The sequence below is a fragment of the Abramis brama genome (assembly GCF_963993115.1).
Source record: "Abramis brama genome assembly, chromosome: 5".
Taxonomy (NCBI): Eukaryota; Metazoa; Chordata; class Actinopteri; order Cypriniformes; family Leuciscidae; genus Abramis; species Abramis brama.
Genome location: NC_139967.1, coordinates 14,432,801 through 14,536,002, shown reverse-complemented (window position 1 = coordinate 14,536,002; position 103,202 = coordinate 14,432,801). Strand labels below are relative to the sequence as shown.

Genomic DNA, 103,202 nt, shown 5'->3' with positions numbered 1-103,202 from the left:
TGTTAAGAAAGAAGAAAAAAAAATAGAAAAGAGTATAGGCTACGTGAATAATCAAAATAAAAAAATAATTTAATTCTTTGTAAATGTCCATAGTTCTGATTGCTTTGCGGCTTGAAAGTCCTTGTGAGGTTTCAAGGTAAATCTTCATGTCAGCTTTGAAATGGGTGATATTGGGTATTCATTCATACCATTCACATGTAATGTTTATGTATCTATAACTTACCAAGTAATATAAGATTTAACATTAAAATGTGACTCTTGTCTATTTCTTTTTTTGTCATAATAAAAAAAATCATCTCTTTTCTCTATGTTAATTTTAATTAAGCTATTATTCAAATATGTAGAATCTAAGTTACATTTGACCGTGACGTTCGAATTTGCATATTTTTGAGGTCAGTGGAATTGTTTGGACGCTTAGCTCGCGACGACATGCCTAAAATTTACACACGCTAACATTTTTGCTACTATTGTTCATCGTTTTCTCTATGAGACCCACACAAAACTGTATTTTAACTATTTTAATTTGTACTATTATTGCTTTCTTTAATTCGCCCTAAGTATACTAAAAATGTGTAATTTGAAAAGTTTTGGTTGTGAACATGTGGACGTGGGTAGTCGTTTCTCGAAGATCGAAATCAGTTCTGCCTCTATTTCACCGCTGTCGATGACGTCACTCAATGTTTCAGCACTACTGCGCTGTCCAGCCTCTCTAACCAGACTCTCTCCACAAACGCTATTCGGGTGTTAGTATCCCCTTTACGGGACAGCTGGTAAAAAAAAAAACTCCCGGCTGCCGCGCGAGACTAACTTTCATCTCAATCGATTCATCACTGCAAACCTAACAATCTGTGATAGCGCCACAGAGCGCATTCTGCTGAGATTGTGGAAAGCGGATCGGTTCCCGGTACCGCAGCAGCACTCCAGGAAGGGGCTGGCTATGCTTTTTCTCTTGGCCTGAATTTTTGGGGATAGCGTTTTGCTGCGTCGCTGTCCGTGACATTGCGGTTGGGAGAGCCGCTGGTGGACGACGAAGATGGCGGAGAACGCTGTCAACACCGCTGTCAGTACAACGACAGGTGAGCGACTTGAGCAAAACATTCTGTCTGTCAGTAATTCAGTAAGCGTACCTGCGGTGTTTTGTTAGCGTGGTATTGGATGAGTAGGACAATGATTCACTCAAAGATATGTTTATGCTTATCTAGCATGCATACTAGCTTACAGTGTGGCGATGAAGAACAATGACTGACGTGCCCAGTTGAATTATTTCCTTTTCAAAATGCTTCTGTCTGATCTGGCCGACAAAAACCGCTAAAGCTTCTGATTTATTACGTTTTCACATCCTAACTGGCCGTGCTCCACTTCGGAATTCTTCTTTCATTTAGTCCTATTACCTTTTGCTTTTTTCAGATTTTTTGTTTCATACAATTGCCGGTGCGACTCGCTGCAGGTCTTTATTGTTTGTATGTTTGTCATCCTCAGATGGGGCAAGTAGCTAGCCTACATTATTTTTGTACTGCGTTGTATTTTCATGGCATGGGAGGCTCTCGAAAGTTGACGGGGCGAACTCCGCCCAACACTATAAAGTCAAAACTCTGATGAGATTAGAGCCGGTAAGACTAAACCACGGCCATTTGCCAAATTAATTTAATGGAAAATCAATGAAGAGAGCAAGATAACATCCGGCTCAGGAGCTCGCTTCAGTCTAGCTGTGAGTGAATGCGTGTGATTTAAGCAGCATCTGCAGAACTGTCCCTGTTCTACTGCATGTTACTTTAATGTCCTTAACCAAATCTAAATAGTGCACTTAGTGTGTGCACTAAGTATTTTGACAGATCACTCTTAAGTTTAAGATAATTATTTAGACTTACTACTGTATATACTATGAAGTTATGTAGACTTTAAGAACTGTTCAGTGTTCACAGAAAGGTTCTTTAGGGAACCCAAAATAGTTATTCTATTGCATCGCTACGAAAAAACCCTTTCGGAACCTTTATTTTTAAGAGTTTACAACAGTTAGAGTTTTATCAGCCACATCTAAACATTTCGGTTCTATGATATAGTGTGTTATAAATATGACAGAGACCAGCTAGGAGCCGTGCAAGTAAACCTTACTCCTCTGGCCTCAAGAGGCACACTAGAGACTGAAGCTAGAGCCTGTGGTCTTTAGCACCCTTGTTAGCTCGCCCGCCTCTCATGCCGGCAACCTGGGTTCAGAGTAAGGGCAAGTAGGACCTTGAGGGGTTACATTGGTGCCGTGACCCGGATGGGAGTGAGGTTTAGGGGGGTGAGTGTAACGGAGGCCAGCTAGTAAGAGCTGTTGATAAACCTCACTCTCCTGGCCTCGAGCTAGAGGATATATATATATATAATTATTTAAAATTATTATAAAAACCCACAGTAGTTGTAGTGCTGTGTTGCTTTATTCACTGTTCTTTATGAGATTGAGCTCACACATTCTCAGTCAGCTTTATGTGCACTCTCTGATTCTTATAGCAGAGCGTGTGTGTGTGTACTGGCCTGGGAATATAGATTTGGAAGCAGAGAGAGAGAGAGAGAAAGGAAGGAGACAGAGCCAACAACGGACACCATCATGATTGAGCAATTTATTTAAAAGAACCGTCATGCAGAGGAAGGAAAGAAGATCGGAAACGGAACATAACTGAACTAAAAAGATTTCAATGCTGTCAACAAGGAAATAGAAAATAAAGTAGACAATTTAAGAACCATCAAGTTATTTTTAGAGCCCATTGTACTTTTCCGGTCACGAAATGTAATTTGGTTCTGTACTTGACTGCCTAATTTATTGATTGTCAGTGGATTGTTTATTTCAATGAATGTTGTTTATGTGTTCCCATGGGTGCAAATCTTTGTGGATAAATGATATAATGTCTGACTCTATTAAGTGTATGTGACTGTGAAATGACTGATTGTGTTTGCATTTAAAGTTTGGGAATAGATGAAGCAGAAGTAACTAGGCCACAGCTTCAGATTTATAATCTAGTCCAGAAGGAATCAATGGTCTCTTCTTTCTGCTAGACTCAGAACATAAACAAACTCTCTGTTTAGCCTACCTCAATTTGTTTAACAGTAATTCTGTAATGCTCTGTCTGCCATTTGATATACTTATATGTGTGTGTCTTTATAACTCAAGTACAATATCTCTGTTTAACAAGGCCAGCTATGTATGTCAAGGTCTTCTCAAAACTGAAGCTTGCCATTTCAATCAATTTTCACCACGATTGGTGTGTTTTCTATTTCTCTGCAGTTACTAAAGTCATGACATCACCTTTAACTCCGGAAAAGAAATCTCAAAGCAATGGCCATGCCTCACCAACTTACCAGAAAACCAACCCAGGCAGCCCTTCTATGAAACAGAGTAAGACCCTCCTACACTTTGCCCAGTAACATTAAAGTTGAAATGTTTCGTTTTTGTGATGAATCAAGTAGAGTGCAGACAAGTTTAGGTAAGCCAAACTACCAGTTTGTTCAAAAAATTGCAGACAGGGTGGTAGAGGAAAATCAGTTTGGAAGGACCTCGATCCGGAAACTGCGCTATATGTCGGCGCACTACCCACAAGGCTATTGGCACAGACGGAAATAGTCAACATTTATACAATTCTCTACTGCTATTGATGCAGAAGTTGTACACTGCACCTTTATTAAACTATTAAAGTCAGTTCTTGAATTCTCTGGGAATCAAGCCCATGACTTTGGTGTTGTAAGCGCCAGAATGCATTTATTATATTATATTATATTATATTATATTATATTATATTATATTATATTATATTATATTATTATATTATATTATATTATATTATGATTTTTGGACATATATCATATTGTTGAAAAGAGGTTGATTGCAGAATTACCAATGGCTACTAATGAACTTTCACTGACACGGTTTTCTTCTTCATCCTCCTCATCCTTTATCTTCATCCTATCTAAAGCTGATGCACTGGCCCCACCCACTGTCACAGAAAAAAAAACTCAGACCAATGGGCACGCTTCACCTTCACGACATTCGGCCAATACCAACGCATATGCAGGTAAACAATGTAAGTCCCACCTTTTCTGTTTGTGTTGAGTGGACATCTTCCAACTCACCTGACTGTTTGTCTAAAAGCACAGGCAGTGTAAAACCTGTCTAAAGAGATAAAGTGTCTATTTTCCTTTGTTTTTTATGTTTCCCTGTCACTCTGTCAAAGATTTGGAGGGTTATTTGAAGACAGATGATAGGATGAGGCTTGCCAAAGAGAGACGTGAGGAGAGGGAGAAGAGTTTGGGTAAGTGTGTCTGTTCATGTCTCTGTATGTGTGGAGGCAGTAAATTCAAATAAGTGACTCACAGGGCGATTTCAACTTTGGATGGGCCTTAATTTAAGTTTTTAATCTATGCATTTGGCAAATGCTTTTATTCAAAGCAACTTACATTGTATTGAAAGTATATATTCAGTACGTTCATGTATTTTTGGAAATTGACCCTATGATCTTGGTGTTGCTAGCACCATTCTCTACTTGCTCTACATGAATGACTAAATGGATCACAGTTTTTTTTTTTTTTTTTATCAAAATTGCAAGTGTTTGTCAGTATATATATATATATATATATTAATAGTGGTGGTGTATTAATTTGTATTTCTTTTCTTTAACGCTAGACGCAGTGCAATGCAAATATCTTGAGACAGATTTTAAAACAACTTTGAAAAACAATAAAAAAAAAACTTTAAAGCCAATTGTGAAGCTGTGTGTGAAATGGGGCACCAGCATTTGTTTTATTTAAAGGGATACTCTACCGTTTTTTCATCTTAAACTATGTTATTCACTTATCTAAGACGAGTTGATACATACCTCTCTCATCTCAGTGCGTGCACTTAATCGCTCTAGCGCGCGGTGACACTTAGCTTAGCCCAGTATATTCAGTGGTATCTAGCTAGGGTTGCCACCCGTCCCTTAAAATACGGAATCGTCCCGTATTTGAGAATAAAATAGCGCGTCCCGTTTTGAATCAATACGGGACGGGGTTTGTCCCGTATTTTCGGAGTTGTTTTCAGTGCAGCATCTCTCATGCAAATCATCCCACCGGCATTCTGTGAAGACTCGTCCTATTCTGCCCCTGATTGGGTAATACTCGCTGCTGCCATCGTTGGATTGATTTGGTTTGTTTCAGGGTCACGGCCAATCAGAGTCAGAGGAGGGCGGGTCTCTTGGCAGAGAGTCGATATGAAAGAATGGCGGAGGCTGCTCCAGATACCCCCCCCGCGTCCAGTGCTGAAACGAAAGCGGATGCAAAAGTACAGACGAGAGTGGTAGGAATCAAATACTTGGCTTGAAAGTGTCAGCGTAAATGAATATGAAGCCAATTGCACAATTTGTCAGCGAGTGTTCTCTGTTGCGCACGGTGGCTGGTCAGATGTGCGACAGCATGCCTCGGGAGAGGTCACAGAAATCAAAGCACCATCTCACAGTTCTTCATACCTCAGTCATCTCCTGAGGCAGATAGTGTAATGACCTCAATACTTTTCTGATTGATTACACATTAGAATTCATAGGCTGCCTGTTTGTTAAGAAATAATGTAAAAAATGTAAATGAATCATGTTATGATATGATTGGTTGGTAACACTTTACAATAAGGTTCATTTATTAAACATTAGGGTTAGTGTATTATTAACTAACATGAACTAACAATGAGTAATACATTTGTTACAGTATTAATCTTTGTTAATATTAGTTAATAGAAATAAAGCTGTTCATTGTTTGTTCATGTTAGTTCACAGTGCATTAACTAATATTTACAAGATTTTAATAAAGTATTAGTAAATGTGGAAATTAACATTAACAAAGATAAACAAATGCTGTATAAGTGCAGTTCATTATTAGTTAATGTTAATTAATGCAGTTAACTAATGAACCTTATTGTAAAGTGTTAACGATTTGTTTATTACGGTTAAGGTGTACAGTCAGACACATAAGCATTATTATAGAGAGATCTATTTAATAATAGAAATATAGTGCCTATGTGAGGCCAATAAACAACTTAACTAAAGTAAATGATTGCATCCTTCAATAGGCTACTGTAGAATTTTTATAATGCCCATGTTCAATCTTAATATTTTTATGAAAACATGTTTTAAGTTGTGATTTACCAGCACTGGCACGTCATCAGTACAACCCCCCAAACCACCCCCAAACCCCATACAAACCCCCCCCCCCCCCCCCCCCCCCCCCCCGCGGCAGGCGTCCCTTATTTTTCTGTATTGAAGGTGGCAACCCTATATCTAGCAGCAATGAATTTAGAAGTGACCAAACACATCAACGTTTTCCCTATTTAAAAACAGTTACACGAGTAGTTATACGACCAAGTATGGTGACACAAAATAAAACGTGGCGCTTTTCTAAGCGGGTTAAAAAGGATAACTATGATGTATGGCGTAATAGCACTTTTGGAAGTACTTCGACTGGCGCAGTAAAAAGTCACGCCTGATCCTCTTTCCACTATTGACAGAAGTGAGAGGTGAGAGTGAGTGTCACCGCGCGCTAGAGCGATTAAGTGCACGCACTGAGATGAGAGAGGTATGTATCAACTCGTCTTAGATAAGGGAATAACATAGTTTAATATGAAAAAACGGTAGAGTATCCCTTTAAGTCCAATTTTCACATTGAAAAAACCTTGATGACCATAATATTTTATCATGCTTTCATTGAAACAATTCTATCTTTTTCCCTAATGTTTTGGTTTGGAAATATATCTTTAAAGAACAGAAACTCTTTGAGTCAAATTGTTAAATGGTCTAGAAAAGTGGTTCCCTAATGGTTTGGCCATGGGACCAATATTTTCCCTAGGTCATTAAACCTCGACCCAAATTTGTAGGAATTTGAACCAGGCAAATTTATTTCTCAAAAATGGTCGACACACACAAGTGCCTTCCCACTTTACTTAACATACATATAAATTGTAAGAATAACACTGATGAATAAACATTAAAAGGTAAGGCTAATAAATAGCAGTCCTAAACTAGTTTTTGATAATACAATAAAGTAAGTTACTATGAAAGTAAGTTAGTATGATCATCAAAAATATAGAAAATAACATGAAGTGGGTCAAGGTTATTGAAGCTAGTTACACTGGTATATACACAATACTAACATGAACTGTTAATAAAACCTGCATTCAAAAATCCTTCACAGCAAACACAAGACGTACCAGTTACATAATTTATTGGTACTTTTTGGTAATTTCATAACTTGCTAATTGACAACATAACTAAACACATGCCCAAAATTTCATGTGATATACAGCGCGTGCAACTAAAGAGTGCGTGCCGCGAGCACGGTATAAAGTATGACAGGACAGAAAAGTTTGTTTTACTGAGGTAAGAGACTTTCTATTATCTAGAATAATGACACTGACCTGACATATAGCCTGACAACATTTCATACTGAATCAGGACAATGTGATTTTCTCATCTGATGGTCTAGTAGGCTGATTGGGGAGACACAGCTTTCCCTAGCGTCTCTGTGTATTAGACAGTTACAGCGGATGAATGGTTTGATATTTAATGTTGACTCCCGTCCTTTGTACAGTTGTTTGTAAGAAGTTTGTTAAGATGTATGAACTTGTCCACTACAAACCAAATCTACCTAAGGGTACAATTTAACCCATAGTAACCTGTCCTGATATCTAAACAACACAATGCTAATTGCCAAAGACGTTTGTCCAGTTTCTACATAGACCAACAATTGAAAAAATGTTGAATGTACACAAGAACATTCCCTGTGAGAAGCTGTCAGTAACGATGATGAGCTCTGAGTTGGATGGGGTTTTTTCATAACAAGCCAGAATGTAGTCAATAGTTTCTCTCGCTCTTTCTCAGCTGCACGGGAGCAAGCTATAAAGGACAAGGAGAAGCGAGCACAGCTGCAGTATGAGAAGACGGTGGAAGAGCGATGGAAGCGGCTGGACGAGCAGAGACAGAAGGAGGAGCTTCGCAGGGCAGCCGTGGAGGAGAAGAGACGACAGCAGCTAGAAGAGGAGAAGGTCAGAGATCTCTAGTCAAATCCACCAGTCCTAGGTTAATGAGTCACTGGAATTATAGATACTGTTTTTCTTTTCATTTGAGAAGGACCCAAGATAATTGTGCTCCTCTTCCCTTGACCTTTCGAATGTAATTTTCTCACTGATATGCCAGATGTCAGGACAGTATCAAACATCCCTTGTGATTCATCTCAAATAACTGTAGGACAGCTACACAGCCTGTATTGTGAATTAATTTAGGGCTGCATTGTGATTAAAACCATCTGAATTTAAGAAGAAAAAGAAAAAAAGAATCATGACTTTTTATGTTGTGTGAAATGACATTTTCAGCAAGTGCACTGTATCTATGGCAATGAATTCCTGCCTTGCCATGTAATATCAGCCACCCACAGGGCAGACACGATTCTTACACACTCATTTATCTGTTATGAGCCTGCGAGTGTTTACTGGGTGTCGTGGCTTGTGATACTTCTCCAATCAGAGGGATTTGGCCAGATCAGATCAGACTTTATTTTAATCCTTATCTCTCGCTGGGCTGTGGATTCATTATTCTTCTCAAACACGGCCTTCATCTACCACACAGTCAGCTTTCACAACTGTGTTCGTTTTGGAAAAGCGGATCCTGAAAAGGAGTGGGCAAAGAAAGAAAGAGGAACAAGGTGGCATGCGGGGGAGGTGATGATGGTCTCAACAAATGTTGCTGGAACCATTTTCATAGATGCAAAGCAAACACAAATGAAAGTGTAAATAAGATGGCTGAAACTTGCTTTCTGAATAGTCATGTGAATATTTGAGTATACGACTTCCTGATCATGTGGTGCTTATTGGCGCCCTTTCTATGGAAGGGAATGAGTTCCAATGCTAATCATTACAACCTGAAATTCTAGTAAAGAACTTAATGAGGGAAATTTAAAGTTAAGGTTATAGTTAGTATCTTAGTCGGTGATGTGCCATTCTTTAAAGATTTTTTTAAATGTTTTTGAAAGAATTTTTTTTATACTCACCAAGGCTGCATTTATTTGATCCAAAATACAGTAAAAACAGTAATTTTGTATTTTAATATATTTTAAAATGTAATTTATTCCTGTGATTTTCCAAAGCTGAATTTTCAGCATTATTACTCCAGTCTTCAGTGTCACATGATCCTTCATAAATCCTTCTAATTTGGTGATAATTCTGGTGCTCAAGAAATATTTGTAATTAATATCAGATGTACTGCATTTATAAAAAATTCTATTATTAACAGAAAGTTCAACAGAGCAGCATTTATTTGAAATAGAGATCTTTTATAACATTATAAATGTCTTTAATGTTACTATTGATCAATTTAATGCATCCTTACTGAATAAAAGTATTTGTTTCTTTCAAAAAATAAAACATTTTAGCCCAAACCTTTGAACGGTGGTGCATATGAGCACTCATATGATTCTTTCAGTGCATATATCTGTTCATAGAGTAGTTGTGCTAATATTGTTGGTGTAAATATCCATTGGTGAAGTGAGTGTCTGGTGTTTCCTGTGCTGTAACGGCACACACAGGAGCGTCTGGAGGCTCTGATGAGGAGATCACATGAGCGCAGCCTGCAGCTGGAGAACAGGAATAAACGCTGGGTATGGGGTCCCAACGGCACCGCCCAAGGTGAGTGTAATGAACACACATGACATTGGATGAAGAAAAGCAGAGACTTGGTGGAGGGGAGTGAGTAGTGATGGAGTGAGAATGGAAGGAAGGCACTACTGCAATTAAAATCTTTCATGAAATGGTGGATTGAGACCACTCATGAAAATGCCTTTATTTAGCATTTTTCTAAATTCAATTTAATTTATTATTAAAATTTCCATCTTCATTTTATGTAATGAACGTTATTTATTTATTTTTACATAGTAGTTAAATACAAGATTATTGGCTTTAAATGTTTTTTGTTACATAAACATGCATGTTTAAATTCCAGATAATGTTTTTGAGGTGACATAAAAATAAAATAAAAAAAAACTGTAAATTTTCCACAGAGCAGTTGTATGTTAAGAAGCTGTTGTGCAGCTACAGTGCAGCGTCTTTGCATTTGCATGATTTTGTCTGGGCTTCAGGACACAGTGTTACTCGAGCTGAGCTCAGGTTTCATAATTCAGCTCATCAGAGAGGAAAGACAAGCAGGCATGAGTGAATCAGCACTTTCTGGGAGCTGCGCTCTGTCCTTTTGGCTTGATTTAGATACAGGCTCATTAATTGGTTAATAAATTGGTTATTGATTTGGAGCCTTAGATTTAATCATTTAAAAAGCTAGGGAAGTTCAAAAGGAAAAATGTGTGTTTGTGCAATATTGAGGTCATTGTTGATTGTAAAATAAAATAAAATTTCAACATTATTAAATTATTTATTTATTTTAAATCGAAAAGACATCTTAAATTAAAAAGTTACATTTATTAATTTAGTGTGTGCTTTTATCCACAGTGATAATTGAACGATTCATCTTAAGACACAATCATCCTAATTCCTGTTGCTTTGTTTTTCCCTAGAAATTAAGTGTGAATGCTTATTGAGAGCACTGAGATGATTTCAGGACTTGATCATAAAAGTGTGTTCTGATTTGATGATTGCAGTGTGTATGTGTGTGTGTGTGTGTGTGAAGGACATAGGTTTTGAGTTTGAGTGTGTCTGAAGTCAGATCAGCCCTGCTCATTGTGTCTGGCTGCTATGCTTGGAGAGCGCCAGAGGATGTGGTGAAAGTGTTTAGGTGTGTGTGCTAAGGTACACACACACCAACCCAAAAACACACACTTCACCTAAGGGTGCCCAGTCTGTCCATAACGCTGTGCTGTTTCTGCTGTGCTCTGCCGTGACCCCATCGCCCAGGTGACTGGGAGAATGCCCCGCCTCCTCTCTCTGCTGCCCTCCCCCATGACCTCGCTGCCCCCTCTCCTACTGCCATCGAATCAGGCAACGGTATGAACCCTAAAGCTGGCCTTTTCTCACCACCTTCTGCCTCCTGTCCCCTCAGATTGACACCATTCTTCTAGTTTTTGGTTTCCATCCCAAAACTCTAAACCAGCCTGCTCTCCTTCCCTGGTTCCTGCTTGAGCACTTACGGGGCTAAATGGGGTAAACGCTTGCATAATATCCAAATGTGACCCAGTTGCATTTAGGTCTCAGACAAGAGACTGCCCATTAACGCTATGTAAAATTAGATCAAGAGCCAGCAAGATAAGGGGATGACAAGAGAAGGCTGCTTTCAAGTATGAGAATGTCCAAGATTTTTGTTTTGCTGAGCAATTCACATGCTGCTATACCTATTCTGAATGTACAGTGCCTTGTAAACATATTCAGGCCTTTAGCACCTTCTCTCAAACACTGAATTACAAACCCTTTATTTAAATTCAGTTTAATGTGATTTTTATTTTATTTTTAACCACTGAAAGCCAAAATTAGTTTAATTAGTGGTGCATGCTATAGCAAATACTAATGATAAAACAGGTTAAAAAAAAATCAATAATCCTATTACACTAAAGGAGGGATATGAGCCATATCTAAGGACCAGACTAACACAAATATTTAGGAAAATTGCATATAACATTTCCATTTGGAAAAAAGTTTTAAGAAAACAAATAAATGTGATACATATTTGCCAGTCATACATAAATGAAACGGTTAAGATTTTGCACTGGAAAAATCATGCCAAAGTTTAATTTTAACTATTGGCATCTAGTTGGTTTTATGAAAGAAAAGAAAAAAACATCATTTCAAAATTTATTTATTCAGATAGCTTAGAACATGATCAGTTTATAATCATGTTTATTCAGATAAAAAGTATGAATATGAATCAAATATGGCTAGCTAAGGAACAAACTATATTCACTTATAGTTAAAATATATGAGATTGAAATAAATTGAATTTATTGATGATAAATATATAAACTTGTTCATTGTGTATTTAAAACACATTCAGTTTGCATGCAAGGGTCAGAAATTGCATTGCAAATCGAATGCATAAATCTTAAATTTAGAATTTAGGCCTAAATATTTTTAAGTGTATCACACTTGGGGATGTTTTTCTTTTTTTACTTGTGTCAAAACAAAACCACATAGAAATCACCCAAAAAAATCTAGCAATTGCTGAGCAACATGCTAGCAACCACATAGCAACACCCTAGCATCATGACAGCATGTTTTGCACAGGCTTGCAATGTAAAAATACCCCTTAAGCAAATAGAGCCTCGTGAAAATCGCATCTTTCTGATAATCTGTGGCACTATTTCAATATGGTGGTAAGCTAAATCTAAATCTAAATATGAAATAAAAAACAAAACAAAACAGAAAATGGGAGAATTGTTGAATTGTGAGTCTGAATTCTTTAGCACGGCACTGTATATTTATTGTGCACTTGCTCTGCTCAGTACTTGGTTGGTGAAAGTCAAAGCAAATCTGAATGTCAGTGTGCTGCTGTGTCTTCTTGTGAGTTTTGTATGATTGTGACTATACATTTTTTACTAACAACTTCATTTGTGTGAACCAGTACTTTAATCACATCTATGGTTATTTCAGTGTTGGAAGTGTTGCGTGTGCATGTATGTCTGTACATAGGTAGTTTTTCTTCCTATTTGGATCTCAGCAGGCATGGTCACAATAGACTTAACTACACAGACACACACACACACACACACATGCACATCCATGCGTATATTTACCCTCTCAGAACCCCTAATTACCCTTCATCATCATGTTTTCTATATATCCTAATTATGTTTGTTAGAAAAGATGCAATAAACTATCTGAATTACCTTAAAACAGTAGTTCACATGAAATAGATTTTCTGCCATTAATTGTTCAACCTCATATCAAGGTCAATCTAAATCTGTGGAGCTGTATGCTTCTGTCTCTTGAACATAAAGTTTTTAATGCATGTTAAAAAAAAGAGGCTTTGGACACACCTATCCAAATACATCCCTCCATCTCTACATTCATATTAATGTTATGTCAGTCCCATCCATCCAATTCTACCTTTTTCCCTTCATTCTCTGCATTCCTCCATCCCTCTCTCTGTCAGCCCGTCATGGTCATCTGAATTCTATGGACAAACAAAAAGTGAATCGTCTCCTCACACACACACACTCCTCACTGGCTCGTTGTAACAGTGCTGCAGAGATGCATCTGTCCTGCCTGCGCTGCAAAGGTAACACACACACACACACACACACACACACACACACACACACACACACACACACACAAACACACAGACACACTCCACAACAGGTGTATTGTGTTGTGAAAGCTTGGAGCTGAATTACATCTGTGTTCATTTGTGCCACTGAATGTTTTTGTTTTCTTTGTTTCAAATAACCAAAGAGTGTGTATGTGTGTACACGTGGCTTACTAAGTGTTTAATGTCAGTTTACGCTGTGTAGACAAAAATGGTAATATTGATAGATCTATTCTGACTGAGAAATGCTCCTATGTCTCTCCCATTCAGTGCCCCCCAGTCCTCACAGGTCACCTTACCGAGGGTCACCGAGCCGCCGCAGAAACAATCCTGTGCCAGCAGAAGAGTCCATTGGAGCTGTCAGTGCCCCCAACACCCCCAAGGTCAGGAGGACATACAGTATCTGTTACAAACTCAAAAGAAGCTCACCTCTTCTGTTTTTAGCTAGTCATACTGTCCATGAATTTATTATTAAATGTCTCATTCATTAATGCAGAATTGACATTTGGTGATATTTTATCAATATTTTGTATAAATTAATCTACTGTTTTTTTAAAGACATTAATACAAGGACAATTAATTGATCAAAAGTGACAGTAAAGACAATGATTGATTGATCGAATGATTTCTGAAGGATCATTTGACACTGAAGACTGGAGTAATGATGCTGAAAATTCAGCTTTACCATCACAGGAATAAATTACATTTCAAAATATATATTCAAATAGAAAACAATTATTTGAAATTGTAGAAATATTTCATAATATTTATGTTTTTACTGATCAAATAAATGCAGCCTTGGCATGCATCTCTTTTGAGACTTCTCTCAAAAAGATTAAGAAATCTTGGAAATGTATGTCAAACCAATTTGATCTTTGAATAAAAACATCAAATTAACCAAATTAGACCTGGAGGTTATTCTGGAAAAACTTGGAGAGGAAATCAATAGTCAAGTGGGTTAAAACAGCACATTATTGGTTACTTTAAAGACTGCCCTTTTGATTTCACCAATGGAATTTTTTGATAGTGTTTGTGAAAAATGACAAAGCGAAGGAAACTGGTATGTTGGCAACTTACCCTGGTATGTGGCAGCTGTGTACCATAGAGTGCCATGTGTTATTTGTGTTTTTTGCAGAAGGAGAGATTGCGTAGAGAGAGGAGGACTGGCTCTCCGGCCACAGGTTCACCAGTGAGACGAGCGAAATCTCCTGCTGATGTTACCCAGCGCTCTGCCTCACCTGCCACACCCAAGTAACATACACACACTTATCTATATATATTATATAGGATGCTAGCAAAGTGATCTCCAATTAATTACATTTTTGTTCAGTACTCTGCTGACTATAAGTATCTGAATCAGCTGTTTGTTTGTATGGTTGAAGGTTAGTGCCTAAGAATCGTACTCAGTCACCATGTACAGTGCGGCAGTATCCACCCTCCCCTATGAAACACAGACCCGCCACACCAGTCAGTGACAACAACAGGAAGACACAAGACAAAAAAGCAGAGGACGTCAAAAGTCAGGATCCGAAGGAGGGCCCTAACGATGAAAGTTTGGATAAGGCACCAAAAATGGAGACGTCTGTTTCCGGCACACCTCCTCCAGAAAGAAGAACAATAAAGATAGAAAATCACACTAATGGGGCAAAGGAGAAGAAAAGTGTTTTGGAAAACCAACAAAAAATGAATGACAAGATGGAGACCCCTGAGAAAAACCATCACAAGTCAAACTGTAATGATGTGACTGCCAGCAAGTGTGCAGGTGGGTCTGAAACCTTTTACACAATATGACCTGCTGCTTCAGTACACTAGTGCAGACTCACTCAAGCCATTTTTTGTGGCTTTTCATATGTAGCTTATTTATAATATTTTAATGTGCTACTTTTTGTGTGTTTTGTTTTTAATTTGAGTTGCATTATGTGCTGTTTTGGCAAAATAGCCATTAATTACTACATGATTGTGTAATATATACATTTTTGGGTTAAATTTTAAGGAAAAAAATAATTATATCATGATATATACTGTTGCTGTGATATAAGATTTTGGTCATACTGGATACCACACATAGCCTCATTAGTATAAAATAATTACTATAGTATCTAAATTAGGAGTTTGCCCCTAGAAAAAGGGCCTAAAGGGATCCTGTTTTGTGGTCCCTGAGCTTTCCAAAGTTGAGTAGTTTTGGACTAGTGTCTCACTTGTTAAAACTCATTTTAACTGCAATTATATGTCTAATTTGTATTTATGCTCTTCTCATTCACAGTGGCTTTAAATTGTGAAAATGATTTTACTCTTGCTTTCACTCTCTGACAGATCCTTCACCGGTGAACTCTGCTGGCAAGGTGGTTGCTGGAACGACAGATGCTGAGGAGGCGTCTCGTCTGCTTGCAGAACGCAGGCGTCTGGCCAGACTGCTGAAGGAACAGGAGGAGAAACAACGCAGGGAACTGGAGGAGCAGGAAAAGTGTGTGTCTGTGTGACTGATGCTGTATTTGTATGTGTTCAGTGCTTGTTGAACGTGACTCAGACATTTAGGGCTCTATCATACACTTGGCGCAATGCAGCGCCAGGCGCGACGCAAGTGTTTTTTGCTAGTTTCAGCCCGACGCAGTTATCATTTTCACGTCCTGCGCTGCGTTGTTTCAAATAGCAAATGCATTTGCGCCCATGGGCGTGCTGGTCTGAAGACGAGGTGTGTTCAGACGCATTGTTGGCGCGTTGCTATTTTGAGGCAACTGAAATAGACTGTGCCATTGACCAACTGAAACCTGGTCTAAAGTCAATGGCGCAATATTTGTTTTGTTATTTAAAGAGCGCGTTAGTAATGTGTGCCTATAGATGGGCCCACAACGCGTGTACACTCTGCTTATTACACACACAGGGATGAACAGCAGCACACAAACATGCCAAATATTAAAAATAAAAGGATTACAATGTAAAAGATTATTATTGTGTACATAAAGATATGGTGGAATCCGGCTTGTCCCAGGCATAGATGGTCTGCTTGCGCGCTTTAACCTCGTGCACGAGCAGATCCATTTCTTCTCTGGAGAAGCATTCAGTCTTTCCGTTTGCAAATTCCGCCATGTAAATAGCAATCCGCCATGGTGCTAGCGTAACTGGCTTTTAAAGGGAATGAGAGATGAGACTCTGGTTGGTTTATTGCACGTTATGCCCAAAACACACCCATTACTCATTAAGAGAATTGGGACAACCCTTTTAGACCATGCGACAGGCACGCCAACCATTTTTCCCATCGTTAAACTAGCAAAAATGGATTCGGACTTGCCCTAAGTGCACTTGGGTCGCTTTAGACCATGCACTTAGATTGCCCTTATAATGAGTATGCGTTGCATAACAATGTTATCAAATGCGCTACAAATTTGTGGGGGTTTGGTATGCTTTTCAATTCAATTCAAATTTATTTATAAAGTATTTTAAAAATCACAAAGTACCAAAGTGCTAAACAATTATAAGAAACTGAAAGATATCTTATTAAAAGAGAGAATTAAAAATAAAAGAGAATTAAAAATAGTTAAATACTTTGCCAGAGTGATGTTTGAATGTCGATTGAATACAGTACAGGAGTGAGGTTTTAGTGATGCTAGAGTGACATTTCCTCCATTGTTCCATTGTTGTTCTGTGTTTGGTTTTCAGGCTTAAGAGTGAGCAACTTAAGAAGAGGCAGCTGGAGGAAAGAGCTCGACAGGAAGAGAAGACTCGTCAAGCAGAGGAGGAGAAATGTAGACAAGAGCAGCAACAGAAGAAGAGAGAGCAGGAGGAGAAAAAACAGAAAGAGAAGGAGCTCCAGGCCCAGATGGAGAAAGAGGTCAGACGATTTAGAGTGAAATGACTCTTTTCAGTCACTGGACCAAAAAGCATTTGCTTGCAGTTAGATTCCAAACTTCTGAAGAATGTAAAATCCTGTTTGCAATTGCATTTTCAAAACCAAAAACAAACATCTATCTATCTATCCATCCATCCATCCATTCATCCATCCACCCATACATAATCTTTTCAGTTGTGTCTGTGTTCAATAGAAAGAGGAGGCAGAGATTCGTACTCAGAAGGACGCTGAGCGTCAGCGGCAGGAGAGAGAACATTTCAAACAGCAGGAGGAACAGGAGAGACAACAGCGAAAAAAGGTAGTACAACCAGCAGCAAGCCACAGTAAGCAGTTTTGTAAAGATCAACTGTATACTACACAACCCAGTTAAAGAGCAGAAGCCGTAAAAGGAAATATTACACCACATAGAAATAAACTGTAAACACCAAACCTCACTGTCCATTTCATTCTAGTCGGTGAACGTGATTTCACCAAGTACAACATTTACTCCTTTCACTCTTATTTATTGTATTTTGCAATAGGAGTCAACATTAAAAAGTGCTTACATTTTCTTGATATCTGCTTAAATTCTTTGCAGAGAATAGAGGAAATAATGAAGAGAACCAGAAAGAGTGACGGCGAGATGAAGGTATCTGTGAGAAACAGTCCATCCATCAATTTGAAATTTACAACTGTTTAGCGTGACATCTAAGCTGAATACAGTATATGCACTCTACTGTAGAGCAGGAACGTGTGACTTCTAATCAGTTAGGTAAAGCATTGTACAGCTACCTACATGGGTTACCATCCAAATGGATGTGATATGAATAGCCCTTTTTCAAGTAGAGAAAGTAGAGCGGAAATGATTGCTCTGAAAGTTAAAGTAACAGAATGACCTAATATTCACACAGAGAGAGGATAGCCCAGAGCCCCTATCTCCTGTCTACCACCCTGTCTCTCCACCAGGTAGGACTCAACCCTGCTCTCTCTCACACTCACCCTCACACACCAACATTATTAAAACCTATATTAATAACTACATTTTAAATTATGATAAAAAGTGTGTGTTGTTTCTATTAGGATATCCATAGAAATGTGTTACCCATGCATGTGGTTTCCTTGTTTGGTGAATTTAGACTGGGTATATACCTAATGTGTCAGGCAGGCCTGCTGGTATTTTTCCATCACTGCAGTATCTACCGCAATGTCAGGAGAGGGCAGCAGGGGATCATATTCTCTATCATAGGTTGTGTTCAAGGTGATCTATTCAAAGACTGCACAGACTAAATTTAGTCTGCTTTGTTTTACATTGCAGGCATCTGTGTGGTTCTGTGACTTTGGTTAAAGGTTTAAAGATCCCCCCATTGAATTAATCAAGTGTCAGTAAAGATGTTTAAATTGTTACAAAAAACGTTAATTTCAAATAAATGCTGTTCATTTGAACTTTCTATTACTTAAAGAATCCAGAAAAAGTTGATCAGTTTCCACAAAAATATTAAGCAGCTGTACTGTTTTCAGCTGTGATAATAATAAAAAATGTTTCTTGAGCAGCAAATCAGCAAATTAGAACGATTTCTTTTTTTTTTACAGATAAGTACAATGCAAAATGTACAAGACAAATATAGGGCATTGTGGTACAGTTCAGAGTATGTAAAACAGAGAATAACAACAACTAAAATAAAAGTTAATAATTTTTTTTTTTTTTTATAAGCTTTTTGTTTTGTGATCTCATGTTTGAAAGGGTTTCAAAGTATATTGTGAGATCAGTATTATAAAAGGAATAAATAAACTCATATCATATATTAAAATGGAAAACAGGTATATAAAAGTTTAATATTATTTCACAATATTTCTGTTTTCGATCAAAGACTCTTTCAAAAACATTAAAAATCCTATTAAATATGTGTATTTTATGTATGTTTTTCCCCATCTCCCTTTAAAAGTGTGCCTGTGACTCTTACGGCCACAGTCATAACACAAAAGAGGGACATCATAACAAAGCTCGTTTCAATAGGGGAATTTATTATCAAATAGAAAATAAACATAATTGTGGAAGGAAAAACAATCGGGGATAACAAAAGAAAGTGCAACAGAACCGCCGCCGAAATCCTGCCGCCCAGACATGGCAATGAGGCGTCTTATATCCCTCACTCACATGGTTCACAGGTGCAGGAAATCAGTTCCTAATAAAATAAGCACACACATAACAAGAACCCTTCCGCCCCCTAAAGGACAGACAAATCATTACGCAAAACAAATCAATCAAAAATACATGCACATGTAACAATGACATTAGTTAGTATCTTGCTGGTTTACTAACATGAGATTGCTTTCCTGTCTTTTGCAGACTAATATCAGGCTAAAAATATGATTCATTATTATAATAGTCTCCAACACCTCTTTTCTTCTCAGGTGGTAACCATTCAGGTGCTGAGGTCAAACCTCAGGATAACATCATGCAGACAACCTCTGTCCATGGCCAGACTTACAAACTGGAGAGTGAAGGGAAAAGACCAGAGAATGGCTGTACGAATAAACAGATGAAGTCATGCTCAAATCCCTCCTTGAACGACCAAGTAAACATCAACCATACTGCAGTGAAAACAGAAGAGAAAGGAAAGGTAAGTGAAGAAAATGCCAAGACTATTAGACAAAAGAGTGAACCGGTGAAGACCCAAAGTTTACAAGTGAAAGAAGAGGTAAAGCGAGAAGACACATACACATCCACAGCAACGGTGCAGGTAACCCCGCTGAAGAACTCGCCTGAAAACACAGTAGCAAATATTACGAGTGTGTTGACTACAGACAGCAAACCCAAAGTTTCCACCCAAGTGAAAGTACCTGCAAATATGCCCACTCGCAGCTTACAGGAAAACAGCCTGACCAGTGGAAAAAGCCAAACTATCACTCAGTTGGCCAAACAGGAGGCCAGTAACCAAGTGAAAACATCTGTAACTGTGCAAATGAATGGACAGGCCACAGCTCAGGGACCCAAGAAGGATATCACTGTGAAGAAATCAGACATCCCTCATGCCAATGGACAGGGGACCTCAACGGTAACTGTCCCACAAGCAAAGACTCTCACTCAGGCTGGTGGACATATGATAACACAGGTGAAATCAAAGGATGGAGAGAAAGACCACCCGCCCTCTTCCTTGACCCCATTGCCAGAGTCAAAACCGCCTCTGCCTCTTATATATCTGGACACTTTGGAAGGGAAGAGTGGAGCGGCAGATGAAGTGCAGTACATGGAGGTTAGGTGAGTTTGACACAATTACTGTGTCAACAAACCCTGTACACTGGACTGCCCTATACACTGACCAGGTAGGAACTGCATCACAGTAAAACAAAAGGTTAAAAAATGAGAAAGAATAGAATAATGTATGTCCACTTTGTGATTTTTATTTACACGTAATAATACTGAATCTGAAGCAGCCTAAAAAAACAAAACAGCAAACACATGTAAATAAAACAGACAAGCAGACAGGAGATGCATATTACACAATACGTTATTTATGTTATGTGAAATGTGAAAATATCATTTGTGATATGTGAACACTTTTTTTTTTATAGTTGATATCTTTGGTATCCATTTATTTGTTTCTGCTTTTTTACATACAGCTGACATTATTCTGACTAAAACATCTGGGGGTATGAAGCACCTCAAATTTACTGGGAACATAGTCGTCTAATTATTTTTTTTTTTTATGTTTATTTTGTGTGTTCTCAGCCCCGTCTCGAAGGAGGAGTTAATCTCCATCCCAGAATTTTCCCCACTGAACTCTCCCCAGCAGAATGGAATGAGTAACATGCGTGCTCTGGAGGACCTGTTGGATCTGACGGGGCAATTAGCTTATCCCAGACTGTCTCCTGCTGCCAGCCTGGGCGACTTCAACAAGAATCTTATAGAAGGGGTCTGTAGCCCTGGATCTGACTCTAAACTCATCCCTAACAACCCATCAGCCTCTGACAAACACCATGTACAATAAGGTACAAAATCGGTTAAAATAATTTGTGTACTCATGCATACAAATAGACTGTAAGCAAGAACAGATATTCAGTACCATATTATATATAAAAAATGACAATAAAAACAGTAATATTGTGAAATATTATTACAATTGAAATGAACCATTTTCTAATTTAAAATATATTTATTTTGATGGACAGCTAAATTTTCAGCATCATTACTTCAGTTTCAGTGTCACATGATCCTTCAGAATCCTTATCAATATTGAAAACAGTTGTGCTGCTTAATATTTTTGTGGAAATTGTGATGCATTTTTTCTTCTGGATTTTTTGATGAATAGAAAGTTAAATAGAACAGCATTTATTTGACATTATAAAAGTTATCACTGTCACTTTTGATCAATTTAAAGCAATCTTGCTGAATAGTTTCTTTCTTTAAAAAAAAAACAAATGTTGCTGACCCAAAACATAAATCATTTTTTCACGATTTTAGAGATTGACCAGTTCCAATATTTTCATGTAGATACACCCTTATAAACATGATATATTATTCTGCTCATTTAACAGGTAACGGGACAGACTACATTGGTGCATCTGACTGCAAAGGGATAATTGCTCATCACTTTCAACAGAACAGGAAAGAGTGGAAATGAAGATGCAAAGAAGGGAGAAACTGCTGGGCATGAGTGTGAAATTCGTCTAGTTTCAATGTTGTCCTCGTTAAAAATGATGTCCTTCTGCCTTTAATCTTTACAGCACAAAAACCAAGTGTATTGAAGCCCTGGTTCAGTATTACGTACAGAATTTAACTCAAGCTTGAAGTGTTCACTAGATATGCGTGTTGTGTGTATGTTTATATACAGATTTGGATGGCCACAATTGCTGGTAAGAGGGTTTGGACAATACTTTGAAGGTATCTTGGTCTCTCAGGCCAGAGTTCAACATTTTCCAATAACATTGTCATCACTGGATAGAGACAGAACACTGATTGGTTACTCATACATTTTAGGCATCATAAATGTATGAAGTAATAAATAGTGTGTAATATTAACTCTTTGTAGTTAGACATACTTGATAAAATGTTTCTTTGTCAGTCGACTCTTTCTCATTGGTAACAGTATTATTATGAAATGTTTTGTTGAGTAATTGCTGTATATTTTAAGCTCAACTAACATCTCCTGCATTGCATCGCATAACCTGCATTGTATTGAACCCCCAGTTTGCTATTGAATGCTTATAACACAGGACATTAGTACATTAGACAAATATGACCATCGACAAATGCAGCATGTATATAAAAAAGTAAAGGCAGTAGGCCCATTTTAAAGCCCTAGTTTACCAGTAATGAACTCAATATTAGTGTCAGATTCTTCCTCCGGTGTCATCACTGTGCTTAACAATGTAGTTTCAGTTCTTTTGACAAATGTAAACCAGTTATATTGGAGTCCTGACTTTATTCCTTGACATCGAAAAAAACAAAGTGTTGTGGTCCAAACCAAAAAAACATTGGTGTGCTTTTACTTGCCTAAACACTTCAATAGACTATGGGTATTTCAGGTATACATGTCTGGAGTGGGTGGGTATGAGAGTTAACAGCTTTGTTGTTTAATTGTTCTATATAGTGTGGATGCACAGAAAAAAGCTTACTTGAAAAACTGTATGATTAGCCTGCAGGGAACTTCTAAACTTCTCCAAGTGTCTCCTCTTCAATCTCTAAATACAGTACAGCAGTGACTTCAAGTTGTGATTACTGTAGATGATGTGCATGGTGGCATGAGCATCAAGCCATAATTATATGCCTAGAAACCAATAAACTGTCTTTACCAGGTCATGTGTCTCCTAAGATGTTTTTTTTTTTTTTTTTGTTCTATTATTCAATATATTTTAAGCCCAAGAATGAGTATTTATTAAAGAAAATATGAATAATCAAATAAAATTGTGTATAACCATTTCATGATTTTATGCACATGTAATAATTAGTAGTAATTATGGAGACCTATTTTTTAGGCACACTTTGAACAAGACAATATATTATATTTAGTTATGTAATAAATGCAATGATAAGATGATCATCTTTCACGGGGTAAAACCTTCCCAGTAAGATAGCAACACCCTATACAGGTAGACCAGTAATCTTAACCTAGCCCGCTTCCATACTGTATATTCTCTTTAATGTACATCAAGTAAAGTACATGCTAAATCTGTGACATAGTTAATAACCACAGAAAATAACTACTTTATGAGGTGATAAACAGCATATCACAAATGCTGTCAATTAAACTGTATTTAACCCTGAATGTTCCTTTAAAACAGAGGACTTTTTAGTCAAGAGCTTCAGACTGAGGGGCACAAAGTTAGAAACACTCGCCTGAAATGAAGTTAATGTGGGGAAAAAAAACTTAAAATTAAGAAAACTTAAGAATATAATATATACATAAAATGTAGATACATATCTGGAATGAAGCATGCAGGAAATAAGCTATTAAACCTTTGAGAATTTATTTTGTTTTCTTCCACAATATATTCCACAGAATATGATAAATTGAACAGTTTTTAAACCAAAGAAATGAAACATACAAGAAAACAACAAAAGTCCATGAACAACATATTTTTCTTAACTAGTTCCTCTGGTCAGTTATGTATGTTTCAGTCACATTCAGTCTGCAATTTCTTTTTAACAACAGGCAGAGAAAAAAAAGGCATGTCAAACAGTTTATCAACAAGATAAAGATATGATAAAGTCTTATGTGCATAAGACGGCTGTGTGCATTTTAATTATTGGCTAAGTTGCCTGTACAACTGAATAATCAAGAGTTGGATTTCAGCGTCACCAGTATTAATGTCTATTGCCTTCAGAAAGAAATCCAGAGCCTCCTGCTTTCTCCCCTCTGCCAAACTCTGTTTCCCAGACAGAACCAACGACTCATACGTGTTCTCAGAGGCTTTAGCAGCAGTCACGTCATTGCTTGTGGAGCTAACAGGAAGAATGTGCGTTTCCATAGGGAATGTTTTAGGGGCACACTGGTCCATCATTTCACTAGACTCTAGCTCAACATCAGCAGTGGATTCAAGCAGGGCGCTGTGCCATTCCTGGTCTCCTCTTGACTCCACACTCTCTTCCACCTCCTCAAATTCCTCGTCACTTTTAGACTCTTCTGTGTTTAAAGTCTCTCCACTGGGCTCCTCTTCTTCCTCCACTGATTCATCTGCATGTGTTTCACTGGCTTCAGATATCTGATAGGATTCGGTTTTATCTCCACTGGGCTCCTCTTCTTCCTCCACTGATTCATCTGCATGTGTTTCACTGGCTTCAGATATCTGATAGGATTCGGTTTTATCTCCACTGGGCGGCTTCTCTTCCACCGCTGATTCATCTGCATGACTTTCATTTGCTTCAGATATCTCATAGGATTCAGTTTTATCTCCACTGGGTGGCTCCTCTTCCTCCACTGATTCATCTGCATGACTTTCATTTGCTTCAGATGTCTCATAGGATTTGGATTTATCTTCACTGTGCTCTGCTGACTCTTCATCAGATTCATTCTCCAGCATGGACACAACGAAGGACCTTCTCGATGCCACAGAAGTGTTCAAGCTGCGGCGGAGTCGAGTTCTGTCAGTCAGAGTGGATTTTGGTGTGGAAGAGCCCAACCTGCTAAGGCCATCAGCTAATGGACTGCTAGTTAAACATGGCTTCTCTGATTCATCCACATCTTCTTCTTCTTCAGTGTCAGAGATGACCTGTCTTTTCTTTCTACGAACAGAATGCAAAAAGGAGTCGTCCGCAGGTGTGTCCGGAGCAGATTCATGCTTGCTGACCTCACCGTTACAGTTACTGACTTCAGCATTGTTATTGTTGCAGAACTCACTGTTGTTATAGGTACTGATTTCACTTTTGTTTTGTTTACCATCCTGTCTGCTGTCATGGATACTTGTTTCTTCTAGTCTTTCTCCACTGATGTCCATCTGAAGTTGAAACTCAGGACTTTCCTCTGCTACAGACTCCTCCACTTCACAAACTTCTTCAACGGAGAACATTTCTGCACTGTCCTCCAGCTGCAGGTTGAAGTTTCCCTGAAGCATTTCCACCTCTGCTTTAAAAGACTCTCCCGCTGTGGCCTCATGTCGAGGAGGGGGTGAAGAGAGAACCGTTGAATGCGGCTCGTCTGCCTGATCCTCTCTATTATCAAGAGTATCAGACGCTACAGAAAGTTCTTCCAACTTTGGAAACTGGTGAGAAGGACTTGAAAGGCTGTGCTGTGAGTATTGATGCTCAGATGTTGCATTACCGTACAGCTTGTCAGCCTCATCTGAACTGTCATCCAGCGTGATCACATGGCGAGCTAGCTTGTCGGCATCAGGGCTAACCTCATGAACATTTCTTTCTCCACCAGAACGAGGAGACTCCTTTCCCACTTGCACTTCTTCGCCTACAAATTCCACTTCTTCACCTACAACTTCCACCACTTCCTCAACTGGCGGAGAGTTCTGCTCATCTACCTCCAGTTCTGCCTCATCGAAACTGTAATGAGTCAAATCCACCGTCACTGGCTCGTTTTTGATACGAGGAGGGGCCGGCCGGTCTCTACCAGCAGATTTCGGTTGCCCTGTTTGCCTGAGCCAAGCCGGTTCGGTGTTCTGGGCCACGCTGTCCATGAGCTGGCCGTGCAGTTCTGATTCTGCCTGCATGAGCTCTTGTGCTTTCTGTACACGCGTTTGTATGTATTGATGGGACTCTGCATCCTCAGGATTATCTTCATCGGCTGCCGCCTCTTTAGAGAACATGAGGTCATGGTCGGAGATGCCGAACATCTCCATGCTGTGAAGGCGAGCGATGTGCTGGTCCAGGTTGGTGTCAGAGCGGCGGTTTTGTGCGTGCATCGCCTGAAGCTGCTGCTGAGTGGAGGAAGAACGTGTGTCTTCGAGTTTAAACAGTTCACGTAGCTCCTGCTTGCTGAAGTATCGGAACGGGTTCTTCTTATCTCCGGTTGTCTGCCGGATAAGAGAGTCTTTAAACACCTGCAGATATAGAAACACAGGGGGGGGGAAAACTGTTACAGGTACTGTTTTACTGACATCAGAATAGCAGAAAACTAGCTTTTAGTTCTCATTACTACATGACATAAAACCAATTGCTTGCCAAAAGCTGAATTGTTGTACTTATCGAAATATTATGCCTGGAAGCTGCATCAACACTTTGTCTAATTTTTTTTCTCTTAACAGTACAATTCGGAAAAAAAAAAGTATTGTGATATAGTTTAGTACAATGATTAAACCACAACAGGATAAGATTTAAGAAATACAAATAGTCTACAGTGAAGATTCTGAAATTGGGTTATTTAATATGATCACTTTTTTATTTCAAAGTTCAATTGTAAAATTACAATGTTAATATATTTCTGCCTTAATTTTTAAAATTAACATACAAATATTACTTAATATAATTGAGGGTGATTGTATTAAATAAAAAATAAAAAACAGCATCATGAATTTAAAGTCTAATTAAGTGAATGTAAAGCTAACACAATTGAAGTGGACTAAAAAGAAACCAGTACAATACGAATGCAGAGAGTACTTTTTTTTTTTTTTTACTTGGTCCATATTTACTTTTAAAAAAGTTTTTCTACCAACCTAACAACTTTAAAAAGTGAATATTGGCAAAACATTTATTTGGAGACATTAGGCAATGCTTGTTAGTTTGCAGTTTTTGTGCATCAGTTTTAGTGTGATTCAAACTTTTCTACTTCTTTTTGCCTGGATATCCAAGCAGCAGCAATATGAAAAATTATGTGTTTATCATATCGCATTTCAAATTACAATCACAATACATGATGATGAAATAATTGCAAAAGCATTTCTTGGCCAAATCATGTAGCCCTGAAACTTTTTGTAACCCTAAAAACTACCCTAACCCTAAAACACTCCACCATTTTTTGAAACAGGGCTTATTCACCTTCTTTCCTACATTTAGATAGGTGGGCAAATGCATTTTTGTATCAGTGCATGCATTGTTTTAGTTTGACAGGGTCGGTGCTAGCTTAGCTTAGCATAATGAATGGAATCCTTTGTTGCCAGCTAGCATGTCCTGAGTAAAAGTGATATAAAAAATTTAAAAAACCCACCTAATTACTTCTTGTGGCCTGCGTATTCACAATAAGTACAAATAGCGATGCAGATTAACACTAGGCGATTTCCTAGGCAGATATTGACTTATATATTAAGGACTATATTAGGGGGAAGCACAGGCGAAGCACTGCTTACTTGGGCGTGATATCTCTGCGCCCAAGTAGCAGTGCTTCGCCTGTGCTTCCCCCTAATATAGTCCCAAGTCAATATCTGCCTAGGAAATCGCCTAGTGTTAATCTGCATCGCTATTTGTACTTGTTGTGAATACGCAGGCCACAAGAAGTAATTAGGTGGTTTTTAAACACCTATCAAACTAAAACAATGCATGCACTGATACAAAAATGCATTTGCCCACCTATCTAAATGTAGGAAAGAAGGTGAATAAGCCCTGTTTCAAAAAATGGTGGAGTGTTCCTTTAAGTGAAGGTCCTAAAGTTAAGATTCTTATTTACCTGTCTGCGGTAAATCTTCTCCTCCACGGTGCCACAGGTGATGAGTCGGTAGATGAGGACATTTTCAGTTTGGCCAATTCGATAGGCGCGATCCACAGCTTGAGCATCTGTTGCAGGGTTCCAGCTGGGGTCAAAGATCACAACACGGTTTGCTGCTGTTAACGTGATCCCGACTCCACCCACCTGAGTGGTGAGGAGGAAGATTGTGTAGCGTTTGTCTGTCTGGAACAGCATGATACGCTTCTCCCTTTCTGCCAGATGTGTCACTGTGCCATCCAAGCGCAGCAGGCGAAAGTTTTTGTTACGCAGGACACGCTCCATGATGTCTAACATCTTCCGTGACTGAGAGAAGATTAGGGTCCGATGCCCCTCTTCACGGAGACATTCCATTAGAGACACAAGGAACTGCAGCTTTCCTGACTCTCTAACCAAAGTCTCATCTGAAATGTGGTCGATCTGACTCACAGCCGACTCGCTCTCAATGTCTGGATGGGTGGAGTCAAAGGAGGAACCTTGCTCCAGGCCTAGTTGAGTCACGGCTCGATTCGAGAGGAGTCTGGGATGGTCACAGAGCTTCTTCAAAACTGTGAGCTCTGCGAGCGGCGACCTGGTAGTCATCATCAATTCCTTAATATGCTCCAGCGAGATGAACTGGTTATAAATGTCCTCCTGGACTGAACTGAGGTACGTCCACACAATGAGGTCGTTTTTTCGTGTCAGCGATGGCATCTCTACACCTTTGCTGGCGTTTGGACATTTGTTCTCTTGATCTTCCTCCTCTCGATAGCCTTCTTTATGTTTTTGCTTTTTGTGTTGAACATCTGCCTTGGTCCGCCTGTAAAAGTAAGGTTTGATTATGTCCATCAAGTTCTGAGAAATCCTCAACCCAAGAGCTTTCTCCCCAGGCGTGGCGTCTTTCTCCCTTGCACGTGTGATTGGATTCTCATACTCAGTTTTGAATGTTTTAGAGGTTCCCAGCAGCGACCCCTGGCAAGCGAAGTCAAACAGTGCCCACATCTCTCGTAGGTTATTCTGTACAGGAGTGCCCGTAAGTAGCACACGGTGTCTAGCAGGTATGGCGTGAGCACTTTTAGCCGTTTTAGTAGATGAGGTTTTGATTTTGTGGGCCTCGTCCAGGATGACATAGTCCCATTTGAACTCACGCTGGTCATATGATGCAAGATGCTCATAGTTGTTGATGAGCATCTGGTAGGTGGTAATGATAACTCCTCCTTTGCGTTGGATTCGCTCCAGATTCCTGTTCCGCTCAGCTTTGCTTGTGCCGTGAAACTCTTTCACCCTCATTCCGGGGGTCCACTTGGCAAACTCACGCACCCAGTTCTTTATGAGCGAGGTTGGCATGACTAACAGGGTATGATTGGCCAGCTCTGCATCATACATCCCTGACAAAAATGAAATGACCTGAATGGTCTTTCCGAGGCCCATGTCGTCGGCCAAGATTCCCCCTTTCCTTCCATCTCGGTGGAGACTGTACAGGAACGCCACACCCTCTTTCTGATGGTCATACAATTTGTCATAGAGCCCTTTATAAAGTTTCAATCCACTATCATTCACGTCCACAAATTCTTCCTCCTCTTCGTCTTCCTCTTCATCTCTCTGAATGAGATCCTGTATGGCCTGGACCCGTTTCTTAAGCTTGTCACTCGGCTGCAGCTGGTAAGCCAGCTGAAATAGCTCCAGGGCACGAGGCAGCTCACCGCGCATGGCAGCTTCCTTCCCCTCCTGCCGGTACCTGCAAAAATAATACAATAACTGTTACACAGGAACAACACAGAATACACCCAAATACTAATATCAAGCACAATAAAAAATGCTTTTTGTCAAACGCAAAGTTTGTAGGTGGCATATATTCAACAGTTTTTATTCTGACTGAGAAAAAAATAGACATATATATCTGCAAGCTGAATTTTTCTTTTTAAATGTTAATTACAAATTTGTTAATCAATACCCTAGTCAGTCAGAGCAAGAGGTGACTGAACATGTGAAGTTGACAGTTAACAGTTGAAAAAAATAATGTTTTTATATCAGGTCAGAGCAAGTAGTCAGATTAGTTTTCAATTCAATTTACACTGCTCATTCTATATGAAATTTATTGGCCAAAACAATATGTTTGTATGTTACCAATACATTTTAGCCTCGTTTCACAATTGCTATGCTAACAGATTCCATTGACAACTTACCCCAAGTAATACAACGTCACAAAAAGTCAACATGTTCATTAAACTGTATCTTTTTTCAATACAATTAAGGATAAAATGTATAATTACTTTTCTGTAGCCACAACTTTGAGCAAACCTGTGCTTAAGTGTATTCACCAACAAGGTGACAGCTAGCCGGGTCTCCCAATAGGTATTCATTTTGTGTGGGAGGGTAACTTATACTAAATAAATATCTACCTCACATTTTTAGTATGATAAAAAAAAAAAAACGAAAAAATATACACTGTAACAAATTATGTGGTTGTAAGGTATCATTTCACATGACATCAAATCAATATGGGCAGTAAAATACGTATTCTAGCTGGTGACAGTCACCCGAGATTAGAACTTTATATTAACAGCAGTGATGGACAACTACATAAGCATGGTGTTTGAGTACCTGTCGAATTTGTCCATCTTTTCCGTGTCTAAAGACAGATATCTGCAATAAGAGAAAAAAAACACAATCAAAGTATGTTCTACATGCTAACTTACATGCAACAACAATTTTACGTCGTAATCAAAGTTCTAATGTATTGATAAAAACTGCAAGATGTACATATGATATAATTTGATGACTCACCCTTCTAACTTGTCCGTAAGTTCTTCAACTTTATTGCTTTGCATATTTGCATTTATTTTTTACGGATGTTGATTGAAAAACACCATGTGTCTCACCACCTAGACTGCGGAAGCGGCTTTGAGTTTTGAACAAATGTTTTGATGTTCGCGCGCAGCTCTCCCCCAATCGCTTGCTGCACTACCGCGCATGCGCAGAGTGTTTACGCATTTGAAGAAGTGGCAACTGTGGCACTAGACTTTCAAATTGTAGCGTTCGTGCTTACTAGCTTTCCTCTTTTGTCTAAAAACGCGCTAAAAAACTCAGAATACCAATTTTTTTCAATGCAAATATAAAAATCTAGTTAGCCTACATTTCTTACTTGCAAAAACACATCGTAAATAGTTAACACTAGAATTGTGGTACAATTTGAACTTCGTGGTGCCTACCTCAATCAAAACTCTTATAACAACCCCTGCTGCAGCCATTAGAGGGCAGTAAGTACAGACTACTGTAGAATGCACATGCACACATACCGGTATACACGATCGTTAACGTCAACAAATAGTCTAAATCTACATAATAGTTTCTCAGCAGTTGCTTGAGACTAGTGGCAGTCAGTAGGGAGCATGAGACCGAAAGCAACAGTTTGGATCTATCCTCTGTCTTAAGAAGTAGCTTATCCAACATTGTGCCCTTACAGGTGTGTTTCAAAGATTTAAAAAAAATTCAATTTTAGAAATTCAACATTTATAAGCTTCCTCTAGTTTCAAAAAGCTTCAAAAAATGAGTTTGGCCAATAAATGTTGAGATTAGCTGGACTCACAGGATTGAAAGCAGTGCTTTTGAAGCGAAAATAATAGTTTTTATAAAGTTATCTGAGGAATTGCTGGTATGGTTCTGTCACCGAGTCATAAACTTCCTCATTTTCCAAATAGAGCTCTGTGAGCGCGCGTGTGTACGTTTATAAATGCCTTGTAATGCAGTAGGGCTTGGCACAGATTTGACTGCACACAGGTAACTTACCTTATTTTATCTGTTACTAACATCATAAACTATAGCACAGTTTGATCAGATATCACTATAAGTAATGGTAGTAGTAGTAAGAATGATTATATATCATAATCCTAGATTTTTCAAGAATAATGTGTTGGTTTGAGATTGGATACGTGTGTTTGTGCGCGTGTGCATGTTTAACATAAAATGTTTCTTAAACACTAGCTCTTAAGTAAACCATTCAGTAGTTTAAATCTATAAAGTGTTTTTACTCTGGTTGTGATATTTTACCAATATCTGATATTAAACTAATCTTTATTCCTCTAATATTCACATTAAAGTAGCTTATGAGTGTCTATTTCTGCACGTGTGCATTTTTGTAAACAGTTTTACTTTTTTTTTACTTACTGCTTTTTATTGTGTGTGTTTTTGCACATAAGCGGAATGGTCGAAGCAGAAAAAATGTTTTAGCTATTATCTTGGTTTCGTGAAGAACACCAATCTGAGCTTACTTCCCAAAATGTACCACATTGAAGAAGAGCATTATTGTGTGCACTGAAAGGACTATTGTTCCTTCTGATATCTTTCAAAGGTTGTTTGTTTCTTAATGTCTGTGCTTGGGAACTTTTAGAAAGGCTGTGCATCAGGTTTGGTGGCTTCAGATCATTGTGTGTTTTACAGTAAATTTGGGTGAGGCGGAAGAGATGTTTTTCTATTTCTGTAATTAATGTCATAGCATTACATCAGGGTTATAGGTCATACAGTATAAGCGTTGTCCAGATTGTTGTTTTTTCAGTCACTTATGTAAATTTGGCTGGAAATATTCCTCATTACAACTCAAAACTAATGATAAAAATGATTATCCTGAATCATATAATGAAGACAACCAGACATCTTTTTTTTTAGAGACCCTTAAATTTTTTTCCCCATTATGTCAAGACTCAAGATGGTTTGAAACTGTGCCAGGAAAAACCTGATCGTCCTGTATTTTATAGATATTTCCAATATGTTAAAGAAGCCACATGTTATTCATATGTTCTTCATTGTTTTTTGTTGGTTTATGTTTTGATAATTAATTGATTAATGTGTTCTGCATCCTTCAAAGGTACACACACCACAATCCCAGAACATGGCTTCAAAGGTAAATTTTGTGTCTGTGACTGAGTGTGTATGTTGTTCTGTCAATGTGAAAGTTGGTTAAATAGCCATTCTCTTGGGCCTGTATGGTAGAGAAAATGTACCACTCATTCTCACAGCTGTGCTATCAAGTTCATCATAGTACATCTTAAGTTTTTGTCTAATAAATATTCTTTTCTACAACAAAGTTCTTGCTAAATATATATTACAGTTCAAAAGTTTGGTGTTGGTAAGATTTTTTAAATAATTTTGGAGAAAGTGTCTTATGCTCATCAAGGCTGCATTTGCTTAAAAATACAGTAATATTGTGAAATAGTATTGCAATTTAAAATGACTGTTTTTTAATTGAATATATTTTAAAAAGTAATTTATTCCTGTGATGGCAATGCTGAATTTTCAGCATCATTACTCCAGTCTTCAGTGTCACATGATCCTTCAGAAATCATTGTAATATGCTGATTTTGTGTTCAAGAAACATTTATTATTATTATCAATGTTGAAAACAGTTGTCCTGCTTAATATTTTTGTGGAAACCGTGATACATTTTTCACGTGATTCTTCGATAGAACGTCAAAAGAACAGCATTTTAAATAGAATTTATTTGTAAAATTATTAAAGTCATGTCACTTTTGATACAAATATTTTCCTATTATTGAATTTTCCTATTCTTACTGACCCCAAAATTTTAAACAATGGTGTTTTTATTTATCATTTTCATCAACGGTTGTTTGTCTTCCAACAGGAGGATCTATTGCGAGACATGCAGAAATGTTTCATCAACCTGAAAGTTGAAGAGGATAAAAAAGAGACAGTCACTCAAAGAGAGCGGTGTGTGCATGAAGCGCAAAAAAATATATAATTTTATTTTGTTTTGTGTGTTTACTTGAGCCTGCAGTGGAAGAGAAATTAGAATTATTCTGTTGTATTAATACAGCGTTTGTTTATCTTAGTGAGGACAGTATTGATATCCGATGTACAGAGTTTCCTGATTTCTCAGAGGAGTTCCGTCAGATTATTAAAGCTGGCTGGCTGGAGAAAACTCCTCCAAAAGGGTAAGAAAGAATAACTAAGCCTCTTTTCTGAAATCTGTGGTTTTATTTATATTTATAATTATTATATTAATTTATGTTTTATAATATTTGTTTTTGTAATTTCAGTGGCAAGATTTACCAGCGTCGATGGGTGCAGCTGGACTCAGAATATTTGAGATATTTTCAATACATCAAGGTAAAATAGTTGAATAAATCAATCAGTCAGTTTTTTTCTTCTCTATCCATACATCCACTCTGTACTCTTGTGAGTAAATATTTTGCAATATCCCCCTGGTAATTAAAATCTTGAATAACAATTAGATCCTTCCAATCAGAATAAATATATAGATTTTCTCGTTCACCAGACACATTCCTTTCCTTCCAGAATGACTATAAAAAAGTCCAGTCTTGTTTTCTTTAAGGAAGTTAAGTATTTATTGTACAAACAAGCTAGAAAATGATTGGAATGGAGAGAGGGGATGATGATAATTACTAAATGATGATGCACACTAAAAACGAGAGGATATGAAAGCTGGAATGTATTTCTGCCTGGTTTCGGTCACAATGATTCAATCTAGACTTAAAGTTTCTGGAATTTAGAAAGTTTATCAATTGCCTGATGTTTTTAGAAACCTTAGTCAAGTCACCTTTATTCATATAGTGCTTTTTACAATACAGATTGTTTCAAAGCAGCTTTACCTGCTGTAGATCTAGAAGAAAATAGCATCATAGTCCATCTTAAGTTCAGTGATGTTTCATTTTTGTTGTAAAAAAGTTATTAATTTAGTTAATTACACGGCCCGGATCTGGCTGACTACAGTAAACCTCCAAAAAACAGAAAGACTTGCATTAGAGTAGATGCCATTCTTCTTATGATGTAACGAGTGCATCGGGTGTTATAGGAATTAGGAAGTGTTCCTGGTTCCGGCTGACCTAGTCTATGCAGCCTAACAGCGCTTGTGTTCAGAGTCAGACTGTAAAAAAGAAAAGAGGCATATATTTAAAGTTGTACACTCGCTCTGAGATAGTGATAATAAAATAATAACTATCAAGAATGACATTTTTCTCCACTGCCAGTCCTCTGCACTCCAACTCTGATTTATTATTATAACTGTCACTACTACTGTATCATTACTCTATAACTCTGTCAATTTTGGCCGATACTGATTATCTGATAATGTTTTGTTTAATTAAATAAAATAAAAAAACACACGGTATAAACTAAAATATAATTTTAAATACTACAGCTGAATTTAGGCACCACCACATTATAATGTACAATATTTTACTTAGTGAGCAATAGATGGCGCCAAAGGCAAATGAATAGTAAAAAATAAGGGGAACAATTCAATTTCCAAATATGCTATGTATCCCTGATCCCTTTTGTTTTTATATTTTTAATTAATGAGTATAGCGTTTATTGTTTACAGTATAGCATTGTTCATTGTGTGCCTTTCTTGTCCTGTTTGCAGACCCTGTGAAACAACATTTGAATGGAATTTCAATTAACTTGACTCAAGTGTAATACAGAGTTTTCAAGAATTTCTCTTTCTCTTTGTGTGACAGGAGGTCTACTCTAAAAGGATGGTGTCTCTGGAATCTGTCGATAAGGTGGTCAGTGTCGGAGATTTACGATTTGAGCTCCACAGTCAGAGCCGGACTTTCCTGTTTCGAGCAGAAAGCACTCGTGTGTATTTGTCAATGTTTTCTTCTGACCAGCTTGCAGAATGTCTCTGACACATCTTTGTTTTTATATTCAGGCTGTGAATGATTTTCATACATTTATATTGTGTGTGTATTTTCACAGAGGAAAGAAATGACTGGGTGGGCTGCATTGAAAAGATTCTGAGTGAACGCAAAAATAGTCTGGAGCCCCGGAATCTGTTCTTTAAGAGCGGTAGTGTGAATATTTGTTTCGAGGGCAACCTGGAGATGTTGTCACCGCGCACCAAAGTCTACACACTTATCAGCAGGGACAAACTGTTCCTCTTCAGAAGCCACGAGGTGTGAGTCTGAATGTGAATAATTGTCTTTCTAAATGTTTTGAGGGGTTTATTTGATAGATTAGTTGTGTTTGTGTTTTGTATATAGGAATATTTTCAGGGTGTAGGCATCACTGACATAGACATGCGAATGGCCAATGTGAGAGATGGAGAAACCAAGCGCTCTTTCACGCTCACCACTCCATACAGAGCATTCAGGTAAACGCTGCAATTTTTCACTTTTTGCACACAAAACTGGAAAGCATTTGTTTAGTTATTTTTGTATTATTTATATACTACTATAGTATTTATTCATATTTAGCTTTTATTTTTATATTTTCAGTTTAAAAAAAATATATATTTGTATCAGGCCCAGCGCCACGGACCATGATTTGAACCGAGGGTAAAACCCTCGCACTGTTTTTCCAGTGTGTACCATTCGGAGTTTGGTACACACTGTTTCTTCAAGTTTCTTCTAACAAATTTACTGAAGAATGGATGTCGTAAACAATGTGCTTTAGATAAGAGGGTGGCATTTTGTATGGACATGACATTAATCAGTGTTTTTTACTTGATTAAGCCAAATAGACCATAAACTCATTGACGAAACTAAACTCCCTACATCAATTAAAATTGTTTTAACTTCATTTGTATGCTTCTCTCTCTCTGTTTGTAGTTTTGTGGTGAATTCAGTGAGTGAGAAGCAGAAATGGTGCGAGTTACTTAATGAGTGTGTGAGTCGCTCTCTGTCATGTGATGGAGTGTGTGAGAGCATTTGGCGTGTGCCATCAAACCGTTTATGTGCGGACTGCGGCTCTTCGATGCCAGAGTGGGCGTCAATCAACCTGTGTGTTCTGCTATGTGAAAAATGTGCAGGTACATACAAATATTAACAAATGACAGCAGCAGCTATGTACTGTATATGTCTGCTCATAAATGCGTACACATTTGTGTGATAACAGGTGCACACAGAAGCCTGGGCCAGAACGTGTCAAAGGTTCGCAGTCTGAAGTTGGATGAACGAGTGTGGACTGATGACCTCATCAGGGTACAATGAATGTGATGCATCCAGTCTATATGCTGCCTCAGTTACATCTGAGAGTTAAATTGATGTGCTTTGCAGTTGCAGTTGTGCCGTTCTCTTTCTGGATGATGTCTGATAATCTAATTTTGTGTTGCCAGGTTTTTCTGCTGCTGGGTAACGGCAAAGCTAATCAGTTCTGGGGAGCGAATATTCCACCGAGTGAAAGTCTCAGTGCGAACGCTAACAGCGAGCAACGTCTCCAACACATAACAGCAAAATACAAGAATGGAAAATATCGCAAATACCACATACTCTTTGGTCAACAGGAGGCGCTCAACAGAGTTAGTCAATTCTATCTAAATGCAAAATAAATGACACTAAATGCACATCGAATGAATGTTCTGCTCTCTCTCATGTCTGGTTTTTCTGCGTTTCTTAGGCTCTGTGTTCAGCGGTGCAGTTTTCTGATTTGTTGGATACTCTCTCGCTGCTGAATTGTGGGGCGGATATCAAGTGCAACTCTGGTATCCCAGAATACCCTTCTCCACTGTCTCTGGCAAAACATAGTGGCCAAACAGTACAAGCGGAGCTACTTATGCAGAACTTGAACTCAGGTGCACAAATACATACAAAACTCTAATGTATATGTGTTTAGATACATAGGTTCAGACGTTTCATGGGTTCAGCTTTTATGTTTAAACTCATCTTGTTTTGTTCTTCATCAGAGTCTTTTACGCCAGTGGTTAAAGATGTGTCCAATCGATCCCATTCTGGCTGCCTTTTTAAGACTGCCTCATCAAGTCGGCCAATCACAGACCACAAAACCAAAGCAGGTGTGTGGAGCCCTCGTAGTTTCATTGGTTTAGTAAATTGCTGTATGATGACTAGCCAGTGAATCTCAAGGATACTAAGCGTTTGTCTGTGTTTATGAACCTTTTGTGTGACTATTGTAGATTTCACTCAGCGTTGGTGCTGTCTTGGTGATGGAATGTTTAGCTACTTTAAGAATGAACAGAGCCACAACAAGTGTGGTGGCATGAAGACCAGTGAAATCATCTGCCTCTCTGTCAACAGCCCAGGGAAACATGGGTAATAAACCATGAACTTCAACTTTAATTGAGTTTACTTTTACCACATGAATCCTTTTGTGCGCTATATTCATCATGCTCTCTTTAATTGGCTGGCAGCTATGAGCACACCTTTGAGTTGTACTCTGAGGAGGGGAAAGTCTATCTGTTTGGAACCGATGATGGCAGCATTGCCAAGAACTGGATTCGGGCTATTGCCATGGTGATCAAATTATTTATTTATTTAGTTTTTTAAACACATTTTTTACCACTCATTTGAAAATACCATATTGTGAGGACAAACAAGAGCAGTAGACTATGGGTTTTCAAACTGGACCAAAAGGGGGTGCTTTTTTTATTTAAAAGATATTAACAATTTTATTCAGCATGGACACAATAAATTAACATTAAAGGGATGGTTCACCCAAAATTGAAAAATCTGTCATCATTTACTCACCCTAAAGTTGTTCCAAACCTGTACTTCTTTCTTCTGTTAAACACAAAATATGATATGTGGGTAACCAAACGACCAATTGTTGGGCCCCATTGACTTCCATAATATTCTTTTTTCCATAATATGGAAGTCAGCGGGGCCCATTGAATATGGGTAACCAAACATTCTTCAAAATATCTTCTTTTGTGTTCAGCAGAAAAAAGAAATTCATACAACAGGTTTGGAACAACTTGAGGATGAGTAAATGATGACAGAATTTTCATTTTTGGGTGAACTATCCCTTTAAGCCATAAAGACATTAATAATGTTACAAAAGAGTTCTATTTCCCATTTGTCAAAGAATCCTGAAAAAAGTATTACAGTTTCCACAAAAATATTAAGCAGAACAACTGTTTTCATCATTAAGTTATAATAAGACAAGTTTCTTTTCCATCACAGGAATAAATTACATTTTAAATGTTTAATAAATGTAATGTTTAATGGAAAACAGTCATTTCATATTGCAATAATATTTCACAACATTATACTGTTATATATTATGCTATTATACTACACAATATTAATGCTGTTTTACTGTATTATTATCAAATAAATGCAGCCTTTTGTGAGACTTTTTTTTTCTAAATGTTAATCTCTACTTCCTTGCAGCCTTCCATGCATTGTTCTGTAAAGCTGCTTTATATTATTAAATAAAATGGTTATCTTATATTCTAATATGTTGGCAAAGGAGAAAAATAAACTGATCCACTTCCTTCTTATTTAGGCTGTGCTGCCTCCTGCACTGTTTGATGTGTGTGGAACCTGTGATCGTCTGGGTCGCCTGCGCTGCACAGAGGGCAGCCATGGCATTGGTTGGTTTTGCCTGAGTGGCTTCAAACTGCAGGTGTTACTGGAAGACAATGTACAAACAATCGACCTGCGCAAGCTGGTCACACTCAGTGAGTTACAGCACACCGATCTGAGACAATATGAAATGTATATATACTATATGTGTGTATATATATATATATATATATATATATATATATATATATATATATGAATGCGTGTGTGTACGTAGCTCTCTCTGACAGTTCTGGCTCCTTGGTGATGGTGTGGCGGGGTGGACCCCTGCATTTGCTAGCTGACCGCAGGCCTCATTTTGTGGGCTGGCAGACCTACATTCAGCAGAAATCTGGTGCTGGAGATCAGCCGCTATCCCAGCAGCAACTCACTGACCTGGGTGTCCCTGTGACTATTGACCGCTGCCTGGACCATGTAACACGTTACGGTATACAAACACACATTCACATTACAGAAGAAAGCGCAAACATTCTGTTGTAGAAATGAAAAATATGACAAAACAAGCATTAAAATAAGCCAAAACATATTTCTAGTTATGTTAAGCTCTAAAGTATTTAATCGGGTGAAAATTGTGAGTGGGTGAGCCTTAAAGTCAAAAAGGTTGAGATACACTAGTCTATTGTTCTTTGTCTATTAAAGCCAACATAAAACAGAAGTTGTGCTAGTCTTTTCTTCCCTATTGTGATGTACTTTCGAGTGGAGCGGCTTCTTGAACAAGAAAAATGAAGGGCAGGACTTGATTTTGTCCATTGGACCACCATTGTGGTTTGTGGTATCTGCAATCTCATATGAGTAAGAGAGAAGAGATGTAGCTGCAAGAGGGAAGGGAAGATAAAAAAATAAAAAATAATGATGTGCAGGGATAAATAATTTATAAAAAATACTGCAATATTCCATAAAAAATAAGAACTGTCCATTTTGAATACATGGTGACTTTAAATTCTAATTAAAGTGTACTAAACTGGATACAATTATTTTTCTTCATGCTGCCACCAAGTAAATCACACTCCTAATAGTAGGGAAATAGAATTTTATAAAATAAATGGCAAGATTTGGTATACTCAAAAAACAAACATAATGTCACTTTTTTATTTTTAGGACTGTTGTCATCAGGAATCTACCGAAAGAGTGGCATTTATTCTCATGTGACCAAACTGCTGGAGAGATTTCAAAATGATGCACGGAGTGTAACGTGGTGTGAGTCTGAGTATTCTGTGGATGATGTGGCTAACACGCTAAAACGATTTCTCAGGGAGGTCAAAGACGGAGTGTTAAACGGACAAGAGAACAGCGACAGCTGGCTAAGAGCTGCAGGTGAATAAAAATTGGAGTAATGTAAGATGAGATGTTTAAAACTGCTTAGAAAGTGGGAGTAACCCAACACTACTGTAAGCAAGTAACTTTCTTTAACACTCTGCAGGTCTGGAGAACAGAAGTGAGAAGATTAATAGATACAAGATTCTCCTCTCAAACCTCCCAGATGTTAACAGAGAAACACTCAGAGTCCTCATACACCATCTGGTTTGGTATATTATATGACATGTGACATGCTCAGCTGTCTAAAAGCTACAAAGTACTAACCAAATCACTATAAAATAGTAGTTTACTTTCTGATAACTTCTAAGCATTCCTAAGTCTAGATATGATAGATAGTGTTTAATATGCTTTAAAAATATTTCTGTGACTACGACTGGTTGATTTGAATTGATCATAAGGAATGCAGTTGGATATGTAGTTATTGTTAGTAGTACATCCAAGAACTTGACCTGGAATTTCTGCTTTGTCAGTGTTCAGCACCTGTCTGATGAGAATCAGATGACTGTACGAAACCTTAGTATCGTATTCGGTCCAACACTTTTTCAGACAGATGGAACAGATGTCACAGCATCTCAGGTGGTGGAGGAATTGATCCAAAACTACTGCAGCATTTTTAATGTGAGTCTGTCTTTAATGTTGGTACTTATCACATTAGTTAGTTACATTGATGATTGTTAATTATTTTATTATTGTATTAAGTTAAAGCTACATTATGTAACTTTTTTACAATAAAAACAATTTAAAAAAAAAAAAAAACAATTTTAGAAAAAATGTCTTTACCCTAATATGCTTTGACAAACTTATAATAATTATTAAATGTTAGAGTTGTCGGCACGGATTTTGCAGGAAATTGCATACATGTGTCATTCACCCATGCATGTCACATCATATCTGTACACAGAAAAGAAGATGACCCCTATATGTTTTAACACATTGAAGACCTTTCTCAAACACATAACAAGTCCGTATTTCATTTCTGGAAGCCAGGCTAAATAAGCAAGCACTGTTACTGCATTCAGATATCAAATACAGACCTGTTAATAACCTGAAGAATGATGACTGAGATGAAGCTTCTTTCACAGCTGTCAGAGTCTGACCTTCAGAGGCAGCTAAACATGACGTCTGACATCCTGAATAAACACAAGTCCCAGGTCAGAGTTCACAGGACACATGGCATTATTAAGGGCATTTTTAAATGCTGTTAATAAGGAGTTGTAAAATCTGTGCGTCTGTGTAAAGAACTCCTCATGTTGATTTGATGGCGAAACTGAATAAAGTCTGATGAATTATTTGAATTATTGTATTTCTGAGATATTTGACATTAATTGCTGACTTGATTATATTTCAGAGGTCCTTGAGTCGAACTCCATCCAGCACCATTTGTGCTGTTTACCTGGAGAAGAAAGAGGAGGGTGCAGAGGTTCTTGTTCAGGTGGACATTTAATCCTAACTTAAATTTATGTAATTATGTACTTTACCTGTGTGGACTACACCTCTGTTTGTTGCAGATCAGTGTAGAAGTTTTCTTTGTGTGTACTCTATGTGTTAGGTTGCGGCAGATATGACAGTATTCAAGTTGGTTTCTGTGGTTCTGGAGCTTAAAGGAATTCAGCAAGCCAGTGAAGAGTTCTGGAGCTGCTATGAGATTCTAGAGAAAGAGGACATGGGTGAGATTTCATCCTATTCTGAAAGTGGCACTGATCAATGACACATGAAAATAAAAATGATCTTTCTGTTTTTTAATATTTTAGTTGTTTTTCTGATTGATTCATTCATTTTAGTGCCATGTTGATTTGCTTTAGTTTACTGCTTTAGTTCTATGTTAAGAGGCAGAAATTACTGGTTTCAAATTCAAATACGACACCTAAATGATTTTAGATAAACTTGGCCATGAAACATCCCCTCAAACAATTGACTGCTTTTGGTCCAGTGCAATAGGGAACAATGACAAAAGCTTTAATTCATCTAACATTCTTGGTTTAAATTAAAAGTGCATTTTAACATCATAGTTGTTGTTTAAGTTTTTATCTAATATTTTGTTGTACCAAAATATGGTGTCGTGTTAAAAATGTACTTTATGAATATGGGAGCTTTCTCTTTTGGACATGACTCTGAATGTGGTAACTTGACTTTGATGTACTTGGTGATTAAGACTTTTTTTTTTGATGAGTGGGATTTTACTTTATTTTATAATAGAGAGAACACTGCATTACCAGGAAAGAGTCTTGCCACTCTATTTCTCACTTAGTTGTCACTGCCACCTGTTGATTAAGAAGAATCAGTACATCATCAGCATCATGAGGTACCTGGGTATGTCTTGTCACACAAACACCAATGCATAGTTTCTTTGAAAATCTATTTTATTCATCATAGATGAAAAAAATCAGTTTGATACATCACAAGATATTCCAAGAATATTGAAAAATACATTTAAATTCTTGTTTTCAATGTTAATTTATCTGTTTGCTTTCAGAAATAGTTTTAATTTATTCAATATCCAATATTGTAGCTTCTGAGATGCTTTTTAAGTATACATTTTAATTTTGCAATGAGATTCATATTTTGGCTCAATGTTTCTGTCTACAAAACTTCCATATATTTAGCAATATACTTTTTTGCTCAAAACGTTAATAAGGTCACAACTCACAAGAAACATTTTTTTTCTAGACTCCAAATCAAGTGTGTCCTAACTTTTTTACTGGTAGTGTAGTGTACAAAATATGGTGCAATAAAGAATGCACAACAATTAAGTGAATAAGAAACTACATCCTGAGTTATAGTCTAGTGCATTAACATTGCTTAAGTTGTTTTAGGAGCAGTGCAGTAGTTGTTTGCTAATGTGTGTGTGTGTGTGTGTGTGTGTGCGCAGAGAATAAGTTGAATCTATGTAAGAGTGGGCCATTGCATGTCTGTGAGGTTAAAAGTGAAAGTAGCAGAAACTTCCACCTTCGTCATTGTGAGCTTTCTGGCAACACCTTCAGACTGCACAAGGAACTACAGGTGTGTGCAAGTGTAAACATTAATACTGTATGGTTACACACCAGCTGCATTAAGCATAAGAAATTCATAAACAAATCTGAAGCAGTAAATACACTGAGAGACTGCATGAGTGAAAAACTAAAGAGAATGAATCGATCTTTAATCTCTGAAGGCTTCTGCTCTTTCAGGGTTCTCAGTGCGAGAGGGAATATCCTGCCAAAGAGCTCAAGCTCTATCATGGTTGCCGGAGCAAACTGCATCCACCCACCCCGTAATGAACCAAGAGCACTTAAACACAACATCTATTCCAGAGCTTATCTCACTTATCTCATGAGTATAAACTCATGTACTGAGATGCAGTTTGTGTTGTGTAGTAATTTCTTTTATTTTCTTTACAGATGGGGACTAATGCTGATTCATGACAAGCAGCAGTGGTGAGTCTGTAGCAGATTTTTATTTAGTCTTCCTCAATATTGAACATTCAGTTGCATATGGACCTCAAACATTTCCATCAAAAGTATTTACCAGACATATCAAGCAACATGCAACAATCTAATATTTATGGAGCCCCTAAAGGGACATGATTGTGGAAAAAATATGGGATAGGAGGAACATATATAATTTTCATATAACATTTTATTGCTAAAAAAGGGTGAATTCTTTTTTTATTTTTGGTTTGTGCAGTAATAAATAGAGATCCCAAAATCCCCTCTGTAAAAACCTTTTACTCTAATATATCAACAATTTTTTTGAACATGACTTGTTCCAATGACCAATGACCAGATTTTTATTCCAGAAATGTATGCAAGTTAGTGCATATTTAATTAGAGAACACCTCATTTGCATATTTGAACATAACATCTCAGTAAACTTGTTATACCATTTTTTTGCAATTATCAACTGAAGTATGGTGATATATATATCAGTTATCTTTTTGCCCCTATTCATACGGTGTCCGAGAGAGCTCAACGCGCTGCAACTGAAGAAAACACATGCAAATAGAAAAAACACCCGCAAATTAAGAAAACATCTTCATCAGTTTCACAACACAACCAAATACAGAAACGCGCTGCAAAAGTTAACAACCAAATACAGAAACGCGCTGCAAAAGTTCACAACACAAACAAATACAGAAACGAGCTGCAAATAGGACAGAACACAACGGAAATGTTTCCGGGGAACCCAATAAGTGACGGACGGACGGCTGGGACGTGCTTATTGCTCGTGAGCTTTACCTATGCCCTACTCTCTTAAAAGGGCAGACGGGCAGAGCCCTTGAATTGGGCACTTTGGAGGGAGCGGGACACTTGTGTGCCATTATGTTGATGAAGGGAGCAACGAAAGACAACGTAATTTCCTCATTATATTCACCTGGGATGTTCCCATGACAACGCAGCGCGTGTCCATCAGCTGAATAGCTGTTCTTACCAGAAATATAGTATTATTGCTGTTAACATAACTGTTGCAAATAAATATACATTTTATACAACAAAGTTTTTTAAATATGCGTTATATCTGTGTGTGAGTGTCTCAACTTTAAAACTTGCCGTCTCATATTTGGACCCTAGCTGCATTCTAACATTTCTTATGAAACTTATTTTAACATAACATGACAAAATGTGTACAATGTAACTGATGTATAGATTAATGTCTTTCCCTCATGTTCTTTTTCTCTATCTTTTTTTATTTATTTATTTATTTTAGTCTTCAGCTCATTGTTCTTTTTAGTATTCTTATGACATTGAACATATTGTAAATACATTTTGTATATTGTATACAAAGTTGTATGTCATAAACGTGTCATCTCTGTATGTTTTGCAAAAAAATTAAATAATAATAAAAGTAGACAGCTGTAAGCACCATAGATATCATATATAAAGGCTAGATGTCTCGTGCGCGCTGCTGGCCAATGGAGGTCGACGTCCGCACGTGGCGGCCATCTTGCGGCAGTGCGCTCGCTCACTCGTTTAATGGTGCAAATACTTTTAAATAACCATAACTTGCCCAATTTTCTACCGATTTTCAAACGGTTTGGTTTGTTATAAACGTCAGAGATGTAGTTATGACACTACATACATACACTGCATACATATGAAAAATTATAACATACATGTTCAAGCATTCGGAATTATAGCCACGCTAATAACGTTTGTAAGAAACCAAACCGTTTGTAAATCCGTCAATATTTCAGCGAGATATGAGGATTTGTGTGCATGCTGATCACTCACCTTAATGCACAGAGCACTGACATAAGATGGCCGAACGGTGATGCCGGAAGTGACTGCGCCATAAGACTTCTAGCGTTTATATATGATATCTATGGTAAGCACGTCCTAGCCGAGTCCGTCACTTATTGGGTTCCCCGGAAACATTTCCGTTGTGTTCTGTTCTATTTGCAGCGCGTTTCTGTATTTGGTTGTGTTGTGAACTTTTGCAGCGCGTTTCTGTATTTGGTTGTGTTGTGAACTTTTGCAGCGCGTTTCTGTATTTGGTTGTGTTGTGAGTATTTGGAGCACACATGTGTTGTGAAACAGATGAAGATGTTTTCTTAATTTGCAGGTGTTTTTCTATTTGCATGTGTTTTCTTCAGTTGCAGCGTGTTGAGCTCTCTCGGCCACCGTATATTCACCTGGGGTGTCTTGCCTTAAGTTTAAAGAAATACGGTCAGTGCTTATTTCATGGAGTTCAGTAAAGTTATATATTCACAGATTCGAACTTCCTGGATCAATAACTTGTGAGCTAACCATTGCTAAAACACAAATGACACCTCTTTCCAATCATAGTAACGTAGACAACAAGCTACAACCTAATTTTCCTCAAAACAAGCATTATAATATAAACTGATCTCTGAGCAGGCGGCGAGTCCGAAGGGACCTTCTGCAAAGTGCAAAACCCGAAAAGCGCTACTACAAAAATAGTCATTAACGTGTCACCAAATTGGTCTCCTACTGGTCATATACTACAACACATAGTTTGATAAAATGTCTTTTGCATAATTAATGATTATTTATCATGAAATTAAAATTAATCAGGTTTTGCGAGAGAACGCCAAAGCTTTGAAAATATTTTTTCCTCCCATCCAATATTTTTACCGCCACCATGTCCTTTTAGGGGATTTGTACATATTAGATGTTTTTCGTTCTTAAAAGCACAATGCTGCTCTGCTGCACTCCATTATGCACCGCTCTATAAAACAGTGCTTGTCAATGTCAAAATGTTTAAAATGACCAATCAAATCAAACAAGGTGGGCTTTACCGTACTACAGAAGCCAATCATGTACAGTGTGTCGCTTTAGTTAAAAGAGTGTGAGGAAAGATGAAAGTAGCTAAATATTATACTGTGTTAGGCAGTATTACATTTACATTTTACATTTAGTCATTTAGCAGACGCTTTTATCCAAAGCGACTTACAAACTAGGACTAGATTAAGCGAGTCATCATGAAGAGGCAAAAACAAAAACAACGCAAGAAGTGCTCAAGATACGAAGTTCAGGCATTATTCAGAGTAGCATAAGCCCGATAAGTGAGGTTTTAGAGGGAAAGGGGAGTTTTTATTTTATTTTTATTTTTTATGCGGTTAAGTGCTCACGGAAGAGATGGGTTTTCAGCTGTCTTTTGAAGGTTGTCAGGGATTCTGCATTCCGGATGAGGGTGGGGAGAGCGTTCCACCAGCATGGGAATGTTCTGGAAAGTGATTTTGTGGCTCTCTGTGATGGAACCACGAGACGTCGCTCGTTGACCGATCGTAGGCTTCTAGTAGGGATGTAGGCTCGTAGTAGTGAGTGAAAGTAGGAGGGAGCTGAGCCTGTGATAGATCTGTAAGAAAGCGTCAATGCTTTGAACTTGATGCGAGCAGAGAGAGGTAGCCAGTGCAGAGAGATGAACAGAGGAGTGACGTGGGCCCTCTTGGGCTCGTTGAAGACGAGACGAGCTGCAGCATTCTGGATCATCTGTAGAGGTTTGGTTGCACATGATGGAAGTCCAGCCAGAAGAGCATTGCAGTAGTCAAGCCTAGAGATGACCAGGGCCTGGACAAGAAGTTGTGTTGCATGCTCAGTTAGGAAAGGCCTGATCTTCCTGATGTTGTACAGTGCAAACCTGCATGATCGAGCTGTCTTTGAAATGTGATCTGTGAAGGTCAGCTGGTCATCAAACGTTACTCCAAGATTTCTGACCGACCTTGATGGGGTGATTGATGATGAATCTAGCTGGATAGTGAAGTCGTGCTGTAGAGACGGATTGGCAGGGAGGACGAGAAGCTCAGTCTTTGCCAGGCTGAGCTGCAGGTGATGTTCCTTCATCCATGCCGAGATGTCCGCCAGACAGCTTGAGACCTGTGCAGCCACTGTGGGATCATCTGGTTGAAATGAGAGGAAGAGCTGTGTGTCATCAGCATAGCAGTGGTAGGAGAAACCGTGTGCTTGTATGATGTGTCCCAGTGATGTGGTGTAGATGGAGAAGAGGAGGGGACCAAGAACTGAACCCTGGGGAACACCTGTGGTCAGTCGATGAGTTCTGGATACCTCGCCTCTCCATGCGACCCTGAAGGACCTACCTGTGAGATAGGACTCAAACCAGTGGAGTGAAGTTCCTGTGATGCCCAGTGATGAGAGGCTGGACAGAAGGATCTGATGATTCACAGTGTCGAAGGCAGCAGACAGATCCAGGAGAATGAGGACTGAAGATTTGGAAGCAGCTTTTGCGATCCGTAGGGCTTAGAAAATGAAGTGTGAATGTGTTCATATTGTGGGTATTAGAAAATGAAGTGTGAATGTGTTCATATTGTGAATTTACTGGTAGGGGGTAACAGTTTAGGACCCAAGGACCAGATGTTTGAAAGAAGACCTGTCAGTCAGAATTATAATAAATTGAAGAAAAGTTTTACTTAAAATAGTTTGCAGTTTCATCAGCAGAAGTCAGCTTCAAGGCTCACACAGGAGTTTGTAGGCCGCCCCATTCACAGCAGTTATATCCTACACCAAGGTCTAAGCTACTTCCTTGCTTCAGGTTGCAGTTTCTGATTGGCTAAGAAATAGATAAACATAGTAATTATCCACACATATACAGGTAGACAGAAGCATATCTCCATCGATTAGGCAGCTGACACTCTGACCCTGAATTTAGGTACGTCGTGACCTTCCAGGTCGCAGATTTGGGTTACTGGGCGCCAGCCTGTCCAGAACAACAACTCAGTCAATCTCCAATAATGCCAGTGGTTCCTTAACCTGTAACCAAGAAGACTAACACACACACTGACACAGCTTTTTCAAGGTTGGATTTGGCCAGGCTCTAACTCTAAACAGGAGAGTCCTCTCAAAACATCAAGATAATACATTCTTTCTCTCAAGGAGAGCTACACGTTAGTCTAACTGGAAAGTAAGGCTTTAACAAAGAAATGGTCCCTTAAACTATTGGCTTCAATGACCCCTATATGTTTTAACACATTGAAGACCTTTCTCAAACACATAACAAGTCCGTATTTCATTTCTGGAAGCCAGGCTAAATAAGCAAGCACTGTTACTGCATTCAGATATCAAATACAGACATTAAAGAATAATGAATAATAATCCAGAGAAGTCATTCAACTCATTTGATATTTAGAAGGAAAAATATTGATTAATACCTTGATTATAATCACTCATTACATATACATTGAAGCAGCAGTGGATTCCAATCCACTCCCTTCAGAACCTAATGAATGTGGAAAGTCTTTCAGTAAAAAATATATTTGCAAATAGTTCAAATGCATTACTTTGTTAAAAAATTCTAGTTGTTTTGCTATTTTTCTTTGTTGTTTTTTTAATTATTCTATTAAATCCCTTTAACTCTGTAATTGCTTTAATTAAAGCTGCAGTCCGTAACTTTTTGGGGTTAAAAATGATCCAAAATAAATTTTTCTAATAAATAAATATCGGAAGGGCATTAAATGTAGTCACGCAATGCTGATGCTGTTAAAGGAACACTCCACCGTTTTTTGAATAGGGCTTATTCACCTTCTTTCCTACATTTAGATAGGTGGGCAAATGCATTTTTTGTCTCAGTGCATGCATTGTTTTAGTTTGACAGGATCGGTGCGAGCTTAGCATAGCATAATGAATGGAATCCTTTGTTGCCAGCTAGCATGTCCTGAGTAAAAGTGATAAACCCCCCCCCCCCACCTAATTACTTCTTGTGGCCTGCGTATTCACAACGAGTACAAATAGCGATGCAGATTAACACTATTTCCTATGCAGATATTGACTATATTAGGGGGAAGCACAGGCAAAGCACTGCTACTTGGGCGCAGAGATATCACGCAACACATGAAATTCCACGACTTCCATCAACATACCAGCATGAATAGTAGCTGGCTATTTTTCCTACAGTACATGAATGGCGATGAACATGGCTGATTTTGTGAGAGACGAAGAGGGTGACTTCTCAGACAGTCAAGATCCAGAACCATACATATGAACCAGAGTTTTCAGAAGATGAGCTGCGTGCTTTAGAAATAGAATGACAGGAGGAGGTTGTGATCGCTCAACAGCCTGTGGACGTGAGGATGAGAGTCAACACGAACTGGTGGTGTGAGTGTGGGGGAATATGCCAATCTATGCCAACTGAAATAGAGTGTCTGTGCTGTGGCGAGTTACTGCCATCGATGACCAGGCTCAACGCGTCAGATCAAGATGAGCGTGCCCGCAGTTGTGTCACCGCTACCGAGGATTTCACGGCGTTGATCCATCCTGCAGTACTCGATTTTTTTTCCCGGTGTGATAAAGTGAACTGGAAAAAACGTCCCACGCCGAATGGACCAAATGGACAGCTGTCCACAGAGTAAGTGATTATTTTAAACATGACGCATGTATAGATCGACCCATATTATACCTGTATTCACAAGTCGTGGGATTTCATGTGTTGCGTGATATCTCTGCGCCCAAGTAGCAGTGCTTCACCTGTGCTTCCCCCTAATATAGTCCCAAGTCAATATCTGCCTGGGAAATTGCCTAGTGTTAATCTGCATCGCTATTTGTACTCGTTGTGAATACGCAGGCCACAAGAAGTAATTAGGTGGGGTTTTTTTATTGTTTTTATCACTTTTACTCAGGACATGCTAGCTGGCAACAAAGGATTCCATTCATTATGCTAAGCTAAGCTAACGCCAACCCTGTCAAACTAAAACAATGCATGCACTGAGACAAAAATGCATTTGCCCACCTATCTAAAAATGTAGGAAAGAAGGTGAATAAGCCCTATTTCAAAAAACGGTGGAGTGTTCCTTTAAACATTAACAATTTGAGAACAAAGTATAATTTGCATGGTTTGACGTGATATGATAAGCGATCGTTAGATTTAATCAGTGCGATTTACTGCAATGCTTTTATTCCCTTAGTTGTTCAGAACAAAAGTGGATGTTACTTACTTGTTCATTTGACATTTTCCAGTGAAAATTCTTATGTTGGTCATACTTCCAAAAAGTAGAATCTGTGATTTTGAATGACAGTCTCCACACCGCGTGGTGACTGACAGCCGCACATTCTCCTCAAAACATTGGGATTCATCCGTGCTGTGCCGAGGCACAACCCACGTAAAGTTGATAATTCCGCGAATAACTGCAATTGCAGATTTCGAACAGAGATGGCGACAAAGAGGAAAAATTACGGACTGCAGTTTTAAATAGCACGAGTATATTTGTGACAAGACCCCACAAATATTTTTTCCCCAATGTTCCAAAGCTTACAGCCTTGTAACAATGTACTCATTCTCAGTAAGAACATCATATAATCATTTATAAAATATAGTTTTGCATATGACAGGAAATTTTATTGTACATCCTTGTTCTGACCTGTTTTGTTATAATAAACAATGACTAGTTACTAGTTAACCAGTTTATTTTACTAGTTGGCTACATCCTTGAACATTTAAATTCTACCACATCTCCATGTCCCTGCTCACCTGTCTCTGGATCTTTTTTCTTTAAGGTATCTGTGCTGTGAGAATGAGGATGAGTTGACTGAGTGGACAGCCACATTTTACAGCATCCAGGTATAACCTCTGGCACACAAAGTCTTATTTGTTTGAATTCTAGTTAAATATACATTACATTTTTTTTTAAATATGCAGAACAATATGCATTTAAAAATGTGACACATTTTTATTGAACCAACTAAAAGGTTTTTAACTTCTTATTCATAGTACAATGGTGACATCTGGCCCTCCTGGTGAAATAACTTCAATGCAGCTGATGGGTTGGATAACAGCCATTTTTCTGATGGAAGAAACTCAAAAGAAAAAAAAAATTATATAAACCACATAAAAGTGTTTCTAAACAGACTGTGCCCATCTCAGATTCTGAATTATTACTAGCAGCACACTGACCTCTTGCATTATGAGTAATGTGACAATGATAAAATTTCTGTATCTTTGATTCCTTTATTTTTGGCATCAATTGCCAAAAAAAAAAAAATACTGTACCTCAATTCTGAATTGTATGTATGCTGAGTTAATAAATACATAATGTTTTAAACAAAATTTCCAGTGTAGATTAAGTTTTTTTTTTCTTTTTTTTTCTTAAATGTTGATTTGGAACAACATGAGGATGAGTAAATGACAGAAATTTCTATTTTGGGGGAACTATACCTCCAAGCTTTGGTGTTTCTGAGAAACCTGCCATTTTGTTTTAAGAAGAAACAATTAAATCTTTCCTTGACGGTTTTGAGAGGAAGTCTTGTGACCATTTTGATGACAAGGTGTTAAAAACTGTGTGTAGGCTACATTCATGCATTTACCAGAAACTTTTATCTGAAAGACATTGCATTAAAACTATATATTTAGCATTCCTTCAAAGTGAGCTACAGGAACACCATAGGTAAGTATAGCTGAAGTTGGTGTGCTCACCATCCTACTTCTGTCACCACAGAAACTACTTCCTACTTCCGTGATATGCATATAGCCTACATATTTGATCTAGTATCTGAAATTCAGCTCTCCAGAGACACAAGACCAATGGCAGGACTAATGAAACTAAATGTTTTTTTTTTTTTAATTTCTTCTTGTGTTGACTGGATTCTTTACAACTGAGTATGTAATTACTCTTTTGAAATTTGCTTTTTGTTTTTTTGATCACAATAAACTAAAGCATATCTGGAGTATTTTGAGTTGAGATTAGGGATGGACACTCGATTAAATTTTCTTAGTCGATCGTCAGGAGAATTAATGATCGAAAGGAATAAAGCCCTTTGAACTGAATAAAGAAATGTGTGCATTTAATTTTGGAGGGAAGGGGGACTGCTCCCATGAGGTATAATACATTTACAGTATTTACTGTATATATTTTTCTCGTGCTTCTATGGTCATAATTACTAACATCCTAATGTTATGTTATGTTAAAATACATTCACATAAACCTGCACAACAAGTGAATATCAATTAAAGCTGCTCAGTTTAAGTCAAGAAAGAAGTTTGGTCAACAGTAAAAAAATATACAAGGCAACCAATTGCATTCAACGAAACATTTAATTGAATGAATGAATGAATGAAAGAAATACACTTTATTGCCCCCAATTATATATTATATCAAGGGAGAGGGTAGGTAAGTTTTCCTTGAATGTTCTGTCTTCAAAGAAACTCGTTCGACTTACTACAAGGGAGAGAAAGATGGCAGAAAGCAGGCCAGAAAAGGAATACAAGTGTTCACAGTAGCCATTACATTCTGCCACCGACGCTGTAGGATAATCTGGAGACCTGGTGGTGAATCGAGAATCAGTCAAATGCTTAGCCATACATTGATAACAAAAGCATTCAAACTCCACACTATAAGTAATGTTATAGTTACTTGGATTTTTGGGTGAGAGCATTCCCCTGCCAGAAGCAGAGCGTGTCATAGGCCCCAGAGGAGACCAGGTCTTGAAAAATGCCTGTTGCTGTTGGAGAGAACTGGTAGTGGTAAAGAAAGAGGAAACGGTGTTAAAGTTAATACATTGAAGGACAGATTAAATACACATTGAAAGCCTATGTTTCCTAAACATTTTCATGAGGTTGAGATTACAGAAGTGAGTTAGGTCTATACCTATTTAGACATTTGTCATGATTTCTGTTATTTTGACTCTGTACTGCTGTACATAATTTGAAATTAAATGAGAACAAATACAAACCACTATTGTTATCCAAACTGTTATTCTTACACATTAACATTATAGCTGGATGATAATTTTGCTCATCCAACAAATTATGCAAATTAGGGAAAATATAATTTTATATTTTTATTGCATTATGATACCGTATATACAAACCTCAGACATAAATTATGCCTTTCTATAATGTTCAGGATTTTTTATACTGTCATAGAGGTGTACATTCATTTACACGTTTTAGCATTGAGGTCTTATTTGTGGGGCTTGTTGTAAAGTTTTCTTTCTTCAAAGCAAGAACCAGGAGACGTTGGGATCACGTTCAAACAGAAGTATTCTTTATTGAGCGCGGCTGCGGATTCGTCCAACATAATCTAATCTAACATAACTTTACATGGTATCTTATAGGCATTTTAGGAGGAGGGACTTTTGGGGGTGGAGACAAATTCAAACAAAGCATGTAAATGAGTATACAGGTTAAGGTAACACCCTAGACTGAGGGTCTAGCCAATCCTAATTCAATCAGCATAAGGCTCCAAGGGCCATTTGGGTCTGAAAGCCATTTGCAGAACAAAAGGTGAGATTCTCAGTGAATCATTCGTGTGCTAATCCCATCAGTTCTGAGTGATACTGGGACTCAAAGAGCCATTAAAGACAATGAGGAGAAAACAGGAAAGGCAACTTTGCTGAGCAGAATCATTATCTTACCCTTAAACACTAAATACAATATTCTTTACCGTGATGTTCAAATCAAATCAAATCAAAGTTTATTTATAGAGCACCTTTTTAAAACAGCAGGTGTTCACCAAAGTGCTGTACATACAATATAAAATAAACAGTAAAACTAAAAAGAATAACATAAAATAAATAAAAACACAATAAAAAAGCAATAAATACAATAATGGATTATAACACACACTTACAAAGAACTCCTAACAGGTAACTCTCATACTGTGTTATATGCAGTACTATACAAATATGTTTTTAAATGTAATTTAAAAACAGCAAGTGAAGGTGCCTGCCTAATGTACAAAGGTAAATTATTCCAGAGTTTCGGGGCCGCCACTGCAAAGGCACGGTCACCTCTGCTCTTTAATCTTGCATTGGGGGAGACTAAAAGCAGTTGCCCAGCAGACCTAAGTGCTCTGGATGGAACATATGGCTGTAATAGATCTGAGAGGTATTTAGGAGCAGTGTTATTTAATGACTTAAAAACCAAAAGTAAAATCTTAAAATCAATTCTAAAATGAACTGGCAACCAGTGAAGGGAAGCTAATATAGGTGTAATGTGGTCGTGTTTGCGTGTCCTTGTTAGTAGACGTGCAGCCGCATTTTGTACCCTCTGCAAACGTGTTAGAGATGCCTCACCAATGCCTACATAGAGACCATTACAATAGTCCAGGCGGGATGATATAAAAGCGTGGATGACCTTCTCAAAATCAGTAAAAGATACAAATGACTTGACTTTAGATAATTGCCTTAACTGATAAAAACACGATTTAACTACCAAATTAATCTGTTTATCTAGTTTAAAGTCACCGTCCATTAAAACACCTAGGTTTTTTACAACGGGCTTCACATATGACTTTAAGTCGCCAAGATCTACATCAGGGGTCTTGATGGTACCACCAGGTCGGAACAAAATGATTTCAGTTTTATCTTCATTGAACTTTAAGAAATTGGAGGCCATCCAGGCTTTAATATCCTCAAGACATCTCAACAAAGGTGCTATAGAGTTTGCATTGTTTCGTTTCAAAGGCAGATAGAGTTGCGAGTCATCTGCATAACAGTGAAACGAGATGCCATGTTTCCTAAATATGGACCCTAAAGGTACTATATATAAAGAAAATAAAATCGGTCCAAGAATGGAACCCTGAGGGACTCCACATACAAGAGATGCAGTAGAAGACACAAATTCCCCAAGACGTACCGAGAAAGTTCTTTCACCCAGATAAGATCTAAACCATTGTAATGCGGCACCCTTTACACCAACACAATGCTCAAGACGAGAGATCAGTATATTGTGATCTAAGGTGTCAAAAGCGGCAGTAAGATCTAACAGCATAAGAACAGCATAGTTACCTGTGTCAGTGGCCAATAATAAATCATTATAAACTTTTAACAGGGCCGTTTCTGTGCTGTGAAGTGATTTAAAACCAGATTGATAAATTTCTTGCAAACCATGCAAGTCTAGAAAGGACAGTAATTGTTTAAAAACAACTTCTTCCAATATTTTAGAAAGAAACGGGAGTTTCGAAATGGGCCTAAAATTAGCAAGAACCGATGAATCCAGGTTTGTTTTTTTCATCAGTGGTTCCACTATTGCGTGTTTAAAATGTAGGGGTACAACTCCATGAATGAGACTACTATTTACAATCAATAATATTGTAGGGCCAAGGGTTTCAAAAACCTTTTTTAGGAAATCTGGGGAAATAATGTCTGTGGGACAAACCGATGGATTCATTTTGTCAATGATGTCTTTCAAACAAGCAAGAGACACTGGTTCAAACTGATTAAAAACAAAGGAACATACAGAGAAAGAAGACATATCAACAGAAGGGTGAACAATATTAGCTCTAACAGTCACAATCTTGTCATTAAAAAACTGCAAAAAGTTTTCACATGTTTCTTTGGAAAATTCCAAAGTCATTTGTTGAGATGTATTTAAAACAGAATTAATAGTGTTGAACAGAACACGAGGTTTGTGAGAATTATTTGCGATGATATTTGAGAAATACCTTGACTTTTCCGTTTTTACAGCTTTTTGATATTTAAACAAGTTGTCTTTCAAGATCTCAGACGAAACCCGTAGCCTATCTTTTTTCCACTGGCGTTCCGCTCTCCTGCACTCGTGCCTAGCAGCACGGGTAATGTCATTTAGCCACGGTTCAGATTTTGGCTTAGCACGAATAGTCCAGATGTTATGTAGTTCTGATGTTATGTAAGGAAGCATATTTGAAATAGATTCTTAAATTTGAATCCTTCAGGCTGTTGCTGTACTTATTTGCTTTATATCCAGATGTATTTCTAATATTCTGACCACCTCATGTATGTAAATAGGGTTGACAAAAAAACTTTGAATAAAATATAGTGCAACATCAACATCACATTTAACTATGACCTCAGTATTGAATTTACACATTTCTGACTGGTATAACATTAATGAAGTGTTGGTCATGTAAGATAGCTGCAATTAACTATTATCTTCCAATTAACATTAACTAAAGTTGGCTAAATAAATTGCAACTAAATTCATGAGAGGACAGCTAATGCGTTCAAATGTCAAAAATACAGTAATTTCTTCAACTTACCAGCGAGCGTACTTCGGAAACACTGAAAATGAATGGGGTTCAGTGCTGGAACTATCCGCTGCTCCACGACATGCGTTGCTTCCGCATTCCAAAGTTCCCATGGCAGTCTATGGGAGTGTTAAGGCCCTTGCACACTGAGCGCGAAATTCGCGTCCGAAATTTTCGCACGTTAAAAAATAAATACCTCACGTTATGTCAATCACACTTGCACACTGCCTCCGAAACTTTCGTCCTTCAAAAAAAAAATTGGATCGGGTTCGATTTTCTGCGTTTTTCGCATCCGTAACAAGCATTTGAATGGTGTTTTGACAGTTTAGAGCCACAGAATAACAGATACGAAAAAACGCATGCGAAAATTTCGGATTCAGTGTGCAAGGACCTTTACCCTAGTAATCCAGAGTTCTCGCGAGAGCACAAGTTGAATTTGCTCAGCGAGTTACTCTGGTGTCGAGTAATGATGCTCATTAAATATGCCCCTCGATCTGAGCTGCACCAATCAAAAACAAAAAGGGTTTTGTCATTTTATTTTATATATTTAAAATATTTATGTACATTCACTTCACTCTGTGTAGGCTACATGCATAATAAAATAAAATTGCACAACCCTGTCTCTTTTTGTTAAATGTCAGTTTTAATGATCAATATTATAATGTTTCATTTAAAGACCCACTCCGATGAAAATCATGTTTTTCTAGGTGTTAACATGTTCTTGTGGCATTTTTCTTATGTTAGAGGACATATCTTGAGAAAAATAAGTTCAAAGTTGTATTTCTGAGTATTTCTGCATTCAAATGGCTGTGAATCAGTAGCAGACGCTAAAATGCCAGCTAAAATAGACTGGAGTTGTGACGTAGTAACTCCACTGGGCGGTGCCACAAGCTCATACTCCCCTCCGCCCCCGCGGCTCAGGTTCTGAGGAGTAGAGAAGACGATGGCGGATCAACACCTATGTGCGGTAGCGGGTTGCAATGCTAACTGTACGTTCACACCGCCGCCGACTTGAGCGGCAAAGAAGCTCTGGCCGCCCTGTCAAGGACGCTTGTCAAAAAGTACGAGGAAGCTTGTTGACACTTTGGCCGCTCTGACGTAGCAGCATTCTATGTTCGACCATGGGAGAAGAGAAGTGTCACACCATGAAAAGTAAACAAAATAAACAAGCAATACATTGACACTAGAAACCTTTTATAATGACAGCATTTGTATAACCGTTTTGGTCACATTATTATTTATTATTATTAATAGTGAGTGCGCGCGCGCGGCCGAGGCTCTCTCTCTCTCTGCTATCTCTCTGCGTTCTTATATGCCCTGTCAAGCGCACCCTGTTAAACTGGCAGGACTTAAAAACACATGCAAATGATAAACTTTCACTCTGATGGTTAAACTGCAATTAATCCGATAATGATAGGAAACCCAGCAACGGCGATGATCAGCTTCTCCTCCGTTTTCTCGGAAGCTCAAGTCGGCGGCGGTGTGAACGAGGGGGAGGGTCGTCTCCGTGCCAACGGCTCCCCCCACAACGCAGAGGCGAATTGCTAATGAGCTACTGCCGCTCTGCTGAAGAAAAGTCCCAGAAAACGGCACAGGTTTTGTGATTTTGGCTAAAAACGGCATAATCATCATTTAAAGACCACTGAGAATGTTTAAAAATAGCTCAAAATATGATCGGAGTGGGACTTTAAAAAAAAAAACGAAAACAAAAAAAGGCAGGGTTGTGTTTTATAGTTCTTGTGAAGATAATCATTGTAGCTACTCATTGCCTGAACTGTAAGCAAATTAGTCTCAAATATAATTCACGCAAAAAACATGATTCACAAATGCGTAGACAATTTCACATGCATGAAACCTAATTCACATACACACAAAAAAAATCCACGTGCGTGAAAAAAAAATATATATTCACAAAAAGCAATTCACATGCGCAAAATAAAATTATATAATCATAAAATACATTTCACAAATGCAAACCACAATTCGTAGATATACAACTGTGTACAAAAACCTTTGAATGTTTAAAATGTACGAGTGTATCCTTGCATTTGAATGTGCAAATCGTCATTCACGTACGAATCGCCTTAGATATGTGTGTGTGTGTGTGTGTTTTTGAGACTTTCCTGGCAGCATAACACTCGTAACACAGAGCAGTCGTACTCTTTAGCCAATCAGATTTAAGCTTATCAATCGACCAATCAGTATCACATGAGGGCGGGCCTACCTACATGTTAATTTACTGACAGTTACTTATGCCGCGTTCCAGGCAACCTGTAACTGTAACCCGTGTTTTTCCAACTCGTAACTGGGAGTACATCGATCTAGTACGAGTTCACGGGTGGGAAGTCACGGGTTTGACTGCCGTTCCAGTGCACTTTCACGGGTATAAGGTTGGAAAAACACGGGTTACAGGTTGCCTGGTTACCAGATGAGTCTCGGGGGGACAATGTCACAGTAAAGCTAGTCTGCATTTCAGAGCATACTACATCCAGATTTTATACTAAATTCATTTAAAAGCATAACTTTTAAAATAGATATTATAAAATTAAAAGACTGTTTAAATCAAATCTTTAAAGTTTTATTAAAATCATATCTTCTATTTATCTTCTTAGAAGATTACTGTATTATTTTTACTAAACAGCGTCTGTTCAAAAACTTTAGATGGTTGAAAAACTGTACTTAGCCGTCTTAAATCTTAGATCTTTTGTCCATACAACATGTTTGTCACAATGTTGTATTGTTTTAAGAAATCCGAGGACTCCACATTGCTCTTATTTAGACTAAGTTTGTATCTTTTTAGAAAATCACCACACATTTTTTCAGAGACGCTGATGGTCCATGACGCGGCATAAGTAAAGTTGGTCTTGAGCGAATATTTAATTTTACTCGTCTTGATTCAATTTCAAAGTATAAGTATGATCGTATAAGATCATTTTTACTTGTACCTCCCGAACTATCCTTAATCAGTGCAAAAACATTTCTGAGAATATACTATCGGTTATCTACTCAAAATATTTGTACAAGTTTAAATCCGGTGTTTAAAATCTGTCTGGTGGTCGCATGAACAGACTTTGGGGGGAGCTATTGCAGGAAGCATGCCTTGACCTCCTCGATTTTGGAGTCACTATAGTGATCAGTTTTAGCTTTTGAATTGATCTTGTTTTTGTACAGTTTGCAAAAATTACATAGTCTCAGAGTGTGGTCAAACATGTTCATATAGGAATGTATCCTATACATTATAGGTCCTTCTACACGAGGACCATTATTACATTATCGAGTGAGTGAGCTATTTATTTATGCAAACAGCAACTAAAACTTACCAGTAACTTCTGATAGCAGTATTCATCTCTTCGAGTCTGATTCGACTTCGACTTGAAAAGCTTGGCTCTGATTGGTCAAATTGAATGTAGCTGAACTGAAAAAGACGTGCTGTTACACTGAGTAAAAATACGACTGGCAAAGACAACGTAAATGTAATAGCCTACAAACCTAGAATCACAACATAATGAGGTTCCAAATGTCACACGTCTTGCAAACTTGAAGATGGGGGAAAAAATTAAAACAACACTAACAGTTACGTTTTCTATTAACGTTAGATAAAATAAAAAAAAATCTAAATGCTGTCATGATCACTCAACCTTAAGCAGTTGCAAAATATTTAAGAAAGTTAATCGCGTGGTTTCCTCCAAGTCCTCTAAAGCAAGAACCAATCACAGCCGTTCAACGGCTCTGGAACCAATCAGGATTAGTCACGTGTGTTATTGTATTTTTCAAATTTAAACAAGTAGCCTCCACAACATTTAAACATCTTTGGAAAATGTATCTATATGCAATTAAAATAATATGATGTTCATATCCTTGTGGGAATTTCAGTAGTAAAAACATATCATGTAATGCAACCTAGCCCTTTACAAACAAGTAAAAGTGAACAACATTAATTTTAAGTGCTTATATTGCAATGCTCAATAAACTTGACAAATGTTTATAATACATTAGAAGTTGGTACTTTATACAAAAAAAATCAACAACAAAAGAAAATCTAAAATATTAAAATAATAAATAATTAAATATTACAAATATGCACTAGGCCTAAGTGTTTAAAGTACTTTAAACACACTAAAAGCTTAATCATTTTGCTATGTTCTTACACAAGTTACACATAAAATGTACTTAGTAAGAGTACGAGCAACATAAGTACACTGTAAAAAATTATTTTTTGGTGAAGTAAATACTACTGAAAAAAAACAATGTAATTTACATGAAAAAGTTAGTTCAGGCAAGAATTAAAAAAACGAAGTAAATTCCATATCAGTACTTAATTCAAGCGAGTAGAAATGAAAGCGTAAATATCAACTCAATAAAATTAAGTAAAAATTACTCAGCTTTTCTGATACTGGGGTTTCCATCATGCACTGGACCTTGAATAATTAATGAGGTTAATTTTTCACTGGTTTCCAGCTGTATTTACACTGTTTTATCATTGCTTTTGTTGTCAGGATTAGTAACTTGCCATTTTGTGACATTTCGAGTAAATTTTCTGCTCAAAATGACACATTCAAACACAAAAACGATCCATCAAATGTTACCGTCATTGTGTATTGTCTACCAAGTATTGAGGTCTTTGCATTCACATGATGCTTAACATCTGACATGCTGTAGTATAAATTCCTTAGATAATCTAAGTAAAGCACATACTATAAATGATTGGTATAATTCAATATTATTGTTTGAGTGAAATGTAATGCAAATGAAATTACAACTAAATTGATATTAATCAACCTTTTACTAGCCAAGTTAAAATTACTTATTTTCTGTGTTACTTTCACTTAACTAGGTTAAGTAAAGTTTACTTAATTCCATATTCCAAGTAAATTTAACTTAAAGATTTCTAATTAAAGCTACTGATGAATATGTTTAGGTTTTTACTTTGCAAATCTTTGTAAATTTACTAGCATTTTCTGAGTGAAAAAAGTTGCCTAGCTTTTTTCAAGTAAATCCTACTCCAAATTTTTTTTCAGTGTATGTTTTCTTTAAATACACTAAAACTTCACACAAATATTGTGTTTAGCATATTTCTTAAAAGTATAATTAAGCATATATTTATTACCAATGTACTTCTAGTGCATTTGTTAGAAATATATTAAAAGTATGCTTGTGTTTAGCATATTTTGTAAAGGTATAATTAAGCATACATTTATTACCAATGTACTTATTGTGCACTTTTTAGAAATATATTAAAAGTATGCTTGTGTTTAGCATATTTCTTAAAAGTATAATTAAGCATATATTTATTACCAATGTACTTCTAGTGCGTTTGTTAAAAATATATTAAAATTATGATGGTATTTAGCATATTTCTTAAAAGTATTATTAAGCATATATTTATTACCAATGTACTTCTAGTATACTTTTTAGAAATATATTAAAATGCAATTCAGTATATTTTCAATGCACTTCAAATAAGCATGTTGGTAATACAAATGTATTATAAACATACTATTTGTATTTCAAGTATATGTTTAATACATTTAATACTACGTCTTTTTCACCTGGGTAGGCATGATATATCAAGGAAATCATTTTAAACAGATCAAGTAGCCTATAGGTAACAGATTACAGCCATTTTAATAAAGGTGTGAATAGCAATCATGCCTCATTCGCTTACAATAAATAAAAGTAAATACGTTTTTCCTAATCTCTCTGGTAGTGAGACTCATTTCACTCTTTTTTTTTAGTTACGACACAGACCCCTAGACGGTCGTAACACCGACTTTTGAACTTTATTCCTTTTTTTATTATTATTATTTATTCGGGACACATACACACCTAAGGTTTAAGAAGGTCTGTGCGGGACTGTTTTTTTCCGTCCCGCTCCCACAAGGTTCTATTCAGCAACTGCTTAAAATAGGCTACACTCTGTGTTCACCTGCTTTATTTCCCGACCTGAGGGGTCCGCAAAATTTAGATCTCGTTTCCATAATCTCACATTCAAATGTCTCTAAAGGAAAGAAGGAGATTATGTAGCCTATAATAATTATAAATGCTATACAAAAATTGGGTTCGTGTCAATATAAATATTAGGCTATTTTAACATTGTACTGTCAGCAGAGAAAAAAAATGCCACAGGAAAAATTTATGAAATAAAAATAACATAAATTGAATAGGTCAAAGCCTATCACTCAAATTTCAAAGCAGCATAAACGAAAATCATATTGCCCTACTGACAAATAAAGTAGGCTATTTTCTGCCAAACTATTTCAAACATCCTTGCAAAAAAAGAATGTTGTTGACTGACAATGGTTTCAGATACCAAACAGCTCCTCAGAGCTAGGTGTACAGGTGGTCAGAATTAAGTGCGGATACGCTGTCAAAAGATGTCGGGAGTGGGCTATTGTCAGTCAGACAGCCCGCTCAGTCCAAAGTACATCAGAGTTCTGACCGCTACCGTCTTTTGACGCGCGAATGCACACGTGGTCAAGCGTATAACTAGACGCGGCAGGCGCGAATTTGACGCACTATTCGCGTCCGGTGTGGACGCACAGTTATAGCCTACTTTAAAATGTAATCCCGCGCCGCATGATTCCCTATGTGCGTTTCACACAGTATGCGGCGGTGAAATCGCCGCGCGACTACGGCTTTTCTCAAGTATTGGAAGAGTTTTGTGCAGCATTTAGGACTTCCAAAATAATCCGGCGGGCCAGAAAATATTGCTGGCGGGCCATAGGCCTACTTATACTTTGAATCAAGACGAGTAAAATTAAATATTCCCTCAAGACCAACTTTACTTATGCCGCGTCATGGACCATCAGCATCTCTGAAAAAATGTGTGGTGATTTTCTAAAAAGATACAAACTTAGTCTAAATAAGAGCAATGTGGAGTCCTCGGATTTCTTAAAACAATACAACATTGTGACAAACATGTTGTATGGACAAAAGATCTAAGATCTAAGATTTAAGACGGCTAAGTACAGTTTTTCAACCATCTAAAGTTTTTGAACAGACGCTGTTTAGTAAAAATAATACAGTAATCTTCTAAGAAGATAAATAGAAGATATGATTTTAATAAAACTTTAAATATTTGATTTAAACAGTCTTTTAATTTTAAAATATCTATTTTTAAAGTTATGCTTTTAAATGAATTTAGTATAAAATCTGGATGTAGTATGCTCTGAAATGCAGACTAGCTTTACTGTGACAGCAATATCGAGAGACATGGAGCAGGTCAGACATGATTTTGACCACTTAATTAAGTTTTGTTTTGCAGAAAGACTTTTTTTAAAGTGAATTTCGTTTTGTATAAATTGTATCTTAATTTTAATATATTTTTTTTTATCAACCAATTGCCTGGATTTAATAAAATTCAAATATAGCAGACAACACAATCATAGAGGCGCCCGCGCGGTCACTTGCATTGCTCGTGAACAGGAGCGCCTACAATCAAAATCCTGGCGCCCTAGTGGTGTGTACATGTTTAGGTGTACATGATCGAATATGCAGTTACGGTACAAAAATCATTATGTTAGAGAGAACCACTCTGTGATTTTATATTATAAACAATTAATTTATATACTTTTAAAGAATAGAATGTTTTTCAACTTCAGTTAGTCTGATAATAGGAAACCTTAACTTTAAACTGAAATACTTGGTTCGGTAGATTTTATAAGTATTTCATTATATACTTTTAAACAGAACAGAATATTTTTTTCAACTTTAGTTTAATTATTTTTGTGACCCATTCGTATGGACAATGATGTGTTAGGAGCTACTTCTTCAACTCTCTCTAAAATAATGTAAGACAATTTTATTTATTCAGCTAAAACAATTGGATCAATAAGATATATTTTATATACTTTTAAAGGTATGTTTTTCAACTTTAGTAAGATATTTTATTTTAATTTATACACTTTTAAAGAACAGTATGAGTAGTATTAACATATACTATGTGTCATGTTGATTGATTTATGACCCTAGTGTCACTGATTGACAGGGAATCCATATGTCACTCAAACTGACTGGTCAGTGGGTGTCAAATGTTTTTACAGGGGGAACATCTGTATGGGGGAAACTGTTGCTGATTGTATTCCTTTGATTGTTGGGGGTGAAATTCACCCAAGCAGGTATTACGTAATGTTGACACCCTGAGTGTCAAAATCGTTGTTGTTTGATCAATAGGGTAGCCTATATGTTAACTGAGTCAAAGTATTTGAGTCAAGACATTCAGGAATACCATTACCCCTACACCACACTGGCTATATTCATTAAAATAACATGTCTGGGGATGTTCTTTTAAGTCAAGTCAAGTCAACTTCATTTATATAGCGCTTTTAACAATGTAGATTGTTTCAAAGCAGCTTTACAGAGATAAACGTATAATTTAAGGTAACAGAGATTGTTTTGGCTTTATAGCGGTTCTTTAATAAAGTTATTTTCCAGCTAAAGTTAGTTTTGATTGATTCGCTTCCGTCGCAACGATCATTTGTTATTAAATTAGGGGCCGCTAAGACGACACCGTTCTCTCTACACAGACTTTAAACGCGAACCTGTGATAAAACGCTGATGGTGCTCACATGCGCATTAAGAATTGGATCTATAGTTATGTGCGTTTGAATATATGTGCACAGGTTTGCAGGCCCGCCCACATAAATGACTGGGCCCCTGAAAAGGTCCAGTGAATGGGCCCTCCCCAAATCCGCTATCTACTCATATCATGCTCTCTCTCTCCTACATTATCACATACATTTAACTGAGAGAGACTTACTCAGTGATGGGGGCTACATAGGTACACACACACACAAAGGTTGAGATTTTAATATGCAAATGACACATTTCTGAGTGCTTTATTAAACAGAAATTTGCTGTTGGTGTATTAGCCTAAAACAACACGCTCGCCAGATTGCCCTATGTTGTTAGAAATTACTGTTTACCAGGTATGCGCCGCATCCCATGCAACAAGAGATTAACATGCCAAATTGCAAATTGCTTTATGTTACACTTACTCTCGCATCAGCTGTTGTGTAAACAGTAGGGGTGTAACGGTTCACAAAATTCACGGTTCGATACGAGCTTGTGTCACGGTTCGGTACGTTTTTGATACAGCAAAAATAAAGAAATGCCAGAGAAATTTCCTTGATTTAATAAAATAAAAAAATAATATTAAAACTAACATCATAAAGTATGATTTTTTTTACTTTGAGCAGTTCTGGAGCTATAATTGACTCTTCTTAGGAGCATATAAAACAAAACAGCTCCTTGGAAAAAATTAAATGTTATATTGTAATAGCTATAAACAAAGCTTTATTTTAGTTCAGATTAACATTTGAGGGGAGCAATTGTATTCATAATGTCAAAATAAAACTGACGTAATGTTACTTGAAAACATTATAGCCTACTATTCCTGCCAAACTTCCATGGTTGCAGTGAGTGTTACTACAGTAAATCCATGGTAAATGTTGCTGATCTGTGGACACTAGTTCATTCATGCCACAATGTTTCTTCCTGGTTTCCACGTCAGCGCTGTTTGATCCGTTAATAAAGGAGAATGTGAATGTTTCTCACTAGATCTCGCAGCGATGTTATTACTTCTGTGGCGAATTCAAATGCTTTCTTTACTGGATCTCTTATTAGCGCTGTGTAGTAACAGTGTCGCTTGATCACGATCGGCTCGCGCTGCTTTGGTTCAAACTGATAAACGGTCCGTCAACCACACAATAACGAGCAGTTTCGTTCCGCTTACATTACGTTTGCCATTTGATGTTGGACAATGTTGTGGTCGCGCCGGCGGATTGAGCGCGCTTGGCACGCGCAACGCGCCTACATTTGAAATAACGAAATTTTGGTCTGCAGGAAAAATAAGGTCACTTGCGCTGCTGACTGCGAACTGGCGCGAAGCACTGGCGTTTTGACGTTGCGTTGGCTACTCAGACCATTTTATTTATTTTTTATTTAACCTTTATTTATCCAGGTAAACTGTTTGAGAACCACTTCTCATTTACAAACATGACCTGGCCAGGAATAAATAGGGACATACTGTACAACTGTACATAGTCAAACACATGACACACATAGAACAAGCAATTGAATTAATTTTTTTTTGAATTTTCAGGAGAGGGGTGTTTCACTATGATACAGGCTACATTTTACTCAAGCAACATTAAATAAAATGCTTTTTTCCTCACTTTTAACAATTAATGGTGCTATTTTGGTTCAAAATAAAATATGGTAACCTTTGCTTATATTTAGGATGAACATAATTATTGCTGGACTGCATGGGCCCCCCCTAGCAGCTGGGCCCCAGAAAACGTTCCCCTTTGTCCCCCCTTATGGACGGCCTTGCAGGTTTGTAATTCCCTACAAACCAAGCCTAAACAAAGTACTGGTCTTTCCTTATAAATTTTAATACAGAATTTTATTTTATTTTGTCACTTCGGGGTAGGTACACGAAACGAATTTTCCCGACAACGCCTTATCTGTAGAGTGGTAAATGTTATTTTAAGAACAACTGTGTGTGTGGTGTGTGTGTGTGTCTGTGTGTGTGTACCTCAGTAGGATCAGTAGTACCTGAACTTTAGGTTTTATGTTAATGCCTAAGACAAAGAATCAGACACGTTCATCAAGCCAAAGAGGCCTAATTACCCACACATCCCGTGCTATATTCTTCTCAACAAGAAAAGGTGCCGTTTCTTCTAGAACATCTGTATCTGTTTCCCGACGCCAATAGGATCAGTGTTAAAAAGACAAAGAATCAAAACATTTATCTAACTCACAGTGAAGGCGTTTGCGAGTGGAACTGGCGGGGGAAGAGTGCATCCTAAATGGGTTTGTTAATGGTTTTAGGACAGTTGCTTAGGCTAGCCTAGATGTTTAAAGAATGACACTTCATCAAAAGCTTTCTGGTGATTCTCTGGGCTCGCACACAAAAACATCTTTTTAGTGTATATAAATTTGTTTGTTACTTTTGTTATTTTAGTATTTTTTAAAGAAAATGTTTTATTTTTTAACCCAACCCATAGTGTGTGTGTGTGTGTGTGTGTTGCAAAACAACAAATTTACATATTTTACTACAAAATTCTGAGTAAAATAAGACACACAGGGATTTTAAACGTTCAAACATTTTATACATTTGTTTGCCATACAAAAAGCAAGAAAAGTTGTCTATTTCCTTTAAATAAAACTTTTACTTTATTTTATTCTTTAAAACAGACTGATGAAAAAGTCTAGTGGGGCTACATGCTCACCAAATTTCATGTTCCCCGGTGTTTCGGTGTCCCTGGTATCGTTGACGGAAAATTCAGTAGATTGACGGAAAAAAAAAACAAAAAAAAACTTTGACAATCCCTATATGACCGCTCTCGCTAGCTATGCTAGCGGAGGTCATAATAATATTGCATTTTAATTTTTTATGGGAGGGGCGCAAATCACAAATGACTGATTATGGGCTAGGTTGATGTGGGCCCTTAAGAGCAACATACCATCAAAATTTCTTCATCCTCGGTGCCACGGTTCAGGTAGTTATTTAGGAAAAACTGCATTTTTTGGGTTTGGGGGGGCCCAGCGCGGGGGGGGAGGGGCCCCCGGGGACCAAACGAAATTTTTCCGTAAAAGTCTAGTGGGGCTACATGCCCACCAAATTTCATGTTCCCCGGTGTTTCGGTGTCCCTGGTATCGTTGACGAAAAATTCAGATGAGGAAAAAAAAAAAAAAAAAAAAAACTTTGACAATTGATTATGGGCTAGGTTGATGTGGGCCCTTAAGACCAACATACCATAAAAATGTCTTCATCCTCGGTGCCACGGTTCAGGTAGTTATTTAGGAAAAACTGCATTTTTTGGGTTTGGGGGGGCCCAGCGCGGGGGGGGAGGGGCCCCCGGGGACCAAACGAAATTTTTCCGTAAAAGTCTAGTGGGGCTACATGCCCACCAAATTTCATGTTCCCCGGTGTTTCGGTGTCCCTGGTATCGTTGACGAAAAATTCACGGGGGGCCCAGCGCGGGGGGGGGAGTGGCCCCCGGGGACCAAACGAAATCTTTCCGTAAAAGTCTAGTGGGGCTACATGCCCACCAAATTTCATGTTCCCCGGTGTTTCGGTGTCCCTGGTATCGTTGACGAAAAATTCACGGGGGGCCCAGCGCGGGGGGGGAGTGGCCCCCGGGGACCAAACGAAATTTTTCCGTAAAAGTCTAGTGGGGCTACATGCCCACCAAATTTCATGTTCCCCGGTGTTTCGGTGTCCCTGGTATCGTTGACGAAAAATTCACGGGGGGCCCAGCGCGGGGGGGGAGTGGCCCCCGGGGACCAAACGAAATTTTTCTGTAAAAGTCTAGTAGACCAACATACCATAAAAATGTCTTCATCCTCGGTGCCACGGTTCAGGTAGTTATTTAGGAAAAACTGCATTTTTTGGGTTTGGGGGGGCCCAGCGTGGGGGGGGGGGGAGTGGCCCCCGGGGACCAAACGAAATTTTTCCGTAAAAGTCTAGTGGGGCTACATGCCCACCAAATTTCATGTTCCCCGGTGTTTCGGTGTCCCTGGTATCGTTGACGAAAAATTCACGGGGGGCCCAGCGCGGGGGGGGAGTGGCCCCCGGGGACCAAACGAAATTTTTCTGTAAAAGTCTAGTAGACCAACATACCATAAAAATTTCTTCATCCTCGGTGCCACGGTTCAGGTAGTTATTTAGGAAAAACTGCATTTTTGGGGTTTGGGGGGGCCCAGCGCGGGGGGGGAGTGGCCCCCAGGGACCAAACGAAATTTTTCCGTAAAAGTCTAGTGGGGCTACATGCCCACCAAATTTCATGTTCCCCGGTGTTTCGGTGTCCCTGGTATCGTTGACGAAAAAATTCAGTAGATGACGAAAAAAAAACAAAAAAAAACTTTGACAATCCCTATATGACCGCTTTCGCTAGCTACGCTAGCGGCGGTCATAATTATATTTTTCCACTAATCGATGATGATCCGCGTTACATTTAGTTTCTTTGTTTTGTACAGTTTGTAAAGACTACTCTCTGAGCGTGGTCAAACATGTTCATAGGAATAATGAAAACATGAACAAATACCACATTTTGAGAATTAAATGTCAGTCCTTCTACATGACACTGCTTGAGACTAAACAAATGAAATTTCTTTTAGGACGTCTTTCTGGTCTATCTACGCTGTGGGATCGCAAGACACAACGACCCAACATGAAAAAAGTGAGTTATGCCGTTTATTCTGTTACCTATTCAACCATTACACTTCAAACTTTTCAAACTACACTTAAAACTCTGCATTTCACTGCACAGTCATAGATACACAGTTCTTGTGTTTGTCTCTAAACAACTGTTAAGTAAATGAACTAAAGTTGATAAGTAGTCATTTTAAGTGAAAGGTGCAATGTTTCTGTCCATGCCAATACTTTGACACCAGTGTTTTAGGCGTCTGTCTTTTAGGTTTGATCCAGAAAACAGACAGTTTTATGTCTTAATATTTTGTTCTCCTTTTTTTTATATATTTTTTATTTTTATGAAAACATGCAGTTTTTGTTCACATCAGCAGAGTACCAAAATGTTTTAGTATATCATACATTTCAATAGTTAGCTAGCAAATGCAAGTGAACTGTTTATTACTGGGATAATTTACAGTTATATGTGAAACAAGCTCAGTCACATCAGAGTTGAATTGGAACAGTTATTGGACGCATGTTTAACAGTTCTAGTGTTCTTGGCCTCATCAAAGTTCACACAAGGCACAACGTTTTCATTGTGGTGCGTTTCATTCTTCCAAAGTTCCATTGTTTCAAAGTTTAATTGTAGCATGTAACAGTTTGGAGACATGTTTTTTTTATTGTATTTTTATGATACTTTGATTTTGTGTGCACTTTTCCTGAAACAAACTGTTTTAGAAACTGTTAACCGCGTGTGTGTGTGTGGGTGTGTGTGTGGGTGTGTCTGTCTTCCTAACACTTTGAAAAACAACTGTTTCCTCTAATCTGCTGTAATTTTAGTGAGCTCTAGGTGTTCTCGGCTTCTCTTTGTTCAAATAAGACAATGCTCCCATGAAATTTGGGGTGGTATCTGTGGCGGAACTAGAGTTTTATACATGGGGTGGCCAGGGGGTGGCCACTGCTACTTTCGGGGGTACACAGTACACACACACACACACAGTGGAAAAGCTTATGGAAGGAATTGGGTCACTCTGTTTGTGTCTATAAGTGTTGAACATCCAAAATATTTGCAGAAAACAAAGCTTAAGCACCAAGGAGATAAGATACCGTAGCATGTGTCTGTTATGTACTGCTGCGTTTATTTACAAAAAAACTCACATTTACAAAAAAAACCTGTTTTTTTTTAATTGTACTTGAAAAATGTAAACAATTGTATTGCCCATCAATATAAAATCTTATCCTAGGAAGATTTAATACAACATAATTCTTTCTTTATAATAATTTATAATTATTCTTTCTAAATATAATTATTTTTTTTGTGTTCATTTTTGGGTGAACTATCCTTTTAATCTGGCAAAATCATCTCAACTTAAATTCCTGAATTGGGTATGTGATTGACTGCCTGTGTCTGGTAGATGCTCTGACCTGTTGCTGGTCCTGAAGTCTGACCACACTGACTCTGACTAGCCAGTGGTGATGCAAGGGCTGGGATCTGTTTGCACCTGATCTGCCTGTTAGTCATTTTAAAGGAGAACTTGGTAACTTTTTTAACTTAATAAAACTGTCTAGAAATCATTTGTATGGTTAAACAACCTGTTCTGGTGATATTGGTGACTTTCCCCACTCCCCCCAGCGTTCCCAGGCGGAAAACCAACCTTGCAACTTGGGCACTACCGTCCCGGCAAGATAGAAATTGGAAGTCTCGTGAGAAGCGAGAACTAGAACGAGAACGAGCGCGAAACACAAATTGCTTTACGGCAATTCGACATAAACACCCACGCATGTATGATGTATTACCAGATTACCCACCTCGGTAGACATAGCTCCACACCATACAGTTGGCTTGCTCCGATCAAAACAAACGCACATGAGCAGCGGTAGAGAGGGGGAGGAGGCCGCCGCAAGTGAGTTTTTTACGACCGTGTTGTGAAATATACGCCCCCCCACAGCTGTAGGGGGAGCTCGTGGGGAAAACATGCGACAACAAAAGGGAAAATCAGCGAAGAAGTGACTAGAGTTCGCTAGAGTTACCGAGTTCTCCTTTAAGCCAAAATGGGGGTCAACCTTGAACAAATTGCAACAGAAGCAAACTCAACAGAAGCAAGAGATTGGGTTTGGGACTGTTTCTGGGGGACGAGTCTGAGGGAAGAACAGGAGACAATGGTAAGGAGAATGCAAAGGACAAAAGGTAAAATAAAAAGTGAATCCCCAGAAACAGTTTTCGAAACTTTCCCCTAATGGGATTCTTCTAGACTTTTTTTCCTTACTCAGGACATATTGAGGATACAAAATTATTTGAGTTTGCTTCTGTTGCGATTTGTTCAACCTTTTTTCATAAAATGACTGGACTATGTTTGTGCTTATTTAAAAAGTACTCTGATATCTCTCCCTTTCTTTTCATGTTTAATTGACCCTGTTCAAAAATATGACAAATTTAAAATATGATTCCAATCATATTTATATTCTAATCATCATCCAATTACCAACATTTTTATCTTAACTCTTTCTCGCAGTAGCCTATAAAAAAAATGGTGTTTTTGGTAATTTTCACAATTTCATGGCAACCCAGAATATTTTGTTGTATGAATATCTGAACATAGGCTACCAAAAGAATGGACAGACAAAAAATTGTTTTATTCTAGCTTTGTGCGTCTTTTTTTATCAACACTTGAATGTTGGCAAGTTTCATAAAAAGCAACATGAGCAAAAAGCTGAGAAAATCGCATTTTTATCAAAGACTACATCTAGATCAGATTCATAATGATGATCAAAACACAGTAGATCGACTCCATCAACACCCTACACCCATAAAGCTTCATAGTCCTATAGTGATCGCATTATGATATCACTTGTTTCTGCTCTTCTTTGCCTGCGTTTTGATCTCCTATCCTCACATTAGCTAGAACATTTGTATACTGTAACGTACACACGGCAAGGCATAGTTCGAATTACAGGGGGTACTGGGGGGTACTATACCCCCCAATGAAGACCCAGTACCCCCCAAAGGGACAGAAATTACAGTTTTGGGGGGGTCAGATAATTTTTCTGATATTGTGAAAAAATATAATTACAGTTACAATACAAGTCAACTCCTATTTTCACTGTAGGAACATTTTAATGTAAAGCGATTTCAGACACCCCTACTGTGGACCGTACCATTTTTAACCACCGTGGCTAGAAGCAACGGAGATGGAGAACGACTTCAACTTCTCAAGCAAGTGTCAACGCTGAATGACAAAACGCTAGTTTCATAAAGTATCATTATTTTCAACATTCCTTATTTGTATATTCAAAAATATTTAAAATAATCTAATTTACAGTTATAATTTTTCAATGTAAATTATTTAATTGTATTGGTAACAGCCTAGTGTCTAATTATTTTAATTGAATATATATTTAAGAATTTGAAATGAAAGATGGAGCATACATTTAATAAAATTAGGGGAAAATGCCCTTTATAAAGGTACAAAAAATTATTCTGAGTGTTTTCAAAAAGTGATGTAATAAAACATTGACAATTTAAGCTTGAAGGGAGTAAAGCCTCTGTTTAGGCTATTAAGGAATTATGTAATTTTGCCAAAAGAAGGCAAATTATTATTTATATTTTAAATAAATTTTCATTTTAAATCAGCCTACTTCAGTGTGATATGTTACCATATTATCATGCTTAACACTGAGAATTTGAATAATTGTAATGTGATGATCAGATGCAGATATCTAAATCAAAGAATATAGGCGGTTTGCGGGTGGATTATTTATTTTTAACAGTGGATTCGGGGGACTCAAAGTGCACCAGATTAATGAATTTATCTTTAAAATGTACAAAATTTTCTTGCGGGGGGGCATACCCCCGGACCCCCCTAGAGATACCAAACTCCTCCCACAAAAAATGTGGGAAACACATTATGCTATATGATGATCTACAAAAAAAATACACATTTAATTAGCTTATTATTAAAATACATTATTATGGTTTTACCACCTCCGCCTCATTTTGAGCCAGGAAAAACCCTGAAATAGGCAATATAGGCTTCTTTTACTTTTATTATTTTATTATTATTACTAGTATTACTTTTACTAGTAATTATGGTATTTCAGTGCACTTCTAACTTCTAACTTTTGGGAGTTGATCAAATCAGTTCTCTTTTGGATATATAATAATAACAATGAGATATTCTGTAGCCTACTGATTATCAGTTTGTCGCATGTTTAGACCTTGTATGTGTGTTGCACAACACATGTTGCACTCGGCGATCACGGTGGGGATTGATATGGTAGTGGACCATGATGGTCATAGAAGAAGTGAAGGAGCAGTACCCCCCAATTATGGTGGGGTAATTCGCACTCTGCGGCAAGGTACTGCATATGCGTGTATTAGGCCTAATGTAGGCTATTCGGAGCAAACCACCCTGATGCTAAACCTTAAAAACTTACTTCAAATATGATGTTTTCTTATTCGGTGAAGTTCGGTATCTTGCAACCATCTCTCGTCCTCTGCTCGTCCGTTTGAAAACTGCGCGCGCGCCGCGCTGCCGGCGAACGTAATTGGTTTTTTTTTAAAATCAGCATCAGCAACTGCCAGTAGCAAATAAAATTTTGGGGTGGCACCCGGGGTGGCCAATCGCATGTCAGGGGTGTCCAGTGCCACCCCGGACCCCCCTCTGGCTCCGCCACTGAACAGGACTGAACAGTTAACAAGCTTAAACAGATGATGACCTGCACTATCAGTTTGACAAAGTTTCTATGTGAAGATGAAGATATTGTGAAACAGGACTTTCCGATGTCTGATGATCGTGTAGGAAGATTTGTGTTTGACAAGGGGTCAATCTTCCTACACGATCATCAGACATCGGAAAGTCACATCAGAGTTGAATTGGAACAGTTATTGCACGCATGTTTAACAGTTCTAGTGTTCTTGGCCTCAAGAACACTAGAACAGCTTGTTAACTGTTCAGTCCTGTTCATCTGTTGCTGTTCTTGTTGGTGTTACACACATCTCTCTAGATGTTTCAGGAGTTTTTGGAGTAGCCATATGTGAGTCACATATAATATAATATATAATCATATAATAGTCAGATGTGATTCAGTTGTAACAGATTAAGTGTAAAACAGAATAACTTACTTTTCGTGCTGTTGCTTCATGTGACCCCACATCATAGATAGCTGTAAAGTTGCACTAAAAAATATCAACTTAGTCAAACACTCTCAAGCAGAAAGACTACCACTCAAATTCTTAACTTGCATTTATTCATATAAACACCGAATGTTGACAGTTCTCAAAGAAGAGTCCAACAAACAAAATAGTGCTATCTGAATAAGATGGACACTAGTGGAGTGATAAAACAACACTTACAAGACAAAATTAACAAACTTTGCTCATTGCTCACGAATGGATTTTGTGTATTTATTATAAATGTTACTTTTCAATGTATGCTGTGCCCTCTTTTCTTACTGATTTGGTCTTTTGAAATTTACAGGTGTTTTGGACACATATACAGTAACTCCTGTATAAATATTATGTTTGAAAGTTATTCAAGAGTGTGAACACTTTGCATCAGAGTGGTGTGACACACCCCTGACAGAATATGTTGGCGTGTAAAAATACACACAAAGAGTTTAGCACAACTATTCACCCGTTTTTGGGGGTCAAAGAAGATGGTAATAGTCGAAACATCCTAAGCTCATCTCTTTAATTTTGTGCTGGATGTTGAAGGGCTAGTGACTTGCATGATATTTTCTAGCATGAAGCTTTGTCTGGATCACTCAACACAAAGTTTTGTGTTCTGACCACACGAAGATTACACTAAGATTAGATTAGAGTATTGCATGTTTGCACTGTACCCGAAACTTAGGCGTCAACACGTATCCCTTGTGGTTGTTACACACACACACAGGTATAATTTGAAATGTAGGTTTGTCAAAAGAAAAAAAGGTACATGCATACATTTAAAAAGTTTTCTAAGTGAAAATTGTGTTTTACTCATGTGAGGAAACTGCTCGGCTACAGTACTAATAAAAGATGCTGGTCATCAGTCTGTTTTAAAGAATAAAATAAAGTAAAAGTTTTATTTAAAGGAAATAGACAACTTTTCTTGCTTTTTGTATGGCAAACAAATGTATAAAATGTTTGAACGTTTAAAATCCCTGTGTGTCTTATTTTACTCAGAATTTTGTAGTAAAATATGTAAATTTGTTGTTTTGCAACACACACACACACACACACACACACACACTATGGGTTGGGTTAAAAAATAAAACATTTTCTTTAAAAAATACTAAAATAACAAAAGTAACAAACAAATTTATATACACTAAAAATATGTTTTTGTGTGCGAGCCCAGAGAATCACCAGAAAGCTTTTGATGAAGTGTCATTCTTTAAACATCTAGGCTAGCCTAAGCAACTGTCCTAAAACCATTAACAAACCCATTTAGGATGCACTCTTCCCCCGCCAGTTCCACTCGCAAACGCCTTCACTGTGAGTTAGATAAATGTTTTGATTCTTTGTCTTTTTAACACTGATCCTATTGGCGTCGGGAAACAGATACAGATGTTCTAGAAGAAACGACACCTTTTCTTGTTGAGAAGAATATAGCACGGGATGTGTGGGTAATTAGGCCTCTTTGGCTTGATGAACGTGTCTGATTCTTTGTCTTAGGCATTAACATAAAACCTAAAGTTCAGGTACTACTGATCCTACTGAGGTACACACACACACACACACACACACACACACACACACCACACACACAGTTGTTCTTAAAATAACATTTACCACTCTACAGATAAGGCGTTGTCGGGAAAATTCGTTTTGTGTACCTACCCCGAAGTGACAAAATAAAATAAAATTCTGTATTAAAATTTATAAGGAAAGACCAGTACTTTGTTTAGGCTTGGTTTGTAGGGAATTACAAACCTGTGCACATATATTCAAACGCACATAACTATAGATCCAATTCTTAATGCACATGTGAGCACCATCAGCGTTTTATCACAGGTTCGTGTTTAAAGTCTGTGTAGAGAGAACGGTGTCGTCTTAGCGGCCCCTAATTATGACCGCCGCTAGCGTAGCTAGGTCATATAGGGATTGTCAAAGTTTTTTTTTTTTTTTTTACCCGTCACCTTACTGAATTTTTCGTCAATGATACCAGGGACACCGAAACACCGGGGAACATGAAATTTGGTGGGCATGTAGCCCCACTAGACTTGTACGGAAACATTTCGTTTGGTCCCCGGGGGCCACTCCCCCCCCGCGCTGGGCCCCCCCAAACCCCAAAAAATGCAGTTTTTCCTAAATAACTACCTGAACCGTGGCACCGAGGATGAAGAATTTTTTATGGTATGTTGGTCTACTAGACTTTTAAGGAAAAATTTCGTTTGGTCCCCGGGGGCCACTCCCCCCCCCGCGCTGTGGCCCCCGTGAATTTTTCGTCAACGATACCAGGGACACCGAAACACCGGGGAACATGAAATTTGGTGGCCATGTAGCCCCACTAGACTTGTACGGAAAAATTTCGTTTGGTCCCCGGGGGCCACTCCCCCCCCGCGCTGGGCCCCCCCAAACCCCAAAAAATGCAGTTTTTCCTAAATAACTACCTGAACCGTGGCACCGAGGATGAAGAATTTTTTATGGTATGTTGGTCTACTAGACTTTTACGGAAAAATTTCGTTTGGTCCCCGGGGGCCACTTCCCCCCCCCGCGCTAGGGCCCCCGTGAATTTTTCGTCAACGATACCAGGGACACCGAAACACCGGGGAACATGAAATTTGGTGGGCATGTAGCCCCACTAGACTTGTACGGAAAAATTTCATTTGGTCCCCGGGGGCCACTCCCCCCCCGCGCTGGGCCCCCCCAAACCCCAAAAAATGCAGTTTTTCCTAAATAACTACCTGAACCGTGGCACCGAGGATGAAGAATTTTTTATGGTATGTTGGTCTACTAGACTTTTACGGAAAAATGTCGTTTGGTCCCTGGGGGCCACTTACCCCCCCGCGCTGGGGCCCCCGTGAATTTTTCGTCAACGATACCAGGGACACCGAAACACCGGGGAACATGAAATTTGGTGGGCATGTAGCCCCACTAGACTTTTACGGAAAAATTTCGTTTGGTCCCCGGGGGCCACTCCCCCCCCCACGCTGGGCCCCCCCAAACCCAAAAAATGCAGTTTTTCCTAAATAACTACCTGAACCGTGGCACCGAGGATGAAGAAATTTTTATGGTATGTTGGTCTTAAGGGCCCACATCAACCTAGCCCATAATCGATTGTCAAAGTTTTTTTTTTTTTTTTTTCGTCATCTACTGAATTTTTTCGTCAACGATACCAGGGACACCGAAACACCGGGGAACATGAAATTTGGTGGGCATGTAGCCCCACTAGACTTTTACGGAAAAATTTCGTTTGGTCCCAGGGGGCCACTCCCCCCCCGCGCTGGGCCCCCCCAAACCCAAAAAATGCAGTTTTTCCTAAATAACTACCTGAACCGTGGCACCGAGGATGAAGAAATTTTTATGGTATGTTGCTCTTAAGGGCCCACATCAACCTAGCCCATAATCACTCATTTGTGATTTGCGCCCCTCCCATAAAAAATGAAAATGCAATATTATTCTACTTTAATCGCCCCTATCTTCAGTTGAGATGTTCAGAACTGCACCATATTTCATGTGTATGATTAACTTGACATCCTCTGGGGGTATGCTAAGTTTCGTAGAATTTCATCCATGGGGGGGTATAAAATAAATTCATTTATGTGCACATTTAGTGACTGTACACTCATCGGCCTGTAGATGGTGGTGTTGAGCGAAGGGTTGCTGGTTTAGGATGATACTGTCACACACACACATGCAGGAATACAAACAAACGCAAGCATGCACACACACTGACATCCACACGCACAGACACACACCCATACACACACATACAAATCCACATGCACAGACACACACACACAAACACACACGCGCACACACATGTACGCACGCACACATACACGCACAGACACACACACACACAGACACACACATACACAAACACACACACATACACACAGACATGCACATACTACTACTTTTTTTAGGTATATACATAAACACGCAATACAGCCAAATTGCTCCACGTCATTTATTTTTGTGGAAAGCCAGTGCAGGCCTGAGCGGCGGTCATATTTTGTACCGCCCTGCGGTACATCTAGTTTAATAACAAATGATTGTTGCGACGGAAGCGAATCAATCAAAACTAACTTTAGCTGGAAAATAACTTTATTAAAGAACCGCTATAAAGCCAAAACAATCTCTGTTACCTTAAATTATACGCTTATCTCTGTAAAGCTGCTTTGAAACAATCTACATTGTTAAAAGCGCTATATAAATGAAGTTGACTTGACTTGACTTAAAAGAACATCCCCAGACATGTTATTTTAATGAATATAGCCAGTGTGGTGTAGGGGTAATGGTATTCCTGAATGTCTTGACTCAAATACTTTGACTCAGTTAACATATAGGCTACCCTATTGATCAAACAACAACGATTTTGACACTCAGGGTGTCAACATTACGTAATACCTGCTTGGGTGAATTTCACCCCCAACAATCAAAGGAATACAATCAGCAACAGTTTCCCCCATACAGACGTTCCCCCTGTAAAAACATTTGACACCCACTGACCAGTCAGTTTGAGTGACATATGGATTCCCTGTCAATCACTAGTGACAGTAGGGTCATAAATCAATCAAAGGGGTCATAAATCAACCAAAATGTGTCAACATGACACATAGTATATGTTAATACTACTAGTATGTTTTATGTAAGATGATTTTATATTCTTTTAGCCATCCATCCATCCATCCATCTTCTACCGCTTATCCGGGGCCGGGTCGCGGGGGCAGCAGTCTAAGCAGGGATGCCCAGACTTCCCTCTCCCTAGACACTTCCTCCAGCTCTTCCGGGGGGACACTGAGGCGTTCCCAGGCCAGCCGGGAGACATAGTCTCTCCAGCGTGTCCTAGGTCTTCCCCGGGGTCTCCTCCCGGTGGGACATGCCCGGAACGCCTTCCCGGGAAGGCGTCCAGGAGGCATCCGGAAAAGATGCCCGAGCCACCTCAACTGACCCCTCTCGATGTGGAGGAGCAGCGGCTCTACTCTGAGCTCCTCCCGAGTGACCGAGCTTCTCACCCTATCTCTAAGGGATCGCCCAGCCACCCTGCGGAGAAAGCTCATTTCGGCCGCTTGTATCCGGGATCTTGTCCTTTCGGTCATGACCCACAGCTCATGACCATAGGTGAGAGTAGGAACGTAGATTGACTGGTAAATCGAGAGCTTCGCCTTGCGGCTCAGCTCCTTCTTCACCACGACAGACCGGTACAGGGACCGCATTACTGCAGAAGCTGCACCGATCCGCCTGTCAATCTCCCGTTCCATCCTTCCCTCACTCGTGAACAAGACCCCAAGATACTTGAACTCCTCCACTTGAGGCAGGAGCTCTCCACCAACCTGAAGCGGGCAAACCACCCTTTTCCGACTGAGAACCATGGCCTCGGATCTGGAGGTGCTGATTTTCATCCCAGCCGCTTCACACTCGGCTGCAAACCGTCCCAGTGCATGCTGGAGGTCCTGGTTTGATGAGGCCAACACGACAACATCATCCGCAAAGAGCAGAGATGAAATCGTGTGGTCCCCAAACCTGACCCCCTCCGGCCCCTGGCTGCGCCTAGAAATTCTGTCCATAAAAATTATGAACAGAACCGGCAACAAAGGGCAGCCCTGCCGGAGTCCAACACGCACCGGGAACAAGTCTGACTTACTGCTGGCAATACGAACCAAGCTCCTTCTCCGGTCGTACAGGGACCGGATAGCCCTTAGCAAAGGGCCCCGGACCCCATACTCCCGGAGCACCCTCCACAGGCCGCCGCGAGGGACACAGTCGAATGCCTTCTCCAAATCCACAAAGCACATGTGGATTGGTTGGGCAAACTCCCATGAGCCCTCCAGCACCCTGTAGAGGGTATAGAGCTGGTCCAGTGTTCCATGACCGGGACGAAAACCACACTGTTCCTCCTGAATCCGAGGTTCTACTATCGGCCGGATATTCTTTTATCTAAAACTAAAATAATTGGTTTTAGTAAGATATTTATTTTATAAAGATTTAATTTACACTTTTAAGGAACAGTGTGTTTTCAAGCTTAGTTTAATTATTTTAGATTATATATAATTTATATAAAGGATAGAATGTTTATGTAAGATGATTTTTTATTCATCTAAAACTAAAATAATTGGTTTCAGTAGATATTACTTTAAAGGATGTGAAGTTGTTTCATTACAGTGACCGAACAGCACATTTCAGATGTCAGTGCCCACTGCTCTGGAATGCGAGGGTGGTAATACGTAATATAACCTAATATGCAGTCACTGCAGCTTTCTGTGATTAATTAATTAGCCAATTAATAACAATACACACATACACACACACAGATAACTAGAACATGACACAAAGCTTGTTGTCTGTGACACCATATAACCACACACACACACACAGACACACACACACACACACACACAACTAGAACATGACACCGGCCGTCAAAACATCTGTTCTGTTAAAATAGGACAAACTAACCGTCAAAACTATGATTTAGGACTAGCTAGGTCATAGGGCAAAAACTAACTGTCATACCACATGATCGATAGGGCAAAGGTTAATTCCATGACCCCATTCGGGAAGTTCAACCCATCAATCATAAAGGTCACCGGAAGTTCAACCTGTCAAAAGGGTCAAAGCTCAAAGTCATTAATCATTTTGACACAAGGTGTCTGATAAGGACTACTGAAGCATGATCTGAGGTTCCATGCCAAAGTTGGGAACAGCGCCACCTACGGGTCATGAGATATGACAAATTGCTATTTTGGCCAATAACTTTTGAATAGTTTGTCAGAACAGAATCATAAATGTGGTATCTATGGATTCCTTGCGTCATGCCGAATCTGTGGATACCAAATTATCCGAGATTGGATGAACCATGTGTCCGCCATTTGAATTTTGTCATAAATTGCAATATCTTTTAAACTATTTGACATATCAGCACAAAATTTAGTATGGTTCATCATTAGCAAGTCCTGAAGGTACCTGAGAACTTTGAACACAGTGCCACCTAGTGTTCCAGAGATATAAGGTCTTTTGCAAAAACACTTATAACTTTTGAAAACATTGTTCAAATTTTGATTGCTTTATGTCATTATGTTCTGTGGCTTATGCAGATTCCGGCGATGTCTCATTTGTCATTTTCCAACAATGTGACTGTCCGCCATATTGGAGCAAATGAAAAACAGTTTTTTCGCTACTCCTCCTTCAAATTTTGCTCAATTTTGCCCAAAATTTGATCAGATGTTCTTTGGACTGAGCCGCACAGAAATGAGTGAACAGATTTTTGATTTTCGCTACCGTTCCCGAGATATTTGTCTCCAAAGTTGACCTAGCCTGTGTTTGTTGCCTTATGCTAGTTAGCTTAGCATAATCATTGGTTAGCATGCTAACCAAATGCCATTCTTTCTAATGTGGCTCTTCAGATATCAGGTTAACCATAATCTACATTAGCATTAAGCTATCTTAGCATGCTAATCTGGTTAACATGATTTTTTGTGCTTAATCTTACTCTGAAGCCTCTCCTCTGCAGCTTCTGTCCTCTGAGTGTCGCAAGTTGCTAAACCACGTCATGAATCCCGAACCATTCCGGTCGTGGGTTTGAGTCCTGTGTGGGACAACTTTAAAATTTTGTATAAAGTTGTCATTTCAATTCCTTCCGGCTCTGCACTGCTGTTGGTGCTTAAATGCTCGCTGCGCTGCTGTGCTTGATGTACATTTACATGTATATTCAATTTCTGATCTTTTTGTTCTTCTGGCTCCGCACTGCTGTTGGTGCTTAAATGCTTGCTGCGCTGCTGTGCTTACAGTACTTGCTGTGCTTGATGTACATTTACATGTACATTTAATTTCTGATGTTTTGATCTTCCAGCTCCGCACTGCTGTTGGTGCTTAAATGCTTGCTGCGCTGCAGTGCTTACAGTACTTGCTGTGTTGCTGTACATGATGTGCTGGCTGTGCTTGATGTGCTTGCTGTGCGCCATACTTGTTCTGCTTGCGGTGCGTTTAAGGGCTTGGCCCCTGTATTGCTGCTTGCAGCTATATTTTATTCCTATGATCAAAGCTGAGTTTTCAGCATCATAATTATTAGGACAGCATTTACATGAAATATATATATTTGTGTAACAATGTAAAAGCCTTTACTGTCACGTTTAATCAATTTAATGCATACTTTCTGAATAAAATAAATTCGTGCTAAATAAATAAAATTACTGGTTTAAAAAAAAACACCTTCGGATCGACATTTTTTATGTGTGGATAAATCCTTTAGAATAGATAACATTAGGCCTACAACATCAGTATCGATATTTCAGGATCGAAATCCGCGCATCATCATCAACAAGCAGCGGGGTTTATCTAAAGTTACTTCCCATCGACCATAACAACTTTTTATAAACGTAATATAACCTAATATGCAGTCACTGCAGCTTTCTGTGATTAATTAATTAGCCAATTAATACCAATTTCTATTAACGTTATTGACCACGGTAACGTTAACAGCACCATAGCTTAAAAAGCTCCACAGTCCACACACATAACGTTAGGCTACAGCAACGTTAGATTTTCTTAAATTACAGAACCATAATAAAATGGCTTTGACCGACCTGTCGCTTCTCTCTTTGGTCCGTGGGGAGTTGTTGGCATTGAGGAAATTATCGCCCCCTGCTGGTACTCACCCTTCATTCATGCGTGTCATTTTCACGCCTTGAGGAGGCAAAGCGTGACATTGACACGCATCCGCTAGTGGACCAGTGTGTGTATTACACGCTTTAGCGTGATACCAGAGCCCGTCTACGGAGAGCCTTGGCACTCCCTATTAGCCCCATTGTATAGATCTTGGTTGCAGTTCCATTAGAATTCCACTGGAGGTGATCGCGGGCGAGTGCAGACTGAATGGGAGTCTATGGGGCTATACGGCTAAATGTGTATCTTTCACCCGATTGCCGTTGAGAAATCTCAGATTTTATTGTAGGTTTTGCAAGTTCAACATGGGTTATAGGTCGAAAGTTGAATGAACGAGTAATTATGTCCTTTCAATTTCTTACAGGTTGAGTTGTTGTTGCCCATAACACGCTAGCATTCTGCTAATGAACGCTGATTGGTCCGTGAAGGACTGATTACGACCAGAGATACCGCTTGATGGCATCGTGGCATCCGAAGCGGGACCAGAAGCAAACAAAACAAAAACTCTTCTAGCACGTGTATTTACCTGTGTCAGCTGTGTTGTCGATGCCTCGAGTGAAAAGAAAGTGCAGAGCGCGAAAGCACCAAAGTGACTGAAGGATTGCCGTAAAGCTGTATGTCTGGTCGTACGATGTGTATGACGTCATTGACATTTTAAAAGACTTTTTAAAGCAAATAAGTGACTCTAAAAAATCTAACACCCAGCAATGTGTAATTTCTTTGCATCTCCTTTCGAATACAACATTCAAATTACTAGACAAAAAATGATATCCTGAGAAAAGTGGATTTTGAGGGGTATTTCGCCATAGACCTCCATTCATTCTGCACTCGCATGGACAGAGACGCGTTACTGCAGCCAGTCCAGAAACCGGAAGTAAGCAGAGAGTGCCAATTCTCTTCCTACTAGACATTCTCTGGTGATACCGGGTTGCCTGATTGGTTAGATCTCCTTAACAGTTTCACCTTAACTCAGTTCTACAACAAATATTTCATTTTCAAGAGAATTCACACGTTTTTATTTTGTTTACTACATTCAATGAGTTAAAATCCATAATGAATATTCATGAGTTTACAGTATATATTTTTAATTCTTGTTCTGTTCTGAATACGATCAAAGGTGCAGTGTGTGAGATTGACAGCTAGCGATTGAAATGGGTACTGCAGTCCAAATTCAAAATATTGGAGAGAGTTGTTTCCCCTGCCTCCTCCTGCTCAGACTCACGCTCACGCGGGTTGCCAGATTGAGGACACGCAACAGGAACGAGCACAATTGACAATGGAAGGCAAGGAGATATACACACTATATGCTTAAATAGTAAAATAGAGTTTTAATAGTCCCGTCCCTGTGAAGACTTTGGGCTTATTGTAATGTTATCATCGACTAATGGCTTTGAGATTGTCAGAGAGTGTTTGCTTTGAGCATTATTTACCTGTGCTCTTATCCAGGTCTGAAACCACCATGGCAACACACCTTCCTTGATCTAAATCTCTATTGGTTTATTCCTCACGCTTAATCTCCAGTTTAGTCTATAACTTCATGTCATTGTGAACACAAGTATCCAGGAATAATGCCACACCATAAGAATCTTGTTTGCATGACTCTTGTCTTTGGGATGGTACTGAGTGGGTATGTAGGCTATTTACTCTTTATCACTATTTGTTGGTTTGACTTTCTAATCGGTTTGTGAATTGATTTGATAATACCTCAGTATTAATGCAAACTCTTAATTAAGTGTCTAGAAGCACTTGAGTAATTGTTCAGAAGTTGAGAAATACTCTATGCACAATATTAAATTGCATTTCTTTGAATCTGTTGGAGACTGAAATATTCCCAGAAATATGAAATACTGAAATATTCCCAGACATAGTGTTGTCAAAAGTACCGGTAGGCTACTTCGGTACCAAGTCAGTACTGAATTTTTTTAAATATGACCATACCAGCATTTCTGTAGTACCCGTAGTACCGAGTACCGGGTATATTCGGTACCCACTAAGTTCTTTGCTAATAGGCAGCTGCTTTCAGTCGCTTCAGTGTTTAAGCGCGGGGCTCCCTTTACTGTCCAGTCTAACTTTTTTACTAGGAGCACTGTAGCCGATATATACCACGATATATATAGTGTCTGTGTATACTAGTATATTAAACCGCAAAAAGACTATTTAAATATTAACCCTGCATGTTCTGCTGGTCTCTGTATGAATGAATGGGGCAGACGCGCGGTTTCATTTACCACACACACACACACACACACACACACACACAGACACACACACACACTGAAGCACGAGTGACGCTCTCTGATGCCTCACGATCACGACGTCATGATGAAATTCATCTCCAGAGCCGCTCTGAGAAAGTTCAAAAGAACAGCATTTATCTGAAATCTAAGGCTTTGTAACATTAAACACTACCGTTCAAAAGTTTGGGGGCAGTAAGAATTTTTTTTTTTTTTGGGGGGGGAAGACAAAATAAATCAATACTTTTATTCATCAAGGATGAGTTAAACTGATCAAAAGTTACAGTAAAGACATTTATAATGTTAGAAAATATTCTATTTTAAATAAATGCTGTTCTTTTGAACTTTCTATTCATCAAAGAATTTTGGAAAAAAAAATTACACAACTGTTTTCAACATTGATAATAATAATGAATGTTTCTTGAGCATCAAATCATCATATTAGAATGATTTCTGAAGGATCATGTGACACTGAAGACTGGAGTAATGATGCTGAAAAACATTTTAAATTGTCATAATATTTCGCTCGCTCACTCGTTTAAAGTTGTGATTGGCCCAGCCCAGTGTCAATCAAGAAAAGAACCAATGGGCCGCTGATCTACGTGTTTCATGGGCTAGTCTGTCAGAAGAAAAAAAAAAAACAACTAACGCTGACTTTTTCTGACCAATGCATTACACCGGCACAAACCCAGCACCGCCAATTAAGCAAAACAAAACGGAATGGGCCGCCGATGTACAAATGTTATGGGCCGTTAAAAAGAAAAAGAAAAAATAATAATAATACAAATGATGACATGTATCGGCCCAAAAAGCACGTCGGCCCACCGGGAAAGTGCCCGATGGCCAGTCCAGCCCTGGTTGTACAAGTTGTTAGCACTAGTAGAAAGAGCCAGAAGCCAGAAGACCAAGAGCAAAACATTAACGACATAAATACAAAAAAAACCCCAAAACAAATGACTAATTGCAGATTCAACCACTGTCTTGCATAGCCTACCTGTTAATGCGACAGCTTTCGTGAACTGTCGTATACTGTGAGTGATGCTGCGGAGCGAGCGGGAAAACCTGGTGGGGATTAGCGGAATCAGCGGAATGCTTTGAGCGGAGCGGAGCGGAGCGGAGCGGAGCAGAGCGGTGGGGGTGGGGAAGAGGGGCACCTCAGTCGATGAGGGCAGAGGGGCAGTGGCTCTAGCCACCGGGCCACCCCCCTGTGCACGGCCCTGAATGTAAATGTTAAACAGTAATGAACTTTTCTTGGGTAGTATATGTCCCTTCCCAGATAGCAAACAGTCATTGAAACTATGTTAAATCAACATTCCTTTTTCAACAATAAGTCATTGAATCAACATCGAACTCTGAGGTTGATTCTACATCATTTTGCATCCTGTTTTAATATTGAAACAACGTTGAAATCCTGTCCATAGATCAACGGAATTTCAATGGTATTTCAATTATCAGGAATATTGAAACAATGTTGAAATTTCAACTAAACTAAGGATCAACGTGATTTCAATGGAATTTCAATCGTTTTTAAATGTTAATTTTAAATGTAATGCCATAATTTAAATGCTTTATCTACAGCCAGTAGTAATAGAACATGTATAAAACACTGAACACACCACACTAAAACAAATTCATTTTTATTAGCCTTTTTATTTAATTATTTGTAGGCTACTCTTTATTTACACTTCAATGTCCTCTGATGCCGAATATTTTGTCGTCCAGTCCCTCCTGCCCGGTCTGGCGCATAGCGCAGCCATTTTTGCACAGCCCGTGGGTGACGGCGGCTGTCCCCATCTGCTGAGTAGAGCATCTAAAACAGAAAATAAAATCACAATGCAAAAAAAATAGCATTTAAGTTAAACAGAACACATATTTAAACACTTGGAACAAATTCAAATTCAATATAGGCTAAATAACTGGATACTTAAGTAAATAGTAAATGTATTGATTAGAGTAGCCTAACGCCTGATTCACACCGGACGCCGAAGCGACGCAGAAGCGGCGCGGAACGGAGGCCGCTTCCTTTCGGCGCCCATGTTAACCTATGGTGTCGTTCACACCAGACGCGGAGCGCCGCCAGTTTCGGCGTCTGGTCTATTTTTTGCGCGATCGCGAGTGATCCGCGTCCATTCCGGCAGGAAGTCACACCAAGAAACAGACATCCGGTCAATTGTCAAAATATAAGCAATTTTCAAATTAAAATACCGCGAGTGACAAATGCGATCATATTTGTGTATCTAAACAGACTAGAAAGATGAAAACAAACAAAGAAAAAACACAACAAAATAGATAAATTTGAAGAGAGGATGTATATTTCAACGGTATATCTACACTACTACCATATTCTCTCTCTGGCTGCGTGTGTGTCTCGACAACGGATTAATAAAAGAAGTGTACAAACTTCTTGGTTACAGAAACATGGTGTATTCATTTTATGAGGTTATTTACTTACCCATGATGTAAAAAAAATAGCTCTGAATAAACAACAACTGAGCAGAAGCGCTTGTCGACCGCCGCGGAGAATACGCGTCTGTGAACAGGCAGGCGCCGGACCGCGCGTGATTTTCCGTTCCGCGTCACTTCGGCGTCCGGTGTGAACCAGGCGTTAGGCTACCAGACAAAAGATTTTTCCGGTCGACTAATTGCACATTTATATTAATTTCTGCTTAAATACTGTGTGCATGGAGGAATATAGCATATACGCCCGAGCACATGCGTAAATCTCACCTCAAATCTCAGGCAAAAACAGGCTAATAATAATAAATAGGCTATGTCTTTAAAATTAACGAGGCCAGTTGCCAGGCCTGGTTGTCAGGCGCTGACAGTGCGCGCGCGCTTCCCCGCGCTCAGAAAAGGTGCATGTCAGAACAGAACGCCAGTGAAATGGTTTCCTCAAAAGCAGATCTTGGAGAAGATCATCAAAAATCGTGATATCGCATAAGCACTAGTATAAAACGACTGTTATCATTTCTGAAAACAAACACAATTGAGTTACAAAACTGTATCGCACGCACATCGCAGCCCTGCTCGAGGATTATTATTTTATATTTGTATTACGACGAGATGGTCTAATCGGCATTTCGTGGCGGTGCTGTGTTAATAGATTTCACGACACTAGCAATGGGTACAGACATGTATTTTGAGCTATCACAAAAATAGACTGGACTCGGAGGTTTTGCTAACTTTATAACCTAGAAGAGAACCACAAAATACGTTCGGCAGATTTTGACACATGGTAAAACAAAAATCTATTTCAGTGACCAGCACTGCGTCGGTTACTACACTAACCATCATGTTAACGATCAGCCTAACAGTATTTGATTAGGTACAATTCATTCATATCGAACATTAAGCAACCTTACCTGTACGCTTGTGCCAAGGGTCCAGAAATGAGCTGTGTCCGGTGCAGTACGTTGGTGTTGATCTCTCCCACTAAACATTGGACGTTGGATAGACATGCAGATCATGTCTATATTGGGTCCGTCGGTCCATGACCAATTCTGGACATCTATTCGCCGTCCAAACTAGGTCCACTATTTTGACGTCCAACCATGGCCCAACTTGGACGTCATATTGACGTTCAACATTGGACCTTTGAACTGGGTAATTTTTTTGGACGTCATTTGGACGTCTATGACAGGTGCAGGAAATTTACATGATTACTATGTAATAGTTTTATTTATTTACACATTTCAACATTGTTATTATCAACATGATTAATACATATGAATACAGATTATTTATAATTATTTAAGATAATTTCCCAAAAAGTCCATTTGATCATCTCAGCATCAGGTGATAACTGGAGACGCATACAAAAGTATGATGTTGTAGCTCAAACAGTAGAGCATAGGTGCTTATAACGCTAAGATTATGGGTTCGATACCCAGGGAAAGCGTGTGTGCGTGCGTGTGTGTGTAAAGTACACGCTGTTTTGTTTGAGCCCACTGAGCGCGATTATTGTTTGGAAAAGACTTATCTAATAAAACACACGATCCACAGCAAGCCGATCCAGTCTCCTTCCTTCTTCCCACAAACGAACTTTTGTGGACGGACGACCACATTAGACGTGCGGAAGACGTCGAAAAAACACGTCGCCTGGCGTCACAAAACAACCCCTTCAGTGGACCGAATTTGGACGTCCAAAAATGACATGAAAATTACGTCACTCCGACGACACATTGCGCAGTGGGCTCGGTCAACCAAATATCGATAGATTTTCAATCACATTTCCCGGTCAACTATATATCAATGCATTTTCAATCATATTTCCCGGTCAACTATATGTCGATGACTTGTCAACAATGCGTCGTTTCCCGGTCAACTATAAATCAATGACTTTTCAACACATTCAGCGATCGCCCGGTAACCCAAATATCAATGCTTAATCAATCATAAAGATAACTATAGATCAATGTTGTTCCAATATTGCATAACAGGGTGGAACAGAATATAACAGGGTGGAACACCAGTGTTAAAAGGTTCAGTGGATGAGCTTTTTGTCATTGTCCTGCATGGTTTGCCATCAGTAATGGGTGGAACTGCACCTATATAATACTGTTTCAAAACAATAAAAAAAAAAAAAAATCCAAATTTCCTTTGGGAGAGGGACACAAAAAATAGATCGGCTTATTGAAATAACCTGTTGGCCTGGTTTACATGCAAACCAATTAAGCCGACAACGTACACTCTAAAAAGTAACTTTTACTAAATTTTTTTGGTGAAACAATTTTACACTCAAAAAATTGAGTAAATTTTAAAGCTGTGAAATCAATGAAATATACTGTATGAATTGAGTAAATGCAAGTAAAAAAGTTAAGTAAATCTGAGTAACTGCACCTGGTACATTAACAAATAAAATTGAGTAGAAATAATTTAACATTTAAAAAACAATATTTATGATGAAATATTATTAATATTAACTGTTTCTATTTATGAGTAATATTAACTTTTTTATTTTCTCTAAACCTTTGTAAAATAGTATTCCATACAACCACCAGTATACATGACATTGGCCTTTATTGTCGAAGAGTACAGCAATACAGCATATTTAGTTTTAACATGTATACAATATTGCCTACATTTAAACTCATTTAAATAACAAACATTTTAGAAGTACAAATGAAACATTTAAACATTCAGGTAGCCTAATTCAAGTGTAATCAACCAGTCCTGCTCTGCGGGTGAACTTCGAACTTCATACCGTTTTCCAGCATTTCACTCATAGCTGAAAGATACTGCGAGCAACTGACTAAATAACCTACCAATAAACAGGGATGGGCAGTATTTCAGATACATGTATTTATAATACGTATTTGAAATACAAAATACTATTTTGTATTTGTATTTAAATACATTTTTCCACACAGTATTTTGTATTTGTATTTAAATACATTTAAGATGAGTATTTTTGTATTTTCAAAATACATAAAATACTTTTTGCCAGTCAACCTCCTTATCAGGGTATTGATTTTGTGCATCAACTAGTTCAGACATTCACTAGCTCAGCATTGGATCAGCGATTTCTTTTGGAATAAGGTGAGAATGTCATGATCAATTCTACTTGTTGATTAAAGTTAAAATAGTGCATTATTCACTTCAGTTAACATGAAAGAATAAAAGAGCACAGACAAGTGGGAAAATAGCGTTAGCCAATCAGTCTTCTTGACCGGTAGTTGATTTTTATCAACTAGCTTGTCAAATGTGTTTGAAGGTTGTATCAGTGATTTCAGGCCCAAACATAAATGATCACATTCATCTAATCTTTCCTAACGATCCGCTAGCTGCCCGTCCCATAAGCATGCCGTCAAAAAAACGCGTCTCTGTAGGCAGCCTATGCTCTGAGATCTGCACACAAAAACAATTGGTTTCACCAACCACTCAAAACCAAAATAAATAGTGTTCCAACCAATCACCGACAGGGGTGGGTGTTGTGAGGTTTTGGTGTTTTCCGACTTCGTGTGCAGCCGTGCGCGAGCACAAAACCTCACAACACCCCCACCCGTCGGTGATTGGTTGGGCCTGAAATCGCTGATACAACCTTTAAAAAATTACTGCATGTTAGGGCTGGGTGATACGACACTACATATCATAGCGATGATATAAAGTTTGAATTGGTGGAACTTTTTCTAAATCGTTTACATAGATGGGCCTATTTGTGGGGTAAGCAAATATCCGTGCAGCTTTTAGTGGGCAGGAATTATTGGAACGTTGGAGTGGAAAAACAAACACTGATGAATGATACACCACAAAAATCTTCAGCTTTTAGTTTTATTGTACATAAAAATAATAAAAAAGGGGTAAATAGTTTTAAATTAATCTAAATTAATTCTAATTTAAAATTTTAGATACACTTTCTAATTTTAATAAACTTATATAAACAAATAAGCTTTACACAAAATAAACATACAATTACTTAAAAAGCATTGAGACTACCTGCAAAAAATAAATTAAAATAAAAAACCTCAAAAGAGTTTGAAATTCAGTTTATGCTGTGGAATCAAAACTGATATTGAGAATTGTGAAACCATGATATTGTTACTGCGAAGTGAGATTTTTGTCATATCGCCCATCCATATTCTTTGCTAGATATCTGAAAAGGTTCCCACAGTTTTACATACAGTATGAATTTTTTAATAGTGTTCACCACAAGTAATATACTACATTGTAATCAGAAATAAGTATATAAATGGCTGCTATTTTGCATAGGTTTATTTGTAATTGCAAGAAAGAAAGAAAGAAAGAAAGAAAGAAAGAAAGGGCAGAGATGTGGTTAGGAATGATAAGTCAGTAGGCCTGTGTAGTTTCTTCATTCACTGTGACCTGTACCTGCACTGGATGGCCAATTTCACATGTATTTTGTGTATTTTCAAAATACAAAATACTGTATTTGTATTTAAATAAATTTTTTCACACAGTATTTTGTATTTGTATTTAAATACATTTTTCCACACAGTATTTTGTATTCATATTTTAAATACATTTCCATGTATTTATGCCCATCTCTGCCAATAAACAAACAGTGCACAGTTCTGAGGACGTTTTATCATCCAAATTCATTATATTCATCATCATTAGGAATAAAGTAGTGTGTTGCAAGGCGTTTCACACGAAAAGACATACGCGTGTTACCTCTTGTTTAGGTGTCACATTACGCCTCTGTATGTTGTTTTGGATTAAATAAAATGATTTAAAGCACACTAATGATTTTATAGATAAAATAAAACATACACAAACGTCTCGGTTACTAACGTAACCTCGGTTCTCTCTAGAAGAGGGAACGAGTGTTGCGTAAGCTAGCTTGCGCTACGGGAAAATCCCTTTTCTCAAGAATACTGAAGCCAAAAATTATCCTTAATTTTGTATTATTTTAAAACGCATTTTGCTGCAGAGAGCAGACCTAGGCGAGGCAGCTTGCGCGCCTATTGGCTGCTCTGCGGTAACTTGCTGCAACCTATCGAGAGGCTGCTCGTGACGTAAGCACCAATGAGGGCGCTGGCGCTGGCGGTGGGTAATATAATAATATTAGGTGGGTAATATCAAGGCTGACAAGAAGTGGGCCTAATGAGAATAACAGAAGGCAATAATGAATAAATAGGTGCTTAACACAGTATAACAGTCAGGACAGACCTTAGTCAGCCTGAACTGTAGAATGACAACTGGACTGAGCACAGTCCACTCTGTACAAGAATGCTAAAGCATAATACGCAGTCTGGTCGGAACTGAGTCGAGCAGAACTGCAGATACTTTGTTTAGACTGATAACAATCTAGCCTGGTTGTAAAACCTTACAAATGTAGCCTGCCGCCATACAAATATCTTGAAGTGAGACCCCACTGGACCAGGCCCACGAAGAGGCCATGCCTCTGGTGGAATGAGCTCTAATGCCCAAAGGGCAACGAAGTGCTTTGGAAGTATAAGCCAACGCGATAGCATCAACTATCCACCTGGAAAGGCTCTGTTTCGAGGTAGCTAGCCCTTTAGTGCGGCCACCGAAAGAAACAAAGAGCTGTTCTGACTGTCTGAAGGCAGCAGAACGTTCAACGTAAATTCTCAGCGCCCTGACCGGGCAAAGGAGATTCACGTCATTCTCGCTGTCAGACCCAGGGAGAGCTGACAGGGAAATAACTTGCGCTCTGAAAGGGGTGGCAAGCACCTTGGGGACATGGCCATGTCTCGGTTTGAGGATGACTTTGGAGTCATTAGGCCCAAACTCAAGGCACGTAGCGCTCACAGAGAGCACGTGCAGGTCACCCACCCGTTTGACCAAAGCGAGAGCCATCAGGAAAACGGTTTTAAGCGAGAGATACCTTAGTTCCACAGACTGTAGTGGTTCAAAGGGGTTACCTTTCATGGCCTCTAGGACCGTGGAAAGGTCCCATACGGGAACCGAAGGGGGTCGAGGAGGGTTTAGCCTCCTTGCTCCTTTAAGGAAGCGGATGATAAGGTCGTTCCTACCCAGTGACTGGCCATGCATTGGTTTTATAAACGCAGCTATGGCTGATACGTACACTTTGAGCGTGGAGGGGGACCTGCCCTCATCCAAAAGCTCTTGTAGGAAGGAGAGAACCTCCGTCACCCCACAGTATTGTGGATCCAAGTTTCGAGCCGAGCACCAGCCGGAGAACACTGACCATTTGGAAGCATAGAACTGTAAGGCCCGATATATTGGACCAAAGCCGGTTCGCCAATACACAGGGAAGGTTATCATGTGTTCTGTCCTCACTTATGCAAAGTATTGGTTGGTTAAATTTATAATACATTAATCATATGTATTTACTCGTTAATTCATCTGACTCCATAAATGAAAGGTTTTAATAACATCTGTGCCTCACTAAAAGTGAGCAAATGTATGACTATTCCTTTTAACCATTAAATGAACAATGTCAAAATCAGTTAGAATAATCACATGTAACAATTTAATATTTCAGATATCAGAGATCAATTCCACAATCAATTCAAATATCTAGAACATGGTTATACATTGGTTACACCAAAGAATCTTACCCAGCTTGTACCTGAGATAGAGAGAGAGAAAGGGAAAGAAAGAGAAAGAGAGAGAGAGAGAGAGAGAGAGAGAGAGAGAGAGAGAGACAACCTATTCCATTCGTGTCCAGCAAAGAAGAGCCCAGAGAGAGGGAGCACACCTTCCTTTATCCTCCTGACCAGGTGACATGGGGGATGGGGGAGACCACCCTCAAATGGCTTAACCAGTTTTCTCTAAACTTCTATAAACCTTATTACCTTTTATTTTATCTATCTGGATATGAGATATCTGTACCACTCACTTTGAGACATTTCAAATGACACCAAAAACATAACAGTCAATGATAAACATTCACATTAAACCATACATTTTCTTGGGTGAATTCAGGTGGTCATCTGAGCATGAGAGAGAGGGGGTGAGGGGAGAGGGAAAGAGATGTAGATTCGGATGATTCGGAGGTGAGACTTTCGTCTTGATGGTGCATGAGAGCCAGTTCAAATGGTAATCTCCAGAGAGGTCCTTTTGTCCTCTCAGGGTCTGGTCACCCCCCGAAACAGACTGTCTGGAATTTCCTAATTCATCAATTCTTACAATTTTCCCTCCTTGACTCCGTGGGTCAAATTCAAATGAGCTCCAATGAAGTCACTGATAAACGTCTGTTGTAATCCTTGAGATGTAACCCAAATATTGTCTTTTCAATGTTAGCATCTGTAGAAGCTTGCAGAGGACTGTGTTCACCTGCAGAACACCTGGTCTCACCAGATGTATATTGCTTGAGTCCAGCAGGTGGATGAAAGCGTTCAGGTTTTCTTCCTGTGATCTTGTGATGTGAGCAAAGTTCGTAGAGTCAAACTGAACCTTTGTGACTTGTTCAGTTGACGTGTCATTCCTTCATGGAGAAACTTCTGCTTCTCTGGCACCTTCCCCATGATGATAATCTGACCCTTCTTGACCAATCCTGGCACCTCCAGCGGTACGGTGGTCTGGGCAGACCTCAGTGGATGAAGGGGTTCTCCTTTGATCCACACTGCTTTGTGTGAGACACCTGAAAAGCATCTTAAATGTCTGCTTCACGATTGAGCACATATGAACTTACAGTCGTAAGGAAATGCATAGGAACGCATAATGCAATAAAGCAAAATCATGTAAAATACCACGTTCATGTCAGCAATTGTGAGTGGTACATTTGGTCTCATTAATTTCCTGATTTTTAACTACCACGCCAATAGTACTCCTATAGAGGGTCAAGGAAGGACAAAGGAAGATCCTACAAGCTCTTACCCTGTTTCTAGAAACATTTAAATAAATGGCATTCTAACAAAACAACCAGTGCTAGGTTAAAACAACATTTCATGAAGAGTGTCAGCAAAATTTTGGTGTAACCAAACATAGAGATTCAATTGAATTGATGTCCAAAAACATGGTTGCAAGTAAAATGGACAATATATAAATATGCAGGAATCAAAATAAGTTTCAGAAATATTTGTCTGAATTACTCAAAGGAAATGCAGAAATCAAAATAAGTTTCAGAAATGTAGCAAGAGGTCGGTGTAAACCGAACAATCAAAGAAATGGTAGGATCAATGGTTTTGTGTGTTTGTGTGAGAGTGTTTTTTAGAGTCAAAGTGTTGCTGACACTCTTCATGAAATGTTGTTTTAACCTAGCACTGGTTGTTTTATTAGAATGCCATTTATTTAAATGTTTCTAGAAACAGGGTAAGGCAAGGCAAGGCAAGGCAAGTTTATTTATATAGCACATTTCATACACAGTGGCAATTCAAAGTGCTTTACATAGAAGAAATTAAAATAATAAAAAGAAATAAGAATAAAACAGTTTAGAAAAATAAAAAATAAAATACAGTACAGTACAAACAGTCGGACGAACATTGGCACAGTGCTCATTCATTAAATGCATAGTTAAACAGATGTGTTTTTAGTCTGGATTTGAATGTGACTACTGTAGGAGCACGTCTGATCTCCACTGGAAGCTGGTTCCAGCTGCGGCTGGCATAATAGCTAAAAGCGGACTCGCCATGCTTAGAGTGAACCCTTGGTATTTCTAGCTGATATGATCCTAATGATCTGAGTGATCTGTTGGGTTTATATTCTGTGAGCATATCTGCAATGTATTGAGGTCCTAGGCCATTAAATGATTTATATACCAGTAATAATACTTTAAAATCAATCCTAAATTTAACTGGGAGCCAGTGTAAAGACCTGAGGACTGATGTGATATGTTCATATTTTCTGGTTCTGCTCAGAATCCTGGCGGCAGCGTTCTGTATGAGCTGCAACTGTCTTATGGTTTTTTTGGGAAGGCCAGTGAGGAGTCCATTACAATAATCCACCCTGCTGGTGATGAAAGCATGAACAAGTTTCTCTAAGTCTTGTCTGGAAACAAAGCATCTAATTCTTGCAATATTTTTTAGATGATAGTATGCTGATTTAGTTATTGCTTTGACATGACTACTGAAACTAAGGTCTGACTCTAGTGTCACACCAAGATTCCTGACTTGATGTTTAGTTGTTTGACCCCTAGAGTGAAGGTATGCATTCACCTTGAGAACTTCATCTTTGTTTCCAAATACAATGACTTCAGTTTTGTCTTTGTTTAACTGAAGAAAGTTTTGACACATCCAACTGTTGACTTCATCGATGCATTGGCACAGGGAGTCAATGGGGCTGTAATCGTTAGGCGATAGGGCTAAGTAGATCTGTGTGTCGTCTGCATAGCTGTGGTAAGCAATTTGGTTCTTTCTCATTATTTGGCTCATTGGGAGCATATACAGGTTGAACAGGAATGGCGCAAGAATTGAGCCTTGAGGGACTCCGCATGTCATGGATGTCCACTCAGACTTATGATCTCCTATACTCACATAATAACCTCTCCCATCTAAGTATGACCTGAACCATTTTAGGACTATCCCAGAAAGCCCCACCCAGCTTTCCAGCCTGTCAAGAAGTATGTTATGATCGACAGTGTCAAATGCAGCACTGAGGTCGAGTAGCACCAGCACTGATAATTTGCCTGAATCAGTATTTAAGCGAATATCGTTTATTATCTTTATGAGCGCTGTCTCTGTGCTGTGGTGTGGTCGGAAACCAGATTGAAAATTGTCAAAGTATCCATTCGAGCATAAGAATTTGTTCAGCTGATTGAAGACAACTTTTTCAATGATCTTGCCTATGAAAGGAAGATTTGAGATCGGCCTATAGTTGCTTAATATGGTCTTATCCAGATTGTTCTTTTTCAGGAGGGGCTTGACAACTGCAGTTTTCAGGGAGTTTGGAAAACTCCCAGAGAGAAGTGAGGCATTTACCACTTCTAGGAGATCTGCTTCTAAACTGTTTAACACACTTTTGAAAAATGATGTGGGAAGTGTGTCAAGAGCGCAGGTTGATGTTTTAAGGTGCTGTACGGTTTCTTCCAAAATGTTGCCATCAATTTCTTTGAAGTCAGACATAGTAACTACTTTCTCAGGTGGTTTGATGGTCTGTCTAACCCCAGGGCAACTCAAGGATGTGCTGATCACCTTTCTGATATTATTGATTTTCTCAGAGAAGAAAGAGGCAAACTCACTGCACTTGTTGTTTGAGAGCATTTCACTGGGAATCTGGCTTGGGGGGTTTGTCAGTCTCTCTACAGTAGCAAAAAGAGTGCGTGTGTTGTTTAAATTACTGTTTATAATATTTGAGAAGAAAGTCTGTCTAGCTTTGCCTAGTTCCATATTAAAAGCATGGATGCAGTCTTTGTAGATGTTATAATGGACTACAAGTTTTGTCTTCCGCCACATGCGCTCTACTTTTCTGCATTGTCTTTTCATATTTTGCACTGCTGTTGAGTTTCTCCAAGGTGCTTTTTGTCTGCCACTCTTCTTCCTGACTTTAACAGGAGCAATATCATCAATTACACTTTTAACTTTTGAGTTAAAGGAATCAAGGAGAAAATCAACAGAGTCTGCAGATATGCTTGGTGTTAAGGATATAGCCTTCATAAATAGTACACTAGTGTTCTCATTTAAGCATCTCTTCTTGACAGACACAGATCTAGCTTCAGTGGCAGGAGAGATCAATATATCAAAGAAAATACAGAAATGATCAGACAGTGCTACATCCTTAATAACAATCGATGAAATGTTTAGACCCTTACTGATGAGTAAATCTAGAGTGTGTCCACGATTGTGTGTGGGTCCATGTACATGCTGAGTCAGATCAAAAGTTTTTAAAACAGTATTGATTTCTTTTGCCATATTGGTTTCTGCATTATCTATGTGGATGTTTAAATCTCCAGCAATGGCAAAACAGTCAAACTCTGAGGTAATTGTTGATAACAGTTCTGTAAAGTCCTCAGCAAAGGCTGGAGAGTATTTTGGAGGCCTGTAAATAATGATAAGTAAAATGCGTGGAGCACCTTTTAACACAATACCCAGATATTCAAAAGACAAGTAATTCCCAAATGATATTTGCTTACATTGATAGATATCTTTAAAAAGAGCAGCTAGACCCCCACCTCTCTTAACAGCTCTGCAGACACTCATAAAAGTAAAGTTAGGAGGGGCTGCTTCATTGAGGATTGTTGCACTGCAGCTGTCTTCTAGCCAGGTTTCATTCAGAAGCATAAAATCCAGATTGTTTGTGGTTATTAAGTCGTTGACTAGAAGTGATTTATTTTTAAGTGAGCGGATGTTAAGGAGTGTTAACTTAACAGACTTACTTTTCCCCACAGCAATATTAGTTTGACGTGTAAGAGGCACCAGATTAGTTAGGTTTGCTGTACAGCTATTGAAGGCCTTAGACTTTCTATCTTGTAATAGAACAGCAATAGAGGAAGATACAGGCACACTGGGTTCCCGTTTGTTCTGTAAACATTTGAGAAAGTTACTGTTATCAAAACGGGGACCCGACACATATCACTGAGAGCTGGTATCAGTTGTTTTTGGTTCACCTCGAGCAGATGGAGGAGGGTGTGGGCCCTGGCGTTGTGGCAGAGGCCGAAGAGCTCTCACAGGAGGAGGGGGAGGGCGAGCTGGGCCCGCAGGCTTGGGTGGTAATGGTGCCTGTCTTTTTTTGGTTGGTATCTGGGGGCTCGCAGCAAAAGAGTGGGATAGTCTGGTTCCAGCATGCACCAGCTCCTCCATTTTCCGTGAGAAGCACAGAAGTGGCGATGCTGATGCTGGGGAGAGGGAAAAAGTGTCTGGTGAAAGGGGCTGTTGCTCTGGTGTTATCGGAGGTTGTGATATGCTGTCCTGGCTTCCCTGGCTGTTTTCCAGGAAGTCGTCCTTGAGTGCTGAAACTTCAAGCAGTTCTGATATGTCTGTCTGTGGTGAGCTCTGTTGGCAGAGCTCAGCTGAGATTGTGTCCATGAGCAGAGGTTGTTGTGGCGGAGTGGTGTTATCATGTCCATTTTGCTGCTGAAGTGAAGTCCCGTCGTCATTCATACTGTGTCCAGATGTGTGTGTGCCGTTCAGATTGAGTGGATTGGCACACACTGCAGAAGGATGATTGAGGGAGAAGTAGATATTGTCCTTTAACACTCTTGAACCAAGTTTGTTTGGGTGATGGCCATCCCGATGAAAAAGTTGTCTCTGACTCCAGAAAAGATTGAAATTGTCAGTGAAGTTTACTCCTTTTATATTGCAGGTTTTTTGCAGCCATGTATTAAGCCCAAGCAACCGTGAAAACCTGTTTGTTCCTCTTGCTGGGAGTGGTCCACTGATGAATGTTTGAACTTTCAGTCTTTTAAGTGTTTCAAAAAGTTCATTGAAATCCTTCTTAAGGAGTTCTGACTGCTCTTTATGAATATCATTCTTCCCCACATGAATGATGAGTCGATTTGCAGTCTTATGTTTCATCAGAATGTTCTGAAGTTCCCTGTTTATATCAGAAGTTGTTGCTTGTGGAAGGCAGCATGTAGTTGTGTCCCTGCTGCTAATGTTTCTGATTATGGAGTCCCCCACTATCAGAGTCCTAGGCTCGGCTGCGCTCTGAGCTGAGTGCCGCTGTCTGCTCGACCTTGAGCGCCAGTTAGCATCAGTGTTAGCCACTGGCCCATTCAGTCTGTGTTCGATCACATTCATCACATTTGGGGATTCCTCATTTACATTCATTAGCACTTCAAATCTGTTCTCAAGATGTATAGGCGGTGGTAGGAGACCAGTGTTTGCAATCCTTGTCAGAGCTGTATCTGGGGTAGAGGATGCTACTGCGGCAATATGTGATGCTCGTGACAATCTGATGTCTCGAGTGCCTTTGGGTCTCACTCCGTTTGTGCCATCGATTAGTAAGTCGATCGGCTTGTTTCTCTACCTGTCGAGGAGCACTAGTTTCATGGGACTCACCGGTATGCTGAGGGTGTCCATGACGAAGCTCTGTTGTGTGCTCCGTCTGGTTTGGTGGTCCCGTAAGTAACTTTGTTTCAAGAACTGCAATCCTTTGTAAAAGTCTGTGGCAGTTGGTGCAGCAAGAAGATTCCAGAAGAGGCATTTTCTCTTATCCTTGAGGCAGTTGTGTTTTCCTTTCCCGGAATGTAAGCTGGTCGGGTAAAAGAATTCTCAGTTTTTGTAGTAATCCAAACTTTGTCGTCTGAGCACTGTGCTGATTTGCTGAAGTTAAAATTAGGTGATAAAAGGAAATAAAATAAAGGAAATAAAATATAAAAAAATAGGAGATAAAATGTAAAAGCGATAGAGCAAAGCGCGGAGCAGTAAGCAAGAGCGTCCGAACAGTAGCTGAGCAGGAAGTGGGTAAGAGCTTGTAGGATCTTCCTTTGTCCTTCCTTGACCCTCTATAGGAGTACTATTGGCGTGGTAGTTAAAAATCAGGAAATTAATGAGACCAAATGTACCACTCACAATTGCTGACATGAACATGGTATTGTCACGATACACACACAGGGAAAAGGTAGATCCAATCGCAATATTTATTGGGTAATCCGTAATTCGTAAATCCAGTCCAGGCAAGGGTCAAAACCATACAGGCAATCCAAAACAAGAACAAAACAAGAAACAAACGAGAAACATGCAAGAAACAGACCTCAGGAAGTGTTGTAACATTAAACAAGGACTCCGTGACAAACACTGAAACAACCAGGGTATATATACACAGATACTAATGAGGTGACGGGAAACAGCTGTGTGCAATGATACAATGAGTGACAGAACAGGATGATGGGAAATGTAGTAAGAGTGAATGACACCGTGGGGAAAGAGGACCTCTAGTGGTGACCCAGGGAAACACAAACCAGACACTGTGACATAACCCCCCCTCTACGGAGCGGCTACCAGACACTCCAAGACACAATACACAACAAAACAAGAGTCCAGGAGGGAGGTGGAATGGTGGAGGATCAGGGGGAGGGATGGGGGGCCAGGTCCATGGAGGGGAACAGGAACAGGGGGTGATGGCTTAGCCACCGGCCAGGGCCAAACATACAGTCCATCGGGCGGCCAGCGAGAAGCAGACAGTCCATCGGGCGACCAGGGCAGAGACCTTCCCTCGGGCGGCCATGGCGGAGACGACCCTTCGGGTGGCCAGGGCGGAGACTTTCCCTCGGGCGGCCAGGGCGGAGACTTTCCATCGGGCGGCCAGGGCGGAGACCTTCCCTTGGGCGGCCAGGGCGGAGACTTTCCATCGGGCGGCCAGGGTGGAGACCTTCCCTTGGGCGGCCAGGGCGGAGACCTTCCCTCGGATGGCCAGGGCGGAGACTTTCCCTCGGTGCGGCCAGGGCGGAGACTTTCCCTCGGGCGGCCAGGGCGGAGACTTTCCCTCGGGTGGCCAGGGCGGAGACGACCCCTCAGGCGGCCACGGAACAGGCACCCGCTCAAGAACAGACACCGGCTCAGGAACAGAAGCAGACACCGGCTCAGGAACAGATGCAGGCACCGGCTCAGGAACAGATGCAGGCACCGGCTCAGGAACAGATACAGGCACCGGCTCAGGAACAGATATAGGCACCGGCTCAGGAACAGACAACGGCTCAGGAACAGACAATGGCTCAGGAAAAGACACTGGCTCAGGAACAGACACCGGTTCAGGAACACACACCAACTCAGGAACAGACACCGGCTCAGGAACTGACACAGGCTCGGCGACGGCCATCTTGTCCGGAGACACAGGCTCGGCGGCGGCCATCTTGTCCGGAGACACTGGCTCGGCGGCGGCCATCTTGTCCGGAGACACTGGCTCAGCAGACTTGTCCGGAGACACAGGCTCGGCGGCTGGTGGCGGCCATTTTGTCCGGAGACACAGGCTCGGCGGCGGCCATCTTGTCCGGAGACAAAGGCTCGGCGGCTGCCATCTTGTCCGGAGATCCTGGATCGACAGACGTGATATGAACAGTCTTTGGATCAACAGACGTGACGTGAACAGTCTCTGGATCGGCAGACGTGACGTGAACAGTCTCTGGATCGGCA

General features: G+C 38.9%; 3 protein-coding genes and 1 long non-coding RNA gene across 10 annotated transcripts; 2 read left to right on the top strand and 2 right to left on the bottom strand.

The window, feature by feature from the left end:
* The first annotated feature begins 654 nt into the window (after window positions 1-654).
* map7d2a (MAP7 domain containing 2a) lies at window positions 655-22,856 on the top strand. 6 transcript variants are annotated; one of them, XM_084113918.1, is made up of 18 exons: window positions 655-1,076; window positions 3,266-3,376; window positions 3,951-4,058; window positions 4,209-4,286; window positions 7,875-8,038; window positions 9,574-9,673; window positions 10,889-10,978; window positions 13,503-13,615; window positions 14,368-14,483; window positions 14,615-14,994; window positions 15,546-15,696; window positions 16,890-17,061; window positions 17,273-17,377; window positions 17,657-17,707; window positions 17,970-18,024; window positions 19,471-20,317; window positions 20,789-21,048; window positions 21,595-22,856. In XM_084113918.1, exons 1-17 carry the CDS (start codon window positions 1,034-1,036, stop codon window positions 21,045-21,047), a joined length of 2,943 nt encoding a protein of 980 aa, XP_083970044.1. In that variant the 5' UTR covers window positions 655-1,033; the 3' UTR covers window position 21,048; window positions 21,595-22,856. The 6 variants fall into 6 exon arrangements, 5 of the variants coding, with proteins under 5 accessions (XP_083970044.1, XP_083970042.1, XP_083970046.1 ...); XR_014606162.1 differs by lacking the exon at window positions 10,889-10,978 and adding an exon at window positions 13,077-13,202 and having other exon boundaries at window positions 673-1,076; window positions 19,471-20,382; XM_084113916.1 differs by lacking the exon at window positions 10,889-10,978 and adding an exon at window positions 13,077-13,202 and having other exon boundaries at window positions 673-1,076.
* Window positions 22,857-23,509: 653 nt separating this feature from the next.
* ercc6l (excision repair cross-complementation group 6-like) lies at window positions 23,510-30,534 on the bottom strand. Its single transcript, XM_084113771.1, has 4 exons — window positions 30,408-30,534; window positions 30,225-30,266; window positions 27,606-29,358; window positions 23,510-26,046 (listed from the first exon to the last, which is right to left on the bottom strand). Exons 1-4 carry the CDS (start codon window positions 30,449-30,451, stop codon window positions 23,803-23,805), a joined length of 4,083 nt encoding a protein of 1,360 aa, XP_083969897.1. The 5' UTR covers window positions 30,452-30,534; the 3' UTR covers window positions 23,510-23,802.
* A 413-nt stretch (window positions 30,535-30,947) lies between these two features.
* On the top strand, window positions 30,948-53,348 carry arap1a (ArfGAP with RhoGAP domain, ankyrin repeat and PH domain 1a). 2 transcript variants are annotated; one of them, XM_084115084.1, is made up of 30 exons: window positions 30,961-31,086; window positions 31,322-31,400; window positions 32,485-32,520; window positions 33,259-33,344; window positions 33,467-33,568; window positions 33,674-33,743; window positions 35,114-35,234; window positions 35,355-35,551; window positions 35,639-35,748; window positions 36,206-36,405; window positions 36,492-36,577; window positions 36,712-36,894; window positions 36,993-37,167; window positions 37,279-37,386; window positions 37,507-37,642; window positions 37,741-37,843; window positions 38,838-39,012; window positions 39,135-39,344; window positions 40,016-40,231; window positions 40,338-40,443; window positions 40,705-40,852; window positions 41,317-41,385; window positions 41,583-41,666; window positions 41,784-41,901; window positions 42,431-42,544; window positions 43,104-43,234; window positions 43,402-43,484; window positions 43,612-43,647; window positions 51,175-51,238; window positions 51,389-53,348. In XM_084115084.1, the coding sequence occupies exons 3-30, from the start codon at window positions 32,509-32,511 to the stop codon at window positions 51,416-51,418; spliced, it is 3,273 nt and encodes a 1,090-aa protein (XP_083971210.1). In that variant the 5' UTR covers window positions 30,961-31,086; window positions 31,322-31,400; window positions 32,485-32,508; the 3' UTR covers window positions 51,419-53,348. The 2 variants fall into 2 exon arrangements, with proteins under 2 accessions (XP_083971209.1, XP_083971210.1); XM_084115083.1 differs by lacking the exon at window positions 31,322-31,400 and having other exon boundaries at window positions 30,948-31,086.
* Window positions 52,795-74,313, bottom strand: LOC311083505. The gene is made up of 3 exons (XR_014606306.1): window positions 74,194-74,313; window positions 53,028-53,128; window positions 52,795-52,936 (listed from the first exon to the last, which is right to left on the bottom strand). It is a non-coding gene; the product is annotated as an uncharacterized lncRNA (long non-coding RNA).
* Window positions 74,314-103,202: the final 28,889 nt, after the last annotated feature.

Coding starts and splice junctions, on each gene's coding strand:
- ercc6l (XM_084113771.1), bottom strand. CDS start 30,451: ATGCAAAGCAATAAAGTTGAAGAACTTACGGACAAGTTAGAAGG. Junction 30,267..30,407: donor CTTACGGACAAGTTAGAAGG/GTGAGTCATCAA, acceptor CTCTTATTGCAG/ATATCTGTCTTTAGACACGG. Junction 26,047..27,605: donor AGAAGATTTACCGCAGACAG/GTAAATAAGAAT, acceptor CTATATCTGCAG/GTGTTTAAAGACTCTCTTAT.
- arap1a (XM_084115083.1), top strand. Junction 36,895..36,992: donor AACAGGAGGCGCTCAACAGA/GTTAGTCAATTC, acceptor TGCGTTTCTTAG/GCTCTGTGTTCAGCGGTGCA. Junction 43,235..43,401: donor GACTGCACAAGGAACTACAG/GTGTGTGCAAGT, acceptor CTGCTCTTTCAG/GGTTCTCAGTGCGAGAGGGA.
- map7d2a (XM_084113916.1), top strand. CDS start 1,034: ATGGCGGAGAACGCTGTCAACACCGCTGTCAGTACAACGACAG. Junction 13,616..14,367: donor GTGCCCCCAACACCCCCAAG/GTCAGGAGGACA, acceptor TGTTTTTTGCAG/AAGGAGAGATTGCGTAGAGA. Junction 14,995..15,545: donor GACTGCCAGCAAGTGTGCAG/GTGGGTCTGAAA, acceptor ACTCTCTGACAG/ATCCTTCACCGGTGAACTCT.